This window comes from Canis lupus, chromosome 14, assembly GCF_048164855.1.
Source record: "Canis lupus baileyi chromosome 14, mCanLup2.hap1, whole genome shotgun sequence".
NCBI classification, from domain to species: domain Eukaryota; kingdom Metazoa; phylum Chordata; class Mammalia; order Carnivora; family Canidae; genus Canis; species Canis lupus.
Window position 1 is genome coordinate 582,755 of NC_132851.1, and position 144,179 is coordinate 726,933.

Here is a 144,179-nt window from a genome sequence, read left to right on the forward strand (position 1 = left end):
CAGTGTTGACGTGGCCCCACATTTTCCTCAAGCCTCACCATAAGACCTGAGGAGGTTGGGGGATCCTGTCAGCATGGACGTGGCCCCAAAGTTTCCCAAAACTTCAGAGGGGGTCCTGAGGAGGCCGGAGACCTGTCAGTGTGGATGCGGTCCCCACATCTTTCTTAGGCCTCACCACGGGCCCTGACAAGGCTGGGGTCTTCTGTCCTCATGGACACATCCCCATATTTCCCAAAGTCTACACCGGGGGTCCTGAGGAGGTCAGCGTCCTGTCAGTGTGAACGTGGCCCCACATCCTCCCGAAGCCTCACCGTGGGTTCTGAGGAGGCCGGGGCTCCTGTCAACATGGATGTGGCCCCCATCTTCCAGAAGCCTCAACTTGGGTCCTGAGGAGCCCGGGAGCTCCTGCCAGAGTGGACGCGGTGCCACATCTTCCTGAAGCCTCCCCGCGGGGCCTGAGGAGGCCCAGGGGCTCATGTCAGCGTGGATGCGGGCCCACATCTTCCTGAAGCCTTACCGCGGGTCCTGAGGAGGCCCAGGGTCTCCTGTCGCGTGGATGCGGCCCCACAGCTTCCTGAAGCCTCACCGCGGGTCCTGAGGAGACCGGGACTCCTGACAGCGTGAACGCGGCCCAATGTCCTACTGAAGCCTCACCGCGGGTCCTGAGGAGGCTGGGGCTCATCAGCGTGGATGCGACCCCACGTCCTCCTCAGGCCTCACAAGCACAGGCGGGCTCCTGTTAGTGCAGGCGGAGGAGGCTTACTGCGCATGCACGCTCCTTGGGCGGGGCCTGGAGTCGGGCGCCATCTGCGGGACACTTACGCACTGCAGGAGGCCATGCAGGAGGCGGCCTCCCCGTCCCTAGGGCCGCACCTGCCTCCTTCCGGGCTCCAGCTGAGGCCTGTGAGCTTTGGAAACGTCTCACTGAAATGGAGCCCAACACCCGGACAGAGTCACCAGGTCCGGGTGAGGACCAGGCAAGGACCAGAATCACCAGGTCCAAGTGAGGTCCACGTGGGGACCTAAGTCAATAGGTATGGGTGAGGCTCTGGTGGGGACCAGAATCACCATGTCCAGGTGAGGTGCAGGTGGCAACCACACTCACCAGGTCCCAGTGAGGCCCAGGTGGGGACCAGAAGCACCAGGTACAGGGGAGGCCCTTGAAAGAACCAGAGTCAACAGTTCGAGGTGAGGCGCAGGTGGCAACCAGAGTCAGCAGGTCCAAGTCAGGCCAAAGTGGGGTTCACAGTCACCAGGTCAGGGTGAGACCCAGAGGGGAACCAGAGTCACCTGGTCCAGGTGAGGTCCAGTTGTGGAACACAGTCACCGGGTCCCAATTATGCCCAGTTGAGGACCATGGTCAACAGGGCCAGGTGAGGCCCAGATGGGGATCAGAGTCACCAGGTCCAAGTGAGGCCCAGGTGGGGACCACAGTCACCAGATCCAGGGTAGTCTCAGGTGCCGACCAGAATCACCAGGTCCAGGTGAGGCCCAGGTAAGGACCAGAGTTACCAGGTCGAGGTGAGTCCCAGGTGGGGAACATAATAACCATGTCCCAATGATATCCACCTCAGGACCAGAGTCACCAGGTCCTCTTGAGGACCAAGTGGGGACCGGATTCACCAGGTCCAGGTGAGGCCCAGGTGGAGACCAGAGTTACCAGTTAAAGGTGAGTCTAGAAGGACAGCACGGGTACCAGGTCTAGGTGTGGTCCATGTGAGAACCAGATCACCAGGTACAGGTGAGGCGCAGGTGGGAACCAGAGTCAGCAGGTCTGGGTGAGGCCAAGGTGGGGACCACAGTCACCAGGTCCAGATGAAACCAAGCTGAGGACCAGAGTCACCAAATCCAGGTGAGGCCCGGGGGGAGTGGGACTGGAGTCACCAGGTACAGGTGAGGCTAGAAGAACAGCAGAGACACCAGGTCCAGGTGAGGTTCATGTGGGAAACAGAGTCACCAGGTCCAGGTGAGGCCCAGGTGAGGACCAAAGTTAAATGTTCCAGAGTCTCACTTGGGAAACAGACTAAACATATCCCGATGATGCCCAGGTGGGTACAAGAGTCACCAGGTCCAGGTGGGGTGCACGTGAGGACCAGAGTCACCAGGTCCTGGTGATACCCAGGAGGGGACCAGATTCACCAGGTCCAGGTAAGACCCAGGTGGAACTCAGTCACCTGGTCTGGGTGAGGCCCAGGTGGGGACAAAAGTCATAAGACCAGTTGAGGCCCAGGTGGGAACACAGTCACCAGGTCCAGGTGAGGCCAAACTAAGTACCAGAGGCACCAGGTCCAGCTGAGGCCCAGTTGGGGACTGGAGTGACCAAGTATAGATTAGGTTAGAAGGACACCACAGTCATAAAAATGCAGCTAGTTGAAACCTGGCTTCTAGGGATGCTTTCTTGTGAGAGCTGAGCTCAGGGCAGGACCCTCCCGCATCCTGACTGCCTGTAGACATAGCTCCTTCATCCTTAAGTGAGGTGCTGGAAGAGGTTGCGTGAAAAGCATGTGGAAGTGTCAGGCCTGTACTCATGTGTATCTGAGTTCAATACAGGGATTTCCAACAGCCTTGTTCAATTAGAGTCATGCTACGTTTTAACTCCCATGAACGAGTGGCAAGCAGACATCTGCCTGCAAGGCATACACATTTCTGAGAGTTGAGCTTATGGCCTGTACCTCCCCCATCCTGACTGCCTGTACAGTTTACTTCCACAGCATTTCGTTGTATGCAGGACAGTAGCGAAGTGAGAACCAACTGTCTGCCTTGTCAATTTCGCGCTAGGGGACAGCTGCCTCCAAGGCATGCACACTCCTTTGGATTGAGCTTATGGCTTGTACCTCCCACATGATGAACGCCTGTACGCTTCGCTTCCAAAGGATTTCGTTCGATACGGGACGCAAGTTTTGTGAGAGGCAAGTGTCTCTTAGCTCAATCCAGCGACTTCGGAGGAATTCCTCCCTCAGAAGGGAGCTACATACTAACTTCCAAACCCGAGTACCTAGTTGAAAGCTGTCACTCTAGGGAACTTCCTTCTGCGAGGTGAGCTGACACGCGGTCCTTCCCAGTTCCACACTGCCTGCACATGGAGTTACGAACATCCTCACTAGACAGGTTTGTCAGAAGCTCATGGGACGCAAGGGCAAGCTGCAGGCTTCAATGGTTGCGTCTCCAGGTGCGGTAGAGCGGTATTGACGGAACGTCCTGACTTACATTGCTGCTACGTTCTCACGGCCATAACAACGCAGCTAGTGGAAAGCTGGCTTCGAGGCATGCTTCCTTGTGAGAGCTGAGGTCAGGAAAGGACCCTCCCGCATCCTGACTGCCTGTAGACATAGGTCCTAGCATCCTTATGTTAGGTGCTGGGAGAGTTTGGGAGAAAAGCATGTGGAAGCGTCGGACCTGAACTCACGTGTATCTGAGTTGAATACAGTGATTTTCAATGGCCTTCTTCAGAGTGTAGGTAAGTTTTAACTACCATGTACGAGTGAGTAGCAGACATCTGCCTCCCATGCATACACACTTCTGAGAGTTGAGCTTATGGCCTGTACCTCCCACATCCTGCCTGCAGGTACACATCACTTCTAAAAGGCCTAAGCTCGATGCGTGACTGAAGTGTTGTGAGAAATAAGTGGAATGTCCCGGCACAGAAGAGTAGTGCCTCCAAGCTCAATCCAGCGATTTCCTAGTAATTCCTGTCTTAGACTGGTGCTACATACTAAGTTCCATAGGTGAGAAGCTAGCTGAACGCCTTGTCCAAAAGCAACTTACTTCTGAGAGTTGAGCTCACACTCAGTCCCTCACAGTTGTACACTGCCTGCAGAGTGAGTTTCGAACGTCTTCACCAGAGCCGTTTGTCAGAGGATTCTGAGACGCAAGTGGAACAATGCCGACCTGGAAGATGTCCCCAGGTGCAGTAGAGTGGTAATCTTGGAACCTCCTGACTCAAAATACTGCTACATTATCACTGCCATAAGAACGCAGCTAGTTGAAACCTGGCTTCTAGACATGCTTCGTTGTGAGAGCTGAGGTCAGGGCAGGACCCTCCCGCATCCTGACTGCCTGTAGACATAGGTCCAGGCATCCTTATGTTAGGTGCTGACAGAGGTTGTGGGAAAAGCATGTGGAAGTGGCAGGCTTGTACTCTCGTGTATCTCAGTTCAATACAGCGATATCCAACGTCCTTGTTCAATTAGAGTGTAGCTCGGGTTCTAGCTCCCATCAATAATTGTCTAGCAGACATCTGCCTGCAAAGCATACACACTTCTGAGAGTTGAACTCGTGCCCTGTACCTCCCACATGCTGACTGCAGATACACTTCGCTCCTATCAGGCCTAGCCTCGATGCGTGACAGAAGGGTTGTGAGAGGTTAGTGGAAGGTGCTGGCCCACACGACTAGTGTCTCATATCCCAATCCAGAGATATTTGAGGAACTGCTCTCTTAGTTTGGTGCTACATACTAAGTTCCTTACATGAAAAGCTAGTGAACGCAGTGTCCAATGGGTACTTGCTTCTAAGACTTGAGCTCACCCCCAGTCCCTTCAGTTCCACACAGCCTTCAGATGGAATTTCGGACCTCCTCTCTAGACAAGTTTGACAGAAGCTCATAGGACACAAGAGCCTAGCTGCAGGCTTCAATGCTTGTGTCTCCAGGTGCAGTAGAGCGGTGTACATGGAACCTCCTGACTTACAATGCTGCTACGTTCTCATGGCCATAAAAACGCAGCTAGTAGAAAGCTGGCTTCGAGGCATGCTTCCTTTTGAGAGCTGAGCTCAGGGCAGGACCCACCCGCATCCTGCCTGCCTGTAGACTTAGCTGCTAACATCCTGATGGTAGGTGCTGGTAGAGGTTGTGAGAAAAGCATGTGGAAGCGTCAGGCCTATACTCCTGTGTATCTGAGTTGAATACAGCGATTTCCAACGGCCTTCTTCAATTAGAGTGTAGCTAGGTTCTAACTCCCATGTAGGAGTGGGTAGCAGACATCTGCCTCCCAAGACTGATAAATCATGTTGATAGTATCTATCCCCTATATGATATAATAAAAATGGCAGTATATCTCTGTATATGATCCACAATCACAGTTCAATCATGAGATAAACAACAGACATGTCCCAACTAAGGGAAATTTTACAAAATACTCTACTTCTCAAAGTGTTCCAGTTCAACAACAAGAAGAAAAGGCTGAAAAACTGTCAAAATCCAGAGGAGCCTAAGAAAACATGGTAAGTTTAATGTGATATGAGGGATGGTAACTTAGCAAAAAAAAAAAAAGGAAATCTGAATAAAGTACGGTCTTTGGTTAATGCGAATATTTTAATATTGATTCATTTGCTAATTTTTGTACCGTACTAATATAAGATATCGATAATTGGAGAAATTGAGTGCGAGTGCATGAGAATTCTCTGTACTATCTTCTCAATTTCCCTATAAATCTTTGTTTTTTTTTCTAATCAATAAGATTTATTTTGAAAATTGACATAAATGAATCAGGCTCCAAGTGTGAAGACATTTTAAAATAGTTTAATGAATTTTTGCCTTATTCTTAAAGAGTTCCTTCAATGGGAACAAAGTAAGAATTTTATATCAGAAGGAAAGAAAAACACTTATGAGCACGTATAATGCCTACTCAACCTGAAAAGCAGGAAAGGATAATAAATAGCAAATATCAGATAAAAATACTTCTTTTATATTAGACACCATATTGCAAGTGCATTTAAAATTAGCAATGCATAACATTTATTTCCTGGACATTTATCTTCCAAAGAGTTCGCAGTGTTTCAGTGTCAGTTAAAACAGGGGAAGAATCTCAGGGAAGAATCCTTCACATAGTAATAGGACCATTGGTAATAAAGTCTCTCGGTTCGTTCCAATCCATAAAGATGCATTTCCTGATGAGTGACTGAACTGTGAAGAAAGAGATGAGAAACCCTCATCCCTCTGAACTACTTGTGTCAGAATATTTTAACCAGAGTACTACGGATAGTAAATTATCCTTATTAACAGGAAATACGTCTCACATTGGAATCTGAGCAATCAGATGGGCAGAGAAAAAATGCTTTGACTGGCTCTTCATCTTTTAAAGACAAAGGAGAGGTTTTCTATGTACAAAGTCAGTTGTCAAGATAGCCTTAGGGAATAAGAGTCTGCAGCATCGAATCCCACTGCACAGCCACCCAGGACGACCGCGCTCCAGGTCTTCTTGATCCCAAATCCCTGGGCCTGTCCCCCAACACATGCTAGCACCAGAGGTCATTTGCAATTGCTCTCTTAGGAGCTCTGGGGAAGGGGGAAGGAGCTAGATAGGATGGGACATGTGGAGGCCAAGAAAATTAAGGCCATTCCACTTTATGTTCAGCGTTAGCACATGTCCAGCCATCCCAGGTCCCTGTGAATAAGAGCTGAAATTTACATTACTTCAGTTACAGGAAAAAAGACAAAAGTTTACAGCTTAATGTCCTAGAAAGCCCCACATGACAATAAAAACTGAGCCCAAGCCAAGGGCAGGAAGCCCCTATTAGAATAAGAACAGAGCTCAATGCCCTCCAAGCCCCCATATCAAAATGTAAACAGAACTTGAGGAATTGCTCCAGCCCTTCTGGAGATCCCTGAGACCAGCCCTTAAAACTAAGCTAAAAAAAAACCAAAACAACAAAAAAACAAAATTAAGCTAAAACCCACCTCGGGGTCTAAGTCCCTGCTCCGCCCTGTCGGGTATACTTGGACGCAAGCTCGAGTTGGTACATCAACCCTCCTGTGTTTGAATCGGTGTCGGCTCCTTAGTGGTTTCTCGGATTCACAATCTTGAGCACAACACCCCCATGTCCCCTCCCCACCTGGGCTGACCCCCTGTCCCCTCCCACCGAGGCTGACCCTCAGTCACCTCCCCGCCCACAACAGCTGGGCACAGGCCCTCACAGAGGTCCCATGGGCATGGTGCGCACTGCCGCCATCCCCGGCCTCCCAGGGGAAGGAAGGAGGTTTTGGCAGGACACACTCCCATGGTGGCCCCAGGGCTCCCTGCCCAGGACGGCAGCTGGTGACAGGTCGGGGTCTGTGTCCCTGATGCCGGCTCCTCCTCCCCGGTTTTCCCGCAGGAAATGAAGGAGGAGGCCCTGGTCTCCTCCAGGGACATCACGCAGATAGGCCTGGACGTCAACAGGACGTTCGGCAGCCACACCATGTTTTGGGACCGCTACGGGGTCGCGTGAGGCTCCTGGGGCGGGGGGGGGGTTCGGGGCCCCAGGGGAGGCCCGGGGGCTTCTGGGTAGGAAACACGGGGCTTCTGAGGCCGGGGGTAGCAACAGCAGCCAACAACACACACCGCCGCATGGTAAGGTGCTGGGGATGACCCCCGTGCCCCCACACCCGGAGTTCGGGGATGAGGAGGCCACTAGGATGGGGCCTCCAGGGGTTGCCATGTGAGCTGACCTCCAAAGGGTTGAGGGACAGCCGCCTGAAAGGCAAGGGGCTGGGGTGGGGGCCGTGGGGGGCAGTAAGGGGACCTGGGGGACAGGCGGCATGACCGTGGCTGGACCAGGACACACATCGATCCGATGAGGGCCAGACGGCTCAGGGTGACACCCACCCTCGATGCTTTATATATTTCTAAAGTCTATGCATTTCATTTGAGACAATTTGCAATTTGTAAACATACATAGTATGATGACCCCCAGATAATGCCCCCGGTCCAGCCAGGGCCCTGCTCTGATCACGCGGGGCCCGAGGGGCAGGTGTCACAGCAAACCCCAGACTGGGGTCGCCTTTATCTGTACACGTCTGCGTGAGCATCTTAGAGAAAGGGGATGCCCTGTGTCCGCAGGCCCCCATGCCATCCCCCTCATTCCCCACCTCCACACCATCCCCCTACATCATCATCCCCCAAGGCATCGCCCCCATACCATCCCCTACCATCCCCCCTACATCATCCCCCTCACACCCCCACACAATCCCCACCCACACTATAACCCCACACCACCACCCCTACACCAACCCCCACACTCCACCACCATCATACCTCTGCCCCCACACCATCGGCTCCCAGCAAGGACCCGGTGCAGCTGCCCCCTGTGGGACATGCTCAGCCTCCCCGGGGTTCTCTGGACAGCCTACTCCCATCAGAGCCCTGGTGTCCCATAGAGTACCCAGGGGTTGCAGGGAAGAGGGAATGTCAGGAGCCCCCGACAGGGTGGGTGCAGGTGAGTGGAGCACAGGATGCACTGTGCCCTGCCTCCTCCCACTGTCCCTCCTGGAGGGCGGCACACCCTGCACAGGACACCAGCCCCTAACCCAGAGGGACCTGGGCTGGCCTGGCCCCGGGCACTGTGGGGGCTGGGGTGATTTGAGTCCCCCCCAGGCCCAACACAAAGACTAATGGGATCCAGCCCCCCATGGCCCTGGCCGGGCCTGGATTCTGGCTCTGGGATGAGGGAGCCCTCTCACAGCTGGATGTAGCCTCCTGGGCCCTGGCCGTGCCCCACAGATCCGGGTCGCTGACCTAGGGCAGCCCTGGGGATCCCGGGACACCCCAGGGTGGGGAGAACAGGGGTAGGCTGGTGGGCCCCAGCAACACCCACAGCAGGAGGCAGGCTCCTCCAGGTGTTGGGGCCCCAGGGGGCCCAAGGCCGGGGTCCAGCTGCCCTGCGGGGACCCAGCGCAGGAGCCCATGAGCTGCAGGTCCAGGTCAGCTCTGCTGTCCTCAGAACCGTCTCTCAGGCTGAAACCTCAGGACACACGCCCCCACACGGAGTCCACACATGCTCCCAGGTGGGGGACTCCAGCCCCCGCCCACCACCCCGTGTGATTCTTGCCCTCCCCTAAAGGACAGAAAGGTCTCCCTGCCCAGGTGAAGGTGCACACCCTCGGCTCTGAGCCCGTTTGCTGTAGCAAGTCAAGAAAGTGTTGTGGTGCGAAAATGCACAGCCAGCCCATTTCTGTGTCTCCAGGAACTCTGTGCTCGGGGCGTGGAGAGACCCCCAGAGAGGAGGAGGGGGCACCACCCAGGCCCCAACCAGCCCCTGCAGGGGCGCCGCCAGGCACACACACAGCTGACGTCCCCACGTGCCTACCAGGGGCGGCCAGACACCAGGGTCAGGACCCCACGGACTTTACTGGAACTCAGCCTGTGCCCCGCGGGCCAGGAGGGGCTGGGACAGAGTGACAGTCAGGGAGCCTCAGGTCACCAGGGTCTGTGCAAAGCGACCTAGGAGGTCTGTGCTCCCTCTGTCCTGGGGGCCTGGGCTGGCCGGGTTCCGGGGCACTTCCTCCTCTCCCCGCATCCCCGTGCCTGTGTGCCTCGGGCACAGAGGGCCTGTGGGGCGGTCAGTGTGGCCCTGGAAGGGAGGTCAGGGCAGCAGGCCCTGGTCTTGTGCCCAAGATTGCAAATACGAGAAACCACCAAGGAGCCGACACCGATGCAAACACACGAGGGTTTATTTACAAGCTCCAGCATGGGTCCAAATATACCCGACACTGCGGAGCAGGGACTTGGACCCCGAGACTAAGAGGCGACGTAGCAGCTTTATAGGGGCCAGTGGCCCATGGGATACACAGAAAGGTGCACAGTCATGTCTGTCCACACGCAGGTGGCCGATTGAATTACATCTTACCCTATAGTATCCATTTTAGCTGGCCTATTACTTTGGTCAGAATTGGCGCGCAGTTTTGGCGGGCACAAAGCAGGGTTACATTGTTCTGAGCCGATTTCCGATTAGGGTGTGCCCAGCGGCTGGACTAGGGTGGGGCAGCGCCTTAAGCAATAAGCAGGTTATGTGGGGGTCATACAGGAGGTGGCAGGTGTAGCACAAAATGGAATCAGTCCTCCTCTGCTTGTCCAGGGGTAGGGGATTTTTGTTAAATTTCCTGGGTCCCACATTCCCCCCTTTTTCAGAGGATCCTATGCAGGATCCAATCAAGGGTCCAGGTTGCTCTTAGAGTGAGCCAGGTGGAATGATTAAACCAGGATTTTAACCAACCTTGTTGCTGTTCTCGCTGCCATTTATATTCCAGCGAAGAAGCAGCATTCTACGTTTAAGGCAGCACATAACCCTCCCCCCCACACCACACACACACCCTTTGTTGTAAGAAGACTAAGTCTAATCCCTTTCTATTTTGAAAGACAACCTCAGACTAGGGAGTCTTGGAGGTACGAAATTAATGAGAACGGTGCACTCTTAGCTTTAGGGGATTGTCCTTGTCCGGTTGGCTTTTCCATTCTGGAACAAAGTTCTTGAGAACTGTATGTGGGTCAGCTGGCTGGACGTGGGTGTAGTGGACCAGGGAGTAATCCCGTCGACGTTGAGAGCATTGGGAGTGGTCAGGATCAGGGTGTAGGTCCCTTGCAGCGAGGTTGAAGTGTCCGGTGTTGATATCTCCACAGGTATACATGTACACCCAGTCACCTGGCCGATATCGATGGGGATCCGGGGGTGGCCCAGTCTCATAGAGGGCCCTCAGCTTAGGCCACACCTGCTCATGGGTTCATGACATTTGGAGGGAGAAAAGAAGTTGGTGATCATCAAATTCAGCAAGCACCTCAAGTTTTAAAATGGGGATAACAGGTGGAGGAAGACCGAACATGATCTCGTAGGGAGTCAGTCCCATCTTATATGGGGAGTTCCTCACCCTATATAGGGCGAAGGGGAGGAGAGTCACCCAGTCCCCGCCAGTCTCCAGGGCTAATTTAGTTAAGGTCTCCTTTAATGTTCTGTTCATCCTCTCTACCTGTCCTGAGCTCTGGGGCCTATATGCACAATCTAATTTCCAATCTGCCCCAAGTACTAGTGCCACTCCCTGTGTTACCTTAGAGAAGAATCCTGGGCCCTTGTCTGACCCAATCTTAACAGGAAAACCATACCTCGGTAAGATGTCTTCCAGCAGTTTCTTGGTCACGGTCTGTGCCGTTTCAGGTTTGGTGGGAAATGCCTCTGTGCATCCTGAAAATGTATCTACAAACACTAGTAAATACCTGTATCCATATTTTCCAGGTTTTACCTCAGTGAAGTCCACTTCCCAGTAGGCTCCTGGGCGGTCCCCCCGGAGCCAGGTGCCTGGGTTAGATCCATGGGCGGTGGCATTAGTTAACTGGCATGAGTGGCAGCTTGCCACCATCTGCTCGATCTTTGCTCGAGAGTCTTTAATAGTGATCTTTGCATGTCGTATGAGGTCTTCCATCTTCCTTGTTCCCGTGTGAGTACTCCGATGCGTTTTGGATAGGACTCGCCGTCCCAGTTCCTCTGGCAAGATGATGCTGGAGTCTGTGGCCCTCCACCAGCCACACAATCACTGGGTCATAGGCAAGTGTTTGATCCAGTGTAAGTCAGCATCACTATAGTTGGGGGTGTCCGGCAGGTTCCGTTCCCCCGGATCAGGTAGCGTGGTTGCTAAGACCTGGGTCACCAAAAGGGACACCTTCTTTGCTTTTAAATCGGCTAGCCGGTTTCCCCTGGCTACTGGTGTGTCTGCCTTTTGGTGCCCCGGACAGTGGATGATGGCTAGGGCCTTGGGCAGCCAGAGGGTCCTCAGGAGTTCAAGAATCTCCGTTTTGTTTTTAACAGTCTTTGTCTCTGCTGTCAGAAGCTCTCTCTCTCTCTGTAAAGGGCTCTGTGAATGGGAGCGGTGGCAAAGGCGTACCTGCTGTCGGTGTAGGTGTTTATTCGTTTACCTTCCTCCATGGTCAGTGCCTTGGCCTATGGGATCAGTTCTGCCCATTGAGCCAACATTCAGGCTGTCAATGGCTCCGCCCAGACGGTCTCTGTCTCCGTGGTTATGGTATGGCTGCCCCCGCAATTCGGACTCCTTCTCGGACAAAACTGCTGCCGTCCGTGTACCAGGTGGCATCGGCGTTCGGCAGTGGCTGGTCCTGGAGATCAGCGCTGATTCCGTACACCTGTGCCCAAATTTCTTGATACTCGTGCAGAGGGGGTTCCCAGTCTGGGTTAGGGAGTAGCGTTGCTAGATTCAGGGTTGTCGGTGGCTTAAATAAAATTCTGGTGGGGTTTAGCAGTAGGGTCTGATAATGGGTCAGATGGGCATTGCTGATCCAGCTGTCTGGGGGCTGTTTGAGTACCCCTTTATTTATTTATTTTTTTGAGTACCCCTTTAATAGCGTGTGGGGTGGTAACATGCAGTTCTTCCGGACTTTTTCTATTATAGACTCGTTCTGCTATTATCACTAAGTCCTGCAAGCTCTTCTCTCCCAGTCTCTCTACTCTTTGCAATTTCTTTTTAATGTTCAGAGCGGCCTGGTTAACAAAAGCCATGATAATTGCGGCCTTTGTTTCCGGGGCTTCTGGGTTCATAGGGGTGTACTGCCTAAAAGCCTCTATTGCTCCCTCTAAGAAGGCTGCTGGACTCTCATCCTTACCCTGTCTCACATCATAGACCTTGGCCAGATTGGTAGTCTTGCACGCGGCAGCCTGGAGACCTGCCATTAGAGTCTGGCGGTGGACCCGGAGTCTCTCCTTACCTTCAGGTGAGTTGTGTGCTTTGGGGAGTAAAAACGGGTTTTAGCCAAGGAGGGGAATTCTCGATCATGTCCTGCCAGGCCAGGATGTTGGGCATCTGGTCAGGGTGGCCATCTGGTTTGTCCCTGAAGTTCACGGCCTTAACCTGTAAGATAATAGGTAGGTGAAAATTTCCTTCTCGGGGCCATCCCACATCAAAGGTTGGCCATTCTGATATGCAATAAATTTGGAATCTCTCTCTCTGTATGTCTATGCTCAGAATAAGAGTGCTTCCCTAACATCCAAGAAGTGGGAGAGCATAAGAGACAAGGGTATGGTTTGCATCTGCCCCATTATGTCCCCCGTCCACACCAAGGCACAGACAGTTACGACAGTTCACAAGTAACACAGTATAACACAGTTAACAAGAACACAGTAACACAGACCAGCACACAAACAGGTAACACAGACCAGCGCGCAAAGAGGTAAGAAGAACACAGTAACAGACAAACGTTCTAGTGAGGCTGCGGAGACAAGACAGAAAGTAATCCGAAGGGCTGGCAGCCAGCCCTCCTTACAGATGAGGACCCCCGTCCTCCTTACGGATGAGGACCCCGTCCTCCATACGGATGAGGACCCCCAGACCTCCTTATGGATGAGGACCCCTGTCGTCATTACGGATGAGGACCACATCCTCCTTATGGATGAGGTCCCCCGTCCTCCTTACGGATGAGGACCCCTGTCGTCATTACGGATGAGGACCACATCCTCCTTATGGATGAGGTCCCCCGTCCTCCTTACGGATGAGGACCCCATCCTCCATACGGATGAGGACCCCCGTCCTCCATACAGATGAGGACCTCCATCCTTCTTAGAGATAGGACCTCCATCCTCCAGGCAGGGACAAGGGACGTCTCCTCAAGACCCCCGGTTGATGGCCCACCAGCGCATCCACCTAAGCCAATGCCGACCTAATACAGATTGGAATCCCTACAGGTTAGAGCTCTTAGAGAATATGCGCGCAAAAGGTGGAAAAAGTTGAGTGCACTCACCACGCGTGAAATCCTCCGGATAAGGTCCTGGAGGTCTCTCAGATCCCGGACGAGCCCCCAAATGTTGTGGCCAAGATTGTGAATCCTAGAAACCACCGAGAAGCCGACACCGATGCAAACACAAGAGGGTTTATTCACAAGCTGGAGCGTGGGTCTAAGTATACCTGACACAGCGGAGCAAGGATTTGGACCCCGAGACTAAGAGGCATAGCAGCTTTATAGGGGCCAGTGGCCCATGGGATACACAGAAAGTTGCACAGTCATGCCGGTCCACACGCAGGTGGCCGATTGAATTACATCTTACCCTATAGTATCCATTTGAGCTGGCCTATTACTTTGGTCAGAATTGGCACGCAGTGGGCACAAAGCAGGGTTACATTGTTTGGGCCGATTTCTGAGTAGCGTGTGCCCAAAAGCTTGACTTGGGTAGGGCAGCATCTTAAGCAATAAGCAGGTTATGTAGGGGTCATACAGGAGGTGACAGGTGTAGCACAAAATGAAATCAGTCCTGCTCTGCTTGTCCAGGAGTAGGCGATTTTTGTTAAATTTCCTGGGTCTCGGGATCCGTGGGTGGTGCAGTGGTTTAGTGCCTGCCTTTGGACAGGGGCGCGATCCTGGAGACCCGGGATCGAATCCCATGTCGGGCTCCCGGTGCATGGAGCCTGCTTCTCCCTCTGCCTATGTCTCTGCCTCTCTATCTCTCTCTCGCTGTGTGACTATCATAAATAAATAAAAAGAAATTTCCTGGGTCCCACACTGACTGCATGTACACTTCGCTTCTAACAGGCCTAGGTTTGTTGCGGGACAGAAGTTGTGTGAGAGGCAATTGGACGGTGCAGGCCAGGAAACAAGTGTCTTGAAACTCAATCCAGTGACTACCGAGGAATTCCTCTCATACATTGCTACTACTTCCATACAAGAGAAGCTAGTTGAAAGCAGTGTCCAGGGGAACTTGATTCTGAGAGGTGAGACCCCACACAGTCCCTCACAGTTCCACACTGCCTGCAGATAGAGTTTCGAACATCCTCACTAGAGATGTACGCCAGAAGCTCATGGGACGCAGGGGGCAAGTCGAAGGCTTCAATGGTTGTGTCTCCAGGTGCAGTAGATCGGTGTTCATTGAACCTCCAGACTTTCGGCTTCGAGGTATGCTTCCTTTTGAGAGCTGAATTCAGGACAGGACCCTCCCGCATCCTGCCGGCCTGTAGACATAGCTGCTAACATCCTTATATTAGGTGCTGGGAGAGGTTGTGAGAAATGCAAGTGGAAGCATGAGGCCTGTACTCACGTGTATCTGAGTTCAATACAACGATGCCAACGTCCTTGTTCAATTAGAGTGTAGCTCGGGTATACCTCACCTCGATAACTGTCTAGCAGACATTGGCCTACAAAGCATACACACTTCTGAGAGTTGAGCTTTTGGCCTGGACTTTCCACATCCTGCCTGCAGGTACACTTCGCTGCTAACAGGCCTAGGCTCGATGCGTGACTGAAGTGTTGTGAGAGGTAAGTGGAAAGTCCCGGCACACAAGACTAGTGCCTCCAAGCTCAATCCAGCGATTTCCTAGTAATTCCTGTAGTAGACAGGTGCTACATACTAAGTTCCATACGTGAGAAGCTAGCTGAACCCTGAGTCCAAAAGCATCTCTCTCCCGAGAGTTAAGCTCATACCCAGTCCCTCACAGTTCCACACTGCCTGTAGAATGAGTTTTGAACATCTTCACCAGAGACGTTTGTCAGAAGCTTGTGAGACACAAGTGGAATCATGCAGGCCTGGAAGGTGTCTCCAGGTGCAGTAGAGTGGTATTCTTCGAACCTCCTGAGTTAGAAGACTGCTATGGTCTCACGGCCATTAGAACGCAGCTAGTTGAAAGCGGGCTTCTAGGCATGCTCTCTTGTGAGAGCTGAGCTCAGGGCAGGACCCTCCTGCATCCTGCCTGCCCATTGTCATAGCTGCTAACATCCTTAAGTGAGGTTCTGGGAGATGTTGGAGAAATGCGAGTGGAAGTGTCAGGACTGTACTCACGTGTATCTGAGTTCAATATAGCGATTGCGAACGTCCTTGTTCAATTAGAGTGTAGCTCGGGTATACCTCGCCTTGATAAGTGTCTAGCAACGTCGGCCTGCAAAGCATACACACTTCTGAGATTTGAGCTTATGGCCTGTACCTCCCCCATCTGACTGCCTGTGCGTTCCGCTTCCACAGCATTTCGTTGTATGCAGGAGAGTAGCGCAGTGAGAACCAAGTGTCTGCCTTGTCAATTTGGCTCCCAGCGGACAGCTGCCTGCAAGGCATGCACACACCTTTGGATTGAGCTTAGGACTTGAACCTCCCACATGCTGACCGCCTTTACGCTTAGCTTCCAAAGGATTTTGTTCGATACGGGACGCAAGTTTTGCGAGAGGCAAATGTGTGTTAGTTCAATCCAGCAACTTCTGAGGAATTCCTCTCTCAGATGGGAGCTACCTACTAACTTCCAAACCTGAGTACCTAGCTGAAAGCTCTCTCTCTGGGGAACATCCCTCTCGGAGATGAGCTGACACTTGGTCCTTCCCAGTTCCACACTGCCTGCAGATGCAGTTATGAACATCCTCACTAGATATGTTTGTCAGAAGCTCATGGGACGCAAGGGGCAAGCTGCAGGCTTCAAGGTTGTGTCTCCAGGTGCAGTAAAGTGGTATTCATGGAACATCCTGAATTACAATGCTGCCACGTTCTGATGGCCATCAGAACGCAGTAAGTAGAAAGCTGGCTTCGAGGCAGGTCTCCTTTTGAAAGCTGAGCTCAGGGCAGGACCCTCCTGCATCCTGCCTGCCCATAGTCGTAGCTGCTAACGTCCTTATCTTAGGTGCTGGGAGAGGTTGGAGAAATGCTAGTGGAAGTGTCAGGAGGGTACTCACGTGTATCTGAGTTCAATACAGTGATTGCCAACGTCCTTGTTCAATTAGAGTGTAGCTAGTTTCTAACTCCCATGTACGAGTGGGTAGCAGACATTTGCCTCCCAGTTGTACACACTTATGAGAGTTGAGCTTATGGCCTGTACTTCCCACATCCTGCCTGCAGGTACACTTCGCTGCTAACAGGCCTAGGCTCGATGCGTGACTGAAGTGTTGTGAGAGTTAAGTGGAAAATCCCGGCACACAAGACTAGTGCCTCCAAGCTCAATCCAGCGATTTCCTAGTAATTCCTGTAGTAGACAGGTGCTACATACTAAGTTCCATACGTGAGAAGCTAGCTGAACCCTGAGTCCAAAAGCATCTCTCTCCCGAGAGTTGAGCTCACACCTAGTCCCTCAGTTCCACACTGCCTGCAGAATGAGTTTTGAACATCTTCACCAGAGACGTTTGTCAGAAGCTTGTGAGAAGCAAGTGGAATAGTGCAGGCCTGGAAGGTGTCTCCAGGTACAGTAGAGTGGTATTCTTCAAACCTCCTGAGTTAGAAGACTGCTATGGTCTCACGGCCATTAGAACGCAGCTAGTTGAAAGCAGGCTTCTAGGCATGGTCTCTTGTGAGAGCTAAGCTCAGGGCAGGACCCTCCCACATCCTGCCTACCCATAGTCATAGCTGCTAACTTCCTTACATTAGGTGCTAAAAGAGGTTGGAGAAATGCCAGTGGAAGTGTCAGGACTGGGATCCCTGGGTGGCGCAGCGGTTTGGCGCCTGCCTTTGGCCCAGGGCGCGATCCTGGAGACCCGGGATCGAATCCCACATCGGGCTCCCGGTGCATGGAGCCTGCTTCTCCCTCTGCCTGTGTCTCTGCCGCTCTCTCTCTCTCTCTGTGACTATCATAAAAAAAAAAATTAAAAAAAAAAAAAAGGAAGTGTCAGGACTGTACACGTGTATCTGAGTTCAATATAGTGATTGCCAACGTCCTTGTTCAATTAGAGTGTAGCTCGGGTATACCTCATCTCGATAAGTGTCTAGCAGTCATCAGCTTGCAAAGCATACACACTTCTGAGAGTTGAGCTTATGGCCTGTACCTCCCCCATCCTGACTGCCTGTACGTTCCGCTTCCACAGCATTTAATTGTATGCGCGAGTGTGGCGGAGTGAGAACCAAGTGTCTGCCTTGTCAATTTCGCTCCCAGCGGACAGCTGCCTCCAAGGCATGCACACTCTTTGGTTTGAGCTTAGGACTTGAACATCCCACATGCAGACCTTCTGTAAGCTTCGCTTCAAAGGATTTCGTTCGATAGGGGTGCATATTTTGCGAGAGGCAAATGTGTCTCCGGGCCTCCTCTCCGGGCCTCTGTGGTCTGACAACTTGGTGGCAGCCAGTGGTCTGTGTGGTGTCTGGCGATGGGATGTGGTGCTGATTGTCAGGTGCACATCTGCCTGGGAGATGCACCTGCAGGGATCAGTGACGGGGTGGGCGTCAGCACCTCTGGCCTCCAGTGGGCAGTGCTGTGCTGCTCCCTGAGACTCGGGTCGGATGGGGGGGAGGCGGGTGGGGACGCTGGTCCTCTAGCTCTAGGACTGAGGATTCCGCCCCCCAGTCTGCAGGCCCACCACAGAAGAGCCGCCAAGCCCCCGGTTCCCTGCCGCTTCTCTCAGAACCCTGCTTTCACTCTGCCCGCGTCTGAGTTTCTTTTGGTTTTGTTTTTTATCTCAGACTGTTGTGCCCAAGATTGCGAATATGAGAAACCACCAAGAAGCCGACACTGATGCAAACACACGAGGGATTATTTACAAGCTCGATCTTGTGTCCAAGTATACCCGACATTGCAGATCGGGGACTTGGACCCGAGGTAGGTTTTAGCTTAGTTTTAAGGGCTGGTCTCGGACCTCCAGAAGGGCTGGAGCAATTCCTCAAGTTCTGTTTACATTTTGGTATGGGGCCTTTAAGGGCATTGAGCTCTGTTCTCATTCTAATAGGGGTTTCCTGCCCTTGGCCTGGGCTCAGTTTTGATTCAATTGTGGGGCTTTCTAGGACATTAAGCTGTAAACAGCAAAGGTTCCACACCTGGAAGGGGGACGTCACACTGTCCTTATATGCTGAAGATGCGGAACTAGAAACAGGAAACCCTAGAGCCTCCACCAAAACCTGTTAGAACTAAGGAGTGAGTTCAGTAAAGTAACGGGACACAAACTGACCCTACAGAGCAGAGTAGCCTTGCTGTCTCCAGACAATGAGCACTCAGGAAGGAAAGGAAGGACGTGAAGGCCTTCTCAGGAGCATCAAGGAGAATAAATAATGAGACTGAACCAAAGGAGCATAAGACTTGTGCACTGAGCCATACCAGGCTCTGGGAGGCTGTCCTGGGCTCGTGGGGTGGGAGCCTCATCTTGTGAAAATGTCCACAGTTCCTGAAACCACCCTCAGTTTCATGTCATTCCTATCAAAATCATGGTGGCAGATCTTAGAAATAGGAAAAAAAAACCAAAATCCATAACAGCCAACCCCCACAACAAATGACCCCGGACAGCAAATCAGTATTGGAGAAGCATGACAGAGTGGGATGCAGCACTTTCCTATTTCAAAAGATGTCACAGAGACACAGGATAAAGCAGTGTGGTTCTCGGGCCCCCGGCTGGCTCCGTCGGTTAAGCATCCAACTCCTGACCTCACCTCCGGTCCTGATCTCAGGGGTCGTGAGTTCTAGGCCTGTGTTGGGCCATGGAGGAGGCGTGGAGCCTACTTAGACAAACCAGACCCACGGGGGGTGGTCCCGGCATAAGCTGAATGAGCAAAACAGAGAGTCCAGAAGGAAATGTGCTCTGATAGAACTGATTTTTTTTTAATTAATTAATTTATTTTTTAATTTATGATAGTCACAGAGAGAGAGAGAGAGAGGCAGAGACACAGGCAGAGGGAGAAGCAGGCTCCATGCACCGGGAGCCTGATGTGGGACTCGATCCCAGGTCTCCAGGATTGCGCCCTGGGCCAAAGGCAGGCGCCAAACCGCTGCGCCACCCAGGGATCCCCTAGAACTGATTTTTTTAACTTAATTTAAACGCAATTAATTAACGTATAGTGTATTATACTTTCAGAGGAAGAATTCAGGGATTCACCAGGTGGAGATAACAGCAGTACTCGTGACATCACGTGACCTCCTTCATGCCAGTACCCTGTTATCTGCCCCCTCCAGCGACCCTGTTTGTTTCCTATCATTAAGAGTCTGTATTTCCTGCATCTGTTTTCATCTTATTTGTTTTTCCTTCCCTTTACAGTTGTTCATCTGCTTTGCTTCTTTAATTCCACCTATGAATGAAACCACACGTCATTCTCTTTTCCGAGTGAGTTACTTCACTTAACATGATCCCTTTAGTTCTATCCACATCATTGCAAATGGCAAGATTTCCTTCTCTTTGATAGCTGAGTTCCATTCCTCTCTCTATGACCATCATCTATCTCCCATCCTCTTTATCCATCATCTGGCCGGGGACACCGAGGCTCCTCCCACAGTGTGGCTACTGTGGACTCGGCTGCTGTGGACATTGGGGTGCAGGTGTCCCAAGTCTCACTGCATCTGTATCTTCGGAGTGAGCTCCAGGCCGTTCACCTGCTGGTTGCAGGGCGGCTCTATTTGTAACTTCCTGAGGGGCCTCCACACTGTTTCCAGGGCGGCTGCACCAACCCGCGGTCCCGCCCACAGTGGAAGAGGGTTGAGTGAGTTTCGCAGGACGTGGTAAAAGTCTGGTCCACATTTCATTTCACGTCCTGTGGGCTCCAATTCCTTGTCCTTAAGTATTTCTGGGGAAGCCGGGTGTTGGGCTCCTTTTCAGTGAGATGTTTCCAAAGCTAACAGGCCCCAGATGAAGCCTGAAAGGAGGCAGGTGCAGCCCAGAGAGCACCCGCTGCCTCCTGCACAGTCTCCTGTAGCGCCTGAGCATCCCGCAGGGGGCGCCTGAGCCCAGGCCCCTCCCATGGGGCACGCATGTGCAGTAGGCCTCCTCTGCCTGCACTAACAGGAGCCAGCCTGTGCTGGGGAGGCCTGCGGAAGACATGGGGACGCGTCTATGCTGATGAGCTGCAGCCTCCTCAGGACCCGCGGGGAGTCTTCAGGGGAAAATTGGGCCACATTCATGCTGACAGGAACCCCGGTCTCCTCAGGACCCGCGATGAGGCTTTAGGAATATGTGGGCCCACATCCACCCTGACAGGAGCCCCTGGGCCGCCTCAGGACCCGCAGGGAGGCTTCTGGAAGATGTGGGCCCACATGCACGCTGACAGGAGCCCTGAGCACCTCAGGACCCTCAGGGAGGTTTCAGGAAATTGTGGGCCCGCATCCACGCTGAGAGGCGCCCCTGAGCAGCCTCCCGACCCGCGGGGAGGCTTCAGGAAGAAATGGGCCTGCATCCACACTGACAGGAGTCCCTGAGCTGTCTCAGGACCTGTGGGGAGGCTTCAGGAAGATGTGGCGACGCGTTCACTCTGGCAGGAGCTCCCGGGTCCCTCAGGACATAAGTTGAGGCTTCTGGAAGCTGGGGGCCGCATTCATGGTTACAGGAACCCCAGCCTCTTCAGAACCCTCGGCGACACTTCGGGAGGATTTGGGGCCACATGGACACAGCAGGACGCTGACTTCCTCAGGACCCCTGGTGTAGACTTGGGGAAATATGTGGATGCGTCCATGGGGACAGAAGACCCCAGCTTTGTCAGGGCCTGTGGTGAGGCCTAAGAAAAATGTGGGTGCCGCATCCACAGTGACAGGAGTCTCCAGCCTCCTCAGGACCCACTGGGAAGTTTTGGGAAGATTTGGGGCCACATCCATGCTGACAGGAGCCCCGAGCCTCCTCAGGTCTTATGGTGAGGCTTGAGGAAAATGTGGGGCCACGTCAATGCTGACAGGTACCCTGTCTTCCTCAGGACCTGCACTTTGGCTTCGGGACATAAGGGGCTGCGTGTATGCTGACAGGAGCCCACAGCCTCCTCAGGACCTGCAGTGAGTTTTCTGGGGGACGTGGGGCCATGTCCAGGGTGACAGGAGCCCCCGGCCTCCTGAGGACCTGCTGTGAGGCTTCCAGAGGATGTGAGGCATAGTCCACAGTGACAGGAGACCCAGCGTCCTCAGGACCCGCTGACTATGACTCAGGAACACGTGGGGCCACGTCGAACTCACAGGAGCCTGGCTTCCTCAGGATCCCTTGGAGGAATCTGGAGGAGTTGTTGGGGGCCACTTCCACATCAGAAGGGACTCCTCAGAACCACAGGGTAAGTGAAAGGGTAGAATGAATGGTAGGGTGAGGGGAGGGGAGGAAGTTGGTGGTTAGCCTTAGGTTAGATGTTAGGGGTTAGTGATTATGCTTATGGTTACGAATTAGAGGTTAGGTGAGGCATAAGGGTATTGGTCAGTGTTAAGAGTTAGGATGGGGGTTAGGGTAAGGGACAGGATTTAGTGTTAGGCTTAGGGTTTAGGCTCTAGGGATTAGGGCAGGAGGTTAGAGGTTGGGGTAAGGGTTATGGTTAGAGTTAGGGTTGGGCTTAGGTTTGCAGTTAGGGTTAGGGGTTAGGGTGTGAGTTATGGTTAGGGGTTAGAGTTAGGGGTTAGAGTTAAGGGTTACAGTTAAACTTAGGGCGAGGTTTAGCGTTAGAGCGAGGGTTAGGATTAGGATAGGGTTTAGGGCTAGGGTTAGGGTTAGTGTATGGTTACGGGTTAGGATTAGGGTCAGGTCAGGGTCAGGGTACGGTTTTGGAAAAGGGCAAGATATAGGGTTAGGGAGTGGGTTAGGGGTTGGTTTAGGGTACGGGTTAGGGTACAGTTTGGGGTGTGAGATAGGATTAGTATTAGAGGGTTAGGGTTAGGGTACAGGTAAGGTTAGGAATAGGATTTGAATACCTTATTTTAAGGTTAGGGTTAGAGGTTAGGGTTCGGGTTAGATTTAAGGCAGGGGTCAGGGTTAAGGAAACCTAAGTTTAGGTGAACCTACGTTTAGGAGTTAGGGTGAGGGTTGGCAGAAAGTTCAGTGAATGTGTTTTGGTCTTGGGGTTTGTGTTTGTTTTTCGATTAGTGATGGGTCTTGTTTAAGGGCTAGGTTAACATTAGGATTAAGTGTAGGGTTAGGGTTTTGTCTGTGTATGGTTAGAGTTTGGGTCTGGCATGTGCCTGCACTGGGACTCCTAGCATCTTGGGCCGTTTAGTTTTATGCACTCTATTTAGGTTTTGGGTTCAAAGATAGCCTGACTCCACCAAGTCAGTGGCCTCCCCAGAGAATCAAAATCCAGCCTTCTGATGGGGTCAGAATAGACATAGCAGGCTTCTCCCGAGCTGAGCTAAGGAGGGGATTTGTGGCTCTAAAGACTCTTTATTTGGATTTTCAGTTGCCTTTCTGATTTATCTCTAGTGCGTACATGTTTCATCAATACTATCTATTATTATTTTAAAGTTTTACTTGGGGATCCCTGGGTGGCGCAGCGGTTTGGCGCCTGCCTTTGGCCTAGGGCGCGATCCTGGAGACCCAGGATCGATTCCCACGTCGGGCTCCCGGTGCATGGAGCCTGCTTCTCTCTGCCTGTGTCTCTGCCTCTCTTTCTCTCTCTGTGACTATCATAAATAAATAAAAATTAAAAAAAATAAAGTTTTACTTGAATTCCTATTTGTATACACAGAATGATATAGTTTCAGGTTTACCATATAGTGATTCAACCCTTGGATACAACGCCTGGTACTGGCCACAGGTGCCCTCCACTATCCCCATCCCCTGATTCCCCATCCCCCTCACCTTCCTCTGGTATTTATTAGTTTATTCTCTGTGGTTAAGAAAGTGTTTTTTTGTTTGCTTCTCTCATCCCCCCTGTGCCCCTTTGCCAGTTTGTCTGGTTTCTTAAAATTCACATGTGAATGCAATTGTATGGTATTTGGTATCTTTCTCTGACTGACTGAGTTCCTTGAGCATAAGTCCTTTCCACTTCTCCCACGTCATTGTAAATGGCTTCATTTCATCGCTTCTGATGACCCGGTGATGTCGCAGTTGGTATATTTACCACATCGTCTCTTCCCATTCATCACTCGATGGACATCTGGGCTGTATCCACAGTTTGGCTGTTGTTGATAACGCTGCTACAAACACTGGGCTGCGTGTCCCACTTGGAATCTACTAAACGACTTTTGTATCCTTGGGGTAAATACCTAGCTCTGCAATTTTGGAATCGTAGGGTAGCTCTATGTTTAACTTCTTTTTTTAATTTTTTTTATGATAGTCACAGAGAGAGAGGCAGAGACACAGGCAGAGGGAGAAGCAGGCTCCGTGCACTGTGAGTCCAACGTGGGATTCGATCCCGGATCACCAGGATCGCGACATGGGCCAAAGGCAGGTACCAAACCTCTGCACCACCCAGGGATCCCCTATTTTTAACGTCTCTAGGACCCCCTACAGTGTTTTCCACAGTGGCTGCACCTGTTCGCATGCCCACCAGGAGTGTAAGGGGGCTCCCTCTTCTCTATAGCCTCAACAGCACCTGTTGTTTCTTCTGTTGTTAATTTTAGCCATTCTGACGGCTGTCAGGTGACATCTTATTGTGGTTTTCATTTGCATTTCCCTGATGATGGGTGACGCTGAGTGTCTTTCGGTGTCTGATGGCCATCTGGATGTCTTGTCAGAGACAAAGTCCATTCATGTCTTATGCCCATCTGCAGTTGGATAATTTGTGTTTAGGATGCTGAGATTTATATTTGCTTTACCTATTTTGCATACTAACTGTTTATTGGATGTGTTGTTTACAAATATCTCCTTTCATTTTGTATGTTGCCTTTTAGCATTGGTTGTTTCTTTCACTTTGCAGAAGGTTTTGAATTTGATGAAGTCTCAATAGTATTTTTGCTTTTGTTTCCCTCAACTCAGAGGCATATCTAGAAAGAAGATCCAATGGCCAACGTCAAAGATGTTGCTGCCTATCTTTTCTTCTTTGTATGGTTTCAGGTCTCACATTTAGGTCTTTCATCCATTTTGAATTTATTTTTTATATATATGGTGTAAGAAAGTGGTCCCGTTTCATTCTTCTGCATGTGGCTGCCTGGTTTTCCCAACACTGTTTGTTCTTATCCTGGGGTCAGGGTTAGGGTTTTTTGAAGAGACTGTCTTTGTGCCATTGGATATTCCTTCCTGCCTTGTTGTTGATTAATGGATCATAGAGTTACAGGTTTGTATCTTGTTTCGGCATTCCATTCCATTCTATTCTATTGATCTAAGCGTCTCCTGTTGGGAGATTCTTGATTGCTGATTCAATTTCGTTTCTGGTTATCTGTCTGTTCAAGTTTCTTATTTCTTCCTTTTTCATTTTTGCTATGTTATATATTTCCAGGAATTAATCAATTTCTTCCAGGTTCTAGGTTGCTGGCATATAATTTTTCATAATGTTCTCTTATGTTTGTATTTCTCTAGTGTTGGTTGTTATTTCTCTTATCTCATTTGTGATTTTATTTGGGTCCTTTCTCATCATTTATCTTTTTTCTTTTTTAAAGATTTTATTTATGTATTCATGTGAGACACAGAGAGGCAGGGGTATAGGCACGGGGAAAATGAGCCTCCATGCAGGGAGCCTAATGTGGGACATGATTCCCCAGGACCCCAGGATCATGACCTGAGCCAAAGCAGATGCTCAACCACTGAGGCACCCAGGTGCCTTGCTGATTCAATTCCTTTGCTAGTTATGGGTGTGTTCACATTTTCTATTTCTTCCTATTTCAGTTTTGCTCGTTTATACATTTCTAGGGATTTGTCCATTTATTCCAGGTCTCCCAGTTTGTTAGTGTATAATCTTTCATAGTATTCCCTTATAATTGTCTTATTTTTCTGGTGTTGATTGTGATCTCTCTTCTCTCTTTTGTGATTTTATTTATTTAGTTCTTTTCTGTTTTCTTGTTGATAAGGCTGGCTAGGGCTTGATCCATTTTCTTAGTTATTTTGAAGAACCAGTTCTTAGTTTCATTATTCTATTCTACTCTGTTGTTGTTTCTGTATTGTTTATTTCTGCTCTCATCTTTATTTTTCCCTTCTTCTGTAGGCTTTAGGCTTCGTTTCCTATTCGTTTTCCAGCTCCTTTAGGTGTAGTGTTGAGTTGTGTATTGGAGACTTCTTGTTTCTTGAGGTAGGACTGTATTGCAATCTACTTCCCTCTAAGGACTGTCTTTGCTACATCCTAGAGGTTTGAAGAAACATGTTTTCATTTTCATTAGTTTTAAATTTCCTCTTTAATATCCTGGTTGCTCCATTCATTCTCTAGTAGGATGATCATAATCTCCACGAATTTTTGGTCTGTCCAAATTTTTTCTTACTGTCGACCTCGAGTTTCATAGCGTCGTGGTCCGAAAATGTACATGGTGTGATACCATCCTTCTTGTACCTGTTGTACCTGTTGAGGGCTGATTTGTGGTCCATGATATAATCTATTCTGGAGAATGTCCCCTGTGCACTTGAAAAGAATGTGTATTCTGCTTTAGGAAGAAATGTTCAGACTATATCTGTTGAGTCTCTTTGGTCCAGTGTGTCAAGGCTATTGTTTCCCTGTTGATTTTCTGCATAGACGATCGGTCCATTGCCATAAGTGGGTGTTAAAATCCCCTGTCATTGTATTATTATCAGTGTGTTCCTGTTCGTTTGTTGTTAATTGGTTTCTATATTTCGGTACTCCCATGTTGGCAGCATAAATATGTAGTTGTTTGATCTTTTTTTAAAAATAAATTTATTTTTTATTGGTGTTCAATTGACCAACATACAGAATAACACGCAGCGCTCATCGAGTCAAGTGTCCCCCTCAGTGCCCGTCACCCATTCACCCCCACCCCCTGCCCTCCTCCCCTTCCAGCACCCCTAGTTCTTTTCCCAGAGTTAGGAGTCTTTATGATCTCTCTCCCTTTCTGATATTTCCCAAACGTTTCTTCTCCATTCCCTTATGTTCCCTTTCACTATTATTTATATTCCCTGAAGGAATGAGAACATACACTGTTTGTCCTTCTCCGATTGACTTACTTCACTCAGCATAATACCCTCCAGTTTCATCCACGTTGAAGCAAATGGTGGGTATTTGTCATTTCTAATGGCTGAGTAATATTCCATTGTATACATAAACCACATCTTCTTTATCTATTCATCTTTCGATGGACACCAGGCTCCTTCCACAGTTTGGCTATTGTGGACATTCTGCTATAAACATCGGGGTGCAGGTGTCCCGGCGTTTCATTGCATCTGAATCTTTGGGGTAAATCCCCAATAGTGCAATTGCTGAGTCGTCGGGCAGGTCTATTTTTAACTCTTTGAGGAACCTCCACACAGTTTTCCAGAGTGACTGCACCAGTTCACATTCCCACCAGCAGTGTAAGAGGGTTCCCTTTTCTCCGCATCCTCTCCAACATTTGTGTTTTCCTGCCTTGTTAATTTTCTCCATTCTCACTGGTGTGACATGGTATATCATTGTGGTTTTGATTTGTATATCCCTAAGGGCAAGTGATGCAGAGCATGTTTTCATGTGCATGTTGGCCATGTCAATGTCTTCCTCGGTGAGATTTCTCTTCATGTCTTTTGCCCATTTCATGATCGGATTGTTTGTCTCTTTGGTGTTGATTTTAAGAAGTTCTTTATAGATCCTGGAAACTAGCCCTTTATCTGATACGTCTTTTGCAAATATCTTCTCCCATTCTGTAGGTTGTCTTTGAGTTTTGTTGACTGTATACTTTGCTGTGCAAAAGCTTCTTATCTTGATGAAGTCACAATAGTTCATTATTGCTTTTGTTTCTTTTGCCTTCATGGATGTACCTTGCAAGAAGTTGCTGTGGCCAAGTTTAAAACGGGTGTTGCCTGTGTTCTCTATGATTTTGATAGACTCTTGTCTCACATTTAGATTTTTCATCCATTTTGAGTTTATCTTTGTTTCTGGTGAAAGAGAGTGGTCTAGTTTCATTCTTCTGACTGTGGATGTCCAATTTTCCCAACACCATCTATTGAAGAGACTGTCTTTCTTTCAATGGATAGTCTTACCTCCTTTATCGAATATTAGTTGACCATAAAGTTCAAGGTCCACTTCTGGGTTCTATTCTGTTCCATTGATCTATGTGTCTGTTTTTGTGCCAGTACCACACTGTCTTGATGACCACAGCTTTGTAGTACAAGCTGAAATCTGGCATGTGGTGCCCCCAGATATAGTTTTCTTTTTTAAAATTCCCCTGGCTTGGGATCCCTGGGTGGCGCAGCGGTTTGGCACCTGCCTTTGGCCCAGGGCACGATCCTAGAGACCCGGGATGGAGCCCCACGTCGGGCTCCCGGTGCTTGGAGCTTGCTCTTCTCTCTCTGCCTGTGTCTCTGCCTCTCTCTCTCTCTCTCTGTGTCACTATCATAAATAAATAAAAAATAAAAGAAAAGAAAAGAAAAGAAAATAATAAAATAAAATAAAATAAAATAAAATAAAATAAAATAAAATAAAATAAAATAAAATAAAATAAATTTCCCCTGGCTTTTCGGGGTCTTTTCTGATTCCACACAAATCTTAAAATAATTTGTTCTAACTCTCTGAAGAAAGTCCATGATATTTTGATAGGATTGCATTAAACGTGTACATTGCCTGGGTAACATTGACATTTTCACAATATTAATTCTGCCAATCCATGAGCATGGAATATTTTTCCATCTCTTTGTGTGTTCCTCAATTTCTTTCAGAAGTTTTCTATAGTTTTTAGGGTATAGATCATTTACCTCCTTGGTTAGGTTTATTCCTAGGTATCGTATGATTTGGGTGCAATTGTTAATGAGATTGACTCCTTAATTTCTCTTTCTTCAGTCTCATTGTTAGTGTATAGAAATGCCTTTGATTTCTGGGCATTGATTTTGTATCCTGCAATGCTACCAAATTGCTGTATGAGTTATAGCAATCTTCACGGGGAGGGTTTTGGGTTTTCTAGGTAGAGTATCATGTCATCAGCAAAGAGGGAGAGTTTGACTTCTTCTTTGCCAATTTGAATGCCTTTAATGTCTTTTGTTGTCTGACTGCTGAGGCTAGGATTTCCAATACTATGTTGAATAGCAGTGGTGAGAGTGGATATCCCTGTCTTATTCCTGATCTTAGGTGAAAGGCTCCCAGTGCTGCCCCATTGAGAATGATATTTGCTGTGGGCTTTTCATAGATGGCTTTTAAGATGTCGAGGAATGTTCCCTCTATCCCTACTCTCTGAACTGTTTTGATCAGGAATAGATGCTCTATTTTGTCATATGCTTTCTCTGCATCTAATGAGAGGATCATATGGTTCTTGGTTTTTCTCTTGCTGATATGATGAATCACATTGATTGTTTTACGAGTGTTGAACCATCCTTTTGGCCCGGGGATAAATCCTACTTGGTCATGGTGAATAATATTCTTAGTGTATTGTTGGATCCTATTGGCTAGTATCTTGTTGAGAATTTGTGCATCCATGTTCATCAAGGATATTGGTCTGTATTCTCCTCTTTGGTGGGGTCTTTGTCTGGTTTTGGAATTAAGGTGATGCTGGCTTCATAGAACAAATTTGGAAGTACTCCATCTCTTTCTATCTTTCCAAACAGCTTTAGTAGGATAGGTATGGTTTTTTTAAACGTTTGATAGATTTCCCCTGGGAAGCCATCTGGCCCTGGACTTTTGTGACTTGGGAGGTTTTGGATGACTGCTTCAATTTCCTCCCTGGTTATTGGCCTGTTTAGGTTTTCTATTTCTTCCTGTTCCAGTTTTGGTAGTTTGTGGCTCCAGGAATGCGTCCATTTCTTCTAGATTGCCTAATTTATTTCCGTATAGCTGTTCATAGTATGTTTTTAAAATCGTTTGTATTTCCTTGTGTTGGTAGTGATCTCTCCTTTCTCATTCATGATTTTATTAATTTGAGTCTTCTCTCTCTTCTTTTTAATAAGACTGGCTAATGGTTTATGTATGTTATTCTTTCAAAGAACCAACTCCTGGTTTTGTTGATCTGTTCCACATTTCTTCTGGTCTCGATTTCCTTGAGGTCTGCTCGAATGTTAATTAACTCTCTTATACTGTTGGGTGTAGGATCTAGCTACTTTTTTTTTTCTCTAGCTCCTTTATGAGTAAGGTTAGCTTTTGTATTTGAGTTCTTTCCAGTTTTTGAATGGATGCTTCTATTGTGATGTATTTCCCCCTTAGGACTGCTTTTGCTGCATGCCAAAGATTTTGAACGTTTGTGTCTTCATTCTCATTAGTTTCCATGAATCTTTTGAATTCTTCCTCAATTTCCTGGTTGACCCTTTCATCTTTTAGCATGATGGTCCTTAACCTCCACGTGTTTGAAGTCCTTCCAAACTTCTTGTGATTTAGTTCTAATTTTAAGGCATTATGGTCTGAGAATATGCAGGGGACGATCTGAATCTTTTGATATCGGTTCAGACGCGATTTGTGACCCAGTATATGGTCTATTCTGGAGAAAGTTCCATGTGCACTTGAGAAGAATGTGTATTCAGTTCAGTTTGGATGTAAAGTTCTGTAGATATCTGTGAAATTTATTTTCTCCAGTGTATCATTTAAAGCTCTCGTTTCTTTGGTGATGTTGTGCTTAGAAGACCTATCGAGGGTAGAAAGACCTAGATTGAAGTCACCAAGTATAAGATAATAATTATCTAAGTATTTCTTCACTCTCATTATTAATTGGTTTAAATATTTGGCAGCTCCCACATTCGGGGCATATATATTGAGGATTGTTAAGTCCTATTGTTGGATAGATCCTTTAAGTATGATTTAGTGTCCGTCTTCATCTCTCACTACAGTCTTCGGGGTAAATTTCAGTTTACCTGATATAAGGATGGCTACCCCTGCTTTCCTATGAGGACCTTTTAAATGGTAAATGGTTCTCCAACCCATTATTTTCAGATTGTAGGTGTCCTTCTGTCTAAAATGAGTCTCTTGTAGACAGCAAATAGATGGGTCCTGCTTTTTTATCCAGTCTGAAACCCTGCGCCTTTTGATGTGGTCATTAAGCCCGTTCATGTTCAGAGTTACTATGGACAGATATGAGTTTAGTGTCATCATGATATCTATTCAGCCCTTGTTTTTGTGGATTGTTCCACTGAACTTCTTCTTAAAGGGGAATTTTAAGAGTCCCCCTTAAAATTTCTTGCAGAGCTGGTTTGGAGGTCACATATTCTTTCAGTTCCTGCCTGTCTTGGAAGCTCTTTATCTCTCCTTCCATTTTGAATGAGAGCCTTGCTGGATAAAGTATTCTTGGTTGCATGTTCTTCTCATGGAGGACCCTGAATATATCCTGCCAGCCCTTTCTGGCCTGCCAGGTCGCTGTAGAGACCTCTGCTGTTACCCTAATGCTCCTCCCCATAAAGGTCAGGGATTTCTTGTTTCTTGCTGCTTTAAGGATCTTCTCTTTATCTTTGGAATTTGCAAGCTTCACTATTAAATGTCGAGGTGTTGATGGTTTTTATTGATTTGGGGGGGGGGGAATCTCTCTATTTCCTGTATATGAATGCCTGTTTCCCTTCCCAGATTAGGAAAGTTTTCAGCTAGGATTTGTTCAAATACTTATTCTGGTCCTCTGTCCAGTTTGGTGCCCTCGGGAACCCCAATTACAAGTAGGTTTTTCTTCCTCAGGCTGTTGTTTATTTCCCTTAATCTGTCTTCTTGCTCTCTTAATTGTCTGTCTCTTTTTTCCTGAGTTTCCTTCTTTGCCATCAACTTGTCTTCTATGTCACTCACTCGTTCTTCCACCTCCTTAACCCTTGTCGTTAGGACTTCTAGTTTGGATTGCATCTCATTCAATTGATTTTTAATTTCTGCCTGATTGTATCTAAATTCTGCAGTCATGAAGTCTCTTGAGTCCTTTATGCTTTTTTTCTAGAGCCACCAGTAGCTGTATAATCATGCTTCTGAATTCGCTTTCTAACATTGAATTGTAATCCAGATTTTGTAACTCTTAGGAGAGAGGACTGTTTCTGATTCTTTCTTTTGAGGTGAGGTTTTCCTTCTATTCATTTTGCTCAGTGCAGAGTGGCCAAAAATAATTGTATTGGGAAAAGGAGAAAAAGAGAGGAGAGAAAGAAGGAAAGAAAAGAGAAAAAGAGAAAAGGAAGAAAAAAAAAAGAAAAAAGAAGAAAAAGAGAAAGAAAAAGAAAGAAAGGAATAAAGGGTGGGAGATGAAACAAATCAAAAAGAAAAAAGAAAAGAAAAGAAGAGAAGAGAAAAGAAAAGAAAAAAAAAAGAAAAGAAAAAACCACGGGAGAGTATCTTTTGATTCTGTATACTTTAAGTCCGTTGACTTCCCCTGGAACTTGTCCGTATAGCTCGTCTTCTGGGGGAGGGGCCTGTTGTGCTGATTTTCAGGTGTTAGCTCTTGAGGGAGCTGCTCTGCCCTCTGCCTGGTGCAGGGCTCAGTGGGGGTTGTTTAACCCGTGAGGCTCCAGGAGGAACCATCCCAGTGACGCTGGCAGCTCTGGAGCCCTGGATTCAGCTCCCACAGTAACTATGGAGCTCTCCCTCTGCAGGACCTGGAAGTGCCAAGGTGGGGTCGCTGATCTGCTCAGCTCTGGGCAGAAGCGTCCTAGCTGTCGTGGCCCTTCCCGGGCTCTGCCTGTCCCAGGGGGAGGCCAAATCCTGGGCTGTGTCCTGGCACCCTGTGCTCCAGTGCCTGCGCTGTTGGATTCCCCCTCCCGGCCACACAGCCGCCTCCGCGGCGCTGCCGCCTGAGCCCCTCTGAGCTGGTCCCAGAGCCCCGCAGCCCTCTCCGCAGGGATCCTCTTCCTCTGCTGGAGCCCCCTCCGAGCTGCTCCTGGCCTCGCAGCTCCCTCCATGCGGAGCCACCACCCGAGCCCCTCCGAGCTGCTCCGGGTCCAGCCGTGGGCCCTGCAGTCTTTTAGGGAGCTCGGCCGCGGGGTATGGTGCAGTCTCCTGGGTGCGCAGGTGTCTGTTATTGTTCCAGGGAGCCCGAGGGCATCCCCGCCATCCTGGCGTCCTGCTCCAACTCCCTGCGGGTGCCTTTCCACCCAGGAAGATTGGTGAAGCTCCTGTTTCTCCGGGACAGAGCTTTCCTGTCCTGGGGGCACTCACCCCGGCCTTAGCCCGGCACCTCGTGGGGCCCCTCCCCCTTGGATGCCTTTTGTTTCTTTATTTCTTTTCCTCCCTCTTCCTACCTTGATAGAAGTGTGAACTCTTCTCACTGTAGCATTCCAGCTGGTCTCTCTTTAAATCTCAGGCTGAATTCATAGATTTTCAGGATGATGAAGATTATCTAGGTAATTTGGTGGGGACAGGTGATTTGGGGACCCTACTCTTCCGCCATGTTGCCCCTCCCTCCACTTTCCTATTTCAAACAATGTCACAGAGACACAGGATAAAGCAGTGTGGTTCTCGGGCCCCGGCTGGCTCCGTTGGTTAAGCATCCAACTCCTGACTTCACCCTTGGTCTTGATCTCGGGGTCATGAATTCTAGCCCTGTGCTGAACTGTGGACGAGGCATGGAGCCTACTTAAACAAACCAAACCCACAGGGGTGTGGTTCTGGCATAAGCTGAAGGAGCAGAATAGAGAGCCTGGAAGAATATGCACTCCGATACCGTCAACTGATTTTTTAAACTTAATTTAATTTAAACGCAATTAATTAAGAGTATAGTGTATTATACTTTAAGAGGTAGAATTCAGTTATTCACCACTTGGAGATAAAACTAGGGCTCATGACATCACGTGCCCTCCTTCATGCCCATCTACCAGTTACCCTGTCCCTCCACTCCCCTCCCCTCCAGCGACCCTCAGTTTGTTTCCTGTGATTGAGTCTTTTTTTTCCTCCATGTCTGTTTTCATCTTATTTGTTCTTCCTTCCCTTCACAGATGCCCATCTGCTTTGCTCTTTAATTCCACCTATGAATGCAAACATATGGTAATTTTCTTTCCTGACTGACTTATTTCACTTAACATGATCCCTCTAGTTCTATCCACATCATTGCAAATGGCAATATTTTCTTCTCTTTGATAGCTGAGTACCATTCCTATCATCTAACTATCTATCATCTATGACCATCATCTATCTTCCATCCTCTTTATCCATCATCTGCCTGAGGGCATCAAGGCTCCTCCCACAAGGTGGCTACTGTGGACCCGGCTGCTGTGGACATTGGGGTGAGGTGTCCCCGAGTCTCATGCATCTGTATCTTTGGGCTGAGCTAAGGCCGTGCACCTGCTGGTCCCAGGGCGGCTCTATTTGTAACTTCCTGAGGAGCCTCCACACTGTTTCCAGGGTGGCTGCACCAGCCTGCGGTCCCGCCCACAGAGGAGGAGCGTTGAGTGAGTTTTGCAGGGCATGGTTAAAGTCTGGTACACATTTCTTTTTGTGTCCTGTGGGCTCTAATCATTGTCCTTAAGTATTTCTGGGGAAGCCGGGTATTAGGCTCCGTTTCAGTGAGTCGTTTCAGAAGCTCATTGGCCTCAGCTGGAGCCTGGAAGGAGGCAGTTGTGGCCCCGTGTACGGGGACGCTGCCTCCTGCATGGCCTCCTGCAGTGCCTGAGCGTCCCACAGGAGGCGCCCGAGCCCAGGCACTGCCCAAGGGCCGCGAGGGTCAGTAGGCCTCATCCACCTGCACTAACAGGAGCCCACCTGTGCTGGGGAGGTCTGAGGAGGACATGGGGACGCATCCACGCTGATGACCCCGGTCTCCTCAGGAACCGCGGTGAGGCTTCAGGAAGATGTGGGCCCGCATCCACCCTGACAGGAACACCTGGGCTGCTTCAGGACCTGCAGGGAGGCTTCAGGATGCTGTGGTGCCGCGTCCACTCTGGCAGGAGCTCCCGGGCCGCTCAGGACATAAGTTGAGGCTTCTGGAAGGTGGGGGCCGCATCCACGGTGTCAGGAGCCCTGGCCTCCTCAGAACCTGCAGTGACGTTATGGGAGGACGTGGGGCCACGCCCACACAACAGGACGCTGATGTCCTCAGAACCCCCGGTGTAGACTTCGGGAAATATGGGGATGCTTCCATGCAGACAGAAGACCCCAGCCTTGTCAGCGCCTGTGGTGAGGCGTAAGAAAGATGTGGGTGCCAAATCCACACTGACATGAGTCTCTGGCCTCCTCAGGACCTGCCCTTTGGCTTCAGGGTATAGGGGGCTGTGTCTATGCTTACAGGAGCCCACAGCCCCCTCAGGACCCGCGGTGAGTTTTCTGGGGCCCATGAGGCCATGTCCAGGCATACAGGAGCCCTCGGCCTCCTGAGGACCTGCTGTGAGGCTTCCAGAGGATGTGAGGCACAGTCCACAGTGACAGGAGACCCAGCGTCCTCAGGACCCGCTGACTATGACTCAGGAACACGTGGGGCCACGTTCACACGCACAGGATCATGGCTTCCACAGGACCCCCTGGAGGACTCTGGAGGCACCATTGGGGGCCACGTCCACATCAGAAGGGACTACTCAGAACCACAGGGTAAGTGAATGGGTAGAATGAATGGTAGGGTCAGGGGAGGGGAGGGAGTTGGTGGTTACATTAGGTTAGATGTTAGGGTTTAGTGATTATGCTTATGGTTACGGATTAGAGGATAGCATGAGGGATAAGGGTAAGGGTGAGTGGTTAGGAGTTGGATGGGGGTTAGGGATTAGGGAAAGGGGTTAGGGTTAATGTTAGGGACAGGATTAGAGTTAAGGTTAGGGTTTAGGCTTAGGGATTAGGGCAGGATGTTAGGAGTTGGTGTTAGGGTTATGGTTAGTGTTAGGGTTGTGATTAGGTTTGCAGTTAGGGTTAGGGGTTAGGGAGTGAGTTAGGGTTAGTTGTTAGGGTTACGGGTTAGGGTTAAAGTTAGTGCTAGGTTTAGAGTTAGGGTGAGTGGTGGGGTTAGGATTAGGGTTAGTGTTTGGTTAGGGGTAATGGTCAGGTCAGGGTCAGGGTAGGGTCAGTGTACGGCTTTGAAAAGGGTAAGAGATAGGGTTAGGCAGTAGGTTAGGGTTTAGTTTTAGGGTACGGGTTAGGGTACAGTTTGGGGTATGAGATAGGGTTAGTATTAGAGGGTTTGGATTAGGGTACAGGATAAGGTTAAGAATAGTATTTGAATACATTAAGGTTAGGGTTAGAGGTTAGGGTTAGGGTTAGATTTAAGGTAGGGGTCAGGGTTAAGGAAACCTAAGAATAGGTTTAGGAGTTAGGGTGAAGCTTGGCCTGTAGGTTCAGTGAATGTGTTTCGGTCTTGGGGTTTGTGTTTGGTTTTTGATTAGTGATAGGTCTTGTTTAAGGTTTAGGTTAACATTAGGCTTAAGTGTAGTGTTAGGGATATGTCTGTGTATGGTTAGAGTTTGGGTCTTGGCCTGTGCGTGCACTGGGACTCCTAGTATCTTGGGCAGTTTAGTTTTATGCACATTATTTAGGTTTTGGGTTCAAAGATAGCTTGACTCCAACAAGTCAGTGGCCTCCCCAGAGAATCAAAATCCAGGCTTCTGCTGCGGTCAGAAAAGACATGGCAGGCTTCTCCCGAGCTGAGCTAAGGAGGGGATTTGTGGATCTAAATACTCTTTATTTGGATTTTCAGTTGCCTTTCTGATTTTATCTCTTGTGCACACATGTTTCATCAATACTAACAATTATTATTTTAAACTTTTATTGAATTCCTGTTTGTAAACAGAGTATGATATAGTTTCAGGTTTACCACATACTGATTCAACGCTTGGATGCAAAGCCTGGTACTGGTCACAGGTGCCCTCCACTATCCCCACCGCCTGATTCCCCATCCCCCCCACCTTCCTCTGGTATCTATTAGTTTATTCTCTGTGGTTAAGAGTGAGTTTCTTGGTTTGCTTCTCTCATCCCACCCCATCGATCCCCTTGCCAGTTTGTTTGGTTTCTTAAAATTCACATGTGAATGCAATTGTATGGTATTTGGTATCTTTCTCTGACTGACTGAGTTCCTTGAGCATAAGTCCTTTCCACTTCTCCCACGTCATTGTAAATGGCTTCATTTCATCCCTTGTGATGACCGAGTGATGTCGCAGTGTGTATATTTACCACATGGTCTCTGCCAATTCATCTGTCGATGGACATCTGGGCTGTATCCACAGATTGGCTATTGTTGATAACATCACTACAAACAATAGGCTCTGTGTCCCTCTTTGAATCTAAGAAACTACTTTTATAACCTTGGGATAAATACCTAGCTGTGCAATTTTGGAATCATAGGGTACTTCTACTTTTAACTTCTTGAGGACTCTCCACACTGTTTTCCACAGTAGCTGCACCTGTTCACATGACCACGAGGAGTGTAAGGGGGCTCCCCCTTCTCCATAGCCTCACCAACACCTGTTGATTCTTGTGTTGTTAATTTTACCATTCTGTCGGCTGTCAGGTGACATCTCATTGTGGTTTTGGTTTGCATTTCCCTGATGATGGGTGACGCTGAGTGTCTGTCCGTGTGTCTGGTGGCCATCTGGATGTCTTGACAGAGACAAAGTTCATTCATGTCTTCTGCCCATCTGCAGTTGGATAATTTGTGTTTAGGATGCTGAGATTTATATTTGCTTTACGTATTTTGCATACTAACTCTTTATTGGATGTGTTGTTTACAAATATCTCCTCTCATTTTGTATGTTGCATTTTAGCGTTGCTTGTTTCCTTCACTTTGCAGAAGCTTTTCAATTTGATGAACTCCCGATAGGATTTTTGCTTTTGTTTCGCTCAGCTCAGATGCATATTTGGAAAGAAGATCCAATGGCCAATGTCAAAGATGTTGCTGCCTATCTTTTCTTCTTTGTATGGTTTCAGGTCTCACATTTAGGTCTTTCATCCATTTTGAATTTATTTTTTATATATATGGTGTAAGAAAGTGGTCCCGTTTCATTCTTCTGCATGTGGCTGCCTGGTTTTCCCAACACTGTTTGTTCTTATCCTGGGGTCAGGTTTAGGGTTTGTTGAAGAGACTGTCTTTGTGCCATTGGATATTCCTTCCCGCCTTGTTGTCGATTAATGGACCATAGAGTTACAGGTTTGTATCTTCTTTCGGCTTTCCATTCTATTCTATTGATCTAAGCGTCTCCTGTTGGGAGATTCTTGATTGCTGATTCAATTTCTCTGCTGGTTATCTGTGTGTTCAAGTTTCTTATTTCTTCATCATTTTTGCTATGTTATATATTTCCAGGAATTGATCTATTTCTTCCAGGTTCGGGGTTGCTGGCATATAATTTTTCATAATGTTCTCTTATAAACGTTTGTATTTCTAGTGTTGGTTGTTATTTCTCTTTTCTCGTTTGTGATTTTATTTGGGTCCTTTCTTATCTTTATATCTTTTTCTTTTTTAAAGATTTTATTTATGTATTCATGGGAGACGCAGAGAGGCAGACGTATAGGCAGAGGGAAAATGGGGCTCCATGTGGGGAGCCTGATGTGGGACTTGATGCCCCAGGATCCTGGGATCGTGACCTGAGCCAAAGCAGGTGCTCAACCACTGAGGCACCCAGGTGCCTTGCTGATTCAATTCATTTGCTACTTATGGGTCTGTTCACATTTCTATTTCTTCCTATTTCAGTTTTGATTGTTTGCACATTTCTAGGGATCTCTCCAATTCTTCCTGGTCTCCCAGTTTGTTAGCGTATAATCTTTCATAGTATTCCCTTATAATTGTCTTATTTTTCTGGTGTTGATTGCGAACTCTCTTCTCTCATTTGTGACTTTATTTATATAGGTCTTTTCTCTTTTCTCATTGATAAGACTGGCTAGGGCTTTGTCTATTTTATTAATTATTTTGAAGAACCAGATCTTAGTTTCGTTATTCCATTCTACTGTTTTGTTGTTTCTGCATGTTTATTTCTGCTCTCATCTTTATTTTTTCCCTTCTTCTGTAGGGTTCAGGCTATGTTTGCTATTCCTTTTCCAGCTCATATAGGTGTAGGGTTAGGTTGTGTGTTGGAGACTTCTTGTTTCTTGAGGTAGGCCTGTATTGCTATGTACTTCCCTCTTAGGACTGCCTTTGCTACATCCCAGAGGTTTGAGAAACATGTTTTCATTTTCATTTGTTTTAAATTTCCTATTTAATTTCTTGGTTGCTCCATTCATTCTCTAGTAGGATGTTCATAATCTCCACATATTTTTGGTCTGTCCAATTTTTTTTTCTTACTGTCGACTTCAAGTTTCATAGCGTCGTGGTACAAAAATGTACAGGGTGTGATATCAACCTTCTTGTACCTGTTGTACCTGTTGAGGGCTGATTTGTGGGCCATGATATGATGATCTGTTCTGTAGAATGTCCCATGTGCAGTTGAAAGGAATGTGTAGGGATCCCTGGGTGGTGCAGCAGTTTAGCGCCTGCCTTTGGCCTATGTCGCGATCCTGGAGACCCGGGATCGAATCCCACATCAGCCTCCAGGTGAATGGAGCCTGCTTCTCCCTCTGCCAATGTCTCTGCCCCTCTCTCACTCTCTCTCTCTCTGTGACTATCATAAATAATAAAAAATGAAAGGAATGTGTATTCTGCTTTAGGATGAAATGTTCAGACTATATCTGTTGAGTCCCTGTGGTCCAGTGTGTCAAGGCTATTGTTCCCCTGTTGATTTTCTGTATAGACGATCAGTCCATTGCCATAAGTGGGTGTTAAAATCCCCTGTCACTGTATTATTATCAGTGAGTTCCTGTACGTTTGCTGTTAATTGGTTTCTATATTTAGGTACTCTCATGTTGGCAGCATAAATATTTAGTTGTTTGATCTTGATAGAGAGTCTTTTTAATTATGAAATAATGCCCTTCTTCATCTCTTCTTATACTATTTGTTCTTTCTTTTTTGAAATTTAAAAATTTAATTTATTTATTCATGAGAGATACACAGAGAAGCAGAGGCAAATCATAGGCAGAGGGAAAGGCAGGCTCCGCAAAGGGAGGCCGATGTGAGACTTGATCCTGGGATCCCAGGATCACACCCTGAGCCGAAGGCAGATGCTCAACCACTGAGCCAAGAGGTGTCCCTCAGGGTTAGGTTTCAAATTTCGTTTGTCTGATATAAGTATGGGTCCTCCAGCTTTCTTTTGATATCCATTAGCGTGATAGATGATTTTCCATCCCCTGACTTTCAATCTCCTGCTGTGTATAAGTCTAATGTGAGCATCTTGTAGGCAGCATACAGATGGATCTTGATTTTTAAATAATGATTTTATATATGAGAGAGAGAGAGAGAGGCAGAAAATTAGGCAGAGAGAGAAGCAGGCTCCCCACCAGGAGCAGAATATGGGACTTGATCCCAGACTCCAGGATCACACCCTGAGTCAAAGGCAGAGGCTCAATCCCTGAGCCACCCAGGCATCCCGGATCCTGTTTTTTAAGCCACTCTGATACTCTATATCTTTTGATTGGAGCATTTAGTCTATCAGCATTCAGAGTGATTATTCAAAGATATGAACTTTGTGCCTTTGTGTTTCTGGAAGAGTTGGTGTTGCTGGTGATGTTCTCTGGGCCTTTCTAGTCTTTGTTTCTTTTGGTCTCTTTTTTTCCCCCACTAGAAGAGTCCCTCTTAAAATTCCTTACTGGACTGGTTAAGTGGTCATGAACTCCTTTATATGTTGCCTGTCTAGGAAAATCTTTATGTCTCCTTCTCTCCTGAATGACACCCTTGCTGGAGAAAGAATTCATACAAATTGGACTCCAATAAAAATAAATTTAAAAACATAAAATAAATTCTTTCTAATATGATTGAGATAAATGGCATGTAGGAGGAAAACCAGAAGCAGAAGGAGAAGAGGAGAGATTTTACCCTCTGTAGCCTTCACAGGGACCTGGTGTCCTTTCCTAGGAGGTGCCCCCTGTCCATTGGATGCTTCCTTCCCCTCTGTGCTCCTTGTAGGAACCCAGCAGGCACATATCCGTGCCTCCAGCACATCTGCAGTCATGGTTTATAGCATCTTCCATGTATCCTATTGGGGATCACAGCGTCTTGTATGTAACCATCCAGCTGCTGTTCGACAACACTGGGGGGATTACGACTTTTGTTGGTTTTGGGGTGTGTGTGTCTCTATGACATGCAGCTATCACGTGCAGCTATTGGATCCTATGGCTGGGTAACCCAAAATCCCGAAATGGTTGGCAAAACCTCATTTCTGGTGCTGGCGCTGGGTGGCTAGCTGGGCTCTCCTGTCCACCCCAGTGCTCGCTCATGCAGTGACTTTCCACTGGAGGGTCAGCTGAGCTGGAAGATCTGGCTCGGCCACATTCCCATGTCCAGCAGTGGGTCTCCCCGAGCGCCGCCTGCTTCTCTTCTCCCTGATGCCTCTCCAGCAGGGAGCCGGACCTTGGGGCCATCCTGGGGGGATCTCCAGAGGCGCCAGGTGACTAGTACGGGGAGCCATGGGGCAGCCTGTGTGTGGGAGTAAGGGTGGTGATGGGGCTGGGGTTCCTCGGTTCCCTGTGCTGCCTGGCCTTCAAGCCGAGCCCCATGCTCACCCACCCCCTACTCACTCGGGCAAGGAAGGTGCCCTCCACACGTTGGTGTGAGAGATCCAGCACCACAAGATGTGCACACTGAGTCCACCTGGTGAGGGTGGCCCAGGTGCATGAGCTGTAAGTGTGGGGCCCAGGAAATTTAACAAAAATCCCCTACCCCTGGACAAACAGAGCAGGACTCATTCCATTTTGTGCTACACACGCCACCTCCCCTATGATCCCCAAATGACCTACTTATGGCTTAAGGCGCTGCCCCACCCTAGTCAGGCTGCTGGGCACACCCTAATTGGAAATCGGCTCATAACAATGTAACCCTGCTTTGTGCCCGCCAAAATCGTGCACCAATTCTGACCAAAGTAATAGACCAGCTCAAGTGGATACTATAGGGTAAGGTGTAATTCAGTCGGCCAACTACATGTGGACCGACATGACTGTGCAACTTTCTGCGTATCCCATGGTCCACTGGCCCCTATAAAGTTGCCTCAGCTCTTAGTCTCGGGGTCCAATTCCCTGCTCCAATGTGTCTGGTGCACTTGGACCCAAGCTCCAGCTTGTAAAGAGACCCTCAGGAGTTTCATCAGTGTCGGCTCCTTGGTGGTTTCTTGGATTCGCAATCTTGGGCACAACACAAGGGCCTGCTGTCCTGATATCACTTCCACGGCCATGCTGACAGCCCCGCAGGCCCTTTGTGCCCCAGGCACCCAGGCATGGGGATGCGGGGAGCGGAGGAAGTGCCCCGGAATCCTGCCAGGCCTGGCCCCCTGGACAGAGGGAGCAGTGACCTCTCAGGTCACTTTGCACAGACCCTGGTGACCTGAGGCTCCCTGACTGTCCCTCTGTCCCGCCCATTCTGGCCCACAGGGCACAGGCTGAGTCCCAGTAAAGTCTGTGAGGCCTGAACCTGGCGTCCGGCCACCCCTGGATGGCACATGGGGACGTCAGCTGTGTGTGCCTAGCGGTGCCCCTACATGGGCTGGTTGGGGCCTCGGTGGTGCCCCCTCCTCCTCTCTGGGGGTCTCTCCAAGCTCCGTGCACAGTGTTCTGGGAGACACAGAAACGGGCTGGCTGTGCATTTTCGCACCACAACACTTTATTGAATCTGTACAGGAAATGGGCTCAGAGCAAAGGGTGTGCGCCTTCCCCTAGGGAAGGAGACCTTTTTGTCTTTAGGGGAGGGCAAGAATCACACAGGGTGGGGGGGTGAGTGCTGGAGTCCCCCACCAGGGAGCATGTGTGGACTCTGGTTGGGGGCGTGTGTCCTGAGGTTTCAGGTTGAGTGACGGTTCTGAGGACAGCAGAGCTGACCTGGACCTGCAGCTCATGGGCTCCTGTGCTGGGTCCCTGCAGGGCAGCTGGACCCCGGCCTCAGGACCCCTGGGGCCCCAAAACCTGTAGGAGCCTGCCCCTTGTTGTGGGTGTGGATGGGGCCCACCGGCCTACCCCTGCTCTCCCCACCCTGGGGTGTCCCGGGATTCCCTGGTCTGCCTAGGTCAGTGACCTGGATCTGTGGGGCACGCCCAGTGCCCAGGAGGCCACATTCAACTGTGAGAAGGCTCGCTCAGCCCAGGGCCAGAATCCAGGGCTGGCCAGGGCCATGGGGGGCTGGATCCCATTAGTCTTTGTGTTGGGCCTGTTGGGGGCTCAAATCAACCCAGCTCCCCAGAGCCTGGTGCCCAGTCAGCCCAGGTCCCTCTAGGTTAGGGGCTGGTGTCCTGTGCAGGGTGTGCCGTGCTCCAGGAGAGACAGTGGGCGGAGGCAGGGCACAGTGGGTCCTCTGAACCACTCACCTGCACACACCATGTCGGGGGCTCCCTGCCTTCCCTCCTCCCTGCAACCCCTGGGTACTCTATCGGACACCCGGGCTTCTGATGGGAGCAGGGTATCCAGAGAACCCCGGGGAGGCTGAGCATGTCCCACAGGGGGCAGCTGCACTGGGTCCTTGTTCAGGGCTGATGGTATGAGGGTGGATGGTGTGGGGGCATGGGTATGATGGTGGTGGAGTTGGGGGCTGGTGTAGGGGGGATAGTGTTGAGGTATAGTGCGAGTGGGGATTGTGTGGGGCTTTGTGTGTGTGAGGGGGATGGTGTAGGGGCAATGCCATGGGGGATGATGATGTAGGGGGATGATGTGTTTCTGGGAAATTGGGGGATGGGGTGGGGGGCTGGTAGACACACGGCAAACCCTTTCTCTAAGATGCATGGGGAGACGTCTACAGATAAAGGCGACCCCAGTCTGGGGTTTGCTGTGACACCTGCCCCTGGGGCTCTGTGTGGTTAGTGCAGGGCCCTGGCTGGACTGGGGGCAATATCTCGGGTCATCATACTATGTATGTTTACAAATTGCAAATTGTCTCAAATTAAATGCATAGAATTTAGAAATATATAAAGCACTGAGAGGGGGTGTCACCCTGACCCGTCCGACCCTCATCGGATCGATGTGTGTCCTCCTCCAGTCACAGCCATACACCCAGCCCCCAGGTCCCCTTACTGCCCCCCACGGCCCGCAACCCCGCCCCCTGCTTTTCAGAGGGCTGTCCCTCACACCTTTGGGGTTCAGCTCACATGGCAACCCCTGGAAGCCCCATCCTAGTGGCCTCCTCATCCCTGAGACCCCGGGGGAGGGGGCACGGGGTTCATCCCCAGCACCTTACCATGCAGCTGTGTGTTGCTGGCTTCTGTTCTTCTCCCAGCCTCGGAATCCCTGTGTTCCCGACCCAGAAGCCCCTGGTCCTCCCCCGGAGCCTGATCCCCCCTGGCCCCTCAGCCTCACCCTACCCTGTAGTAGTACCAAAACATGATGTGACTGCTGAATGTCCTGTTGACGTCCAGGTCTACCTGTGTGATGTCCTAGGAGGAGACCAGGGCCTCCTCCTTCATTTCCTGTGGGAAAACCGGGGAGGAGGAGCAGGCATCAGGGATACAGAACCTGACCTGTCACGAGCTGCTGTGCTGGGCAGGGAGCCCTGGGGCAACCATGGGAGTGTGTCCTGCAGAAACCTCCTTCCTTCCTCTGGGAGGCCGGGAATGGTGGGAGTGCCCACCGTGCCCATGGAACTGTGTGAGGGCCTGTGCCCAGCTGTTGTGGGCAGGGAGGTGACTGAGGGTCAGCCTGGGTGGGAGGGCATAGAAGTTCAGCCCAGGTGGGAGGGGACATGGGGTGTTGTGCCCAAGATTGCGAATCTGAGAAACCACTACGGAGTTGACACCAATGCAAACACATGAGGGTTGATTTCCAAACTCGAGCTTGCGTTCAAGTACCCCCGAACCCAACACAGCAGAGCAGGGACCTGGACCCTGAGTTGGGTTTTAGCTTAGTTTTAAGGGCTTGTCTAATGGCCCTCCAGAAGGGCTGGAACAATTCTTCAAGTTCTGTTTACATTTTGATATGGGGCCTTCATTGGCATTGAGCTCTGTTCTCATTCTAATAGGCGCTTCCAGCCCTTGGCGTGGGCTCAGTTCTTATTCTATTGTGGGGCTTTCCAGGGCAATAAGCTGTAAACTTTTGTTTTTTTCCTGTAACTGAAGCAATGTAAATTTCAGCTCTTCTTCACAGGGTCCTGGGATGGCTTGACGTGTTTCGAACGCTGAACTTAAATTGGAAAGGCCTTCATTTTCTCGGCCTCCTTGCATCCATTCCCATCCTATCTAGCTCCTTCCCCCTTCCCCAGAGCTCCTAAGAGAGCAATTGCAAATGACCTCAGCCTGGCAGTGTGTGTTGTGGGACAGGCCCAGGGATTTGTAATCAGGAAGACCTGGCTCCTGGGAGTCCCAGCTGTGTAGTGGGATTTGATGCTGCAGACTCTTACTCCCTGAGGCTATCTTGACAACCGACTTTGTACATAGAAAAGCTGTCCTTTCTCTTTATAAGATGAAGAGCAAGTCAAAGTGTTTTTTTCTCTGCACTTCTGATTGATCAGATTCCAATCTGAGATGTATTTCCTGTTAATAAGGATAATTTACTATCCGTAGTACTATGGTTAAAATATTCTGACACAAGTAAATCAGAGGGATGAGGGAATGTCTTCTCTTTCTTCACAGCTCAGTCACTCATCATCTTTATGGATTTGGAAAGAACTGAGAGACATTATTACCAATGGTCCTATTATTATGTGAAGGATTCTTCCCTGAGATTCTTCCCCTTTTTCAACTGACACTGAAACACTGTGAACTCTTTGGAAGACAAATGTCAGGGAAATAAATGTTATGCATTGCTACTTTTAAATGCACTAGCAATATGGTGTCTATTATACTAGAATTATTTTTATCTGATTTTTGCTATTTATTATCCGTTCCTGCTTTTCAGGTTGAGGAGGCATTATACGTGTTCCTAAGTGTTTTTCTTTCCTTCTGATATAAAATTCTTACTTTGTTCCCATCGAAGGAACTCTTTAAGAATAAGGCAAAAGTTAATTCAACGATTCTTAAAATGTCTTCACACTTGGAGCCTGATTCATTTAAGTCAATTTTCAAAATAAATCTTATTTATTAGGAAAAAAACAAAGATTTATAGGGAAATTGAGAAGATAGTACAGAGCATTTGCATGCACTTGCACTCAATTTCTCCAATTATAGATATCTTATATTAGTACGGTACAAATATTAGCTAATGAATCAATATTAAAATATTCGCATTCACCAAAGACCATACTTTATTCAGATTTCCTTAGTTTTTGCTAAGTTACCACCCCTCATATGACATTCTATTTGTCCTCCTGTTTTCTTAGGCTCCTCTGGATTGTGACAGTCTTTCAGCCTTTCCTTGTTTTTGTTGAACTGGAACACTTTGAGAAGTAGAGTATTTTGTAAAATTTCCCTCAGTTGGGACATGTCTGTTGTTTATCTCATGATTGAACTGTTTTTGTAGATTATATACAAAGATATACTGCCATTTTCATTATATCATATAAAGAATAGATACTATCTACATGATTTATCAGTCTTGGCATCGTTCTGATCATCTTGCTGAAGTAGGGTTTGTCAGCTTTGTCCGTAGTAAACTGATTCTTTATTATTATTATTATTATTATTATTATTTTATCATTATTATTTTAAGTTTCTCATAATATATTTTGTAGAAGGAAGTTACTATGTGTATTGCACACATAAGAGTGGGAAGATATGCTCATGAACTTGACGGTGGAATGTCTGCACAAATTGTTTGAAATTCTTCTACATGGGAGATTTCTCTTCCCTCTAGGTTTGTTTGATTGTTTTTATTTAAAGATGTTATTTATTTATTTGAGAGAGAGAGGAGAGAAAAAGCATGAGCGAGCGGGACAGAGGGAGAGGGAGAAGCAGGTTCCTAGCTGAACAGGGAGCCTGCCTTGGGACCTGGATCATGATCTGAGCCTAAGACAGAAGCTTAACTGACTGAGGAACCCAGGTGCCACTCTTTGTTTCTTTATTTTTTTTAATAATAAATTTACTTTTTATTAGTGTTCTATTTGCCAGCATACAGAATAACACCCAGTTCTCATCCCGTCAAGTGGCCCCCTCAGTGCCCGTCACCCATTCACCCCACCCACCGCCCACTTCCCCTACAATCACCCCTAGTTCTTTTCCCAAAGTTAGGAGTCTTTATGTTCTGTCTCCCTTTCTGATATTTCCCACTCATTTCTTCTCCCTTCCCTCATATTCCCTTTCACTATTATCTATATTCCCCAAATGAATGAGAACATACAATGTTTGTCCTTCTCCGATTGACTTATGTCACTCAGGATAATACCTTCCAGTTCCATCCATGTTGAAGCAAATGGTGGGTATTTGTCGTTTCTAATGGCTGAGCAAGGTCCACCTGTTCTCTCTCTTCATCTTCTGAGTCTCCTAAGATATGAATGTTATTGTTTTATTTTTATTTTTTTTAATTTTTAAAATTTATTTATGATAGGCACACAGTGAGAAAGAGAGAGGCAGAGACACAGGCAGAGGGAGAAACAGGCTCCATGCACCGGAAGCCCGACATGGGATTCAATCCCGGGTCTCCAGGATCGCGCTCTGGGCCAAAGGCAGGCGCCAAACCGCTGCACCACCCAGGGATCCCCTGAATGTTATTGTTTTAATAAGTGGATGAGTTCCCAAAATCTGCCTCTATGGTCCATAACGTTTCTTGTTTTTAAGGCTTCCACTTGGGACTGCATCTCAGTTATAGCATTTTTTAACGTTGGCCTGACTAGATTTTAGTTCTTTTATTTCTACAGTAAGGGATTCTCTAGTTTTCTTCTGTGCTCTTTTTCCAGCCCAGCTGCTATCTTTAATATCATTGTTTTAAACTGTAGTTAGACATCATATATGTGTATTGATGAACTTCCTGGCTGTAGGTACTACCTCATGTTATTTTATGGAGGAGAATTTCTCCATCTCATTAGTTATTCCAGAAAAGAAAGAAGGAAGAAAAGGAAAAACCAAGAAAAACAGTAACAACTGTCCTACCCCCCCAAAAAAAAACCCCAGATTATTTTGTCCTGCTCATTAAAAGATTCTAAATCCCAAAATATGAAACACAATTAAAGTACCATGAAAGTAAAAATAAGAAATATATAAGGTACATACATAAAAGTTAAAATAAGGCAATTTATAAAATAGAATCAAAGAAAATAAATGAAAAAAAAGAGCACAAACTACAAAGGAATCTAGACTCTACTTTCGAGGCAGAGCTGAAGATCTGCAGCCTCTCTGGTTTGACAACTTGGTGCAGCGAATGGTCTGTGTGGGGTCTGGGCATGGGCCTTGGCGCTGATTGTCAGGTGCACATCTGCCTGGGAGTTGCACCTGTGGGGGTCAGAGGCGGGGTGGGCGTCAGCGCCTCTGGGCTCCAGAAGGCGGTGCTGTGCTGCTCCTGAGACCCGGCCCTGATGGGCGGGATGCGGGTGGGGTGTCTGGGTCCTCTGGCTCTGGGGCTGAGCATCCTGCCCCCCAGTCTGCTGGGGCCTCCACAGAAGAGCTCCCAAGCCCCCGGGTCTCCGCTGCTTCTCTCAGAACCCTGCGTTCACTCTACCTGCGTCCGAGCTTCTTTTGGTTTTGGTTTTTTATCTCACACTGTTGTGCCCAAGATTGCGAATCGGAGAAACCACCAAGAAGCTGACACTGATGCAAACACACGAGGGTTTATTTACAAGCTTGAGCTTGTGTCCATGTATACCCGACACAGTGGAGCAGGGACTTGGACCCCGAGGTGGGTTTTAGCTTCGTTTTAAGAGCTGGTCTTGGAGAACTCCCGAAGGGCTGGAGCAATTCTTCAAGTTCTGTTTACATTTTGATATGGGGCCTTCAAGGGCATTGAGATCTGTTCTAATAGGGGCTTCCTGCATTTGGCCTGGGCTCAGTTTTTATTCTATTGTGGGGCTTGCTGTGTCCTGACAATGAGCACTCAGGAAGGAAATGACGGATGTGACTCCCTTCTCAGGAGCATCACAGAGAATAATGAGACTGAACCAAAGGAGCACAAGACTTGTGCACTGAGCCATACCAGGCTCTGGGAGGCCATCTTGGGCTCGTGTTTTGGGAGCCTCATCTTGTGAAAATGTCCGCAGTTCCTGAAGCCACCCTCTATTTCAATGTCATTCCTGTCAAATCATGGTGGCAGATCCTATAAATAGGAAAAAAAAAAACCCATAACATCCATATGCCCCCACAAATGACCCCGGAGAGCAAATCAGTATTGGAGAAGCAGGACAGAGTGGGACGCAGCACTTTCCTATTTCAAACGATGTCACAGAGACACAGGATAAAGCAGTGTTGTCCTCGGGACCCCGCCTGGCTCCGTCGGTTAAGCATCTGACTCCTGACCTCACCATCGGTCCTGATCTCGGGGTCGTGAGTTCTAGCCCTGTGCTGGTCCATGGACGAGGCCTGACACCTACTTAAACAAACCAGACCCATGAGGGTTGGTCCCAGCCTAAGCTGAAGGAGCAGAACAGAGAGTCCAGAAGGAAACGTGCTCTGATACAACTGATTTTTTAACTTAATTTAATTTAAACCCAATTAATTAACGTATAGTGTATTATACTTTCAGAGGAAGAATTCAGAAATTCACCAGTTAGAGAAAACCGCAGTGCTCGTGACATCACGTGCCTTCCTTCATGCCGGCCCCCTGTTATCCTCTCCCCCGTCCCCTCCCCTGCAGCGACACTCAGTTTGTTTCCTATAATTAAGAGTCTGTATTCCCTGCATCTGTTTTCATCTTATTTGTTTTTCCTTCCCTTCACAGATGTTCATCTGCTTTGCTTCTTTAATTCCACCTATGAATGACACCACACGGTCATTCTCTTTTCCCACTGACCTATTTCACTTAAGATGATCCCTCTACTTCTATCCACATCATTGCAAATGGCAAGATTTCCTGCTTTTTGATAGCTGAGTACCATTCCGCTCTCTATGGCCATCATCTATCTCTCATCCTCTTTATCCATCATCTGCCAGAGGGCACCGAAGGTCCTCCCACATTGTGGCTACTGTGGACCCGGTTGCTGTGGACATTGGGGTGCAGTTGTCCCACGTCTCTCTGCATCTGTATCTTCGGAGTGAGCTCCAGGCTTTACACATGCTGGTCGCAGGTCGGCTCTATTTGTAACTTCCGGAGGAGCCTCCACACTGTTTCCATGGTGTCTGCACCAGCCCGCGGTCCCGCCCACAGTGGAAGAGGGTTGAGTGAGATTACAGGACGTGATAAAAGTCTGGTCTACATTTCATTTTGCGTCCTTTGCGCTCCAATTCCTTCTCCTTAAGTATTTTTGGGGAAGCTGTGTGTTGGGCTCCTTTTCAGTCAGACGTTTCCGAAACTAACAGGCCATAGCTGGAGCCTGGTAGGAGGCAGAGGTGGGCCCCGGGACGGGCACGGCCTCCTGCACAGCCTCCTGTAGTGCCTGAGGATCCCGCAGGGGGCGCCCAAGCCCAGGCACCGCCCAAGGGGCACGCATGTGCAGTAGGCCTCATCTGCCTGCACTAACAGGAGCCAGCCTGTGCTGGGGAGGCCTGAGGAAGACATGGGGACATGTCCACGCTGATGAGCCACAGCCTCCTCAGAACCTGCGGGGAGTCTTCAGGGGGATATTGGGCAGCGTTCACGCTGACAGGAGCCCCGGTCTCCTCAGGACACACAGTGAGGCTTCAGGAAGATGTGGGCCCACATCCACTCTGACAGGAGCCCTTGGGCCGCTTCAGGACCTGCGGGGAGGCTTCAGGAAATTGTGGGCCCGCACCCACCCTGACAGGAGGCCCTGGGCTGCCTCAGGACCCGCGGGGAGGCTTCAGTAAGATGTGGGCCCCCATCCACGCTGACAGGAGCCCCTGGGCCGCCTCAGAACATGTGGGGCGGCTTCTGAAAGATGGGGCGCCACGTCCACTCTGGCAGGAGCTAACGCGCCCCTCAGGACATAAGTTGAGTCTTCTGGAAGCTGGGGCCGCATCCAGAGTGACAGGAGCCTCGGCCACCTCAGAACCTGCAGTGATGCTTCAGGAGGACGTGGGGCCCCGTCCACACAACTGGACGCTGATGTCCTCAACCCCCGGTATAGACCCAGGGCTCGCTCCTGTAGTGAATTTCAGGTGGAGGGTCATCTGAGGTGGAAGGTCTGGCTCGGCCACATTCCCATGTCCGGCAGGGGGTCTCCCGGAGCGCCGCCTGCTTCTCCTCTCCCGATGCCTCTCCAGCAGGGAGCGGGACCTCGGGGCCGCCCTGGGGGGATCTCCAGAGGCGCCGGGTGACTATTACGGGGAGCCATGGGGCAGCCTGTGTGTGGGAGTAGGGGTGGTGATGGGGCTGGGGTTCCTCGATCCCCTGTGCTGCCTGGCCTTCAAGCCGAGCCCCATGCTCACCCAGCCCTTACTCACTAGAGCGAGGAGGGTGCCCTCTACACGCTGGTGTGAGAGATCCAGCACCTCAAGGTGTGCACACTGAGTCCACCTGGTGAGGGTGGCCCAGGTGCGTGATCTGCAAGTTTGGGACCCAGGAAATTTAACAAAAATCCCCTACCCCTGGACAAGCAGAGCAGGACTAATTCCATTTTGTGCTACAACCACCACCTCCCCTATGACCCGCACATGACCTACTTATGTCTTAAGGTGCTGCCCCAACCCAGTCAAGCCGCTGGGCATACCCTAATCGGAAATCGGCTCATAACAATGTAACCCTGCTTTGTGCCCGCCAAAACTGCACGCCGATTCTGACCAAAGTAATAGGCCAGGTCAAGTGGATCCTATAGGGTAAGGTGTAATTCAATCGGCCACCTGCATGTGGACCGGCACGACTGTGCAACTTTCTGTGTATCCCATGGGCCACTGGCCCCTATAAAGCTGCTACGCCTCTTAGTCTCAGGGTCCAAATCCCTGCTCCGCTGTGTCGGGTGCACTTGGACTCAAGCTTCAGCTTGTAAAGAAATCCTCGGGAGTTTGCATCAGTGTGGGCTCATTGGTGGTTTCTTGGATTTGCAATCCTGGGCACAACACAAGGGCCTGCTCTCCTGACATCCCTTCCAGGGTCACGCTGACAGGCCCACAGGCCCTCTGTGCCCCAAGCACACAGGCACAGAGATGCGGGGAGGGGAGGAAGTACCCCAGAAACCAGCCAGCCCCGGCCCCCTTGACAGAGGGAGCACAGACATCCAAGGTCGCTTTACAGAGAACCTGGTGACCTGAGGCTCCCTGGCCATCACTCTGTCCCAGGCCCTCCTGGCCCGTGGGACACAGGCTCAGTCCCAGGATAGTTTGTGGGGTCCTGACCCTGGCATCTGGCCGCCCCGGAAGGAATGTGGGGACGTCAGCTGTGTGTGCCTTGCAGTGCCCATGCAGGGGCTGTTTGGGGACTGGGTGGTGCCCCCTCCTCCTCTCTGTGGGTCTATCCATGCCCCGTGCACAGAGTTCTGGGAGACACAGAAACGGTCTGGCTGTGCATTTTCGCACCACAACACTTTATCAACATTCTACAGCAAATGGGCTCAGAGTGGAGGGTGTGCGCCTTCCCCTGTGGAGGGAATGTCTGTCCTTTAGGGGAGGGCAAGAATCACATGGGTGGGGTGCGAGTGCTGGAGTCCCCCACCTGGGAGCACGTGTGGACCTCGGGTGGGGGCGTGTGTCCTGAGGTTTCAGCCTGAGAGACGGTTCTGAGGACAGCAGAGCTGACCTTGACCTGCAGCTCATGGGTTCCTAGCTGGGTCTCCGCAGGGCAGCTGGACCCCAGCCACGGGGCCCCTGGGGCCCCAGCACCTGGAGGAGCCTGCCTCCTGGTGTGGGTGTGGGTGGGGCCCACCGGCCTACCTCTGCTCTCCTCAACCTTGGGTGCCCTGGGATCCCCAGGGCTGCCCTAGGTCAGCGACCTGGATCTGTGGGGTACGCCCAGAGCCCAGGAGGCCACATCCAGCTGTGAGAGGGCTCGCTCAGCATGGCGCCATAATCCAGGGCTGGAGAGGGCCATGGGGGGCTGGATCCCATTAGTCTTTTTTTGGGCCTGGGGCGGTGGCTCAAATCACCCCCGCCCTCACAGAGCCCGGGGCCAGGCCGGCCCAGATCCCCCTGGGTTAGGGGCTGGTGTCCTGTGCAGTGTGTGCCACACTTCAGGAGGGACAGTGGGCGGAGACAGGGCACAGTGCGTCCTTTGCATCACTCACCTGTACACACCCTGTTGGGGGCTCCCTGTCTTCCCTCCTCCCTGCAACCCCTGGGTACTCTATGGGACACCCGGGCTTCTGATGGGAGCAGGGTATCCAGAGAACCCCGGGGAGGCTGAGCATGTCCCACAGGGGGCACCTGTACCGCGTCTTTGCTGGGGGCCGTTGGTGTGGGGGTGGATGGTGTGGGGGCAGGCGTATGATAGTGTTGGATTGTGGGGGATGGTGTAGGGGGGATGGTGTTGAGGTATAGTGTGGTTGGGGATTGTGTGGGGCTGTGTGGGTTTGAGGGGGATGGTGTAGGTGGGATGCCATGGGGAATGATGATGTAGGGGGATGGAGTGGGAGTGGGGAATGAGTGGGATGTCGTGGTGGGCCTGCGGACACAGGGCATCCCCTTCCTCTAAGATGCACAAGGAGACGTCTACACTTAAAGGGGACTCCAGGCTGAGGTTTGCTGTGACACCTGCCCCTGGGGCACGGTGTCGTCAGTGCAGGACCCTGGCTGGACCGGGGACATTATCTGAGGTTCATCATACTATGTGTGGTTGCAAATTGCAAATTGTCTCAAATTAAATGCATAGAATTTAGAAACATGTAAAGCACCGAGAGTGGGTGTCACTCTGACCCGTCTGACCCTCATGGGATAGAAGTGTGGCCTGCTCCAGCCACACCCATTCCGCCTGGCCCCCAGGTCCGGTTCCTGCCCCCCATGCCACCAACCCATCCCCTGCTTCTCAGGGGGTCGTCCCTCTCCCCTTTGGGGTTCAGCTCCCATGGCAAGTCCTGGAGTCCCCATCCTAGTGGCCTACTCATCCCCGAGGCCCCGGGGGTGGGGGCACAGAGGTCATCCCCAACACCCTACCATGGAGCAGTGTGTTGTTGGCTGCTGTTCTGCCCCCCCCCCGCCTCAGAAGCCCCGTTTTCCCTACCCAGCATCCCCCAGTCCTCTCCTGGGTCCTGATCCCCCCATGGCCCCTCAACTTCACCCTATCCTGTAGTAGTCCCAAAATATGATATGACTGCTGAACGTCCTGTTGACGTCCAGGTCCACCTGCGTGATGTCCCCGGAGGAGACCAGGGCCTCCTCCTTCATTTCCTGTGGGAAAACCGGGGAGGAGGAGCTGGCGTCAGGGACACAGTCCCCGTCCTGTTACCAGGTGCTCTCCTGGGCAGGGAGCCCTGGGGCCACCATGGGAGTGTGTCGTGCCGAAACCTCCTTCCTTCCCTTCGGAGGCTGGGGATGATGGGAGTGCCCACCATGCCCGTGGAACTGTGTGAGGGCCTGTGCCCAGTTGTTGTGGGCAGAGAGGTGAGTGAGGGTCAGCTTGGGTGGGAGGGGACAGGAGGTCAGTCCAGGTGGGGAGGGGTCATGGGGGTGTTGTGCCCAAGATGGCGAATCCGAGAAACCACTAAGGAGCTGACAGGAATGCAAACACCCGAGGGTTGTTTTACAAACTCGAGCATGGGTTCAAGTATAGGCCACACAGTGGAACAGGGACTTGGACCCCGAGGAGGGTTTTAGCTTAGTTTTAAGGGCTGGTCTCAGGGACCTCCAGAAGGGCTGGAGCAATTCCTCAAGTTCCGTTTACATTTTGATATGGGGCCTTCAAGGATATTGAGCTCTCTTCTCATTCTAATTGAGGTTTCCAGCCCTTTGCTTAGGCTGTTTTTATTCTATTGTGGAGCTTTCTAAGACATTAAGCTGTAAACTTTTGTTTTTTTCCAGTAAGTGAAGTAATGCAAATTTCAGTTCTTCTTCACAGGGGCCTGGGATTGCTGGACCTGTGCTAATACTGAACTTAAGGTAGAATGGCCATAATGTTCTCAGCCTCCAAGCATCCCGTCCCATCCTATTGGCTCATGCCCCCCTCCCTGGAGCTCCTAAGAGAGAAATTGCAAATGACCTCAGCGTGGTAGCCTGTGTTAGGGGGGACAGGACCAGGGATTTGAGATCAGTAAGACCTGGGGCACGGGGGTCCCGGCAGTGCAGCAGGATTCGATGCTGCAGACTCTTATTCCCTAAGGCTATCTTGACAACTGACTTTGTACATAGAAAAGTTCTCCTTTGTCTTTAAAAGTGCAGGAGCGAGTTAAAGCATTTTTTCTCTGCCCATCTGATTGCTCAGATTCCAATCTGAGATGTATTTCCTGTTTATAAGGATAATTTACTATCCATAATACTATGGTTAAAATATTCTGACACAAGTAATTCAAAGGGATGAGGGTTTCTCATCTCTTTTTCACAGCTCAGTAACTCCTCAGGAAATGCATCTTTATGGATTTGGAAATAATTGAGAGACATTACACCCAATGGTCCTATTATTATGTGAAGGATTCTTCCCCTGTTTCAACTGACACTGAAACACTGTGAACTCTTTGGAAGACAAATGTCAAGGAAATAAATGTTATACATTGCTAATTTTAAATGCACTTGCAATATGGTGTCTATTATAATAGAAGTATTTTTATCTGATTTTTGCTATTATAATCCTTTACTGCTTTTCAGGTTGAAGAGGCATTATACGTGTTCATAAGTGTTTTTATTTCCTTCTGCTATAAAATTCTTACTTTGTTCCCATCGAAGGAACTTTTTAAGAATAAGGCAAAAGATAATTCAACGATTCTTAAAATCTTTTCACACTGGAGCCTGATTCATTTAAGTCAATTTTCAAATTAAATCTTATTTCTTAGAAAGAAAACAAAGATTTATAGGGAAATTGAGAAGATAGTACAGAGAATTCTCATGCACTTGCACTCAATTTCTCCAATTATTGATATCTTATATCTGTACGGTACAAATATTAGCTAATGAGTCAATATTAAAATTTTTGCAATAACCAAAGACCATACTTTATTCAGATTTCCTTAGTTTTTGCTAAATCACCATCCCTCATATCACACTCCATTTGTCCTCATGTTTTCTTAGGCTCCTCTGGATTGTGACAGTCTTTCAGCCTTTCCTTGTTGTTGTTGAACTGGAACACTTTGGGAAGTAGAGTATTTTGTAAAATTTCCCTCATTTGGGACATGTCTGTTGTTATCTCATGATTGAACTGTTTTTGTGGATTATATACAGAGATATACTGCTATTTTTATTATATCATATAAAGGATAGATACTATCAACATGATTTATCAGTCTTGGTATCGATCTGATCATCTTGCTGAGGTAGTGTTTGTCAGGTTTCTCCATAGTAAAGTGATTCTTTATTATTATTATTATTATTAGCATTATTATTTTAAGTTTTTCATAATATATTTTGTAGAAGGAAGTTACTATGTGTATTGCACACCTAAGAGTGGGAGGCTATGCTCAGGAACTTGAGGGTGGAATGTCTGCACAAATTGTTTGAAAATCTTCTACATGGGAGATTTCTCTTCCCTCTGGGTTTGTTTGTTTCTTTTTCAAAGATGCTATTTATTTATTTCAGAGAGAGAGGAGTGAAAAACATATGCTAGAGGGGCAGAGGGCGAGGGAGAAGCTGGTTCCCTGCTGAACAGGGAGCCTTCCTTGGGACCTGGATCATGATCTGACCTTAAGGCAGAAGCTTAACAGACTGAGCCACACAAGTGCCACTCTCTCTTTCTTTCTTTCTTTCTTTCTTTCTTTCTTTCTTTCTTTCTTTCTTTCTTTCTTTCCTTCCTTCCTTCCTTCCTAATAAATTTACTTTTTATTGGTGTTCAATTTGCCAACATACAGAATCACAACCAGTGCTCATCGCGTCAAGTGCCCCCCTCAGTGCCCGTCACACATTCACCCCCACCCCCGCCCTCCTCCCCTTACATCACCCCTAGTTCATTTCCCTGAGTTAGGAGTCTTTATGTTCTGTCTCCCTTTCTGATATTTCTCACACATTTCTTCTCCCTTCCCTTATATTCCCTTTCACTATTATCTATATTCCCCAAGTGAATGAGAACATAGAATATTTGTCTTTCTCTGATTGACTTAATTCACTCAGCATAATACCTTCCAGTTCCAACCACGTTGAAGGAAATGGTGGTTATTTGTCATTTCTAATGGCTGAGCAAGCCCACCTTTCCTCTGTCTTCATCTTCTGAGTCTCCCATGATATGAATGTTATTGTTTTAATAAGTGGCTGAGTTCCGAAGTCTTCCTTTGTGGTCCATAACCTTCCTTGTTTTTAATGCTTCCACTTGGTACTGCATCTCAGTTATACCATTTTTAACGTTGGCCTGACTAGATTTTAGTTCTTTTATTTCTACAGGAAGGGATTCTCTAGTTTTCTTCTGTGCTCTTCTCCAGCCCAGATGCTATCTTTATAATCATTTTCTTAAACTGTAGTTAGACATCATATATTTGTATTTATGGACTTCCTATCTGTGAGTACTACCTCATATTATTTTATGGAGGTGAATTTCTCCATCTCATTATTTTTTGCCAGAAAAGAAAAAAGGAAGAAAAAGAAAAACCAAGAAAAACAATAACAACTGCCCTCCCCCAAAAAAACTACCAGATTATTTTTGCCTGGTTGTTAAAAGATTCTAAATCCCAAAATAAGAAACACAATTAAAGTACCATGAAACTAAAAATGAGAAATATATAAGGTACATACATAAAAATTAAAATAAGGCAATTTATAAAATAGAATCAAAGAAAATAAATGAAAATAAAGCCCAAAGTACAAAGGAAGCTAGAGCTACTTTCCAAGCAGAGCTGAAGCTCTGCAGCCTCTGTGGTCCGACACCTTGGTGGCCGCAAGTGGTTTGTGCGGGGTCTGGGGATGGCCATGGCGCTGATTGTCAGGTGCACATCTGCCTGGGAGATGCATCTGCGGGGTCAAGGCGGGGTCGGCGTCAGCGCGTCTGGCCTCCAGCGGGCGGCGCTGTGCTGCTTCCTCACACCCGGCCCAGATGGGCGGGAATGCGGGTGCCTCTCTGGGTCCTCTGGCTCTGGGGCTGAATATCCTGCCCCCCAGTCTGCAGGGGCCTCCACAGAAGAGCCCCCAAGCCCCCGGGTCTCCGCCACTTCTCTCCGAATCCTGTGTTCACTCTACCTGCGTCCGAGCTTCTTTTGGTTTGTATTTTTATCTCAGACTGTTGTGCCCAAGATTGCGAATCCGAGAAACCTCCGAGAAGCCAACACTGATGCAAACACACGAGGGTTTATTTACAAGCTTGAGCTTGTGTCCAAATATACCCAACAGAGCGGAGCAGGGACTTGGACCCTGAGGTGGGTTTTAGCTTAGTTTTAAGGGCTGGTCTCGGGACCTCCAGAAGGGCTGGAGCAATTCCTCAAGTTCTGTTTACATTTTGGTATGGGGCCTTTAAGGGCATTGAGCTCTGTTCTCATTCTAATAGAGGCTTCCTGCCCTTGGCCTGGGCTCAGTTTTGATTAAATTGTGGGGCTTTCTAGGGCATTAAGCTGTAAACAGCAAAGGTTCCACACCTGGAAGGGGGACGTCACACTGTCCTTATATGCTGAAGATGCGGAACTAGAAACAGGAAACCCCAGAGCCTCCACCAAAACCTGTTAGAACTAAGGAGTGAGTTCAGTAAAGTAACGGGACACAAACTGACCCTACAGAGCAGAATAGCCTTGCTGTCTCCTGACAATGAGCACTCAGGAAGGAAAGGAAGGACGTGAAGGCCTTCTCAGGAGCATCAAGGAGAATAAATAATGAGACTGAACCAAAGGAGCACAAGACTTGTGCACTGAGCCATACCAGGCTCTGGTAGGCTGTCCTGGGCTCGTGAGGTGGGAGCCTCATCTTGTGAAACTGTCCGCAGTTCCTGAAGCCACCCCCAGTTTCAATGTCATTCCTATCAAAATCATGGTGGCAGACCTTAGAAATAGGAAAAAAGAAACCCATAATATCCATCCCCCTCCACAAATAACCCCGGACAGCCGGTCAGTATTGGATAAGCAGGACAGAGCGGGACGCAACACTTTCCTATTTCCCCTTTTATGCCCCCACCCCTCCAGCGACTCTCAGTTCATTTCCTATCGTTAAGAGTCTGTATTTCCTGCATCTGTTTTGATCATTTGTTTTTCCTTCCCTTCACAGTTCATCTGCTTCGCTTCTTTAAATCCACCTATGAATGACATCACACCGTCATTCTCTTTCCCGACTGACTTACTTCACTTAACATGATCCCTTTAGTTCTATTCACATCATTGCAAATGGCAAGATTTCCTTCTCTTTGTAGCTGAGTACCATTCCTCTCTCTATGACCATCATCTATCTCCCATCCTCTTTATCCATCGTCTGCCACAGGGACCGAGGCTCCTCCCACAGTGTGGCTACTTGGAAACGGCTGCTGTGGACATTGGGGTGCAGTTGTCCCATGTCTCACTGCATTTGTATCTTCAGAGTGAGCTTCAGGCTGTTCACCTGCTGGTCGCAGGGCGGCTCTATTTGTAACTTGATGAGGGGCCTCCACACTGTTTCCAGGGCGGCTGCACCAACTGCGGTCCCGCCCACAGTGGCAGAGGGTTGAGTGAGTTTTGCAGGACGTGGTAAAAGTCTGGTCCACATTTCATTTCGCGTCCTGTGGGCTCCAATTCCTTGTCCTTAAATATTTCTGGGGGAGCAGGTTTGGGCTCCTTTCAGTGAGATGTTTCCGAAGCTAACAGGCCCCAGCTGGAGCCTGAAAGGAGGCAGGTGCAGACAATGGAGCACCTGCTGCCTCCTGCACAGCAACCTGCAGCGCCTGAGTGTCCCGCAGGGGGCGCCCGAGCCCAGGCCCCGAACATGGGGCATGCATGCGCAGTAGGCCTCCTCTGCCTGCACTAACAGGAGACAGCCTGTGCTGGGCAGGCCTGAGGGGGAAGTGGGGAGGCGTCTATGCTGATGAGCTGCAGCCTCCACAGGACCCGCGGGAAGTCTTCAGGGGGAAATTGGGTCGCGTTCATGCTGACAGGAGCCCCAGTCTCCTCAGGACCCGCGGTGAGGCTTTAGGAAGATGTGGGCCCGCATCCACCTGACAGGAGCCCCTGGGCCACCTCAGGGCCCGTGGGGGTCTTCAGGAAGATGTGGGCCCACATCCACACTGACAGGAGCCCTGAGCCACCTCAGGACCCGCGGGGAGGTTTCAGAAAATTGTGGGCCTGCATCCATGCTGACAGGAACCCCTGAGCAGCCTCAGGACCTGCGGGGAGGCTTCAGGAAGATGTGGTGCCACGTCCACTCTGGCAGGAGCTCCCGGGCCCCTCAGGACATAAGTTGAGGCTTCTGGAAGCTGGAGGCCGCATTAATGGTTACAGGAGCCCCAGCCTCCTCAGAACCCTCCATGACGCTTCGGGAAGACTTGGGGCCACATGGACACAACAGGACGCTGACTTCCTCATGACCCCCGGTGTAGACTTGGGGAAATATGGGGATGCGTCCATGCGGACAGAAGACCCCAGCTTTGTCAGGGCCTGTGGTGAGGCCTAAGAAAAATGTGGGTGCCTCATGCACACTGACAGGAGTCTCCAGCCTCCTCAGAACCCACTGTGAAGGTTTGGGAAGATTTGGGGCCACATCCATGCTGACAGGAGCCCCTAGCCTCCTCAGGTCTTATGGTGAGGCTTGAGGAAAATGAGGAGCCACGTCAACCCTGACAGGAACCCCGTCCTCCTCAGGACCAGCACTTTGGCTTCAGGACATATGGGGCTGCGTCTATGCTGACAGGAGCCCACAGCCCCCTCAGGACCCGCGGTGAGTTTTCTGGCGGACGTGGGGCCATGTCCAGCCTGACAGGAGCCCCCAGCTTCCTGAGGACCTGCTGTGAGGCTTCCAGAGGATGTGAGACATAGTCCACAGTGACAGGAGACCCGGCGTCCTCAGGACCCGCTGACTATGACTCAGGAACACGTTGGGCCATGTCTACACTCACAGGAGCCTGGCTCGCTTGAACCCCCTGGAGGACTCCGGAGGAGCCGTGGGGGGCCATGTCTACATCAGAAGGGACTCCTCAGAACCACAGGGTAAGTGAAAGTGTAGAATAATGGTAGGGTTAGGGGAGGGGAGGCAGTTGGTGGTTAGCGTCAGGTTAGATGTTAGGTGTTAGTGATTATGCTTATGGTTACGGATTAGAGGTTAGGTGAGGCATAAGGGTAATGGTCAGTAGTTAAGAGTTAGGATGGGGGTTAGGGTAAGGGACAGGATTTAGTGTTAGGCTTAGGGTTTAGGCTCTAGGGATTAGGGCAAGAGGTTAGGAGTTGGGGTTAGGGTTATGGTTAGAGTTAGGGTTGGGCTTAGGTTTGCAGTTAGGGTTAGGGGTTAGGGTGTGAGTTAGGGTTATGGTTTAGGGTGAGGGGTTAGGTTTATAGGTAGGGCTAGGTTTAGGGTTAGGGCGAGGGTTAGAATTAGGATAGTGAGTAGGGCTAGGGTTAGGGTTATTGTTTGGTTAGGGGTTAGGGTTAGGGACAGGTCAGGGTCAGGGTACGGTTTAGAAGAGGGTAAGAGATACGTTTAGGGAGTGGGTTAGGGGTTAGTTTTAGGGTACGGGTTAGGGTACAGTTTGGGGTATGAGATAGGATTAGTATTAGAGGGTTAGGGTTAGGGTACAGGTTAAGGTTTGGAATAGGATTTGAGTACATTAAGATAAGGTTAGGGTTAGAGGTTAGGGTTAGATTTAATGTAAGGGTCAGGGTTAAGGGTTTAGAATAGGTTTAGGAGTTAGGGTGAGGGTTGGCAGGAAGGTTTAGTGCATGTGTTTCTGTCTTGGGGTTTGTGTTGGGTTTTCGATTAGTGATAGGTCTTGTTTAAGGGTTAGGTTAACATTAGGCTTAAGTGTAGGGTTAGGGTTATGTCTGTGTATGGTTAGAGTTTGGGTCTTAGCATGTGCCTGCCCTGGGACTCCTAGTATCTTGGGCAGTTTAGTTTTATGCACTCTATTTAGGTTTTGGGTTCAAAGATAGCCTGACTCCACCAAGTCAGTGGCCTCCCCAGAGAATCAAAATCCAGGCTTCTGCTGGGGTGAGAATAGACATGGCAGGCTTCTCCCGAGCTGAGCTAAGGAGGGGATTTGTGACTCTAAATACTCTTTATACTCTTTATTTGGATTTTCAGTTGCCTTTCTGATTTTATCTCTAGTGCGCACATGTTTCATCAATACTACCAATTATTATTTTAAAGTTTTACTTGAATTCCTGTTTGTAAACACAGTATGATATAGTTTCAGGTTTACCACATAGTGATTCAACCCTTGGATACAACGCCTGGTACTGGTCACAGGTGCCCTCCACTATCCCCATCGCCTGGTTCCTCATCCCCCCCACCTTCCTCTGGTATTTATTAGTTTATTCTCTGTGGTTAAGAGTGTGTTTATTTATTTGCCTCTCTCATCCCCCCTCTGCCCCTTTGCCAATTTGTTTGGTTTCTTAAAATTCACATGTGAATGCAATTGTATGGTATTTGTTATCTGTCTTTCTCTGACTGAGTTCATTTAGCATAAGTCCTTTCCACTTCTCCCATGTCATTGTAAATGGCTTCATTTTATCCCTTCTGATGAATGAGTCATGTCGCAGTGTGTATATTTACCACATCGTCTCTGCCCATTTTTCTGTCAAAAGACATCTGGGCTGTATCCACAGTTTGGCTGTTGTTGATAACGCTGCTACCAACACTGGGCTGCATGTCCCTCTTCGAATCTACTAAACAACTTCTGTATCCTTGGGGTAAATACCTAGCTGTGCAATTTTGGAATCGTAGTGTAGCTCTATTTTTAACTTCTTTTTAAAAAAATTTTTTTTATGATAGTCACAGAGAGAGAGGCAGAGACACAGGCAGAGGGAGAAGCAGGCTCCATGCACCGGGAGCCCAAAGTGGGATTCGATCCCAGGTCTCCAGGATCGCGCCCTGGGCCAAAGACAGGCAGCAAACCACTGCAACACCCAAGGATCCCCTTTTTTTTAACTTCTGGAGGACCTTCCACACTGTTTTCCACAGTGGCTACATCTGTTCGCATGCCCACCAGGAGTGTAAGAGGGCTACCCTTTCTCCATTGCCTCACCAACACCTGTTGTTTCTTGTGTTGTTAATTTTAGCCATTATGACGGCTGTCAGGTGATATATCATTGTGCTTTTGGTTTGCATTTCCCTGATGATGGGTGATGCTTTGTGTCCTTCCGTGTGTCTGGTGGCCATCTGGCTGTCTTGTCAGAGACAAAGTTCATTCATTTTTCTGCCCATCTCCAGTTGCATAATTTGTTTTTAGGATCTTGAGATTTATATTTCCTTTATGTGTTTTGCATACTAACTCTTTAGTGGATGTGTTGTTTACCAATATCTCCTTTCATTTTGTATGTTGCCTTTTAGCTTTGGTTGTTTCCTTCACTTTGCGGAAGCTTTTCATTTTGATGAAGTCCCAATAGCATTTTTGCTTTTGTTCCCTCACCTCAGAGGCATATCTAGAAAGAAAATCCAGTGGCCAATGTCAAAGACGTTGCTGCCTATCTTTTCTTCTTTGTATGGTTTCAGGTCTCACATTTAGATCTTTCATCCATTTTGAATTTATTTTTTATATATATGGTGTAAGAAAATGGTCCAGTTTCATTCTTCTGCATGTGGCTTCCTGGTTTTCCCAACACCATTTGTTCTTATCCTGGGGTCAGGGTTAGGGTTTGTTGAAGAGACTGTCTTTGTTCCTTTGGATATTCCTTCCTGCCTTGTTGTCGATTAATGGATCATAGAGTTACAGGTTTGTATCTTGTTTCGGCTTTCCATTCTATTCTATTGATCTAAGCGTCTCCTGTTGGGAGATTCTTGATTGCTGATTCAATTTCATTGCTGGTTATCTGTCTGTTCAAGTTTCTTATTTCTTCCTTTATCATTTTTGCTATGTTATATATTTCCAGAATTGATCTATTTCTTCCAGGTTTTAGGTTGCTGGCATATAATTTTTCATAATGTTCTCTTATAATCGTTTGTGTTTCTCTAGTGTTGGTTGTTATTTCTCTTTTTTCTTTTTTTTAACTTTTATTTATTTATGATAGGCACACAGTGAGGGAGAGAGGCAGAGATACAGGCAGAGGGAGAAGCAGGCTCCATGCACCGGGAGCCTGACGTGGGATTCGATCCCGGGTATCCAGGACCGCGCCCCGGGCCAAAGGCAGGCGCCAAACCGCTGCACCACCCAGGGATCCCTCTTTTTTCATTTGTGATTTTATTTGGGTCCTTTCACATCTTTGTATCTGTTTTCTTTTTTAAAGATTTTATTTATGTATTCATGTGAGACACAGAGAGGCAGAGGTATAGGCAGAGGGAAAATGAGGCTCCATGCGGGGAGCATGATGTGGGACTTGATCCCCCAGGACCCCGGGATCATGACCTGAGCCAAAGCAGATGCTCAACCACTGAGGCACCCAGGTGCCTTAGTGATTTAATTCCTTTGCTAGTTATGGGTCTGTTCACATTTTCTATATCTTCCTATTTCAGTTTTGCTCATTTGCACATTTCTGGGGATTTGTCTATTTCTTCCAGGTCTCCCAGTTTGTTAGCGTATAATCTTTCATAGTATTCCCTTATAATTGTCTAATTTTTCTGGTGTTGATTGTGATCTCTCTTCTCTCATTTGTAATTTTATTTATTTAGGTCTTTTCTCTTTTCTCGTTGGTAAGGCTGGCTAGGGCTTGATCCATTTTATTAATTATTTTAAAGAATCAGTTCTTAGTTTTGTTATTCCATTCTACTGTTTTTTGTTTCTGTATTTTTTATTTCTGCTCTCATCTTAATTTTTTCCCTTCTTCTGTAGGCCTTAGGCTTTGTTTGCTATTCCTTTTTTAGCTCCTACAGGTGTAGGTTTAGGTTGTGTATTGGAGAATTTTGTTTCTTGAGGTAGGTCTGTATTGCTATGTACATTCCTCATAGGACTGCCTTTGCTACATCCTAGAGGTTTGGAGAAACATGTTTTCATTTTCATTTGTTTTAAATTTCCTCTTTAATTTTCTGGTTGCTCCATTCATTCTCTAGTAGGATGATCATAAACTCCACATATTTTTGGTCTGTCCAATTTTTTTCTTACTGTCGACTTCCAGTTTCATAGCACCGTGGTCCAAAAATGTACATGGTGTGATATCAACTTTCTTGTACCTGTTGTACCTGTTGAGGGCTGATTTGTGGGCCCTGATATGATCTGTTCTGGATAATGTCCCATATGCAATTGAACGGAACGTGTATTCTGCTTTTGGATCTAATATTCTAACTGTATCTGTTGAGTCCCTGTGGTCCAGTGTGTCAAGGCTATTGTTCCCTTGTTGATTTTCTGCATAGATGATCAGTCCATGGCCATAAGTGGGTGTTGAAATCCTCTGTCAGTGTATTATTATCAGGGAGTTCCTGTACGTTTGTTGTTAATTGGTTTCTATATTTAGGTACTCCCATGTTGGCAGCATAAATATTTAGTTGTTTGATCTTGATAGTCTTTTTAATTATGAAATAATGTTCTTCTTCATCTCTTCTTACAGTATTTGTTCTTTCTTTTTGAGATTTAAATATTTTATTTATTTATTCATGAGAGATACACAGAGAAGCAGAGGCAGAAACATAGGCAGAGGGAGAGGCAGGCTCCCCAAAGGGAGGCCGATGTGGGACTCGATCCTGGGATCCCAGGATCACACCCTGAGCTGACTGCAGATGCTCAACCTGAGCCACCAGGTGTCTCCCTGGGTTTGGTTTCAAATCTCGTTTGTCTGATATAAGTATGGGTCCTCTAGCTTTCTTTTGATATCCATTAGTGTGGTAGATGATTTTCCCTCCCCTATCAATCTGCTGGTGTCTATAGGTCTAAGGTGAACATCTTGTAGGCAGCGTACAGATGGATGTTGGTTTTTATTTTTTTTTATTTTTATTTTTTTATTTTTATTTTTTTGGATGTTGGTTTTTAATAATATTATTTACGATAGTGAGAGAGAGAGAGAGGCAGAAATATAGGCAGAGAGAGAAGCAGATTTCCCACCAGGAGCCCAATATGGGACTTGATCCCAGACTCCAGGATCACAACCTGAGTCAAAGGGAGATGCTCAACTCCTTGATACACTCAGGCATCCCGGATCCTGTGTTTTAAGCCACTCTGATACCCTCTATCTTTTGATTGGAACATTTATCTATCAGCATTCAGAGTGATTATTCAAACGTATGAACTTTGTGCCTTTGTGTTACCGGAAGAGTTGGTGTTTCTGGTGACGTTCTCTGGTCCTTTCTAGTCTTTGTTGCTTTTGGTCTCTTTTTTTCCCCCACTAGAGGAGTGCCTTTTAAAATTCCTTACTGGGGAACCCTAGGTGGTGCAGCGGTTTAATGCCTGCCTTTGGCCCAGGGCGCGATCCTGGAGACCTGGGATCGAGTCCCACATTGGGCTCCCAGTGCATGGAGCCTGCTTCTCCCTCTGCCTATGTCTCTGCCTCTTTCTCTCTCTCTGACTATCATAAATAAATAAAAATAAAAAAAAATAAAATTCCTTACTGGACTGGTTAAGTAGTCATGAACTCCTTTATATGTTGCCTGTCTGGAAAATCTTTCTTTCTCCTTCTCTCTTGAATGACACCCTTGATGAAGCAAGAATTCATACAAACTGGACTCCAAGAAAAAGAAATTTAAAAACATAAAATAAATTTTTGGTCTTATGATTGAGGAAAATGGCATTTAGGAGGAAAACCAGAAGCTAAAAGAGAGGAGGACAGATTTCACCATCCTTAGCCTTCACAGGGACATGATGTCCTTTCCACGGAGGGGCCTCCCCTCCGTAGGATGCTTCCTGCCCCTCTGTGTTCCTTGTTTGAAACCAGCAGGACATCTCTGTGCCTCTGGCACCTCTGCAGTCATGGTTTATTGCGTCTTCCATGTATCCTATTGGGGACAACAGCGTCATGTATGTAACCATCTGGCTGCTGTTAGACAGCATTGGGGGGATTCCGACTTTTGTTGGTTTTGGGTTGTGTGTGTGTCTATCACATGTAGCTATCACGTGCAGCTATCGGATCCTCTGGCTGGGTCACCCAAATGCCCAAATGGTTGGCACAACATCATTTCTGGTGCTGACACTGGGTGGCTATCTAGGCTCTCCTGGCAGACCCAGGGCTCGCTCTTGCAGTGACTTTCTGCTGGAGGGTCAGCTGAGCTGGAAGGTCCGCCTTGGCCATATTCCCATGTGGGGCAGTGGGTCCTGCCATGCGCTGGCTGCTTATCTTCTCCCCAATGCCTCTCTAGCAGGGAGCCAGACCTCAGGGCCGCCCTGGTGGGAGCTCCTGAGGAGTCAGCTGCCCATGGGGGGGAGCCCTGGTGCTGCCTGTATTTGGGAGTCTGGGTGGGGATGGGGCTGGGGTTCCTCGGTCCCCTGTGCTGCCTGGCCTTCAGGCCGAGCCCCATGCTCACCCAGTCCCTACTCACTAGGGCGAGGAGGGTGCCCTCCGCACCCTTGTGTGAGAGATCTAGCACCACAAGGTGTGCACGCTGAGTACACCTTGTGAGCGAGGCCCACGTGCGTGAGCTGAAGTGTGGGATGCAGGAAATTAACAAAAATCCCTTACCCCTGAACAAGCAGAGCAGGACTGATTCCATTTTGTGCTCAACCTGCCATCTCCTCTATGACCCCACATGACTTGCTTTTGGCTTAAGGTGCTGCCCCACCCGACTCAAGCCGCTGGGCACTCCCTAATCCGAAATCGGCTCATAACAATGTAACCCTGGTTTGTGCCCCACAAAACTGCGTGCCAATTCTGACCAAAGTAATAGGCCAGTTCAAGTCGATACTATAGGGTAAAGTGTAATTCAATCGGCCACCTGCGTGTAGACCGACATGACTACGCATCTTTCAACATTCCAATGGGCCATTGGCTCCTATAAAGCTGCTACGCCTCTTAGTCTTGGGGTCCAAGTCCCTATTCCTCTGTGTCGGGTGCACTTGAACCCAAGCTCCAGCTTGTAAAGAAACCCTTGGGAGTTTGCATCGGTGTGGACTCCTTGGTGGTTTCTCAGATTCGCAACCTTGGGCACAACATAAGCTACCACCCCGCAGGCCCTCTGTGCCCCAGGAACACAGGCACAGGGATGCGGGGAGTGGAGGAAGTGCCCCGGAACCCGGCCAGCCCCGGCTCCCTGGTCAGAGGGAGCACAGACCTCCCAGGTTGCTTTCCACAGACCCTGGTGACCTGAGGCTCCCTGGCTGTCACTCTGTTCCAGCCACGCCTGGACTGCGGGGCACAGGCTGAGTCCCAGTAAAGTCTGTGGGGTCTGACCCTGGCATCTGGCCACCCTGGAATGCACATGTGGATGTCAGCTGGGTGTGCCTGGCAGCGCCTCTGCAGGGGCTGTTTGGGGCATGGATGTACCCCCTCCTCCTCTCTCGGGGTCTCTCCACACCCTCTACACAGAGTTCTGGGAGACACAGAAATGGGCTCGCTGTGCATTTTCACACCACAACACTTTATTGACTTTCTACAGCAAACGGGCTCAGAGCCAAGGGTGCGCGCCTTCCCCTGGGGAAGGAGACCTTTCTGTCCTTTAGGGGAGGGCAAGAATCACATGTGGGGCATGGGCTGGTGCTGGAGTCCCCCACCTGGGAGCATGTTTGGACTCAGGGTGGGGACGTGTCCTGAGATTTCAGCATGAGAGACAGTTCTGATGACAGCAGAGCTGACCTGGACCTGCAGCTCATGGACTCCTGTGCTGGGTCCCCGCAGGGAAGCTGGACCCCGGACTTGGGCCCCCTGGGGCCCCAGAAACTGGTGGAGCCTCTCTCCTCGTGTTGGTGTGGGTGGGGCCCACCAGCCTACCCCTCCACTCCCCTACCTGGGGTGTCCCGGGATCCCCAGGCCTGCCCTAGGTCAGCGACCTAGGCACGTGTTGGGCATGCCCAGGAGGGCTACATCCAGCTGTGGGAGGGCTCTCTCAGCCTGGGGCCGGAATCCAGGGCTGGCCAGGGCCATGGGGGCTGGATCCCATTAGTCTTTCTGTTGGGCCTGGGGGGACTCAAATCCCCCCAGTCCCCACAGAGCCCGGGGCCAAGCCAGCCCATGTCCCTCTGGGTTAGGGGCTGGTGTCCTATGCAGGGTGTGCCGCTCTCCAAGAGGGACAGTGGGTTGAGGCAGGGCACAGTGGGTCTTCTGCACCACTCACCTGCACCCACCCTGTCGGGGGCTCCCTGCCTTCCCTCCTTCCTGCAACCCCTGGGTACTCTATGGGAAACCCGGTCTTCTCATGGGAGCAGGGTATCCAGAGAACCCTGGTGAGGCTGAGTATGTCCCACAGGGGGCAGCTGCACTGGGTCCTTGCTGGGGGCAGATGGTGTGGGGGTGGATGTTGTGGGGGCAGGGGCATGATGGTGGTGGAGTGTGGGGGATGGTGTAGGGGGGATGGTGGGTGGTATAGTATGGGTGGGGATTGTGTGGGGCTGTGTGGGTGTGAGGGGGGTGGTATAGGTAGGATGCCATTGGGGATGATGATGAAGGGGGATGGTGTGGGGGTGGGGAATAAGGGGGATGGCGTGGGGGGCCTGCCGATACAGGGAATCCACATTCTCTCGGACGCACACGGATACGTCTACAGATAAAAGCGACCCCAGTCTGGGGTTTGCTGTGACACCTGCCACTGGGGCCCCCTGTGGTCAGTGCAGGGGGCTGGCTGGACCGGGGGCATTCTCTGGGGGTCATCATACTATGTATGTTTACAAATTGCAAATTGTCTCAAATTAAATGCATAGAATTTAGATATATATAAAACACCGAGTGTGGGTATCACCCTGACCTGTCTGACCCTCATCGGATCGATGTGTGTTCTGTTGCAGGCATGGCCATGACGCCTGTCCCCAGGTCTGGTTACTGCCCTCCACGGGCCCCACTGCAGTCCCCTGCTTTTCAAGGGGCCGTCTCTCGCCCCTTCGGAGTTCAGCTCCCATGGAAACCCCTAGAGGCACCAATGTAGTGACCTCCTCATCCCCGAAGCCCTGGGAGTTGGGGCACAGGGGTCTTCCCCGGCACCCTACCATACAGTGGTGTGTTGCTGCTGTTGCTTCCCCCGGCCTCTTAAGCCCTGTGTTCCCTACCCAGAAGCCCCTGGGCCTCCCCCGGGGCCCTGAAGCCCCCTGACTCAGCAGCCTCACCCCACCCCCTAGCAGTCCCAAAACATGATTTGGCTGCCGACGTCCTGTTGATGTCCAGGTCTATCTGCGTGATGTCCCTGTAGGAAACGAGGCCTCCTCCTTCATTTCCTGCAGGAAAACCGGGGAGGAGGAGCCGGCATCAGGGACACAGACCATGGCCTGTCACCAGCTGCCATCCTGGGCAGGGAGCCCTGGGCCACCATGGGAGTGTGTCCTACCGAAACCTCCTTTCTTCTCCTGGGAGGCCGGGGACGGCCAGAGTGCCCACCGTGGCCGTGGGACCTCTCTGAGGGCCTGTGCCGAGCTGCTGTGGGCAGGAGGTGACTGAAGGTCAGCCTGGGTTGGAGGGAACAGGGGATCAGCCCAGGTGGGGAGGGGACTTGGGGTTGTTGTGCCCAAGATTGCGAATCGGAGAAACAACTAAGGAGCCGACACCGATGCAAACACACGAGGGTTGATTGACAAACTCGAGCTTGGGTCCAAGTATACCCCACACAGCGGAGCAGGGACTTGGACCCCAAGGTGGGTTTTAGCTTAGGTTTAAGGGCTGGTCTCAGGGACCTCCAGAAGGGCTGGAGCAATTCCTCAAGTTCTGTTTACATTTTGACATGAGGCCTTCAAGGGCTTTGAGCTCTGTTCTCATTCTAATATGGGGCTTTCTGGGACCTTAAGCTGTAAGCTGTTTTTTTCTTTTTTTCCTGTAACTGAAGTAATGTAAATTTTAGCTCTTATTCACAGGGTCCTGGAATGGCAGTTCTTGTGCTAACAGTGAACTTAAAGTGGAACGGCCTCAATTTTCTCAGCCTCCACACAGACAAGTGACTAAATTTTAAAACTCCAAATTTTAGGGGCTGCCCTGGTGAAGCCCTGTGCTCTTCCTGCCCAGGAGGGTTTCCTCGCACTCCTGGCCTTTGCTGGCCTGTCCCAGAAACTGGGCCCCGTGACAGCACAGGGGTTTGCAGCTTATGGCCACACAGGGCAGACAGCTGGCCCAAGTCCTGCTGCTCTCAGCCAGGTTCCTACTCCTGTGCCTGGGAACAGTTGGCGCCACTGTCCTTGGGACCCCTGGGATCCTGAGCCCACCCTGTCGCTCCAGGGATTGCCCCCCACTTCTCCACCTGAACACCTTAAGGCTGGTGTGTCCCCCACTCTAAGAGACTTCTAAAAGTTCAGATTTTGTGCACTGCTGCTTATAATATTGTGCGTAGACCCGTCAGTTGGCTCTCTGCCCTTGTGGGATCCAGGGCTGTGTCTCCTCAAGATCAACTGATTGATTTTTTTTAAGATTTTATTTTTCTGTAATCTCTACAGCCAACATGGGGCTTGAACTTGCTACCCCAAGAACAAGAGTCCCATGTTCTTACGAACCACACAGATCCGGTCAGACTCTCTTTGATTGATTGATACATGTTAATTGAAGCAGGGGTCTTGCATGTGTCAGGGCAGAAACTGAGCCCATGCTTTGAGGTGTGGTGGAGTCATTTGGACCTGATCAATGTGAAAGAAACCATAGCTTCCCTGGGAGCCCAGGGAGCAGGGCCCACACACGTGAAAAGTTGATAATTTCCTTTACTGTAGTAGTTATTTTACTGACTATTTATTTAAAGTGCTATTCAATGGTAAATGTCAATCTAGGATTGGGATACAGTGAGAACGTTCTAGGATTCGGAGGTAACTAAAGCTTCCCGTCAAGGACTCAATCTTCCAGTTCAATGCAGAGATAGGCAAGGAAGCAAAGAGTTATGAAACATGGCACTGGGGTGCCTGGCTGGCCTGGTTGGGGGATCTTGATCTCAGGGTTGTGAGTTTGAACTCCATGTTGGGTATAGAGAGGACATGAAACGAAATTATTTAACAAATAATAAATGGATGAACAAATAAATCATGACATCAAAGGTAAGTGTTTGCTTATGTCTCACCTGCGAACTATTCTTGATCACCCCGCTTGTACTACTTGGCCCAGATGACGTCCTCCACAAGGGATAGTCCCGCCCGATGGGAAGTGGGCGTCTTTCATTGTAAGACCTGTGGTTCCCCTCATTCTGTAGGGAGAGAAGAGCCACAAAGCCACAAGTTCGGGGGATCAGCATACACCTAGGCAATGACCATTTCTGAACCCGGTAGCCAGATCTCAGCCTCCTTTTAGGACGCGATGTCATAATGAAGCCTCTTTGGTCATTGTCTTGGATGCAGGGTGGAGGCTAAACTAGAATTAGGAAGAACAAAAGAGGAGGAAAACCAGAAGGTGAAAGAGAGGAGGACAGATTTCACCATCTGTAGCCTTCACAGGGACATGGTGTCCTTTCCTAGGAGGGGCACCCCCTCTGTAGGATGATTCCTGCCTCTCTGTGCTCCTTTTTGAAACCCAGCAGGCACATCTCCGTGCCTCCAGTACCTCTGCAGTCATGGTTTATAACGTCTACCATGTATCCTATTGGGGACCACAGCGTGGTATATGTAACCATCCGGCTGCTGTTTGACAACATTGGGGGGATTCCGACTTTTGTTGGTTTTGGGTTGTGTGTGTGTCTATCACATGCAGATATCATGTGCAGCTATCTGATCCTCTGGCTGGGTCACCCAAATGCCGAAATGGTTGGCACAACATCATTTCTGGTGCTGGTGCTGGGCAGATAGCTGGGCTCTCCTTGCTGACTCGGGGCTCGCTCCTGCAGTGACTTTCTGCTGGAGGGTCAGCTGAGCTGGAAGTTACGTCTCGGCCAAATTCCCATGTCCGGCAGGGGGTCCCGCTGAGCGCCAGCTGTTTCTCTTCTCCCAGATACCTCTCCAGCAGTGAGTCAGACCTCAGCACCACCCTGGGGGGAGATCCTGAGGAGCTGGCTACCCATGATGGGGAACCCTGTTGCTGCCTGTGTGTGGGATTCGAGTAGGGGTCAGGGCTGGGGTTCTCGGTCCCCTGTGCTGCCTGGCCTTCTGGCGAGTCCCATGCTCACCCAGCCCCTACTCACTAGGGCGAGGACGGTGCCCTCCACACACTGGTATGAGAGATCCAGAACCACAAGGTGTGCAGGCTGAGTCCACCTGGTGAGGGTGACCCAGGTTCGTGAGCTGTAAGTGTGGGACCCAGGAAAGTTTTTAACAAAAATCCCCTACCCCTGGACAAGCAGAGCAGGACTGATTCCATTTTGTGCTACACCTGCCACCTCCCCTATGACCTCCACAGGAGCTGCTTATTGCTTAAGGCACTGCCCCACCCTAGTCAGGCCGCTGGGCACACCCTATTCGGAAATCGGCTCATAACAATGTAACCCTGCTTTGTGCCCCCCAAAGCTGTGCGACGATTCTGACCAAAGTTATAGGCCAGCTCAAGTGGATACTATAGGGTAAGGTGTAATTCAGTTGGCCACCTGCGTGTGGACCGGCATGACTGTGCAACTTTCTGCATATCCCATGGGCCACTGGCCTCTATAAAGCTGCTATGCCTCTTAGTCTCAGGATCCACGTCCCTGCTCCGCTGTGTTGGGTGCAATTACACCCAAGCTCCAGCTTGTAAAGAAACCGTCGGGAGTTTCCATCGGTGTGGGCTCCTTGGTGGTGTCCCTGATTTACAATCTTGAGCACAACACCAGGGCGTGGGTCCTGACATCTCTTCCAGGGCCACGCTGAAGGCCCCGCAGGCCCTCTGTGCCCCAGGCACACAGGCACGGGGATGCGGGGAGGGGAGGAAGTGCCCCGGAACTCGGCCATCCTGGGCCCTCAGGACAGAGGGAGTACAGACCTCCCAGGTCGCTGTGCACAGACCCTGGTGACCTGAAGCTCCCTGGCTGTCACTCTGTCCCAGCCCCTCCTGGCCCAGGGGACACAGCCTGAGTCCAAGTAAAGTCTGTGGGGTCCTGACCCTGGCGTCTGGCTGCCCCTGGAAGGCACGGGTGGATGTTAGCTCTGTGTACCATCGGCGCCCCCGCAGGGCTGTTTGGGGCCTGGATGGTGCCCCATCCTCCTCTCTGGGTGTCTCTCCACACTCCATGCATAGAGTTCTGGGAGACACAGAAACGGGCTGGCTGTGCATTTTCACACAACACTTTATTGACTTTCTACAGCAAAGGGGCTCAGAGTCTAATACGCGCCTTCCCCTGGGGAGGGAGACCTTTCTGTCCTTTAGGGGAGGGCAAGAATCACACGGTGGGGGGGGCGGGTACTAGAGTCCACATCGTGGGAGCATGTGTGGACTCCGGGTGGGGGCGTGTGTCCTGAGATTTCAGGCTGAGTGACTGTTCTAAAGACAGCAGAGATGACCTGGACCTGCAGCTTATGGGCTCCTGCACTGGGCCCCCGCAGGGCAGCTGAACCCCTGCCTTGGGCCCTCTGGGGCCCCAATACCTGGAAGAGCCAGCCTCCTGGTGTGGGGTCAGGTGGGGCCAACTGGCCTATCCATCCTCTCCCCACCCTGGGGTTTCCCGGGATCCCCAGGCCTGCCCTAGGTTAGCAACCTGGATCTGTGGGGCATGCCCAGGGCCCAGGAGGCCACATCCAGCTGTGAGAGGGCTCACTCAGCTTGGGGCCAGAATCCAGGGCTGGCCAGGACCTTGGGGGCCTGGATCCCATTAGTCTTTGTGTTGGGCCTGGGAGGAGCTCAAATCAACCTAGCCCCCACAGAGTGCAGAGCCAGGTCAGCCCAGGTCACTCTGGGTTAGGGCCTGGTGTCCTATGCAGGGTGTGCCGCCCTCCAGGAGGGACAGTGGGCGGAGACAGGGCCCAATGTGTCCTCTGCACCACTCACCTACACCCAGCCTTTCGGGGATCGCTGCCTTCTCTCCTTCCTGCAATCTCTGGGTTCTCTATGGGACAATCGGGCTTCTGATGGGAGCAGGATATCCAGAGAACCCCGGGGAGGCTGAGCATGTCCCACAGGGGGCAACTGCACTGGGTCCTTGCTGGGGGCTGATGGTGTGGGGGTGGATGTTGTGGGGTAGGGATATGATGGTGGTGGTATATTAGGAAGGTACAAATATTATCCTTGAATCAATATTAAAATATTCGCATTAACCAAAGACCATACTTTATTCAGATTTCCTTAGTTTTTGCTAAGTTACCATCCCTCATATCACATTCCATTTGTACTCATGTTTTCTTAGGCTCCTCTGGATTGTGAAGTCTTTCAGCCTTTCCTTGTTGTCGTTGAACTGGAACACTTTGAGAAGTAGAGTATTTTGTAAAATTTACCTCAGTTGGGAAATGTCTGTTGTTTATCTCATGATTGAAATCTTTTTGTGGATTATATACAGATATATAATGCCATTTTTAGTATATCATATAAAGGATAGATATTATCAACATGATTTATCAGTCTCGGTATTGATCTGATCATCTTGCTGAGGTAGTGATTGTCAGCTTTCTCCGTAGTAAAGTGATTCCTATTAGTATTATTAGTATTATTATATTATTTTTATATAAATATTTTCATATTATATTTTGTAGAAGGAAGTTACTATGTGTATTCCATACATAAGATTGGGAGGCTATGCTAATCAACTTGAGGGTGGAATGTCTGCACAACTTCTTTGAAAATCTTCTACATGGGAGATTTCTCTTCCTTCTGAGTTTGTTTGTTTCTTTTAAAAGATGTCATTTATTTATTTGAAAGAGAGAGGAGAGATAAACTATGAGCGAGAGAGGCAGATGGAGAGGGAGAATCAGGTTCACTGCTGAACAGGGAGCCTGCCTTGGGACCTGGATCATGATCTGAGCCTAAGGCAGAAGCTTAACTGACTGAGCCACACAGATGCCACTTTTTCTTTCTTTTTTTTTTAATAATAAATTTACTTTTTATTGGTGTTCAATTTGCCCACATACAGAATAACACCCAGTGCTCAGCCCGTCAGTACCCGTCGTGGATTCACCCCACCCCCGCCCTCCTCCCCTTCCAACACCCCTAGTTCATTTCCCAGAGTTAGGAGTCTTTATGTTCTGTCTCTATTTCTGATATTTCCCACACATTTCTTCTCCGTTCCCTTATATTCCCTTTCACTCTTATTTATATTCCCCAAGTGAATGAGAACATGCAATGTTTGTTCTTCTCCGATTGACTTACTTCACTCAGCATAATACCTTCCAGTTCCATCCACTTTGAAGCAAATGGTGAGTATTTGTCGTTTCTAATGTCTGAGCAAGGCCCACCTTTTCTCTCTCTTCATCTTTTGAGTCTCCTATGATATGAATGTTATTGATTTATAAGTGGCTGCCATCCTACATCTGTCTCTGTGGTCCATAACCTTTCTTGTCTTGAAGGCTTCCACTTGGGACTGCATCTCAGTTATAGCATTTTTAACATTGGCCTGACTCGATTTTAGTTCTTTTATTTCTACAGTAAGGGATTCTGTAGTTTTGTTCTGTGCTCTTTTTCCAGCCCAGCTGCTATCTTTATAATCATTGTTTTAAACTGTAGTTAGACATCATATATGGGTATTGATGAACCTCCTGGCTGTGAGTACAACCTCATGTTATTTTATGGAGGTGAATTTCTCCATCTCATTATTTTTTCCAGAAAAGAAAGAAGGAAGAAAAAGAAAAAACAAGAAAAACTATAGCAACTGCCCCCCCCCCAAAAAAAACCCCACCAGATTATATTGGCCTGCTTGTTAAAGATTCTAAATCCCAAAGTAAGAAAAACAATTAAAGTACCATGAAAGTAAATATAAGAAATATATAAGGTACATACATAAAAATTAAAATAAGGTAATTTATAAAATAGAATCAAAGAAAATACATGAAAATAAAGCACAAAGTACAAAGGAAGCCAGACCCAACTTTCCAGGCAGAGCTGAACCTCTGCAGCCTCTGGGGTCCGACAGCTTGGTGGCAGCGAATGGTCTGTGCAGGGTCTCGGGATGGGTCTTGGTGCTGATTCTCAGGTGCACATCTGCGTGGTAGATGCACCTGCGGGGTCAGAGGCAGGGTGGGCGTCAGCGCCTCTGGCCTCCAGTGGGCGGCGCTGTGCTGCTCCCTGAGTCTCCCTGCTGATGGGCGGGATTTGGGTGGGGACGCTGGGTCCTCTGGCGCTGGGGCTGAGCATCCCATCCCCCCATCTGCAGGGGCCTAGACAGAAGAGCCGCCAACCCCCCGGGTCTCTGCTGCTTCTCTCAGAACCCTGCTTTTACTCTGCCTGCGTCCGAGCTTCTTTTGGTTTTGTTTTTTTATCTCAGACTGTTGTGCCCAAGATTGCGAATCCGAGAAACCACCGAGAAGCCGACACCAATGCAAGGACACGAGGGTTTATTTACAAGCTCGAGCTTGTGTCCAAATACACCCGACATAGCGGAGCAGGGACTTGGACCCCGACGTGGGTTTTAGCTTAGTTTTAAGGTCTCGTCTCAGGGACCTCCAGGAGGGCTGGAGCAATTCCTCAAGTTCTGTTTACATTTTGATATGGGGCCTTCTAGGGCATTGAGCTCTGTTCTCATTCTAATAGGGGCTTCCTGCCCTTGTCCTGAACTCAGTTTTGATTCTATTGTGGGGCTTTCTAGGACATTAAGATGTAAACAGTAAAGGTTCCACAACTGGAAGGGGAACTCACACTGTCCCTATATGCTGAAGACGTGGTACTACAAACAGGAAACCTGAGAGCCTCCACCAAAACCTGTTAGAACTAAGGAGTGAGTTCAGTAAAGTCACGGGACACAAACTGACCCTACAGAGCAGAGTAGCCTTGCTGTGTCCCGACAATGAGCACTCGGGAAGGAAATGAAGGACGTGACTCCCTTCTCAGGAGCATCACAGAGAATAAATAATGAGACTGAACCAAAGGAGCACAAGACTTGTGCAGTGAGCCATACCAGTCACTGGGAGGCCGTCCTGGGCTCGTGGGGTGGGAGCCTCATCTTGTGAAAATGTCCGCAGTTCCTGAAGCGACCCTCAGTTTCAATGTCATTCGTATCAAAATCATGGTGGCAGGTCTTAGAAATAGGAAAAAAAAAACCCATAACATCTATCCGCCCCCACAAATGACCCTGGACAGCAAATCAGTATTGGAGAAGCAGGACAGAGTGGGACACAGCACTTTCCTATTTCAAACGATGTCACAGAGACACAGGATATAGCAGTGTTGTTCTGGGACCCCTGGTTGGCTCTGTTGGTTAAGCATTCGACACCTGACCTCACCTCCCGTCCTGATCTCGGGGTCGTGAGTTCTAGCCCTGGGCTGGGCCATGGACGAGGTGTGGAGCCTACTTAAACAAACCAGACCCACGGGGGGTGGTCCCGGCATAAGCTGAAGGAGCAGAACAGAGAGTCCAGAAGGAATTGTGCTCTGATACCGCTGTTTTTTTAACTTAATTTAATTTAAACCCAATAATTAACGTATAGTGTATTATACTTTCAGAGGAAGAATTCAGGGATTCACCAGTTGGAGATAACAGCAGTGCATGTGACATCACGTGCCCTTCTACATGCCAGTTCCCTGTTATCCCCTTGCCCGTCCCCTACCCTCCAGCGACCCTCAGTTTGTTCCCTATAATTAAGAGTTGGTATTTCCTGCATCTGTTTTCATCTTATTTGTTTTTCCTTCCCTTCACAGATGTTCATCTGCTTTGCTTCTTTAATTCCACCTATGAATGACACCCCACGGTCATTCTCATTCCCGACTGACTTATTTCACTTAACATGATTTCTCTAGTTCTATCCACGTCATTGCAAATGGCAATATTTCCTTCTCTTTGATAGCTGAGTTCCATTCCTCTCTCTATGACCATCATCTATCTCCCATCCTCTTTATCCATCAACTGCCTGAGGGCACCGAGACTCCTCCCACAGTGTGGCTACTGTGGATCTGGCCGTTGTGGACATTTGGGTGCTGGTGTCCCGAGTCTCACTGCATCTATATCTTTGGAGTCAGCTCCAGGCCCTGCACCTGCTGGTCGCAGGGCGGCTCTATTTGTAACTTCCTGAGGAGCCTCCACAGTGTTTCCATGGCAGCTGCACCAGCCCGTGGTCCCGCCCACAGTGGAAGAGGGTTGAATGAGTTTTGCAGGACATGGTAAAAGTCTGGTCCACATTTCATTTTGTGGTCTGTGGGCTCCAATTCCTTGTCCTTAAGTATTTCTGGGGAAGCAGGGTGTTGGGCTCCGTTTCAGTGAGACGTTTCCGATGCTAACAGGCCACAGCTGGAGCCTGGAAGGAGGCAGGTGCTGTGCCCTGCACCAGCAAGCTGCCTCCTGCACAGCCTCCTGCAGTGCCTAGTGACCCGAAGGGGGCGCCGGAGCCCAGACCCCACCCAGGGGGCCTGCATGTGCAGTAGGCCTCCTCTGCCTGCACTAACAGGAGCCAGCCTGTGCTGGGAAGGCCTGAGGAGGACATGGGGACGCGTCCACCCTGATGAGCCACAGCCTCCTCAGGATGCGCAGGGAGTCTAAAGGGGGACATTGGGCCGCGTTCACGCTGACAGGAGCCCCAGTCTCCTCAGGACATGCGGTGAGGCTTCAGGAAGATGTGGGCCCGCATACACCCTGATAGGAGACCCTGGGCTGCCTCAGGACCCACGGGGATGATTCAGAATATTGTGGGCCCACATCCACGCTGACAGGAGCCCCTAGGCCGCCTCAGGATCTGCGGGGAGGCATCAGGAAGATGTGCCACCGCGTCCACGCTGACAGGAGCCCCTGGGCCACCTCAGGACCCGTGGGGAGGCTTCAGGAAAATGTGGCACCGCGTCCACTCTAGTAGGAACTCCCAGGCCCATCAGGATATAAGTTGAGGCTTCTGGAAGCTGGGGGCCGCATTCAGGGTGACAGGAGCCGCGGCCTCCTCAGAACCCTCGGTGACAATTTGGGTGTACGTGTGGTCACATCCACACAACAGGACGCTGACTTCCTGGTGTAGTCTTTGGGAATTATGGGGACGCGTTCATGCGGACAGAAGACCCCAGCCTTGTCAAGGCCTCTGGTGAGGCTTAAGAAAGATGTGGGTGCCTCATGCACACTGACAGGAATCTCCAGGCTCCTCAGGACACACTGTGAAGGTTTGGGAAGATTTGGGGCCAGGTCCATGCTGACAGGAGCCCCCAGTCTCCTCAGGTCTTATGGTGAGGCTTGAGGAAAATGTGGGGCCACATCAACACTGACAGGACACCCGTCCTCCTCAGGATCTGCACTTCGGCTTTGGGATATATGGGGCTGGGTCTATGCTGACAGGAGCCCACAGCCTCCTCAGGACCCATGGTGAGTTTTCTGGGGGGCGTGGGGTCATGTCCAGGCTGACAGGAGCCCCCGGCCTCCTGAGGACCTGCTGTGAGGCTTCCAGAGGATGTGAAGCATACTCCACAGTGACAGGAGACCCGGCGTCCTCAGGACCCGCTGACTATGACTCAGGACCCGTGGGGCCATGTCCGCACTCACAGAGCCCGGCTTCCTCAGGACCCCCTGGAGGACTCTGGAGGTGCCGTTGGGGACCACGTCCATATCAGAAGGGACTTCTCAGAACCACAGGGTAAGTGAATGGGTAGAATGAATGGTAGGGTCAGGGGAGTGGAGGCAGTTGGTGGTTAGCTTTAGGTTAGATGTTAGGTGTTAGTGATTATGCTTATGGTTATGGATTAGAGGTTAGAGTGAGGGATAAGAGTAAGGGTCAGTGGTTAGGAGTTAGGATGTGGGTTAGAGGTAGGGGCAGGATTTAGAGTTAGGGTTAGGGTTTAGGCTTTAGGGATTAGGGCAGGAGGTTCGGAGTTGGGGTTAGGGTTATGGTTAGAGTTAGGGTTGGGCTTAGGTTTGCAGTTAGGGTTAGGGATTAGGGTGTGAGTTAGGGTTAGGGGTTAGACTTAAGGGTTAGAGTTAAAGTTAGGGCTAGGTTTAGGGTTAGGGTGGGGATTAGGATTAGGATAGGGGTTAGGGCTAGGGGTAGTGTTAGTGTTTGGTTTGGGGTTAGGGTCAGGTCAGGGTCAGTGTACGGTTTTGGAAAAGGGTAAGATATAGGGTTAAGGATTGGGTTAGGGGTTGGTTTTAGGGTACGGGTTAGGGTACAGTTTGTGGTATGAGATAGGATTAATATTAGAGGGTTAGGGTTAGGGTACAGATTAAGGTTAGGAATAGGATTTGAGTACATTAAGTTAAGTTTAGGTTTAGAGGTTAGAGTTAGGGTTAGATTTAAGGTAGGGGTCGGGGTTAAGGGTTTAGAATAGGTTTAGGATTTAGGGTGAGGCTTGGCAGGAAGGTTTGGTGCATGTGTTTTGGTCTTGGGTTTGTGTTTGGTTTTCGATTAGTGATAGGTCTTGTTTAAGGTTTAGGTTAACATTAGGCTGAAGTGTAGGGTTAGGCTTATGTCTGTGTATGGGTAGAGTATGGGTCTTGGCATGTGCCTGCCCTGGGACTCCTAATATCTTGGGCAGTTTAGTTTTATGAACTCTATTTATGTTTGGGTTAAAGGTAGCCTGACTCCACCAAGTCTGTGGCCTCCCCAGAGAATCAAAATCCAGGCTTCTGCTTGGGTGAGAATAGGCATGGTAGTCTTCTCCTGAGCTGAGCTAAGGAGGGGTTTTGTGGCTCTAAATGCTCTTTATTTGGATTTTCAGTTGCCTTTCTGATTTTATCTCTAGTGCGCTCATGTTTCATCAATACTAGCAATTATTATTTTAAAGTTTTACTTGAATTCCTGTTTGTAAACACAGTATGATATAGTTTCAGGTTTACCACATAATGATTCAACCCTTGGATATAACGCCTGGTAGTGGTCAGAGGTGACTTCCACTATCCCAAACCCCTGATTCCCCTTCCCGCCCACCTTCCTCTGGTATTGATTAGTTTATTCTCTGTGGTTAAGAGTGTGTATCTTGGTTTGCTTCTCTCATCCCACCCCTCCGCGCCTTTGCCAGTTTGTTTGGTTTCTTAAAATTCACATGTGAATGCAATTGTATGGTATGTGGTATCTGTCTTTCTCTGACTGACTGAGTTCATTTAACATAAGTCTTTACAATTCTCCCACGTCATTGTAAATGGCTTTATTTCATCCCTTCTGATGACCCAGTGATGTCGCAGTGTGTATATTTACCACATCGTCTCTGCCCATTCATCTGTCGATGGACATTTGGGCTGTATCCACAGATTGGCTGTTGTTGATAACGCTGCTACCAACACTGGGCTGCGTGTCCCTCTTTGAATCTACTAAACTACTTTTGTATCCTCAGGGTAAATACCTAGCTGTTTAATTTTTGAATCAGAGGGTAGCTCTATTTTTAACTTCTTTTTTCAAATTATTTTTATGATAGTCACACAGAGAGGCTGAGACACAGGCAGAGGGAGAAGCAGGCCCAATGTACCGGGATCCCAATGTGGGATTCGATCCCGGTTTTCCAAGATCACGCCCTGGGCCAAAGGCAGGCACCAAACCACTGCGCCACAAGGAATCCCCTATTTTTAAATTTTTGAGGACCCTCCACACTGTTTTCCACAGTGGCTGCACATTTTCGCATGCCCAGCAGGAGTGTAAGGGGGCTCCCTCTTATCCATAGCCTCACCAACACCTGTTGTTTCTTGTGTTGTTAATTTTAGCCATTATGATGGCTGTCAGGTGACATCTCATTGTGGTTTTGGTTCACATTTCCCTGATGATGGGTGATGCTGAGTGTCTGTCCGTGTGTCTGGTGGCCATCTGGATGTCTTGACAGACACAAAGTCCACTCATGTCTTCTGCCCATCTGCAGTTGGATAATTTGTGTTTAGGATGCTGAGATTTATATTTGCTTTATGTATTTTGGATACTAAATCTTTATTGGATGTGTTGTTTACAAATATCTCCTCTCATTTTGTATGTTGCCTTTTAGGTTTGGTTGTTTCCTTCACTTTGTGGAAGCTTTTTCAATTTGATGAAGTCCCAATAGTATTTTTGCTTTTGTTTCCCTCAACTCAGAGGCATATCTAGAAAGAAGATCCAATGACCAATGTCAAAGACGTTGCTGCCTATCTTTTCTTCTTTGATTGGTTTCAGGTCTCACATTTAGTCTTTCATCCATTTTGAATTCATTTTTTATATATATGGTGTAAGAAAGTGGTCGAGTTTCATTCTTCTGCATGTGGCTTCCTGGTTTTCCCAACACCATTTGTTCTTATCCTGGGGTCAGGGTTAGGGTTTGTTGAAGAGACTGTCTTTGTGCCATTGGAATTCCTTCCTGCCTTGTTGTCGATTAATGGATCATAGAGTTACAGGTTTGTATCTTGTTTCGGATTTCCATTCTGTTCTATTGATCTAAGCGTCTCCTGTTGGGAGATCCTTGATTGCTGATTCAATTTTGTTGCTGGTTATCTGTCTGTTCAAGTTTCTTATTTCTTCCTTCTTCATTTTTGCTATGTTATATATTTCCAGGAATTGATCTATTTCTTCCAGGTTCTTGGTTGCTGGCATATAATTTTTCATAATGTTCTCTTACAGTCGTTTGTATTTCTGTAGTGTTGGTTGTTATTTCTCTTTTCTCATTTGTGATTTTATTTGGGTCCTTTCACATCTTTTTATCTTTTTTCTTTTTTTAAGTTTTTATTTATGTATTCATGAGAGACACACAGAGGCAGAAGTATAGGCAGAGGTTAAATGAGGATCCATGCGGGGAGCCTGATGTGGGACTTGATCCCTCAGGACCCCGGGTTCATGACCTGAGCCAAAGCAGATGCTCAACCACTGAGGCACCCAGGTGCCTTGCTGATTCAATTCCTTTGCTACTTATGGGTCTGTTCACATTTTCTATTTCTTCCTATTTCAGTTTTGCTCGTTTGCACATTTCTAGGGATTTGTCCATTTCCTCCTGGTCTCCCAGTATGTTAGCGTATAATCTTTCATAGTATTCCCTTATAATTGTCTTATTTTTCTGGTGTTGATTGTGATCTCTCTTCTCTCATTTGTGATTTTATTTATTTAGGTTTTCTCTTTTCTCGTTGATAAGCCTGGCTAGGGCTTGATCCATTTTATTAATTATTTTGAAGAACCAGCTCTTAGTTTCGTTATTCCCTTCTACTGTTTTGTTTTTTCTGTATTGTTTATTTCTGCTCTCATCTTTATTTTTTCCCTTCTTCTGCAGGCTTTAGGCTTTGTTTGCTATTCCTTTTCCAGCCTCTTTAGGTGTAGGGTTAGGTTGTGTATGGGAGACATCTTGTTTTTGAGGTAGGCCTGTATTGTTGTATACTTCCCTCATAGGACTGCCTTTGCTACATCCTAGAGGTTTGAAGAAACATGTTTTCATTTTCATTTGTTTTAAATTTCCTATTTAATTTCCTGGTTGCTGCATTCATTCTCTAGTAGGATGTTCATAATCTCCATGTATTTTTAGTCTGTCCAAATTTTTTCATACTTTTGACTTAGCGTTTCATAGCCTCGTGGTCCAAAAATGTACATGGTGTGATTTCAGTCTTCTTGTACCTCTTGTACCTGTTGAGGGGTGATTTGTGGGCCATGATATGATCTGTTCTGTTGAATGTCCCATGTGCACTTGAAAGGAATGTGTATTCTGCTTTAGAAGAAATGTTCAGAGTATATCTGTTGAGTCCCTTTGGTCCAGAGTGTCAAGGTTATTGTTCCCCTGTAGATTTTCTGCATAGATGATTGGTTCATTGCCATAAGTGGGTGTTAAAATCCCCTGTCATTGTATTATTATCAGTGAGTTTCTGTACGTTTGTTGCTAATTGGTTTGTATATTTAGTTACTCCCATGTTGGCAGCATAAATATTTAGTTGTTTGATCTTGATAGAGAGTCTTTTTAATTATGAAATAATGCCCTTCTTCATCGCTTCTTAAAGTATTTGTTCTTTCTTTTTTGAAATGTAAATATTTTATTTATTATTCATGAGAAATACACAGAGAAGCAGAGGCAGAAATATATGCAGAAGGAGAGGCAGGCTCCCCAAAGGGAGGCCGATGTGGGACTCGATCCTGGGATCCCAGGATCACCCCCTGAGCCGAAGGCAGATGCTCAACCACTGAGCCAACAGGTGTCCCCCAGGGTTTCGTTTCAAATCTAGTTAGTCTGATATAAGTATGGGTCCTCCAGCTTTCGTTTGATATCCATTACATTTATAGAGGTTTTCCGTCCCCTGACTTTCAATTTCCCGGTGTCTAAAGGTCTAACGTGAGCATCTTGTAGGCAGCATACAGATGGATCTTGTTTTTTTTAATAACGATTTTATTTATGAGAGAGAGAGATAGAGAGGCAGAAAATTAGGCAGAGAGAGAATCAGGCTCCCCACCAGGAGCCCAATATGGGACTGGATCCCAGACTCCAGGATCACACCCTGAGTCAAAGGCAGAGGCTCAACCCCTGAGCCACCCAGGCATACCGGATCCTGTTTTTTAAGCTACTCTGATACCCTATATCTTTTGATTGGATCATTTAGTCTATCAGAATTCACAGTGATTATTGAAAGATATGAACTTATTGCCTTTGTGTTACCGGTAGAGTTGGTGTTTCCAGTGACGTTCTCTTGTCTTTTCTAGTCTTTGTTGCTTTTGGTCTCTTTTTTTCGCCCACTGGAACAGTCCCTCTTAAAATTCCTTACTGGACTGGTTAAGTGGTCCTGAACTCCTTTATATTTTGCCTGTCTGGGACAATCTGTCACTCTCCTTCTATCCTGAATGACACCCTTGCTGAAGAAAGAATTCATACAAATTGGACTCCAATAAAAAGAAATTTAAAAACATAAAATAAATTTTTGCTATTATGATTGAGGAAAATGGCATTTAGGCGGAAAACTAGAAGCTGAAAGGGAGGAGGACAGATTTCACCATCCATAGCCTTCACAGGGACCTGGTATCCTTTCCTAGGAGGGCCCCCCCCTCTGTAGGATGCTTCCTGACCCTCTGTGCTCCTTGTTGGAACCCATCAGGCACATCTCCATACCTCCGGGACCTCTGCAGTCGTGGTTTATACCGCCTTCCATGGATCCTATAGGGGACCACAGCGTCATGTATGGAATCATGTAGCTGCTTTTTGACAACAATGGGGGATTCTGACTTTTGTTGGTTTTGGGGTGTGTGTGTATATCACATGCAGCTATCACATGAATCTATCGGATCCTCTGGCTGGGTCACCCAAATGCCGAAATGGTTGGCACAACATCATTTCTGTTGCTGGAGCTGGGCGGCTAGCTGGGGTCTCCTGGCCGACCCGGTGCTCGCTCGTGCAGTGACTTTCCACTGGAGGGTCAGCAGAGCTGGAAGGTCCAGCTCGGTCACATTCTCATGTCTGGTAGTGGGGCCCGCCATGTGCCGGCTGATTCTCTTCTCCCAGATGCCTCTCCAGTAGGGAGCCAGATATCGGGGCCACCCTGGGGAGGCCCTCAATGTCCCAGGCACACAGTCACAGGGATGATGGGTGGAGGAAGGGCCCCGGAACACAGCCAGCCCAGGCCCCCTGGACAGAGGGAGCACAGACCTCCAGGTGGCTTTGCACAGATCCTGGTGACCTGAGGCTTCCTGGCTGTCACTCTGTCCCAGCCCCTCCTGGCCTGCGGGGCACAGCCTGAGTCCCAGTAAAGTCTGTCAGGTCCTGACCCTGGCGTCTGGCCACCCCTGGAAGTCACATGGGGACATCAGCTGGGTGTGCATGGTGGCGCCCCTTTCAGGGGCTGATGGGGCCTGGTTGGTGCCCCCTCCTCCTCTCTGGGGGTCTCTCCAAGCTCCGTGCACAGTGTTCTGGGAGACACAGAAATGGGCTGGTTGTGCATTTTCGCACCACATCACTTTATTGACTTTCTACAGCAAACGGGCTCAGCGCCGAGGGTGCATGCCTTCCCATGGTGAGACAGACCTTTCTGTCCTTTAGGGGGGAGGGCAAGAATGACACAGGTTGTGGGTGTGGGTGCTGGAGTCCCCCACCTGGGAGCATGTGTGGAATCCGGGTGGGGGCGCATGTCTTGAGGTTTCAGCCTGAGAGACCGTTCTGAGGACAGCAGAGCTGACCTGGACCTGCAGCTCATGGGCTCCTGTGCAGGGTCCCCACAGGGCAGCTGGACCCCGGCCTCGGGCTCCCTGGGGCCCCAGCACCTGGAGCAGCCTGCCTCATGGTGTGGGTGCGGGTTTGGCCCACCGGCCTACACCTGCTCTCCCCACCCTGGGGTGTCCCAGGATCCAAAGGGTGCCCTAGGTCAGCGACCTGGTTCTGTGGGGTACACCCAGGGCCAAAGAGGCCACATCCAGCTTTGAGAGGGCTCACTCAGCCCGGGGCCAGAATCCAGGGCTGGCCAGGGCCATGGGGGGCTGGATCCCATTAGTCTTTGTGTTGGGCCTAGGGGGGGCTCAAATCAACTCAGCCAGGTCAGCCCAGGTCCCTCTGGGTTAGGGGCTGGTGTCCTGTGCAGGGTGTGCCGCCCTCCAGGAGGGGCAGTGTGTGGAGGCAGGACATGGTGCATCCTCTGCACCACTCATCTGCACCCACCCTGTCAGGGGCTCCATGTCTTTCCTCCTCCCTGCAACCCCTGGGTACTCTATGGGATACCTGGGCTTCTGATGGGATTAGGGTATGCAAAGAAAGCAGGGGAGGCTGAGCATGTCCCACAGGGGGCACCTGCACCGGGTCCTTGCTGGGGGTAAATCGTGTGGGGGTGAATGGTGTGGGGGCAGGAGTATGATTCTGGTGGAGTGTGGGGGTTGGTGTTGGGGGGATGGTGTTGTGGTATAGTGTGGGTGGGGATTGTGTGGGGCTGTGTGGGTGTGAGGGGGATAGTGTAGGTGGGATGCCATTGGGGATGATGATGTAGGGGGATGATGTGGGAGTGGGGAATGAGGGGGGCCTACGGACACAGGGTATCTCTTCCTCTAAGATGCACAAGGAAACATCTACAATTAAAGGCGACCCCAGTCTGGGGTTTATTGTGACACCTGCCCCTGGGGCGCGGTGTGGTCATTGCAGGGCCTTGGATGCACTGGGGGCATTATCTGGGGGTCATCATATTATGTGTGTTTACAAATTGCAAATTGTCTCAAATTAAATGCATAGAATTTAGAAATATATAAAGCACCGAGAGTGGGTGTCACTCTGACCCGTCCGACCCACATGGGATCGATGTGTGTCCTGCTCCAGCCGTGGCCATGCCGCTTGGCCCCCAGGTCCGGTTCCTTCCCCCCATGTCCCCCACCCTGTTCCCTGCTTCTCAAGGGGCCGTCCCTCTCCCCAGTGGTGTTCAGCTCCCATGGCAACCCCTGGAGGCCCCATCCTAGTAGCCTCCTCATCCCTGAGGCCCGGGGGTGTGGGCACGGGAGAGATCCCAATCACCCTACCATGGAGGGGTGTGTTGTTGGCTGCTGTTTCTCCCCCTGGCCTCAGAGTCCCCATTTTCCCTATCCAGAAGCTCCCAGGGCCCCAAAGCCCCCTGGCCCAGCAGCCTCACCCGGCCCTTAGCAGTCATAAAACATGATGTGGCTGCCGAACATCTTGTTGACCTCCAGGTCTACCTGTGTGATGTCCTAGGAGGAGACCAGGGCCTCCTCCTTCATTTCCTGTGGGAAAACCAGGAAGGAGGAGCAGGCGTCGGGGACACAGACCCCGACCTGTCACGAGCTGCTGTGCTGGACAGGGAGCCCTGTGGTCACCACGGGAGTGTGTCCTGCCGAAACCTCCTTCCTTCCTCTGGGAGGCCAGTGACTGCGGGAGTGCTCACCGTGCTCGTGGGACCTGTGTGACGGCCTGTGCCCAGCTGTTGTGTGTGGGGAGGTGATTGAGTGTCACCCAGAGTGGGAGGGGATAGGGGTTCAGCCAAGGTGGTAGGGAACACGGGGGTGTTGTGACCAAGATTGCGAATCCCAGAAACCACAGAGAAGCCGACACTGATGCAAACACATGAGGGTTTATTTATAAGCTCAAGCTTGTATCCAAGTATACCCAACACAGCGGAACAGGGACTTGGACCCCGAGGAGAGTTTTACCTTAGTTTTAAGGGCTGGTCTCAGGGACCTCCAGAAGGGCTGGAGCAATTCCTCAAGTTCTGTTTACATTTTGATATGGGGCCTTCAAGGACATTGAGCTCTGTTCTCATTCTAATAGGGGCTTCCTGCCCTTGGCCTGGGCTCAGTTTTGATTCTATTGTGGGGCTTTCTAGGACATTAAGCTGTAAACTTTTGTTTTTTTCCTGTAACTGAAGTAATGTAAATTTCAGCTCTTCTTCACAGGGGCCTGGGATGGCTGGGCATGTGCTAACGCTGAATTTTAATTGGAATGACCTTAATTCTCTCGGCCTCCATGCATCCTGTCCCATCCTCTCCTAGCTAGGCCTCTTAGCTCCTTCCCCGTTCCCCAGAGCTCCTAAGAGATCAATTGCAAATGATCTCAGCGTGGCACCCTTGTTGGGGGACAGGCCCAGTGATTTGGAATCAGGAAACCTGGAGAGCGGGCATCCCAGCTGTGCAGCGGGATTCGGGATTCGATGCTGCAGACTTATTCCCTAAGGCTATCTTGACAACTGACTTTGTACATAGAAAACCTCTCCTTTGTCTTTAAAAGATGAGGAGCGAGTCAAAGCATTTTTTCTCTGCCCATCTGATTGCTCAGATTCCTCTGAGACGTATTTCCTGTTAATAAGGATAATTTACTACTATCCGTAGTACTATGGTTAAAATATTCTGACACAAGTAGTTCAGAGGGATGAGGGGTTCTCATCTCTTTCTTCACAGTTCAGTCACTCATCAGGAAATGCATCTGTATGGATTTGGAAAGAACTGAGAGACATTATTACCAATGGTCCAATTATTGTGTGAAGGATTCTTCCCTGAGATTCTTCCCCTGTTTCAACTGACACTGAAATACTGTGAACTCTTTGGAAGACAAATGTCAAGGAAATAAATGTTATGCATTGCTAATTTTAAATGCACTTGCAATATGGTGTCTATTATACTAGAATTATTTTTATCTAATTTTTGCTATTTATTATCCGTTCCTGCTTTTCAGGTTGAGGAGGCATTATACGTGTTCATAAGTGTCTTTCTTTCCTTCTGATATGAAATTCTTACTTTGTTTCCATCAAAGGAACTCTTTAAGACTAAGGCAAAAGTTAATTCAACTATTCTTAAAATGTCTTCACACTTGGAGCCTGATTCATTTAAGTCAATTTTCAAAATAAATCTTATTTATTAGGAAAAAACAAAGATTTATAGGGAAATTGAGAAGATATTACAGTGCATTCACATGCACTTGTACTCATTTTCTCCAATTATTGATATATTACTACGGTAGAAATATTAGCTAATGAATCAATATTAAAATAGTCGCATTAACCAAAGACCATAGTTTATTCAGATTTCCTTAGTTTTTGCTAAGTTACCATCCCTCATATCACATTCCATTTGTCCTCCTGTTTCCTTAGGCTCCTCTGGATTGTGACAGTCTTTCCTTGTTGTTGTTGAACTGGAACACTTTGAGAAGTAGAGTATTTTGTAAGCTTTCCGTCAGTTGGGACATGTCTGTCATTTATCTCATAATTGAACTGTTTCTGTGGATTATATACAGAGATATACTGCTATTTTCATTATATCATATAAAGGATAGATACTATCAACATGATTTATCAGTCTTGGTATCGATCTGATCATCTTGCTGAGGTAGTGTTTGTCAGCTTTCTCCGTAGTAAACTGATTCTTTATTATTATTATTAATTTTTATTATTACTATTATATTATCAATATTATTTTAACTTTTTCATATTATATTTTGTAGAAGGAAGTTACTATGTGTATTCCACACTTAAGAGTGGGAAGCTATGTCATGAACTTGACGGTGTAATGTCTGCACAAATTGTTTAAAATTCTTCTGCATGGGAGATTTCTCTTCCTTGTGGGTTTGTTTGTTTCTTTTTCAAAGATGTTTTTTATTTATTTGAGAGAGAGAGGAGAGAAAAACATGAGCGAGAGGAGCAGAGGGAGAGGGAGAAGCAGGTTCCCTGCTGAACAGGGAGCCTGACTTGGGACCTGGATCATGATCATAATCTGAGCCTAACGCAGAAGCTTAACTAACTGAGCCACACAGGTGCCACTCTTTCTTTCTTTCTTTCTTTCTTTCTTTCTTTCTTTCTTTCTTTCTTTCTTTCTTTCTTTCTGTTTTTTATAATAATTTTATTTTTTTATTGGTGTTCAATTTGCCAACCTACAGAAAAACACCCAGTGCTCATCCCATCAATTGCTCCCTTCAGTACCCATCACACATTCACCACCACCGTCCGCCCTCCTCCCCTTCCATCACCCTTAGTTCCTTTCCCTGAGTTAGGAGTCTTTATGTTCTGTCTCCCTTTCTGATATTTCCCACACATATCTTCTCCCTTACCTTATATTCCATTTCTCTATTATCTATATTCCCCAAGTGAATGAGAACATACAATGTTTGTCCTTCTCCAATTGAGTTACTTCACTCAGCATAATACCTTCCAGTTCCATCCACGTTGAAGCAAACGGTGGGTATTTGTCGTTTCTAATGTCTGAGCAAGGCCTACCTTTTCTCTCCCTTCATCTTCTGAGTCTCCTATGACATGAATGTTATTGTTTTAATAAGTGGTTGACTTCCCTACTTCTGTGTCTGTGGTCCCGAACCTTCCTTGTTTTTAAGGCTTCCACTTGGGACTCCATCTCAGTTATAGCATTTTTAACATTGGCCTACTAGATTTTAGTTCTTTTATTTCTACAGGAAGGGATTCTCTAGTTTTCTTCTGTGCTCAGTTTTTATTTTATTGTTGGGCTTGCTGTGTCCTGACAATGAGCACTCAGGATGGAAATGACGGATGTGACTCCCTTCTCAGGAGCATCACAGAGAATAATGAGACTGAACCAAAGGAGCACAAGACTTGTGCACTGAGCCATACCAGGCTCTGGGAGGCCGTCCTGGGCTCGTGGGTGGGGCCTCATCTTGTGAAAATGTCCGCAGTTCCTGAAGCCACCCTCTATTTCAATGTCATTCCTGTCAAATCATGGTGGCAGATCCTATAAATAGGAAAAAAAAAACCCTGTAACATCCCTCCGCCCCCACAAATGACCCCGGACAGCAAATCAGTATTGGAGAAGCAGGAGAGACCGGGATGCAGCACTTTCCTATTTCAAATGATGTCACAGAGACACAGGATAAAGCAGTGTGGTTCTCTGGCCCCTGGCTGGCTCCGTTGGTTAAGCATCCGGCTCCTGACCTCACCTCCGGTCCTGATCTCGGGGTCGTGAGTTCTAGCCCTGGGCTGGGCCATGGACGAGGCATGGGGCCTATTTAGACAAACCACACCCACGGTGGGTGGTCTCGGTATAAGCTGAATGAGCAAAACTGAGAGTCTAGAAGGAAATGTGCTCTGATACAAATTATTTTTTAACTTAATTAAATTAAATTAATTAAGTAATGTATAGTGTATTATACTTTCAGCGGAAGAATTCAGGGATTCACCAGTTGGAGATAACAGCAGTGCACGTGACATCATGTGCCCTCCTTCATGCCTGTCCCCTGTGATCCCCTCACCTGTCTCCTACCCTCCAGCGACCCTCAGTTTGTTTCCTATCATTAAGTGTCTGTATTTCCTGCATCTGTTTTCATGTTATTTGATTTCCTTCCTTCACAGATGTTCATCTGCTTTGCTTCTTTAATTCCACCTATGAATGACACCACACGGTCATTCTCTTTTCCGGCTGACTTGTTTCACTTAACATGATTTCTCTAGTTCTATCCATGTCATTGCAAATGGCAAGATTTCCTTCTCTTTGATAGCTAGGTACCATTCCTCTCTCTATGACCATCATCTATCTCCCATCCTCTTTATCCATCATCTGCCTGAGGGCACCGAGATACTTCACACAGTGTGGCTACTGTGGACCCGGCTGTTGTGGACATTGGGGTGCAGGTGTCCCGAGTCTTACTGCATCTATATCTTTAGAGTCAGCTCCAGGCCATTCACCTACTGGTCGCAGGGCGGCTCTATTTGTAACTTACTGAGGAGCCTCCACACTGTTTCCAGGGTGGCTGCACCAGCCCGCGGTCCCGCCTACAGTGAAAGAGGGTTGAGTGAGTTTTTCAGGACTTGCTAAAGTCCAGTCCACATTTCATTTTGTGGTCTGTGGGCTCCAATTCCTTGTCCTTAAGTATTTCTGGGGAAGCAGGGTGTTGGGCTCTGTTTCAATGAGATATTTCCGATGCTAACAGGCCCTAGTGCGCACATGTTTCATCAATACTACCAATTATTATTTTAAAGATTTACTTGAATTCCTGTTTGTAAACACAGTATGATATAGTTTCAGGTTTACCACATAATGATTCAACCCTTGGATACAACGCCTGGTACTGGTCATAGGTGCCCTCCACTATCCCCATCCCCTGATTCCCCATTCCCCCCACCTTCCTCTGGTATTTATTAGTTTATTCTCTGTGGTTAAGAGTGTGTTTTTTTGTTTGTTTCTCTCATCCCCCCCTGTGCCCCTTTGCCAGTTTGTTTGGTTTCTTAAAATTCACATGTGAATGCAATTGTATGGTATTTGGTATCTGTCTTTCTCTGACTGACTGAGTTCATTTAGCATAAGTCCTTTCCACTTCTCCCACGTCATTGTAAATGGCTTCATTTCATCGCTTCTGTTGACCCAGTGATGTCGCAGTGGGTATATTTACCACATCGTCTCTGCCCATTCATCAGTCGATGGACATGTGGCCTGTATCCACAGTTTGGCTCTTGTTGATAATGCTGCTACAAACACTGGTCTGCGTGTCCTACTTGGAATCTACTAAACGAGTTTTGTATTCTCGGGGTAAATACCTAGCTCTGCAATTTTGGAATCATAGGGTAGCTCTATTTTTAACTTCTTTTTTAAAATTTTTTATGATAGTCACAGAGAGAGAGGTAGAGACACAGGCAGAGGGAGAAGCAGGCTCCATGGACTGAGAGTCCGGCGTGGGATTCGATCCCGGGTCTCCAGGATCACAACATGGGCCAAAGGCAGGTTCCAAACCACTGCACCACCCAGGGATCCCCTATTTTTAACTTCTCAAGGACCCTGCACAGTGTTTTCCACAGTGGCTGCACCTGTTCGCATGCCCACCAGGAGTGTAAGGGGCTCCCTCTTCTCCATAGCCTCAACAACACCTGTTGTTTCTTCTGTTGTTAATTTTAGCCATTCTGACGGCTGTCAGGTGACATCTTATTGTGGTTTTCATTTGCATTTCCCTGATGATGGGTGACGCTGAGTGTCTTTCCCTGTGTCTGGTGGCCATTGGATGTCTTGACAGAGACAAAGTCCATTCATGTCTTCTGCCCATCAGCAGTTGGATAATTTGTGTTTAGGATGCTGAGATTTATATTTGCTTTACGTATTTTGCATACTAACTCTTTATTGGATGTGTTGTTTACAAATATCTCCTTTCATTTTGTATGTTGCCTTTTATTTTTATTTATTTATTTTTTATTTATGATAGTCACAGAGAGAGAAAGAGAGAGAGGCAGAGACATAGGCAGAGGGAGAAGCAGGCTCCATGCACCGGGAGCCCGATGTGGGATTCGATCCCGGGTCTCCAGGATCGCGCCCTGGGCCAAAGACAGGCACCAAACCGCTGCACCACCCAGGGATCCCTATGTTGCCTTTTAGCGTTGGTTGTTTCTTTCACTTTGCAGAAGCTTTCAATTTGATGAAGTCCCAATAGTATTTTTGCTCTTGTTTCCCTCAACTCAGAGGCATATCTAGAAAGAAGATCCAATGGCCAATGTCAAAGATGTTGCTGCCTATCTCTTCTTCTTTGTATGGTTTCAGGTCTCACATTTAGGCCTTTCATCCATTTTGAATTTATTTTTTATAAATATGGTGTAAGAAAGTGGTCCAGTTCCATTCTTCTGTATGTGGCTGCCTGGTTTCCCAACACCATTTGTTCTTATCCTGGGGTCAGGGTTAGGGTTTGTTGAAGAGACTGTCTTTGTGCCTCTGGATATTCCTTCCTGCCTCGTTGTCGATTAATGGATCATAGAGTTACAGGTTTGTATCTTGTTTCGGCTTTCCATTCTGTTCTATTGATCTTAGGGTCTCCTGTTGGGAGATTCTTGATTGCTGATTCAATTTCTTTGCTGGTTATCTGTCTGTTCAAGTTTCTTATTTCTTCCTTTTTCATTTTTGCTATGTTATATATTTCTAGGAATTGATCTATTTCTCCCAGGGTCTAGATTGCTGGCATATAATTTTTCATTATGTTCTCTTGTAAACATTTGTATTTCTCTAGTGTTGGTTGTTATTTCTCTTTTCTCATTTGTGATTTTATTTGGGTCCTTTCTCATCTTTTTATCTTTTTTCTCTTTTAAATATTTTTATTTATGGATTCATGCGAGACACAGAGAGGCAGAGGTACAGGCAGGGGAAAACTGAGGCTCCATGCAGGGAGCCTGATGTGGGACGTGCTCCCCCAGGACCCCAGGATCATGACCTGAGCCAAAGCAGATGCTCAACCACTGAGGTACCCAGTTGCCTTGCTGATTAAATTCCTTTGCTATTTATGGGTGAGTTCACATTTTCTACTTCTTCCTATTTCAGTTTTGCTCATCTACGCATTTCTAGGGATTTGTCCATTACTTCCAGGTCTTTCGGTTTGTTAATGTATAATCTTTCATAGTATTCCCTTATAATTGTCTTATTTTTCTGGTGTTGATTGTGATCTCTCTTCTCTCATTTGTGATTTTATTTATTTATTTCTTTTCTCTTTTCTCGTTGATAAGGCTGGCTAGGGCTTGATCCATTTTATTAATTTTTTTGAAGAATCAGCTCTTAGTTTCATTATTCCCTTCTACTGTTTTGTTGTTTCTGTATTGTTTATTTCTCCTCTCATCTTTATTTTTTCCCTTCTTCTGCAGGCTTTAGGCTTTGTATGCTTTTCCTTTTCCAGCCTCTTTAGCTGTAGGGTTCGGTTGTGTATTGGAGACATCTTGTTTCTTGAGGTAGGCCTATATTGTTATATACTTCCCTCGTAGGACTGCCTTTGCTACATCCTAGAGGTTTGGAGAAACATGTTTTCATTTTCATGTATTTTAAATTTCCTCTTTAATTTCCTGGTTGCTGCATTCATTCTCTATTAGGATATTCATAATCTCCACGTATTTTTGGTCTGTCCAAATTTTTCTTACTGTTGACTTTGCATTTCATAGCCTCGTGGTCCGAAAATGTACATGGTGTGATACCATCCTTCTTGTACCTGTTGTACCTGTTGAGGGCTGATTTGTGGGCCATGATATGATCTGTTCTTGAGAATCTCCCATTTGCACTTGAAAGGAATGTGTATTCTGCTTTATGAAGAAATTCAGACTATATCTGTGGAGTCCCTGTGGTCCAGTGTGTCAAGGCTATTGTTTCCCTATATATTTTCTGCATAGATGATCAGTTCTTTAACATAAGTGGTTGTTAAAATCCCCTGTCATTATATTATTATCAGTGAGTTCCTGTACGTTTGTTGTTAATTGGTTTCTATATTTAGGTACTACCATGTTGGCAGCATAAATATTTAGTTGTTGGAACTTTTTTTTTAATAAATTTATTTTTTATTGGTGTTCAATTGTCCAATGTACAGAATAACACCTAGTGCTCATCCCGTCAAGTGTCCCCCTCAGTACCCGTCAAATATTCACCCACACCCCCTATCCCCCTCCCCTTCCACCACCCCTAGTTCGTTTCCCAGAGTTAGGAGTATTTATGTTCTGTCTCCCTTTCTGATATTTCCCACACGTTTCTACTCCATTCCCTTATATTCCCTTTCACTATTATTTATTTTCCCCAAATGAATGAGAGCATACACTGTTTGTCCTTCTCCGATTGACTTACTTCACTCAGCATAATACCCTCCAGTACCATCCACGTTGAAGTAAATGGTTGGTATTTGTCGTTTCTAATGGCTGAGTAATATTCCATTGTATACATAAACCACATCTTCTTTTTATTCATCTTTCAATGGACACAAAAGCTCATTCCACAGTTGCTATTGTGGACATTCCTGCTATAAACATCAGGGTTCAGGTGTCCCAGCGTTTCATTGCATCTGAATCTTTGAGGTAAATCCCCAACATTACAATTGCTGGTTCGTAGGGCAGGTCTATTTTTATCTCCTTGAGGAACCTCCACACAGTTTTCCAGAGTGGCTTTATCAGTTCACATTCCCACCAACAGTGTAAGATGGTTCCCTTTTCTCCACATCCTCTCCAAAATTTGCGGTTTCCTGCCCTGTTAATTTTCCCCATTCTCACTGGTGTGAGGTGGTATCTCATTGTGGTTTTGATTTGTATTTCCCTGATGGCAAGTGATGCAGAGCATTTTCTGATGTGCATGTTGGCCATATCTATGTCTTCATCTGTGAGATTTCTCTTCATGTGTTTTGCCCATTTCATGATTGGATTGTTTGTTTCTTTGGTGTTGAGTTTAAGATGTTCTTTATAGATTTTGGAAACTAGCCCTTTATCTGATACGTCTTTTGCAAATATCTTCTCCCATGCTGTAGGTTGCCATTTAGTTTTGTTCACTGTATCCTTGGCTGTGCAAAAGCATCTTATCTTGATGAAGTCACAATAATTCATTTTTGCTTTTGTTTCTTTTCCATTCGTGGATGAATCTTGCAAAAAGTTACTGTGGCTGAGTTCAAAAAGTGTATTGCCTTTGTTCTCCTCTAGGATTTTGATGGACTCTTGTCTCACATTTAGATCTTTCATCCATTTTAAGTTTATCTTTGTGTATGGTGAAAGTGAGTGGTGTAGTTTCATTATTCTGCATGTGCATGTCCAATTTTCCCAGCACCTTCTATTGAAGAGACTGTCTTTCTTCCAATGGATAGTCTTTACCCCTTTATCGAATATTGGTTGACCATAAAGTTAGGGTCCACTTCTGGGTTCTCTATTCTGTTCCATTGATCTATGTGTGTTTTTGTGCCAGTACGACACTGTCTTGATGACCACAGCTTTGTAGTACAACCTGAAATCTGGCATTATGATGCCCCCAGATATGTTTGTCTTTTTTACAATTCCCCTGGTATTCGGAGTCTTTTCTGATCCCACACAAATCTTTCTTTTTAATGATACTCACATTCAGAGAGAGAGAGAGAGAGGCAGAGACACAGGCAGAGGGAGAAGCAGGCTCCATGCACTGGGCGCCTGACATGGGATTCGATCCTTGGTCTCCAGGATTGCGCCCTGGGCCAAAGGCATGCACCAAACCGCTGTGCCACCCAGGGATCATGATTCCACACAAATCTTAAAATAATTTGTTCTAACTCTCTGATGAAAGTCCATGGTATTTTGGCAGGGTTTGCATTAAAAGTGTACATTGCCTGGGTAGCATTGACATTTTCACAATGTTAATTCTGCCAATCCATGAGCATGGAATATTTTTCCATCTCTTTGTGTCTTCCTCAATTTCTTTCAGAAGTGTTCTATAGTTTTTAAGGTATAGATCCTTTACCACCTTGGTTAGGTTTACTCCTCAGTATCTTATGCTTTTGGGAGCAATTGTAAATGAGATTGACTCCTTAATTTCTCTTTCTTCAGTATCATTGTTAGTGTATAGAAATGCCATTGATTTCTGGGCATTGATTTTGTATCTGGCAATGCTACCAATTGCTGTATGTGTTCTAGCAATCTTGGGGTGTAGGATTTGGGTTTTCTAGGTAGAGAATCATGTCATCAGTGAAGAGGGAGAGTTTGACTTCTTCTTTTCCAATTTGAATGCCTTTAATGTCTTTTTGTTGTCTGATTGCTGAGGCTAGGACTTCCAGTACTATGTTGAATAGCAGTGGTGAGAGTGGACATCCCTGTCTTGTTCCTGATCTTAGGGGAAAAGCTCCCAGTGCTGCCCCATTGAGAATGATATTTGCTGTGGGTTTTTCGTAGATGGCTTTTAAGATGTCGAGGAACGTTCCCTCTATCCCTACGCTCTGAAGTGTTTTGATCAGGAATGGATGCTGTATTTTGTCAAATGCTTTCTCTGCATCTAATGAGAGGATCATATGGTTCTTGGTTTTTCTCTTGCTGATATGATGAATCACATTGATTGTTTTACGAGTGTTGAACCAGCCTTGTGTCCCGGGGATAAATCCTACTTGGTCATGGTGATTAATTTTCTTAATGTACTGTTGGATCCTATTGGCTAGTATCTTGTTGAGAATCTTTGCATCCATGTTCATCAGGGATATTGGTCTGTAATTCTCCTTTTTGGTGGGGTCTTTGGTTTTGAAATTAAGGTGATGCTGGCCTCATTGAATGAATTTGGAAGTACTCTATCTCTTTCTATCTTTCCAAACATCTTTAGTAGGAGAGGTATGGTTTCTTCTTTAAACGTTTGATAGAATTCCCCTGGGAAGCCATCTGGCCCTGGACTTTTGTGTCGTGGGAGGTTTTGGATGGCCGCTCAATTACCTCCCTGGTTATTGGCCTGTTTAGGTTTTCTATTTCTTCCTGTTCCAGTTGGTAGTTTGTGGCTTTCTAGGATTGCGTCCATTTCTTCTAGATGGCCTAATTTATTGGCATATAGCTGTTCATAATATGTTTTTAGAATCGTTTGTATTTCCTTGGTGTTGGTAGTGATCTCTCCTTTATCATTCATGATTTTATTAATTTGAGTCTTCTCTATCTTCTTTTTAATCTGGTTGGCTAATGGTTTATCTATCTTATTAATTTGTTCAAAGAACCAACTCCTGGTTCTGTTGATCTGTTCCACATTTATTCTGGTCTCGATTTCCTTGAGTTCTGCTCGAATTTTAATTAAGTCTCTTCTTCTGTTGGGTGTAGGATATATCTGCTGTTTTTTTCTAGCTCCTTTATGTGTAAGGTTAGCTTTTGTATTTGAGTTTTTTCCAGTTTTTGAATGGATGCTTGTATTGCGATGTATTTCCCCCTTAGGACTGCTTTTGCTGCATCCCAAAGATTTTGAACGTTTGTGTCTTCATTCTCATTAGTTTCCATGAATCTTTTTAATTCTTCCTTAATTTCCTGGTTGACCCTTTCATCTTTTAGCAGGATGATCCTTCACCTCTATGTGTTTGAGGTCCTGCCAAACTTATTGTTGTGATTTAGTTCTATTTTCAAGGCAGTATGCTCTGAGAGTATGCAGTGGGTGATCCCAGTCTATTGGTATCGGTTCAGAGCCGATTTGTGTCCCAGTATGTGGTCGATTCTGGAGAAAGTTCCATGTGCACTTGAGAAGAATGTGTATTCAGTTGAGTTTGGATGTAAAGTTATATATATATCTGTGAAATCCATCTGGTCAGTGTATCATTTAAACATCTTGTTTCTTTGGAGATGTTATGCTTAGAATAACTATCAAGTATACAATGGGCTAGATTGAAGTCACCAAGTATATGGTAAGTATTATCTAAGTATTTCTTCACGTTGGTTATTAATTGGTTTAAATATTTGGCAGCTCCCACATTTGGGGCATTTATATTGAGGATCGTTAAGTCCTCTTTTTGGATAGATCCTTTAAGTATTATGCGTCTCTCTTCATCTCTCATTACAGTCTTCGGGGTAAACTTTAGTTTATCTGATAGAAGGATGGCTACCCCTGCTTTCTTTTGAGGACCATTTGAATGGTAAATGGTTCTCCAAACTTTTATTTTCAGGCTGTAGGTGTCCTTCTGTCTAAAATGAGTCTCTTGTAGACAGCAAATAGATGGGTCCTGCTTTTTTATCCAGTCTGAAACCCTGCGCCTTTTGATTGGGTCATTAAGCCCGTTCACGTTCAGAGTTACTATTGACAGATATGCGTTTAGTGTCATCATGATAACTATTCAGTCCTTGTTTTTGTGGATTGTTCCACTGAACTTCTTCTTAAAGGGGAATTTTAAGAGTCCCCCTTAAAATTTCTTGGAGAGCTGGTTTGGAGGTCACATATTCTTTCAGTTCCTGCCTGTTTTGGAATCTTGGAAGCTCTTTATCTCTCCTTCCATTTTGAATGAGAGCTTTGCTGGATAAAGTATTCTTGGTTGCATGTTCTTCTCTGGAGGACCCTGAATATATCCTTCCAGCCCTTTCTGGGCTGCCAGGTCACTGTGGAGAGGTCTGCTGTTACTCTAATGCTCCTCCCCATAAATGTCAGAGATTTCTTGTCTCTTGCTGCTTTAAGGATCTTCTCTTTATCTTTGGAAATTGCAATCTTCACTATTAAATGTCGAGGTGTTAGACAGTTTTTATTGATTTTAGGGGGGGATCTCTCTATTTCCTGGATCTGAATGCCTGTTTCCCTTCCCAGATTAGGAATGTTTTCAGCTAGGATTTGTTCAAATACATATTCTGGCCCTCTGTCCCTTTCGGCGCCCTCGGGAAACCCAATTACACGTAGGTTTTTCTTCCTCAGGCTGTCGTTTATTTCCCTTAATCTGTCTTTCTGGTCTTTTAATTGTCTGTCTCTTTTTTCCTCAGTTTCCCTCTTTGCCATCAACTTGTCTTCTATGTCACCCACTCATTCTTCCACCTCGTTAACCCTCGTCATTAGGACTTCTAGTTTGGATTGCTTCTCATTCAATTTATTTTTAACATCTGCCTTATTGGATCTAAATTCTGCAGTCATGAAGTCTCTTGAGTCCTTTATGCTTTTTTCTAGAGCCACCAGTAGCTGTATAATCGTGCGTCTGAATTGCTTTCTGACATTGAATTGTAATCCAGATTTTGTAACTCTGTGGGAGAGAGGATTGTTTCTGTTTCTTTCTTTTGAGGTGAGGTTTCCTTCTAGTCATTTTGCTCAGTGTAGAGTGGCCAAAAACAAGTTGAATTGGGAAAAGGAGAAAAAGAGACGAGAGAAAGAATGAAAGAAAAGACTAAAAGAAAAAAGGAAGAAAAATGGAGAAAGAATAAATAGAGAAAGAAAAATAAAGAAAGGGGGAAAAAGTCTGGGGGAAGCAATCAGAAATAAAAATAAGAACCTGGGGGAGTATATTCTGATTCTGTATATTTTCAGTCCCTTGACTTCCCCTGGAACTTGTCCGTCTAGCTGGTCTTCTGGGGGAGGGGCCTGTTTTACTGATTTTCAGGTGTTAGCATTTGGGGGGCTGCTCTGTCCCCTGCCTGGTGCAGGGCTCAGTGGGGGTTGTTTACCCCGTCAGGTCCCAGGAGGAACAACCCCAGTGATAGCGGCCAGCTCTGGAAACCTGGATTCAGCCCCTGCAGTAACTCCTGAGCAGACAGTCTGCAGGGTCTGGAGGCTCTGGGGCTGGTTTCTGATCTGCTCAGCTCTGGGCAGGAGCGTCTTTGCTGTCCTGGGCCCTCCCGGCCTTTGCCTGTCCCGCGGAGGCCGAATCCTTGGCTGTGTCCCAGCGCCCTGTGCTCCAGGGCCTGTGCTATTGGATTTGCGCTCCTGGCCATGAGGCTGCCTCTCCCTGGAGATGCCGCCCAGCCCCTCAGAGCTGCTCCCGGCCTCGCAGCCCCCTCAGGGATCCACCGCCTGAGCACCTCCGAGTTGCTCCCGGAGCCGCACAGCCCCCTCCGTACGGAGCCTCTTCCTCTGCTGGAGGCACCGCTGCCAAGCTGCTCCCGGGGCATGCAGCACCCTCTGTGCAGAGCCTCTGCCCGAGCCCCTCTGAGCTGCTCCCAAGTCAGTGCATGTGCCCTGCAGCCCTTAGGGAGTTTGGAGCACTCTCCTGGGAGTGCAGGTGTCTCTTAGTGTTCCAGGGAGCCCGAGGACATCCCCGCCCTCCTGGGGTCCTGCTCTGACTCCCTGCGGGCACCATTCTACCCAGGAAGATTGGTGCAGATCCTGCTTCTCCGAGACAGAGCTCTCCTGTCCTGGGGACACTCGCCCCAGCCTTAGCCCGGCTCCTCACGGGGCCCCTCCCCCTTGGATGCCTTTTGTTTCTTTATTTCTTTTTCCCGTCTTCCTACCTTGATAGAAGCGCGAACTTTTCTCACTGTAGCATTCCAGCTGGTCTCTCTTTAAATCACAGGCAGAATTCGAAGATTTTCAGGATGATTTGAAGGTTATCTAGGTAATTTGGAGGTGAGAGGTGACTTGGGGACCCTACTCTTCCGCCATCTTGCCCCTCCCCCTGTATGTTGCCTTTTAGATTGGTTGTTTCCCTCACTTTGCTAAAGCTTTTCAATTTGATGAAGTCCCAATAGGATTTTTGCTTTGTTTCCCTCACCTAAGAGGCATATCTAGAAAGAAGATCCAATGGCCAATGTCAAAGACGATGCTGCCTATCTTTTCTACTTTGTATTGTTTCAGGTCTCACGTTTAGGTGTTTCATCCATTTTGAGTTTATTCTTTATATATATGGTATAAGAAAGTGGTCCAGTTTCATTCTTCTGTATGTGGCTCCCTGGTTTTCCCGCACCATTTGTTCTTATCCTGAGGTCAGGGTTAGGGTTTGTTGAAGAGACTGTCTTTGTGCCTTTGGATATTCCTTCCTGCCTCGTTGTCAATTAATGGATCATAGAGTTACAGGTTTGTATTTTGTTTCGGCTTTCCATTCTGTTCTGTTGATCTTAGGGTCTCCTGTTGGGAGATTCTTGGTTGCTGATTCAATTTCTTTGCTGGTTATCTGTTCAAGTTTCTTATTTCTTCCTTTTTCATTTTTTCTGTTATATATTTCCAGGAATTGATCTGTTTCTTCCAGGTTCTAGGTTGCTGGCATATAATTTTTCATAAGGTTCTCTTATAATCATTTGTATTTCTCTAGTGTTGGTTGTTATTTCTCTTTTCTCATTTGTGATTTTATTTGGGTCCTTTCTCATCTTTTTATCTTTTTTCTTTTTTAAAGATTTTATTTATGAATTCATGCGAGACACAGAGAGGCAGAGGTATAGGCAGAGAGAAAATGAGGCTCCATGTGTGGAGCCTGAAGTGGGATTTGATCCCCCAAGACCCCAGGGTCAAGACCTGAGCCAAAGCAGATGCTCAACCACTGAGGCACCCAGGTGCCTTGCTGATTCAATTCCTATGCTAGTTATGGGTCTGTTCACATTTTCTATTTCTTTATATTTCAGTTTTGCTCATTTGCACATTTCTAGGGATTTCCCAATTCTTCCTGGTTTCCCAGTTTGTTAGCGTATAATCTTTCATAGTATTCCCTTATAATTACCTTATTTTCTGGTGTTGATTGTGATCTCTCTTCTCTCTTTTGTGATTTTATTTATTTAGGTCTTTTCTCTTTTCTCATTGATAAGGCTGACTAGGCCTTGATCCATTTTCGTAGTTATTTTGAAGAACTAGTTTTTAGTTTCATTATTCCATTCTATTGTTTTGTTGTTTCTGTATTGTTTCTTTCTGCTCTCATCTTTAATTTTTCCCTTCTTCTGTTGGCTTTAGGCTTTGTTTCTTATTCCTTTTCCAGCTCCTTTAGGTGTAGGGTTGGGTTGTGTATTGGAGACTTCTTGTTGCTTGAGGTAGGCCTGTATTGCTATCTACTTCCCTCTAAGGACTGCCTTTGTTACATCCTAGAGTTTTGAAGAAACATGTTTTCATTTTCATTTGTTTTAAATTTCCTCTTTAATTTCCTGGTTGCTCCATTCATTCTCTAGTAGAAAAGTCATAGTCTCCACGTATTTTTGGTCTGTCCAAATTTTTTCTTACTGTCGACTTCGTGTTTCATAGCCTCGTGGTCTGAAAATGTACATCGTGTGATACCAACCTTCTTGTACCTGTTGTACCTGTTGAGGGCTGATTTGTGGCCCATGATATGATCTATTCTGGAGAATGTCCCATGTGCACTTGAAAGGAATGTGTATTCTGCTTTAGGAATAAATGTTCAGACTATATCTGTGGAGTCCCTGTGGTCCAGTGTGTCAAGGCCATTGTTCCCCTGTTGATTTTCTGTATAGACGATCGGTCCATGACATAAGTGGGTGTTAAAATCCCCTGTCATTGTATTATTATCAGTGAGTTCCTGTATGTTTGTTGTTAATTGGTTTCTATATTTCGGTACACCCATGTAGGCAGCATAAATATTTAGTTGTTTGATCTTTTTTTAAAAATATATTTATTTTTATTTTTATTTTTTTATTTATTTATGATAGGCACTCAGTGAGAGAGAGGGAGAGAGAGAGGAGGAGACACAGAGGGAGAGGGAGAAGCCGGCTCCATGCACCAGGAGCCTGACGTGGGACTCGATCCCGGGTATCCAGGACCGTGCCCTGGGCCAAAGGCAGGTGCCAAACCGCTGAGCCACCCAGGGATCCGAAATTTATTTTTTATTGGTGTTCAATTGACCTACATACAGAATAATACCCAGTGCTCATCCCGTCAAGTGTCCCCCTCAGTGCCCGTCACACATTCACCCCCACCCCCACCCTCCTCCCCTTCCAGCACCCCTAGTTCATTTCCCAGATTTAGTAGTCTTTATGATCTGTCTCCCTTTCTGATATTTCCCACACGTTTCTTCTCCATTCCCTTATATTCCCTTTCACTATTATTTATATTCCCCAAAGGAATGAGAACATACACTGTTTGTCCTTCTCGGATTGACTTACTTCACTCAGCATAATACCCTCCAGTTCCATCCACTTTGAAGCAAATGTTGGGTATTTGTCGTTTCTAATGGCTGAGTAATATTCCATTGTATACATAAACCACATCTTCTTTATATTCATCTTTCGATGGACTCCATGGCTCCGTCTGCAGTTTGGGTATTGTGGACATTCTGCTATAAACATCGGGGTGGGGATCCCTGGGTGGCGCAGCGGTTTGGTGCCTGCCTTTGGCCCAGGGCGCGATCCTGGAGACCCAGGATCGAATCCCACGTCAGGCTCCCGGTGCATGGAGCCTGCTTCTCCCTCTGCCTGTGTCTCTGCCTCTCTCTGTGACTATCATAAGTAATTAAAAAAAAAAAAAATCGGGGTGCAGGTGTCCCAGCGTTGAATTGCATCTGAATATTTGGGGTAAATCCCCAACACTGCAATTGCTGGGTCATAGGGCAGGTCTATTTTTAACACTTTGAGGAACCTCCACACAGTTTTCCACAGTGGCTGCACCAGTTCACATTCCCATGAACAGTGTAAGAGAGTTCCCTTTTCTCCGCATCCTCTCCAACATTTGCGGTTTCCTGCCTTGTTAATTTTCTCCATTCTCACTGATGTGACGTGGTATCTCATTGTTGTTTTTATTTGTATTTCCCTAATGACAAGTGATGCAGAGCATTTCTTCATGTGGATGTTGGCCATGTCAATGTCTTCCTCTGTGAGATTTCTCTTCATGTCTTTTGCCCATTTCATGATTGGATTGTTTGTCTCTTTGGTGTTGAATTTAAGAAGTTCTTTATAGATCTTGGAAACTAGCCCTTTATCTGATACGTCTTTTGCATATGTCTTTTCCCATGCTGAAGGTTGTTTTTAGTTTTGTTGACTGTATTCTTTGCTGTGCAAAAGCTTCTTATCTTGAAGAAGTCACAATAGTTCATTTTTGCTTTTGTTTCTTTTGTCTTCATGGATGTACCTTGCAAAAACTTGTTGTGGCCATGTTCAAAACGGGTGTTGCCTGTGTTCTCCTCTAGGATTTTGATGGACTCTTGTCTCACATTTAGATCTTTCATCCATTTTGAGTTTATCTTTGTTTATGGTGAAAGAGAGTGGTCTAGTTTCATTCTTCTGAAGTTGGATGTCCAATTTTCCCAGCACCATCTATTGAAGAGACTGTCTTTCTTCCAATTGATAGTCTTTCCTCCTTTATCGAATATTAGTTGACCATAAAGTTCAAGGTCCACTTCTGGGTTCTCTATTCTGTTCCATTGATCTATGTGTGTTTTTGTGCCAGTACGACACTGTCTTGATGACCACAGCTTTGTAGTACAACCTGAAATCTGGCATTGTGATGCCTCTAGATATGGTTTATTTTTTAAAATCCCCCTGGCTATTCGGGGTCTTTTCTGATTCCACACAAATCTTAAAATAATTTGTTCTAACTCTCTGAAGAAAGTCCATGGTATTTTGATAGGGATTGCATTAAACGTGTACATTGCCTAGGTAACATTGACATTTTCACAACATTAATTCTGCCAATCCATGAGCATGGAATATTTTTCCATCTCTTTGTGTCTTCCTCAATTTCTTTCAGAAGTTTTCTATAGTTTTAGGGTATACATCATTTACCTCCTTGGTTAGGTTTATTCCTAGGTATCTTATGCTTTGGGTGCAATTGTAAATGAGATTGACTTCTTAATTTCTCTTTCTTCAGTCTCATTGTTAGTGTATAGAAATGCCATTCATTTCTGGGCAGTGATTTTATATCCTGCAACGCTACCAAATTGCTGTATGAGTTCTAGCAATCTTGAGGGGGGAGGCTTTTGGGTTTTCTAGGTAGAGTATCATGGCATCGGTGAAGAGGGAGAGTTTGACCTCTTTGCCAATTTGAATGCCTTTAATGTCTTTTTGTTGTCTGATTGCTGAGGCTAGGACTTCCAATACTACATTGAATAGCAGTGGTGAGAGTCGACATCCCTGTCTTGTTGCTGATCTTAGGGGAAAGGCTCCCAGGGCTGCCCCATTGAGAATGATATTTGTAGTGGTCTTTTCCTAGATGGCTTTTAAGATGTCGAGGAATGTTCCCTCTATCCCTACACTCTGAAGTGTTTTGATCAGGAATGGATGCTGTATTTTGTCAAATGCTTTCTCTGCATCTAATGAGAGGATCATATGGTTCTTGGTTTTTCTCTTGCTGATATGATGAATCACATTGATTGTTTTACGAGTGTTGAACCAGCCTTGTGTCCCAGGGATAAATCCTACTTTTTCATGGTGAAAAATTTTCTTAATGTATTGTTGGATCCTATTGGCCAGTATCTTGTTGAGAATTTTTGCATCCATGTTGATCACGGCTATTGGTCTGTAATTCTCCTTTTTGGTGGGGTCTTTGTCTGTTTTTGTAATTAACGTGATGCTGGATTCATAGAACTAATTTGGAAGTACTCCATCTCTTTCTTTCTTTCTTTCTTTCTTTCTTTCTTTCTTTCTTTCTTTCTTTCTTTCTTTCTTTCTTTTCTTTCTTTCTTTCTTTCTTTCTTTCTTTCTTTCTTTCTTTCTTTCTTTCTTTCTTTCTTTCTTTCTTTCTTTCCAAACAGCTTTAGTAGGAGAGGTATGGTTTCTTCTTTAAATGTTTGATAGAATTCCCCTGGGAAGCCATCTGGCCCTGGACTTTTCTGACTTGGGAAGTTTTTGATGACTGCTTCAATTTCCTCCCTGGGTATTGGCCTGTTTAGGTTTTCTATGTCTTCCTGTTCCAGTTTTGGTAGTTTGTGGCTTTCCAGGAATGCGTCCATTTCTTCTAGATTGCCTAATTTATTTCCGTATAGCTGTTCATAATATGTTTTTAGAATTGATTGTATTTCCTTGGTGTTGGTAGTGATCTCTCCTTTCTCGTTCATGATTTTATTAATTTGAGTCTTCTCTCTATTCTTTTTAATAAGACTGGCTAATGGTTTATGTATGTTATTAATTCTTTCAAAGAACCAACTTCTGGTTTTGTTGATCTGTTCCACATTTCTTCTGGTCTCGATTTCCTTGAGGTCTGCTCGAATGTTAATTAACTCTCTTATACTGTTGGGTGTAGGATCTAGCTACTTTTTTTTTCTCTAGCTCCTTTATGAGTAAGGTTAGCTTTTGTATTTGAGTTCTTTCCAGTTTTTGAATGGATGCTTCTATTGTGATGTATTTCCCCCTTAGGACTGCTTTTGCTGCATGCCAAAGATTTTGAACGTTTGTGTCTTCATTCTCATTAGTTTCCATGAATCTTTTGAATTCTTCCTCAATTTCCTGGTTGACCCTTTCATCTTTTAGCATGATGGTCCTTAACCTCCACGTGTTTGAAGTCCTTCCAAACTTCTTGTTGTGATTTAGTTCTAATTTTAAGGCATTATGGTCTGAGAATATGCAGGGGACGATCTGAATCTTTTGATATCGGTTCAGACGCGATTTGTGACCCAGTATATGGTCTATTCTGGAGAAAGTTCCATGTGCACTTGAGAAGAATGTGTATTCAGTTCAGTTTGGATGTAAAGTTCTGTAGATATCTGTGAAATTTATTTTCTCCAGTGTATCATTTAAAGCTCTCGTTTCTTTGGTGATGTTGTGCTTAGAAGACCTATCGAGGGTAGAAAGACCTAGATTGAAGTCACCAAGTATAAGATAATAATTATCTAAGTATTTCTTCACTCTCATTATTAATTGGTTTAAATATTTGGCAGCTCCCACATTCGGGGCATATATATTGAGGATTGTTAAGTCCTATTGTTGGATAGATCCTTTAAGTATGATTTAGTGTCCGTCTTCATCTCTCACTACAGTCTTCGGGGTAAATTTCAGTTTACCTGATATAAGGATGGCTACCTCTGCTTTCCTATGAGGACCTTTTAAATGGTAAATGGTTCTCCAACCCATTATTTTCAGATTGTAGGTGTCCTTCTGTCTAAAATGAGTCTCTTGTAGACAGCAAATAGATGGGTCCTGCTTTTTTATCCAGTCTGAAACCCTGCGCCTTTTGATGTGGTCATTAAGCCCGTTCATGTTCAGAGTTACTATGGACAGATATGAGTTTAGTGTCATCATGATATCTATTCAGCCCTTGTTTTTGTGGATTGTTCCACTGAACTTCTTCTTAAAGGGGAATTTTAAGAGTCCCCCTTAAAATTTCTTGTAGAGCTGGTTTGGAGGTCACATATTCTTTCAGTTCCTGCCTGTCTTGGAAGCTCTTTATCTCTCCTTCCATTTTGAATGAGAGCCTTGCTGGATAAAGTATTCTTGGTTGCATGTTCTTCTCATGGAGGACCCTGAATATATCCTGCCAGCCCTTTCTGGCCTGCCAGGTCGCTGTAGAGACCTCTGCTGTTACCCTAATGCTCCTCCCCATAAAGGTCAGGGATTTCTTGTTTCTTGCTGCTTTAAGGATCTTCTCTTTATCTTTGGAATTTGCAAGCTTCACTATTAAATGTCGAGGTGTTGATGGTTTTTATTGATTTTGGGGGGGGGGGAATCTCTCTATTTCCTGTATATGAATGCCTGTTTCCCTTCCCAGATTAGGAAAGTTTTCAGCTAGGATTTGTTCAAATACTTATTCTGGTCCTCTGTCCAGTTTGGTGCCCTCAGGAACCCTAATTACACGTAGGTTTTTCTTCTTCAGGCTGTCGTTTATTTCCCTTAATCTGTCTTCCTTGTCTTTTAATTGTCTGTTTCTTTTTACCTCCGTTTCTCTCTTTGCCATCAACTTGTCTTCTATATCACTCACTCGTTCTTCCACCTTGTTAACCCTCATCATTAGGACTTCTAGTTTGGATTGCATCTCATTCAATTGATTTTTAATTTTGGCCTGATTGGATCTAAATTCTGCAGCCATGAAGTCTTTTGAGTCCTTTATGGTTTTTTCTAGAACCACCAGTAGCTGTATAATAGTGCTTCTGAATTGGCTTTCTGACATTGAATTGTAAATCAGATTTTGAAACTCTGTGGGAGAGAGGACTGTTTCTGATTCTTTCTTTTGAGGTGAGGTTTTCCTTCTAGTCATTTTGCTCAGTGCAGAGTGGCTAAAAACAAATTGTATTGGGAAAAGGAGAAAAAGAGAAGAGAGAAAGAAGGAAAGAAAAGAGAAAAAGAAATAATAAAGGAAGAAAGAATAAAGGAAGAAAGAAGAAAAAAGGAATAATAAGAGAAAGAAATAGAAAGAAAGGGGAGAAAAAGGGTGGGGGAAGCAATCAGAAATAAAAAAAAAACATGGGGGAGTATATTCTGATTCTGTATACTTAAAGTCCCTTGACTTCCCCTGGAACTTGTCCGTCTAGCTAGTCTTCTAGGGGAGGGGCCTGTTGTGCTGATTTTCAGGTGTTAGCCCTTGGGGGAGCTGCTCTGTCCCCTGCCTGGTGCAGGGCTCAGTGAGGGTAGTTTACCCTGTGAGGCCCTAGGAGGAACAACCCCAGTGGCAGTGGCCAGCCCAGAATCCAGGGCTGCCCAGGGCCATGGGGGGCTGGAACCCATTAGTCTTTGTGTTGGGCCTGGGCAGGGCCCAAATCAACCCAGCCCCCACAGATCCTGGTGCCAGGGCAGCCCAGGTCCCACTGGGTTAGGGGCTATTGTCCTGTGCAGGGTGTGTCACCTTCCAGGAGGGAGAGTGGGCAGAGGCAGGGCACAGTGGGTCCTTGGCACCACCCACCTGCACCGACTCTGTTGGGGACTCCGTGCCTTCCCTCCTCCCTGCAACCCCTGTGTGCTCTATTGGACACCCGGTCTTCTGATGAGCAGGGTATCCAGAGAATCCCAGGGAGGCTGAGCATGTCCCACAGGGGGCACCTGCACCAGGTTTGCTGGTGGCCGATGGTGTGGGGTAGATGGTGTGGGACCAGGGTCATGATGGTGGTGGAGTGTGTGGGATGGTGTAGGGGGGATGGTGTTGGGGTGTAGTGTGGGTTAGGATTGTGTGGGGCTGTGTGGCTGTGAGGGGGATGGTGTTATGTGGAATGCCATTGGGGATGATGATGTAGGGGGATGATGTGGGGGTGGGGAATGAGAAGGATGGCGTGGGGGGCCTGTGGACACAGGGCATCCCCTTCCTCTAAGATGCACAAGGAGACTTCTACAGTTAAAGGCGACCGCAGTCTGGGGTTTGCTGTGACACCTGCCCCTGTGGTGCCGTGTGGTAAGTGCAGGGCCCTGGCTGGACCGGGGTCATTATCTGGGGGTCATCATACTATGTATGTTTTCAAATTGCAAATTGTCTCAAATGAAATGCATAGAATTTAGAAATATATAAAGCACCGAGAGTGGGTGTCACTCTGACCCGTCCGACCCTAATGGGATTGATGTGTTTCCTGCTCCAGCCGCGGCCATGCCGCCTGGCCCCCATGTCTGGTTCCTGCCCCCCACGTCCCCCACCCCATCCCCTGCTTCTCAGGGCACCATCCCTCTCCCTTTTGGGGTTCAGCTCCCATGGAAACCACTGGAGGCCCCATCCAATTGGCATCCTCATCCCAGAGGCCCTGGGGTTGGGGGCATGTGGGTCATCTCTATCACCCTACCATGGAGCGGTGTGTTGTTGGCTGCTGTTGCTCCCCCCGGCTTCAGAAGCCCCTTTTTCCCTACCCAGAAGCCCCCAGGCCTCCCCTGGGGCCCCTAAGCCCCCTGGCCCAGCAGTCTCACCCGACCCCCTAGGAGGCCCAAAACATAGTGTGGCTGCCGAACGTCCTGTTGATGTCCAGGTCTATCTGTGTGATGTCCCTGGATGAGACCAGGGCCTCCTCCTTCATTTCCTGTGGGAAAACCGGGGAGCAGGAGCCCGCATCAGGGACACAGACCCTGACCTGTCACGAGCTGCCATGCTGTGCAGGGAGCCCTGGGGACACCATGGGAGTGGGTCTACCAAAACCTCCTACCTTGCCCTGGGTGGCCGGGGATGGCGGGAGTACCCACCAAGCCCATGAGACCTGTGTGAGAGTCTGTTCCAAGCTGTTGTGGGCGAGTAGGGGACTGAGGGTCAGCCTGGGGGGGAGGGGACAGGTGGTCAGCCCAGGTGGGGAGGGGACATGGAGGTATTGTGCCCAAGATTGCAAATCCGAGAAACCACTGAGGAGCCGACACTGATGCAAACACACGATGGTTGATTTCCAAACTCGAGCTTGCGTCCAAGTACACCTGACACAGCGGAGCATGGACTTGGACCCCGAAGTGGGTTTTAGCTTAGTTTTAAGGGCTGGTCTCGGGGACCTCCAGAAGGGCTGGAGCAATTCCTCAAGTTCTGTTTACATTTTGATATGGGACCTTCAAGGGCATTGAGCTCTGTTCTCATTCTAATATGGGGCTTTCTGGGACCTTAAGCTGTAAGCTGTTTTTTTTCCTTTTCCTGTAACTGAAGTAATGTAAATTTTAGCTCTTATTCACAGGGGCCTGGGATGGCAGTACTTGTGCTAACAGTGAACTTAAAGTGGAACCGCCTCAATTTTGTCAGCCTCCACACAGACAAGTTACTGAAGTTTAAACCTCCAAATTTTAGGGGCTGCCCTGGTGGAGACCTGTGCTCTTCCTTCCCGGGAGGGTGTCCTCCCACTCCTGGCCTTTGCTGGCCTGTCCCAGGAACACGGCCCTGTGACTGCACAGGAGTTTGCAGCTTATGGCCACACAGGGCAGAGAGCTGGCCCGAGTCCCACTGCTCCCAGCCGTATTCCCACTCCTGTGCCTGGGAACAGTTGGTGCCACCATCCTAGGGACCTGTGGATCCTGAGCCCACCCTGTCGCTCCAGGGACTGCACCTGACTTCTCCACCTGAACACCTTAAGGCTGGTGTGTCCCCCACTGTAGGAGACTTCTGAAAGTTCACATTTTGTGCTCTGCTGCATAATATTGTGCGTAGAACCATCAGCTGGATCCCTGCCCTTGTATGTCTCCCCAAGATAAACTTATTGATATTTTTAAGGTTTTATTTTTCTGTAATCTCTCCAGCCAACATTGGGCTTGAACATGCTACCCCAAGAATAAGAGTCCCATGTTCTTACGAACCACACTGAGCCAGTTAGGCTCCCTTTGATTGATTGATACATGTTAATTGAAGCAGGGGTGTTGCATGTGTCAGGGCAGAAACTGAGCCCACGCTTTGAGGTGTGGTGGAGTCATTTGGACCTTGATCAATGTTAAAGAAACCATAGCTTCCCTGGGAGCCCAGGGAGCAGGGACCACATACATGAAAAGTTGATAATTTCCTTTTCTGTAGTAGTTATCTTACTGACTATTTATTTAAAGTGGTCTTCAATGGTAAATGTCAATCTAGGATTGGGATACAGTGAGAACATTCTAGGATTCGGAGGTTACTAAAGCTCCCCATCAAGGACTCAATGTTCCAGTTCGATGCAGAGATAGGCAAGGAAGCAAAGAGTTATGAAACATGGCACTGGGGTGCCTGGCTGGCCTGGTTGGGGTATCTTGAACTCAGGGTTATGGGTTTGAACACCGTGTTGGGTATAGACATGACATAAAATTAAAATATTTAACAAATAATAAATGGATGAACAAATAAAGCATGATATCGAAGGTAAGTGCTTGCTTATGTCTCACCTGCGACCTATTCTTGATCACCCCATTTGGACTACTTGGCCCAGATGACGTCCTCCACAAGGGACAGTCCCACCTGAGTGGAAGTGGGCGTCTTTCATTGTAAGACCTGTGGTTCCCCTCGTTCTGTAGGGAGAGAAGAGCCATGAAGGCACGAGTTCGGGGGATCAGCATACACCTAGAAAATGATCGTTTCTGAACCCTGTAGCCAGAGCTCAGCATCCTTTTAGGATCAGATATCATAAAGAAGCCTCTTTGGTCATTGTTTTGGATGCAGGGTGGAGGGTAAACTAGAATTAGGAAGAAGAAAGGAGGAGGAAATCCAGAAGCTGAAGGAGAGGAGGAAAGATTTCACAATCCGTAGCTTTCACAGGGACCTGGTGTCCTTTCCTAAGAGGGGCCCCCCCATTGAAGTATGCTTCCTAGCCCTCTGCTCTCCTTGTTGAAACCCAGCAGGCACATCTCCGTGCCTCCAGCACCTCTGCAGTCATGATTTATAGCGTCTTCCATGTATCCTACTGGGGACCATAGCGTCGTGTATGTAACCATTCGACAGCTGTTTGACAACACTGGGGGATTCCGACTTTTGTTTGTTTCAGGGTGTGTTTGTGTCTATCACATGCAGCTATCACGTGCAGCTATTGGATCCTCTGGCTGGGTCACCCAAACACCGAAATGGTTGGCAGAACATCATTTCTGGAGCTGGCGCTGGGCAGCTAGCTGGACTCTCCTGGCCGACCCGGGGCTGGCTCGTGCAGTGACTTTCCGCTGGAAGGTCAGCTGAGCTGGAAGGTCTGGCTCGGCCACATTCCTATGTCAGGCAGTGGGTCTCGCTGAGCGCCAGCTGCTTCTCTTCTCCCCGATGCCTGTCCAGCAGGGAGCGGGACCTCGGGGCCGCCCTGGGGGGGGATCTCCAGAGGCGCCAGGTGCCCATTACGGGGAGCCATGGTGCAGCCTGTGTGTGGGAGTAGGGGTGGTGATCGGGCTGGGGTTCCTCGGTCCCCTGTGCTGCCTGGCCTTCATGCCGAGCCCCATGCTCACCCAGCCCCTACTCACTAGGGCGAGGAGGGTGCCCTCTACACGCTGGTGTGAGATCCAGCACCACAAGGTGTGCACACTGAGTCCACCTGGTGAGGGTGGCCCAGGTGCATGAGCTGCAAGTGTGGGACCCAGGAAAGTTAACAAAAATCCCCTACACCTGGACAAGCAGAGCAGGACTGATTCCATTTTGTGCTACACCCGCCACCTCCCCTATGACCCCCACATAACCTGCTTATGTCTTAAGGCGCTGCCCCAACCCAGTCATGCTGCTGGGCACACCCTAATTGGAAATTGGCTCATAACAATGTAACCCTGCTTTGTGCCCACCAAAACTGCACGCCGATTCTCACCAAAGAAATAGGCCAGGTCAAGTGGATCCTATAGGGTAAGGTGTAATTCAGTCGGCCACCTGTGTGTGGACCAACACGACTGTGCAACTTTCTGTGTATCCCATGGGCCACTGGCCCCTTTAAAGCTGCTACACCTCTTAGTCTCAGGGTCCAAATCCCTGCTCCGCTGTGTTGGGGACACTTGGACTTAAGCTCCAGCTTGTAAAGAAATCCTCGGGAGTTTGCATCAGTGACGGCTCATCGGTGGTTTCTTGGATTTGCAATCTTGGGCACAACACAAGGGCCTGCTGTCCTGACATCCGATCCAGCGTCACGCTGACAGCCCCATAGGCCCGCTGTTCCCCAGGCACACAGGCACAGTGATACGGGGAGGGGAGAAGGTACCCCAGAAACCAGCCAGCCCCGGCCCCCTTGACAGAGGGAGCACAGACCTCCCAGGTCGCTTTACAGAGACACTGCTGACCTGAGGCTCCATGGCCGTCACTCTGTCCTAGGCCCTCCTGGCCTGTTGGGCACAGGCTGAGTCACAGTATAGTTTGTGGGGACCTGACCCTGGGGTCTGGCCGCCCCTGGAAGGCACGTGGAGAGGTCAGCTGTGTGTGCCTTGCGGTGACCCTGCAGGGGCTGTTTGGGGACTGGGTGGTGCCCCCTCCTCCTCTCTGTGGATCTATCCACGCCCCGTGCACAGAGTTCTGGGAGACACAGAAACGGTCCGTCTGTCCATTTTTGCACCACAACACTTTATTGACTTTCTACAGCAAATGGGCTCAGAGTGGAGGGTGTGCGCCTTCCCCTGTGGAGGGAATGTCTGTCCTTTAGGGGAGGGCAAGAATCACATGGGTGGGGTGCGAGTGCTGGAGTCCCCCACCTGTGAGCATGTGTGGACCTTGGGTGGGGGCGTGTGTCCTGAGGTTTCAGCCTGAGAGATGGTTCTGAAGACAGCAGAGCTGACCTTGACCTGCAGCTCATGGGTTCCTAGCTGGGTCCCGCAGGGCAGCTGGACCCCAGCTACGGGGCCCCTGGGGCCCCAGCACCTGCAGGAGCCTGCCTCCTAGTGTGGGTATGGGTGGGTCCCACCGGCCCACCTCTGCCCTCCCCAACCTTGGGTGTCCTGGGATCCCCAGGGCTGCCTTAGGTCAGCGACCTGGATCTGTGGGGCACGCCCAGGGTCCAGGAGGCCACAACCAGCTGTGAGAGGGCTCGCTCAGCGTGGGGCCAGAATCCAGGGTTGGACAGGGCCATGGGGGGCTGGATCCCATTAGTCTTTTTGTTGGGACTGGGGTGGGGGCTCAAATCACCCCCACCCTCACAGAGCCCGGCGCCAGGCCAGCCCAAATCCCCCTGGTTTAGGGGCTGGTGTCCTGTGCAGTGTAAGCCGCATTCCAGGAGGGACAGTGGGTGGAGACAGGGCTCAGAGCATCCTCTGCACCACTCACCTGCACACACCCTGTCAGGGGCTCCCTGTCTTCCTTCTTCCCTGCAACCCCTGCGTACTCTATGGGACACCCAGGCTTCTGATGGGAGCAGGGTATCCAGAGAACCCCGGGGAGGCTGAGCATGACCCACAGGGGGCACCTGTACCGGGTCCTTGCTAGGGGCCAATGTTGTGGGGGTGGAAGTTGTGGGGGCAGGGGTATGATGGTGGTGGAGTGTGGTGGATGGTGTAGGGCGGATGGTGTTGGGGTATAGTGTGGTTGGGGATTGTGTGGGGCTGTGTGGGTTTGAGGGGGATGGTGTAGGTGGGATGCCATTGGGGATGATGATGTAGGGGGATGGAGTGGGAGTGGGGAATGAGGGGGATGTCGTGGGGGGCCTGCGGACACAGGGCATCCCCTCTTCGAAGATGTACAAGGATACGTCTACACTTAAAGGTGACTCCAGTCTGGGGTTTGCTGTGACCCCTGCCCCTGGGGCTGGGTGTGGACAGTGCAGGGCCCTGGCTGGACTGGGGGCATTATCTGGGGTTCATCATACTATGTGTGTTTTCAAATTGCAAACTGTCTCAAATCAAATGCATAGAATTTAGAAATATAGAAATCACCGAGAGTGGGTGTCACTCTGACCCGTCCGACCCTCATGGGATCGATGTGTGTCCTGCTCTAGCCCCGGCCATGCCGCCTGGCCCCCAGGTCCGGTTCATGCACCTCACATCTCCCACCCATCCCCTGCTTCTCAGGGGGCAGTCCCTCTCCCCTTTGGGGTTCAGCTCCCATGGCAAGCCCTGGAGGCCCCATCCTAGTTGCCTCCTCATCCCCGAGGCCCTGGGGGTGTGGGCATAGAGGTCATCCCTACACCCTACCATGGAGCGGTGTGTTGTTGGCTGCTGTTTTGCCCCCTGCCTCAGAAGCCCCTTTTTCCCTACCCAGAATCACCCGGTCCTCCCCTGGGTCCTGATCCCCCCTGGCCCCTCAACCTCACCCTACCCCGTAGTAGTCGCAAAATATGATGTGACTGCTGAACATCCTGTTGACGTCCAGGTGCACCTGCATGATGTCCCTGGAGGAGACCAGGGCCTCCTCCTTCATTTCCTGCGGGAAAACCGGGGAGGAGGAGCACATTCACCCCCACCCCCGCCCTCCTCCCCTTACATCACCCCTAGTTTGTTTCCCAGAGTTAGGAGTCTTTATGTTCTCCCTCCCTTTCTGATATTTCCCACACAGTTCTTCTACCTGCGTCCGAGCTTCTTTTGGTTCTGTTTTTTTTCTCAGACTGTTGTGCCCAAGATTGCGAATCTGAGAAACCACCGAGAAGCTGACACTGATGCAAACACACGGGGGTTTATTTACAAACTCTAGCTTGTGTCCATGTATACCCGACACAGTGGAGCAGGGACTAGGAACACTAGGTGGTTTTTAGCTTAGTTTTAAGGGCTGGTCTCGGGGAACTCCTGAAGGGCTGGAGCAATTCCTCAAGTTCTGTTTACATTTTGATATGGGGCCTTCAAAGGCATTGAGATCTGTTCTAATAGGGGCTTCCTGCATTTGGCCTGGGTTCAGTTTTTATTCTATTGTGGGGCTTGCTGTGTCCTGTCAATGAGCACTCAGGAAGGAAATGACGGATGTGACTCCTTTCTCAGGAGCATCACAGAGAATAAATAATCAGACAGCACCAAAGGAGCACAAGACTTGTGCACTGAGCCATACCAGGCTCTGGGAGGCCATCTTGGGCTCGTGGTTTGGGAGCCTCATCTTGTGAAAGTGTCCGCAGTTCCTGAAGCCACCCTCTATTTCAATGTCATTCCCGTCAAATCATGGTGGCAGATCCTATAAATAGGAAAAAAAAAAACCATAACATCCATATGCCCCCACAAATGACCCCGGAGAGCAAATCAGTATTGGAGAAGCAGGACAGAGTGGGACACAGCACTTTCCTATTTCAAACGATATCACAGAGACACAGGATAAAGCAGTGTTGTCCTCGGGACCCCGCCTGGCTCCGTCGGTTAAGCATCCAACACTTGACCTCACCTCCCGTCCTGATCTCGGGGTCGTGAGTTCTAGCCCTGTGCTGGTCCATGGACGAGGCCTGACGCCTACTTAAACAAACCACCCCCACGAGAGTTGGTCCCACCATAAGCTGAAGGAGCAGAACAGAGAGTCCAGAAGGAAACGTGCTCTGATACAACTGATTTTTTTAACTTAATTTAATTTAAACCCAATTCATTAATGTATAGTGTATTATACTTTCAGAGGAAGAATTCAGAGATTCACCAGTTGGAGATAACCTCAGTGCACGTGACATCACATGCCTTCCTTCATGCCAGTCCCGTTATGCTCTCCCCCGACCCCTCCCCTGCTGTGACACACAGTTTGTTTCCTAAATATAAGATTCTGTATTCCCTGCATCTGTTTTCATCTTATTTGTTTTTCCTTCCCTGCACAGATGTTCATCTGCTTTGCTTCTTTAATTCCACCTATGAATGACACCACACTGTCATTCTCTTTTCCGACTGACCTATTTCACTTAAGATGATCCCTCTCCTTCTATCCACGTCATTGCAAATGGCAAGATTTCATTCTCTTTAATAGCTGAGTACCATTCCTCTCTCTATGACCATCATCTATCTCCCATCCTCTTTATCCATCATCTGCCACAGGGCACCGAGGCTCCTCCCACAGTGTGGCTACTGTGGACCCGGCTGCTGTGGACATTGGGGTGCAGTTGTCCCACTTCTTACTGCATCTGTATCTTCGGAGTGAGCTCCAGGCCATTCACCTGCTGGTCGCAGGGTGGCTCTATTTTAACTTCCTGAGGGGCCTCCACACTGTTTCCAGGGCAGCTGCACCAACCTGCGGTCCCGCCCACAGTGGAAGAGAGTTGAGTGAGATTTGCAGGACGTGGTAAAAGTCTGGTCCACATTTCATTTCGCGTCCTGTGGGCTCCAATTCCTTGTCCTTAAGTATTTTTGGGGAAGCTGGGTGTTGGGCACCTTTTCATTGAGATGTTTCTGAAGCTAACAGGCCCCAGCTGGAGCCTGAAAGGAGGCAGGTGGGGCCCATGGAGCACAGGCTGCCTCCTGCACAGCCTCCTGCAGCGCCTGAGTGTCCCGCAGGGGGCGCCCGAGCCCAGGCCCCGCCCATGGGGCACGCGTGTGCAGTAGGCCTCCTCTGCCTGCACTAACAGGAGCCAGTCTCTGCTGGGGAGGCCTGAGGGGGATGTGGGGACGCATCTACGAGATGAGCTGAAGCCTCCACAGGACCCTCGGGAAGTCTTCAGGGGGAAATTGGGTCGCGTTCATGCTGACAGGAGCCCCAGTCTCCTCAGGACCCGCGGTGAGGCTTTAGGAAGATGTGGGCCTGCATCCACCCTGACAGGAGCCCTGGGCCGCCTCAGGACCTGTGGGGAGTCTTCAGGAAGATGTGGGTCCACATCCACACTGACAGGAGCCCTGAGCCACCTCCGGACCCTCGGGGATGTTTCAGTAAATTGTGGGCCTGCATCCACACTGACAGGAACCCCTGAGCAGCCTCAGGACCTGCAGGGAGGCTTCAGGAAATGTGGTGCCACGTCCACTCTGGCAGGAGCTCTCAGGCCCCTCAGGACATAAGTTGAGGCTGCTGGAAGCTGGGGGCCGCATTCATGGTTACAGGAGCCCCGGCCTCCTCAGAACCCTCGGTGATGCTTCGGGAGGACTTGGGGCCACATGGACAGAACAGGACCCTGACTTCCTCAGGACCCCCGGTGTAGACTTGGGGAAATATGGGGATGCGTCCATGCGGACAGATGACCCCAGCCTTGTCAGGGCCTGTGGTGAGCCCTGAGAAAAATGTGGGTGCCGCATCCACAGTGACAGGAGTCTCCAGCCTCCTCAGAACCCACTGTGAAGGTTTGGGAAGATTATGGGCCACATCCATGCTGACAGGAGGCCCCAGCCTCCTCAGGTCTTATGGTGAGGCTTGAGGAAAAGGAGGGGCCACGTCAACCCTGACAGGAACCCCGTCCTCCTCAGGACCAGCACTTTGGCTTCAGGACATATGGGGCTGCGTCTATGCTGACAGGAGCCCACAGCACCCTCAGGACCCGTGGTGAGTTTTCTGGGGGCCATGGGGCCATGTCCATGCTGACAGGAGCCCCCGGCTTCCTGAGGACCTGCTGTGAGGCTTCCAGAGGATATGAGAAATAGTCCACAGTGAAAGGAGACCCGGTGTCCTCTCGACCCGCTGACTATGACTCAGGAACACGTTGGGCCATGTCCACACTCACAGGAGCCTGGCTCGCATGGATCCCCTGGAGGACTCTGGAGGAGCCGTTGGGGACCACATCTACATCAGAAGGGAGTCCTCAGAACCACATGGTAAGTGAAAGGGTGAATGAATGGTAAGGTTAGGGGAGGGGAGGCAGTTGGTGGTTAGCCTTAGGTTATATGTTAGGTGTTAGTGATTATGCTTATGGTTACAGATTAGAGGTTAGAGTGAGGCATAATGGTAATGGTCAGTAGTTAAGAGTTAGGATGGTGGTTAGGGTAAGGGACAGGATTTACTGTTAGGGTTAGGGTTTAGGCTCTAGGGATTAGGGCAAGAGGTTAGGAGTTGGGGTTAGGGTTATGGTTAGAGTTAGGGTTGGGCTTAGGTTTGCAGTTAGGGTTAGGGGTTAGGGAGTGAGTTAGGGTTAGGGTTTAGGGTGAGGGGTTAGGGTTATAGTTAGGGCTAGGTTTAGAATTAGGGCGAGGGTTAGGGTTAGGATAGGGGTTAGGAGTAGGTTTCGGGTTATTTTGGTTAGGGGTTAGGGTTAGGGACAGGTCAGGGTCAGGGTACGGTTTTGGAAGAGGGTAAGAGATACATTTAGGGAGTGGGTTAGGGGTTAGTTTTAGGGTAAGGGTTAGGTTACAGTTTGGGGTATGAGATAGGATTAGTATTAGAGGGTTAGGGTTAGGGTACAGGTTAAGGTCAGGAATAGGATTTGAGTACATTAAGTTAAGTTTAGGTTTAGAGGTTAGGGTTAGGGTTAGATTTAAGGTAGTGCTCAGGTTTAAGGGTTTAGAATAGGTTTAGGAGTTAGGGTGAGGTTTGGCAGGAAGGTTCAGTGAATGTGTTTCGGTCTTGCTGTTTGTGTTTGGTTTTCGATTAGTGATAGGTCTTGTTTAAGGTTTAGGTTAACATTAGGCGTAAGTGTAGTGTTAGGGTTATATCTGTGTATGGTTAGAGTTTGGGTCTTGGCATGTGCCTGCACTGGGACTCCTAGTATCTTGGGCAGTTTAGTTTTATGCACTCTATTTAGGTTTTGGGTTCAAAGATAGCTTGACTCCACCAAGTCAGTGGCCTCCCCAGAGAATCAAAATCCAGGCTTCTGCTGGGGTCAGAAAAGACATGGCAGGCTTCTCCCGAGCTGAGCTAAGGAGGGGATTTGTGACTCTAAAGACTCTTTATTTGGATTTTCAGTTGCCTTTCTGATTTTATCTCTTGTGCGCACGTGTTTCATCAATAATATCAATTATTATTTTAAAGTTTTACTTGAATTCCTCTTTGTAAACACAGTATGATATAGTTTCAGGTTTACCACATAGTGATTCAACCCTTGGATACAACGCCTGGTACTGGTCACAGTTGCTCTCCACTATCCCAATCGCCTGATTCCCCATCCCCCCCACTTTCCTCTGGTTTTATTAGTTTATTCTCTGGGGTTAATAGTGTGTTTTTTTATTTGCTTCTCTCATCCCCCCCTCCGCCCTTTTGCCAGTTTGTTTGGTTTCTTAAAATTCACATGTGAATGCAATTGTATGGTATTTGGTATATGTCTTCCTCTGACTGAGTTCATTTAGCATAAGTCCTTTCCACTTCTCCCACGTCATTGTAAATGGCTTCACTTCATCCCTTCTGATGAACGAGTGATGTCGCAGTGGGTATATTTACCACATCGTCTCTGCCCATTCATCTGTCGATGGACATCTGGGCTGTATCCACAGTTTGGCTCTTGGTGATAATGCTGCTACAAACACTGGGCTGCGTGTCCCTCTTTGAATCTACTAAACAACTTCTGTGTCCTTGGGGTAAATACCTAGCTGTGCAATTTTGGAATCGTATTGTAGCTCTATTTTTAACCTCTTTGTTTTAAATTTTTTTTTAATGATAGTCACAGAGAAAGAGGCAGAGACACAGGCAGAGGGAGAAGCAGGCTCCATGCACTGTGAGTCCGACGTGGGATTCGATCCAGGGTATCCAGGATTGTGACATGGGCCAAAGGCAGGTGCCAAACCAGTGCGCCACCCAGGGATCCCCTATTTTCAACTTCTTGAGGACCCTCCACAGTGTTTTCCACAGTGGCTGCACCTGTTCGCCTGCCCACCAGGAGTGTAAGGGGCCTCCCTCTTCTCCATAGCGTCAATGACACCTGTTGTTTCTTCTGTTCTTAATTTTAGCCATTATGATGGCTGTCAGGTGACATCTCATTGTGGTTTTGGTTTGCATTTCCCTGCTGATGGGCGACGCTGAGTGTCTTTCTGTGTGTCTCATGTCCATCTGGATGTTTTGTCAGAGACAAAGTCCATTCATGTCTTCTGCCCATCTGCAGTTGGATAATTTGTGTTTAGGATGCTGAGATTTATATTTCCTTTATGTATTTTGGATGCTAAATCTTTATTGGATATTTTGTTTACAAATATCTCCTCTCATTTTGTATGTTGCCTTTTAGGTTTGGTTGTTTCCTTCACTTTGCGGAAGCTTTTAAATTTGATGAAGTCCCAATAGTATTTTTGCTTTTGTTTCCCTCACCTCAGAGGCATATCTAGAAAGAAGATCCAGTGGCAAATGTCAAAGGCATTGCTACCTATCTTTTCTTCTTTGTATGGTTTCAGGTCTCACATTTAGGTCTTTCATCCATTTTGAATTTATTTTATATATATATGGTGTAAGAAAGTGGTCCAGTTTCATTCTTCTGCATTTGGCTGCCTGGTTTTCCCAACACCATTTGTTCTTATCCTGGGGTCAGGGTTAGGGTTTGTTGAAGAGACTGTCTTTGTGCTTTGGATATTCCTTCCTGCCTCGTTGTCGATTAATGGATCATAGAGTTACATGTTTGTATCTTGTTTCGGCTTTCCATTCTGTTCTATTGATCTAAGCGTCTCCTGTTGGGAGATCCTTGATTACTGATTCAATTTCTTTGCTGGTTATCTGTCCAAGTTTCTTATTTCGTTTCTCATTTTTGCGATGTTATATATTTCTAGGAATTGATCTATTTCTTCCAGGTTCTAGGTTGCTGGCATATACTTTTTCATAATGTTCTCTTATAATCGTTTGTATTTCTCTAGTGTTGGTTGTTATATTTCTTTTCTCATTTGTGATTTTATATTGGTCCTTTCTCATATTTTTATCTTTTTGCATTTTTTAAAGATTTATTTATGGATTCATGAGAGCCACAGAGAGGCAGAGGTATAGACACAAGGAAGTTGAGGCTCCATGTGGGGAGCCTGATGTGGGACTTGATTCCCCAGGACCCCGGGATCATGACCTGAGCCAAAGCACATGCTCAACCACTGAGGCACCCAGGGGCCTTGCTGATTCATTTCCTTTGCTAGTTATGGGTCTGTTCACATTTTTATTTCTTTATATTTCAGTTTTGCTCACTTGCACATTTCTGGGTATTTGTCCATTTCTTCCAGGTCTCCCAATATGTTAGCGTATAATCTTTCATAGTATTCCCTTATAATTGTCTAATTTTTCTGGTGTTGATTGTCATCTCTCTTCTCTCATTTGTGATTTTATTTATTTAGGTCTTTTCTCTTTTCTCGTTGATAAGGCTGGCTAGGGCTTGATCCATTTTCTTAATTATTTTGAAGAACCATCTCTTTGTTTCGTTATTCCATTCTACTGCTTTGTTGTTTCTGTATTGTTTATTTCTCCTCTCTTCTATAGGCTTTACGCTTTGCTTGCTATTCCTTTTCCAACTCCGTAAGTTGTAGGGTTAGGCTGTGTATTGGAGACTTCTTCTTTCTTGAGGTAGGCCTGTATTGCTATGTACTTCCCTCTAAGGACTGCCTTTACTACATCCCAGAGGTTTTGAGAAACATGTTTTCATTTTCATTTGTTTTAAATTTCCTCTTTAATTTTCTGGTTGCTCCATTCATTCTCTAGTAGGATGATCATAAACTCCAAGTACTTCTGGTCTGTCCAATTTTTTTCTTACTGTCGACTTCCAGTTTCATAGCGCTTTGGTCCGAAAATGTACATGGTGTGATATCAACCTTCTTGTACCTGTTGTACCTGTTGAGGGCTGATTTGTGGGCCATGATATGATCTGTTCTGGAGAATATCCCATGTACACCTGAAAGGAATGTGTATTCTGCTTTAGGTTGAAATGTTCAGACTATATCTCTTGAGTCCCTGTGGTCTAATGTGTCAAGGCAATTTTTCCCTTGTTGATTTTCTGCATAGGCGATCGGTCCATTGCCATAAGTTTGTTTTAAAATCCCCTGTCGGGATCCCTGTGTGGCGCAGCGGTTTGGCGTCTGCCTTTGGCCCAGGGCGCGATCCTGGAGACCCGGGATCGAATCCCACGTCAGGTTCCCGGTGCATGGAGCCTGCTTCTCCTTCTGCCTGTGTCTCTGCCTCTCTCTCTCTCTCTGTGACTATCATAAATAAATAAAAATAAAAAAAAAATAAATAAAATCCCCTGTCATTGTATTATTATCAGTGACTTTCTGTACGTTTGTTGTTAATTGGTTTCTATATTTAGGTACTCCCATGTTGGCAGCATAAATATTTAGTTGTTTGAACTTTTTTTTTAAATAAATTTATTTTTTATGGTGTTCAATTTACCAAGAAACAGAATAACAACCAGTGCTCATCCTGGCAAGGGCCCCCCTCAGTGCTGTTCACCCATTCACCCGCACCCCTCACCCTCCTCCCCTTAAAGCATCCCTAGTTCCTTTCTCAGAGTTAGGAGTATTTATGTTCTGTCTCCCTTTCTTTTTTTTTTTTTTTTTAGGTATTTTCTTTTTTTTTCTTTTTCATTTATTTATGATAGTCACAGAGAGAGAGAGAGAGAGAGAGAGGCAGAGACACAGGCAGAGGGAGAAGCAAGCTCCATGCACCGGGAGCCTGACGTGGGATTCAATCCCGGGCCTCCAGGATCGTGCCCTGGGCCAAAGGCAGGCGCTAAACCGCTGCGCCACCCAGGGATCCCTCTGTCTCCCTTTCTGATATTTCCCACACGTTTCTTCTCCATTCCCTTATATTCCCTTTCACTATTATTTATATTCTCCAAATGAATGAGAACATACACTGTTTCCTTCTCCGATTGACTTACTTTACTCAGCATAATGCCCTCCAGTTTCATCCACGTTGAAGCAAATGGTGGATATTTGTCGTTTCTAATTCCTAAATAATATTCCATTTTATATACACATTCATCTTTCAATGGACACCAAGGCTCCTTCCACAGTTTAGCTATTGTGGACATTCTGCTATAAACATCAGGGTGCCGGAGTCCCGTCGTTTCCTTGCATCTGAGTCTTTGGGGTAAATACCCAAAGGTGCAATTGCTGGGTCGTCAGGCAAGTCAATTTTTATCTCTTTGAGGAACCTCCACTCAGTTTTCCAGAATGACTGCACCAGATCACATTCCCACCAACAGTGTAAGAGTCTTCCCTTTTCTTTGCATCCTCTCCAACATTTGTGGTTTCCTGCCTTGTTAATTTTCCCCATGCTCACTGGTGTGAGGTGGTATCTCATTGTGGTTTTGATTTGTATTTCCGTGATGGCAAGTGATGCAGAGCGTTTTTTCATGTGCATGTTGGCCATGTCAATGTCTTCGTCTGTGATTTTTCTATTCATGTCTTTTGCCCATTTCATGATTGGATTGTTTGTTTCCTTGGTTTTGAATTTAAAACGTTCTTTATAGATCTTGTAAAGTAGCCCTTTATCTGATACCTCTTTTGCATATATCTTCTCCATTCTTTAGGTTGTCTTTTAGTTCTGTTGACTGTATCCTCTGCTGTGCAAAAGCTTCTTATCTTGATGAAGTCCCAATAGTTCATTTTTGCTTTTGTTTCTTTTGCCTTTGTGGATTTATCTTGCAAGAAGTTACTGTGGCCGAGTTTAAAAAGGGTGTTGCCTGTGTTCTCCTCTAGGATTTTGATGGACTCTTGTCTCACATTGAGATCTTTCATCCATTTTGAGTTTATCTTTGTGTATGGTGAAAGAGAGTGGTCTAGTTTCATTCTTCTGCATGTGGATGTCCATTTTCCCTGTACCATATATTGTAGAGACTGTCTTTCTTCCAATGGATAGTCTTTCCTACTTTATCGAATATCAGTTGACCATGAAGTTCAGGGTCCACTTCTGGGTTCTCTGTTCTGTTCCATTGATCTATGAGTCTCTTTTTGTGCCAGTACCACACCGTCTTGATGACCACAGTTCGTAGTACAACCTGAAATCTGGCATTGTGATGCCCCCAGATATGGTTTTCTTTTTTAAAATTCCTCTGGCTATTCGGGGTCTTTCCTGATTCCACACAAATATTAAAATAGTTTGTTCTAACTCTCTGAAGAAAGTCCATGGTATTTTGATAGGGATTGCATTAAACGTGTACATTGCCCTGCGTAACATTGACTTTTTCACAATATTAATTCTTCCAATCCATGAGCATGGTATATTTTTCCATCTCTTTGTGTCTTCCTCAATTAGTTTCAGAAGCGTTCTATAGTGTTTATGGTTGAGATCCTTTACCTCCTTGGTTACGTTTATTCCTAACCTACTCTACCTAGAAAACCCAAAACCCTCCCCCAGAAGACTGCTACAACTCATACAGCAATTTGGTAGCGTGGCAGGGTACAAAATCAATGCCCAGAAATCAATGTCATTTCTATACACTAAAAATGAGGCTGAAGAAAGAGAAATTGAGGAGGCAATCTCATTTACAATTGCACCCAAAAGCATAAGATACCTAGGAATAATACAGTCTTCGGGGTAAATTTTAGTTTATCTGATAGAAGGATGGCTACCCCTGCTTTCTTTTGAGGACCATTTGAATGGTAAATGGTTCTCCAACCTTTTATTTTCAGGCTGTAGGTGTCCTTCTGTCTAAAATGAGTCTCTTGTAGACAGCAAATTGATGGGCCCTGCTTTTTTATCCAGTCTGAAACCCTTCGCGTTTTGATGGGGTCATTAAGCCCATTCACATTCAGAGTTACTAATCGACAAATATGAGTTTAGTGTCATCATGATATCTATTCAGTCCTTGTTTTGTGGATTGTTCCACTGAACTTCTTCTTGAAGGGGAATTTTAAGAGTCCCCCTTAAAATTCCTACAGATCTGGTTTGGAGGTCACATATTCTTTCAGTTCCTTCCTGTCTTGGAAGCTCTTTATCTCTCCTTCCATTTTGAATGAGAACCTTGCTGGGCAAAGTATTCTTGGTTGCATGTTCTTCTCATTGAGGACCCTGAATATATCCTGCTAGCCCTTTCTGGACTGCCAGTTCTCTGTGGAGTGGTCTGCTGTTACCCTAATGCTCCTCCATAAAGGTCAGGGATTTCTTGTTTCTTGCTGCTTTAAGGATCTTCTCTTTATCTTTGGAATTTACAAACTTTACTATTAAATGTCGAGGTTTTGGACGGTTTTTATTGATTTTAGGGGGGGATCTCTCTATTTCCTGGATCTGAATGCCTGTTTCCCTTCGCAGATTAGGAATGTTTTCAGCTAGGATTTGTTCAAATACATATTCTGGCCCTCTGTCCCTTTCGGTGCCCTCGGGAACCCCAAATACATGTAGGTTTTTCTTCCTCAGGCTGTCGTTTATTTCCCTTAATCTGTCTTTCTGGTCTTTTAATTGTCTGTCTCTTTTTTCCTCAGTTTCCCTCTTTGCCATCAACTTGTCTTCTATGTCACTCACTCGTTCTTCCACCTCGTTAACCCTCGTCATTAGGACTTCTGGTTTGGATTGCATCTCATTCAATTGATTTTTAATATCTGCCTTATTGGATCTAAATTCTGCAGTCATGAAGTCTCTTGAGTCCTTTATGCTTTTTTCTAGAGCCACCAGTAGCTGTATAAGTGCTTCTGAATTGGCTTTCTGACATTGAATTGTAATCCAGATTTTGTAACTCTTAGGAGAGAGGACTGTTTCTTTCTTTTGAGGTAAGGTTTTCCTTCTATTCATTTTGCTCAGTGCAGAGTGGCCAAAAAAAAATGTATTGGGAAAAGGAGAAAAAGAGAGAGAAAGAAGGAAAGAAAAGAGAATAGATAAAAGGAAGAAAAAAAAGAGAAGAAAAAAAGAAAGAAATAGAAAGAAAGGAATAAAGGGTGGGGGATGCAAACAAATGAAAAAGAAAGAAGAAAAGAAAAGAAAGAAGAGAAGAGAAAAGAAAAGAAAAAGGAAAAGAAAAGAAAAGAAAGAAAAGAAAAGGAAAGAAAAGAAAAGAAAAGAAAAGAAAAGAAAAGAAAAGAAAAGAAAAGAAAAGAAAAGAAAAAACCACGGGGGAGTATCTTCTGATTCTGTATACTTTAAGTCCGTTGACTTCCCCTGGAACTGTCCGTCTAGCTCGTCTTCTGGGGGAGAGGCCTGTTGTGCTGATTTTCAAGTGTTAGCTCTTGGGGGAGCTGCTCTGCCCTCTGCCTGGTGCAGGGCTCAGTGGGAGTTGTTTAACCCTTGAGGCCCCAGGAGGAACCATCCCAGTGACGCCGGCAGCTCTAGAGCCCTGGATTCAGCTCCCACAGTAACTATGGAGCTCTCCCTCTGCAGGGCCTGGAGGTGCCAAGGCGGGGACGCTGATCTGCTCAGCTCTGGGCAGAATCTTCCTAGCTGTCTTGGGCCTTCCCAGGCTCTGCCTGTCCCACGTGGTGGACGGATCCTGGGCTGTGTCCTGGAGCCCTGTGCTCCAGTGCCTGCGCTGTTGGATTCCCCCTCCCGGCCACACAGCCGCCTCCGCGGCATCACCGCCCAAGCCCCTCTGAGCTGGTCCCGGAGCCCCGCAGCCCTCTCCGCAGGGATCCTCTTCCTCTGCCAGAGCCCCCACCAAGCTGCTCCTGGCCTCGCAGCCCCCTCCATGCGGAGCCACCGCCCAAGCCCCTCCAAGCTCCTCCAGGTCCAGCCGTGGGCCCTGTAGTCTTTTAGGGAGCTCAGCCGCGGGGTATGGTGCAGTCTCCTGGGTGTGCAGGTGTCTGTTAGTGTTCCAGGGAGCCCGAGGGGATCCCTACCATCCTGGTGTCCTGCTCCAACTCCCTGCGAGTGCCTTTCCACCCAGGAAGATTGGTGAAGCTCCTGCTTCTCCGGGACAGAGCTTTCCTGTCCTGGGGGCACTCGCCCCGGGCTTAGCTTGGCACCTCGTGGGGCCCCTCCTCCTTGGATACCTTTTGTTTCTTTATTTCTTTTTCCCCCCTTCCTACCTTGATAGAAGAGCGAACTCTTCTCACTGTAGCATTCCAGCTGGTCTCTCTTTAAATCTCAGGCCGAATTCATAGATTTTCAGGATGATGAAGATTATCTAGGTAATTTGGTGGGGACAGGTGATTTGGGGACACTACTCTTCCGCCATCTTGCCCCTCCCTCCACTTTCCTATTTCAACCAATGTCACAGAGACACAGGATAAAGCAGTGTGGTTCTCGGGCCCCGGCTGGCTCCGTTGGTTAAGAATCCAACTCCTGACTTCACCCTTGGTCTTGATCTCGGGGTCATGAATTCTAGCCCTGTGCTGAACTGTGGACGAGGCATGGAGCCTACTTAAACAAACCAAACCCACAGGGGTGTGGTTCTGGCATTAGCTGAAGGAACAGAATAGAGAGCCTGGAAGAAAATGCACTCCAATACCGTCAACTGATTTTTTAAACTTAATTTAATTTAAACCCAATTAATCAACAGTATAGTGTATTATACTTTCAGAGGTAGAATTCAGTTATTCACCAGTTGGAGATAACAACAGGGCTCATGACATCACGTGCCCTCCTTCATGCCCGTCTACCAGTTACCCTGTCCCACCACTCTATTCCCCTCCCCTCCAGCGACCCTCAGTTTGTTTCCTGTGATTGAGTCTTTTTTTCCTCCATGTCTGTTTTCATCTTATTTGTTTTTCCTTCCCTTCACAGATGCCCATCTGCTTTGCTTCTTTAATTTCACCTATGAATGCAACCATACGGTAATTTTCTTTCCTGACTGACTTCTTTCACTTAACATGATCCCTCTAGTTCTATCCACGTCATTGCAAATGGCAATATTTTCTTCTCTTTGATAGCTGAGTACCATTCTTATCATCTAACTATCTATCATCTACTGACCATCATCTATCTTCCATCCTCTTTATCCATCATCTGCCTGAGGGCACCGAGGCTCTTCCCACAGTGTGGCTACTGTGGACCCGGCTGCTGTGGACATTGGGGTGCAGGTGTCCCCGAGTCTCATGCATCTGTATTCGGGGTGAGCTAAGGCCGTGCACCTGCTGGTCCCAGGGCGGCTCTATTTGTAACTTCCTGAGGAGCCTCCACACTGTTTCCAGGGTGGCTGCGCCAGCCTGCGGTCCTGCCCACAGAGGAAGAGGGTTGAGTGAGTTTTGCAGGATGTGGTTGAAGTCTGGTACACATTTCATTTTGTGTCCTGTGGGCTCCAATCATTGTCCTTAAGTATTTCTGGGGAAACCGGGTATTGGGCTCCGTTTCAGTGAGACGTTTCCAAAGCTCATAGGCCTCAGCTGGAGCCTGGAAGGAGGCAGTTGTGGCCCTGTGCATAGGGACCCTGCCTCCTGCATGGCCTCCTGCAGTGTCTGAGCATCCCGCAGGAGGCTCCCAAGCCCAGGTCCGGCCCAAGGGCCACGAAGGCTCAGTAGGCCTCATCTACCTGCACTAACAGGAGCCCACCTGTGCGGGGGAGGCCTCAGGAGGACGTGGAGACCCATCCACGCTGATGAGCCCTGGTCTCCTCAGGAACCGCCGTGAGGCTTCAGGAAGATGTGGGCCTGCATCCACCCTGACAGGAACACCTGGGCCGCTTCAGGACCTGCAGGGAGGCTTCAGGAATCTGTGGTGCCGTGTCCACTCTGGCAGGAGCTCCCGGGCCGCTCAGGACATAAGTTGAGGCTTCTGGAAGGTGGGGGCCGCATCCACGGTGTCAGGAGCCCTGGCCTCCTCAGAACCCGCAGTGACGTTATGGGAGGACGTGGGGCCACGCCCACACTACAGGACGCTGACGTCCTCAGGACCCCCGGTGTAGACTTCGGGAAATATGGGGATCCTTCCATGTGTTCAGAAGACCCCAGCCTTGTCAGGGCCTGTGGTGAGGCCTAAGAAAGATGTGGGTGCCGAATCCACACTGACAGGAGTCTCCGGCCTCCTCAGGACCTGCCCTTTGGCTTCGGGAAATATGGGGCTATGTCTATGCTTACAGGAGCCCACAGCCCCTTCAGGACCCGCGGTGAGTTTTCTGGGGGCTGTGGGGCCATGTCTAGGCTGACAGGAGCCCTCGGCCTCCTGAGGACCTGCTGTGAGGCTTCCAGAGGATGTGAGGCATAGTCCACAGTGACAGAAGACCCAGCGTCCTCAGGACCCGCTGACTATGACTCAGGAACACGTGAGGCCACGTCCACACTCACAGGATCCTGGCTTCCTCAGGACCCCCTGGAGGACTCTGGAGGAGCCGTTGTGGGCCATGTCCACATCAGAAGGGACTACTCAGAACCACAGTGTAAGTGAAAGGGTAGAATGAATGGTAGGGTCAGGGGAGGGGAGGCACTTGGTGGTTAAGTTATGTTAGATGTTAGGGTTTAGTGATTATGATTATGGTTACAGATTAAAGGATAGCGTGAGGGATAAGGGTAAGTGTGAGTGGTTAGGAGTTGGATGGGGGTTAGGGATTAGGGAAAGGGGTTAGGGTTAGTGTTACAGACAGGATTTAGAGTTAGGATTAGGGTTTAGGCTTAGAGATTAGGGCAGGATGTTAGGAGTTGGGGTTAGGGTTATGGTTAGTGTTAGGGTTGTGATTAGGTTTGCAGTTAGGGTAATGGGTTAGGGAGTGAGTTAGGGTTAGTTGTTAGGGTTACGGGTTAGGGTTAAAGTTAGTGCTAGGTTTAGAGTTAGGGTGAGCGGGAGGTTTAGGATAGGGGTTAGGATTAGGGTTAGTGTTTGGTTAGCGTAATGGTCAGGTCAGGGTCAGGGTAAGGTCAGTGTACGGTTTTGGAAAAGGGTAAGAGATAGGGTTAGGCAGTGGGTTAGGAGTTAGTTTTAGGGTACGGGTTAGGGTACAGTTTGGGGTATGAGATAGGGTTAGTATTAGAGGGTTAGGGTTAGGGTACGGGATGAGGTTAAGAATAGGATTTGAATACATTAAGTTAAGGTTAGGGTTAGAGGTTAGCGATAGGGTTAGATTTAAGGTAGGGGTCAGGGTTATGGAAACCTAAGAATAGGTTTAGGAGTTAGGGTGATGCTTGGCAGGTAGGTTCAGTGAATGTGTTTCGGTCTTGGGGTTTGTGTTTGGTTTTTGATTAGTGATAGGTCTTGTTTAAGGTTTAGGTTAATATTAGGCTTAAGTGTAGGGTTAGGGTTATGTCTGTGTAGGTTAAAGTTTGGGTCTTGGCCTGTGCGTGCACTGGGACTCCTAGTATCTTGGACAGTTTAGTTTTATGCACACTATTTAGGTTTTGGGTTCAAAGATAGCTTGACTCCAACAAGTCAGTGGCCTCCCCAGAGAATCAAAATCCAGGCTTCTGCTGGGGTCAGAAAAGACATGGCAGGCTTCCCCGAGCTGAGCTAAGGAGGGGATTTGTGGATCTAAATACTCTTTATTTGGATTTTCAGTTGCATTTCTGATTTTATCTTTTGTGCGCACATGTTTCATCAATACTAACAATTATTATTTTAAACTTTTAATGAATTCCTGTTTGTAAACACAGTATGATATAGTTTCAGGTTTACCACATACTGATTCAACCCTTGGATACAATGCCTGGTACTGGTTACAGGTGCCCTCCACTATCCCCATTCCCTGATTCCCCATCTCCCCCAATTTCCTCTTATCTATTAGTTTATTCTCTGTGGTTAAGAGTGAGTTTCTTGGTTTGCTTCTCTCATCCCACCCCATCAATCCCCTTGCCAGTTTGTTTGGTTTCTTAAAATTCACATGTGAATGCAATTGTATGGTATTTGGTATCTGTCTTTCTCTGACTGAGTTCATTGAGCATAATCCTTTCCACTTCTCCCACATCATTGTAAATGGCTTCATTTCATCCCTTGTGATGACCAAGTGATGTCGCACTGTGTATATTTACCACATCGTCTCTGCCCATTCATGTGTCGATGCACATCTTGGCTGTATCCACAGTTTGGCTATTGTTGATAACGCCACTACAAACACTAGGCTGCGAGTCCCTCTTTGAATCTAAGAGACTACTTTTATATCCTCGGGATAAATACCTAGCTGTGCAATTTTGGAATCATAGGGTACTTCTACATTTAACTTCTTGAGGACCCTCCACACTGTTTTCCACAGTAGCTGCACCTGTTCACAGGACCACGAGGAGTGTAAGGGGGCTCCGCCTTCTCCATAGCATCAACGACACCTGTTGTTTCTTGTGTTGTTAATTTTAGCCATTATGACGGCTGTCAGGTGACATCTCATTGTGTTTTTGGTTTGCATTTCCCTGATGATGGGTGACGCTGAGTGTCTGTCCATGTGTCTGGTGGCCATCTGTATGTCTTGTCAGAGACAAAGTCCATTCATGTCTTCTGCCCATCTGCAGTTGGATAATTTGTGTTTAGGATGCTGAGATTTATATTTGCTTTACGTATTTTGCATACTAACTCTTTATTGGATGTGTTGTTTACAAATATCTCCTCTCATTTTGTATGTTGCATTTTAGCGTTGCTTGTTTCCTTCACTTTGCAGAAGCTTTGCAATTTGATGAACTCCCAATAGGATTTTTGCTTTGTTTCACTCACCTCAGATGCATATTTGGAAAGAAGATCCAATGGCCAATGTCAAAGATGTTGCTGCCTATCTTTTCTTCTTTGTATGGTTTCAGGACTCACATTTAGGTCTTTCATCCATTTTGAATTTATTTTTTATATATATGGTGTAAGAAATTTGTCCAGTTTCCTTCTTCTGCATTTGGCTCCTGGTTTTCCCAACACCATTTGTTCTTATCCTGGGGTCAGGGTTAGGGTTTGTTGAAGAGACTGTCTTTGTGCCATTGGATATTCCTTCCTGTCTTGTTGTCGATTAATGGACCATAGAGTTACAGGTTTTTTTTTAAATTTTTTTATTTATTTATGATAGAGAGAGAGATAGAGGCAGAGACACAGGCAGAGGGAGAAGCAGGCTCCACGCAGCGGGAGCCCGACGTGGGATTCGATCCCGGGTCTCCAGGATCACGCCCTGGGCCAAAGGCAGGCGCCAAACCGCTGCGCCATCCAGGGATCCCCGAGTTACAGGTTTGTATCTTGTTTCGGCTTTCCATTCTATTCTATTGATATAAGCGTCTCCTGTTGGGAGATTCTTGATTGCCGATTCAATTTCTCTGCTGGTTATCTGTGTGTTCAGGTTTCTTATTTCTTCCTTTTTCATTTTTGCTATGTTATATATTTCTAGGAATTGATCTATTTCTTCCAGGTTCAGGGTTGCTGGCATATAATTTTTCATAATGTTCTTTTATAAACGTTTGTATTTCTAGTGTTGGTGGTTATTTCTCTTTTCTCATTTGTGATTTTATTTGGGTCCTTTCTCATCTTTATATCTTTTTCTTTTTTAAAGATTTTATTTATGTATTCATGCGAGACGCAGAGAGACAGAGGTATAGGCAGAGGGAAAATGGGGCTCCATGTGGGGAGCGTGATGTGGGACTTGATGCCCCAGGATCCTGGGATCGTGACCAGAGCCAAAGCACATGCTCAACCACTGAGGCACCCAGGTGCCTTGCTGATTCAATTCCTTTGCTAGTTATGGGTCTCTTCACATTTCTATTTCTTCCTATTTCAGTTTTGATTGTTTGCACATTTCTAGGGATCTCTCCAATTCTTCCTGGTCTCCCAGTTTGTTAGCATATAATCTTTCATAGTATTCCCTTATAATTGTCTTATTTTTCTGGTGTTGATTGTGATCTCTCTTCTCACATTTGTGACTTTATTTATATAGGTCTTTTCTCTTTTCTCGTTGATAAGGCTGGCTGGAGCTTGTCTATTTTATTAATTATTTTGAAGAACCAGCTCTTTGTTTCGTTATTCCATTCTACTGTTTTGTTGTTTCTGCATGTTTATTTCTGCTCTCATCTTTATTTTTTCCCTTCTTCTGTAGGCTTCAAGCTATGTTTGTTATTCCTTTTCCAGCTCCTTTAGGTGTAGGGTTAGGTTGTGTATTGGAGACTTCTTGTTTCTTGAGGTAGGCTGCTATGTACTTCCCTCTTAGGACTGCCTTTGCTACATCCCAGAGGTTTGGAGAAACATACTTTCATTTTCATTTGTTTTAAATTTCCTATTTAATTTCTTGGTTGCTTCATTCATTCTCTAGTAGGATGTTCATAATCTCCACATATTTTTGGTCCAATTTTTTTTCTTACTGTCGACTTCAAGTTTCATAGTGTTGTGTTCCAAAACTGTACAGGGTGTGATATCAGCCTTTTTGTACCTGTTGTACCTGTTGAGGGCTGATTTGTGGGCCATGATATCTGTTCTGTAGAATGTCCCATGTGCAGTTGAAAGGAACGTGTAGGGATCCCTGGGTGGCACAGCAGTTTAGCGCCTGCCTTTGGCTCAGGGTGCGATCCTGGAGGTCCGGAATCGAATGCCACATCAGCCTCCTGGTGAAAGGAGCCTGCTTCTCGCTCTGCCAATGTCTCTGCCCCTCTCTCACTCTCTGTCTCTAGGTGCTATCATAAATAATAAAAAACGAAAGGAATGTGTATTCTGCTTAGGATGAAATGTTCAGACTATATCTGTTGAGTCCCTGTGGTCCAGTGTGTCAAGGCTATTGTTCCCCTGTTGATTTTCTGTATAGACAATCAGTCCATTGCCATAAGTGGGTGTTAAAATCCCCTGTCACTGTATTATTATCAGTGAGTTCCTGTACTGTTGCTGTTAATTGGTTTCTATATTTAGGTACTCCCATGTTGGCAGCATAAATATTTAGTTGTTTGATCTTGATAGAGAGTCTTTTTAAATATGAAATAATGGCCTTTTTCATCTCTTCTTATACTAGTTGTTCTCTCTTTTTTGAAATTTAAATATTTTATTTATTTATTCATGAGAGATACACAGAGAAGCAGAGGCAAAACATAGGCAGAGGGAAAGGCAGGCTCCGCAAAGGGAGGCTGATGTGGGACTCGATCCTGGGATCCCAGGATCACCCCTGACCCGAAGGCAGATGCTCAACCACTGAGCCACCAGGTGTCCCCCAGGGTTAGGTTTCAATTCTCCTTTGTCTGATATAAGTATGGGTCCTCCAGCTTTCTTTTGATATCCATTAGCATGATAGATGATTTTCCATCCCCGGACTTTCAATCTCCTGGTGTGTATAAGTCTAATGTGAGCATCTTGTAGGCAGCATACAGATGGATCTTGTTTTTTTAATAATGATTTTATTTACGAGAGAGAGAGAGAGAGAGGCAGAAAATTAGGCAGAGAGAGAAGCAGGCTCCCCACCAGGAGCAGAATATGGGACTTGATCCTAGACTCCAGGATTACACCCTGAATCAAAGGCAGAGGCTGAACGCCTGAGCCACCCAGGCCTCCCGGATCCTGTTTTTTAAGCCCCTCTGATACCCTATATCTTTTGATTGGAGCATTTAGTCTATCAGCCTTCAGAATGATTATTCAAAGATATGAACTTTGTGCCTTTGTGTTTCCGGAAGAGTTGGTGTTTCCAGTGACTTTCTCTGGTCCTTTCTAGTCTTTGTTTCTCTTGGTCTCTTTTTCCCCCCCACTAGAAGAGTCCCTTTTAAAATTCCTGACTGGACTGGTTAAGTGGTCATGAACTCCTTTATATGTTGCCTGTCTAGGAAAATCTTTATCTCTCCTTCTCTCCTGAATGACACCCTTGCTGAAGAAAGAATTCATACAAATTGGACTCCAATAAAAATAAATTTAAAAACATAAAATAAATTCTTTCTAATATGATTGAGGAAAATGGCATGTAGGAGGAAAACCAGAAGCACAAAGAGAAGGGGAGAGATTTCACCATCTGTAGCCTTCACAGAGACCTGGTGTCCTTTCCTAGGAGGTGCCCCCTGTCCGTAGGATGCTTCCTTCCCCTCTGTGCTCCTTGTTGGAACCCATCAGGCACATCTCCGTGCCTCCAGAATGTCTGCAGTTGTGGTTTATAGCGTCTTCCATGTATCCTATTGGGGATCACAGTGTCTTGTATGTAACCATCCGGCTGCTGTTTGACAACATTGGGGGGATTCCGACTTTTGCTGGTTTTGGTGTGTGTGTGTCTATCACATGCAGCTATCACGTGCAGCTATTGGATCCTCTGGCTGGGTAACCCAAAACCCCGAAATGGTTGGCAAAACCTCATTTCTGGTGCTGGCGCTGGGTGGCTAGCTGGGCTCTCCTGTCCACCCCGGGAGATGCTCATGCAGTGACTTTCCACTGGAGGGTCAGCTGAGCTGGAAGGTCCGGCTCGGCCACATTCCCATGTCCGGCAGTGGGTCCTGCCAAGCGCTGGCTGCTTCTCTTCTCCCTACTGCCTCTCTAGCAGGGAACCAAACATTTGGTCCACCCTTGGGGGGAGCTCCTGAGGAGCCGGCTGCCCATGGCGGGGAGCCATGGGGCTACCTGTATGTGGGAGTCAGGGTAGGGATGGGGCGGGGGTTGTCGGTCCCCAGTTCTTACTGTCCTTCAGGCCGAGACGCATGCTCACCCACCCCCTACTCACTCGGGCAAGGAAGGTGCCCTCCACACATTGGTGTGAGAGATCCAGCACCACAAGGTGTACACGCTGAGTCCACCTGGTGAAGGTGGCACAGGTGCATGAGCTATAAGTGTGGGACCCAGGAAATTTAACAAAAATCCCCTACCCCTGGACAAGCAGAGCGGGACTGATTCCATTTTGTGCTACACCCGCCAACTACCCTATGACCCCCAAATGACCTGCTTATGGCTTAAGGCGCTGCCTCACCCTAGTCAGGCCACTGGGCACACCCTAATTGGAAATCGGCTCATAACAATGTAACCCTGCTTTGTGCCCACCAAAATCGTGCACCAATTCTGACCAAAGTAATAGACCAGCTCAAGTGGATATTATAGGGTAAGGTGTAATTCAATCGGCCAACTACATGTGGACCGACATGACTGTGCAACTTTCTGCATATCCCATGGTCCACTGGCCCCTATAAAGCTGCCTCGCCTCTTAGTCTCGGGGTCCAACTCCCTGCTCCAATGTATCTGGTGAACTTGGACCCAAGCTCCAGGTTGTAAAGAGACCCTCGGGAGTTTGCATTGGTGTCGGCTCCTTGGTGGTTTCTCGGATTCGCAATCTTGGGCACAACACAAGGGCCTGTTGTCCTGAAATCACTTCCACAGCCACGCTGACCGCCCTGCAGGCCCTCTGTGCCCAAGGCACCCAGGCTCGGGTTGCGGGGAGGGGAGGAAGTGCCCTGGAACCTGTCCAGGCCCGGCCCCCTGGACAGAGGGAGCAGTGACCTTTCAGGTCACTTTGCACAGACCCTGGTGACCTGAGGCTCCTTGGCTGTCACTCTGTCCTGCCCATTCAGGCCCACGGGGCACAGGCTGAGTCCCAGTAAAGTCTGTGAGGACTGACCCTGGCGTCCGGCCGCCCCTGGATGGCACGTGGGGACGTCAGCTGTGTGTGCCCAGCGGGGCCCCTGCATGGGCCGGTTGCGGCCTCGGTGGTGCCCCCTCCTCCTCTCTGGGGGTCTCTCCATGCCCTATACACAGAGTTCTGGGAGACACAGAAATGGGCTGATTGTGCATTTTCGCACCACAACACTTTATTGAATTTGTACAACAAATGGGCTCAGAGCAGAGGGTGTGCACCTTCCCCTGGGGAAGGAGACCTTTTTGTCTTTAGGGGAGGGTAAGAATCACACAGGGTGAGGGGGCGAGTGCTGGAGTCCCCCACCTGGGAGCATGTGTGGACTCTGGTTGGGAGCGTGTGTCCTGAGGTTTCAGCCTGAGAGACGGTTCTGAGGACAGCAGAGCTGACCTGGAACTGCAGCTCATGGGCTCCTGTGCTGGATCCCTGCAGGGCAGCTGGACCCCGGCCTCGGGACCCCTGGGTCCCCAACACCTATAGGAGCCTGCCTCCTGGTGTGGGTGTGTGTGGGGTCCACCGGTCTACCCCTGTTCTCCCCACCCTGGGGGGTACCGGGATCCTCCGGTCTGCCCTAGGTCAGCGACCTGGATCTGTGGGGCATGCCCAGTGCCCAGGAGGCCACATCCAACTGTGAGAAGGCTCGCTCATCCCGGGGCCAGAATCCAGGGCTGGCCAGGGCCATGGGGGGCTGGATCCCATTAGTCTTTGTGTTGGGCCTGGTGGGGGCTCAAATCAACCCAGCTCCCCAGAGCCTGGTGCCCAGTCAGCCCAGGTCCCTCTAGGTTAGGGGCTGGTGTCCTGTGCAGGGTGTGCCGCGCTCCAGGGACAGTGGGCGGAGGCAGGGCACAGTGGGTCCTCTGCACCACTCACCTGCACACACCGTGTCGGGGGCTCCCTGTCTTCCCTCCTCCCTGCAACCCCTGGGTACTCTATGGAACACCCAGGATCCTGATGGGAGCAGGGTATCCAGAGAACCCCGTGGAGGCTGAGCATGTCCCACAGGGGGCAGCTGCACCAGGTCCTTGCTCAGGGCCGATGGTGTGGTGGTGGATGGTGTGGAGGCATGGGTATGATGGTGGTGGATTGTAGGGGCCGGTGTAGGGGGGATAGTGTTGAGGTATAGTGTGGGTGGGGATTGTGTGGGGCTTTGTGTGTGTGAGGGGGATGGTGTAGGGGCAATGCCATGGGGGATGATGATGTAAGGGGATGATGTGTTTCTGGGAAATGGGGGGATGGGGTGGAGGGCTGGCAGACACATGGCAAACCCTTTCTCTAAGATGCACAAGGAGACGTCTACAGATAAAGGTGACCCCAGTCTGGGGTTTGCTGTGACACCTGCCCCTGGGGCTCCGTGTGGTCAGTGCAGGGCCCTGGCTGGACCGGGGGCAATATCTCGGGTCATCATACTATGTATGTTTACAAATTGCAGGGATCCCTGGGTGGCGCAGTGGTTTTGCTCCTGCCTTTGGCCCAGGGCGCGATCCTGGAGACCCGGGATCGAATCCCACGTCAGGCTCCCGGTGCATGGAGCCTGCTTCTCCCTCTGCCTGTGTCTCTGCCTCTCTCTCTCTCTCTCTCTCTCTGTGACTATCATAAATAAATAAAAATTAAAAAAAAAAACCAAATTGCAAATTGTCTCAAATTAAATGCATGGAATTTAGAAATAAATAAAGCACTGAGAAGGGGTGACACCCTGACCCGTCCGGCCCTCATCGGATCGATGTGTGTCCTCCTCCAGTCACAGTCATGCACCCAGCCCCCAGGTCCCCTTACTGCCCCCCCACGGCCTGCAAACCCCCCCCTGCTTTTCAGAGGGCCGTCCCTCACACCTTTGGGGTTCAGCTCACATGGCAACCCCTGGAGCCCCCATCCTAGTGGCCTCCTCATCCCTGAGACCCTGGGAGAGGGGGCACGGGGGTTATCCCCAACACCTTACCATGCAACTGTGTGTTGCTGGCTGCTGTTCTTCTCCTGGCCTCAGAAACCCTGTGTTCCTGACCCAGAAGCCCCTGGTCCTCCCCTGGAGCCCGATCCCACCTGGCCCCTCAGCCTCACCCTACCCTTTAGAAGTACCAAAACGTGATGTGACTGCTGAATGTCCTGTTGACATCCAGTTCTACCTGCGTGATGTCCTAGGAGGAGACCAGGGCCGCCTCCTTCATTTCCTGTGGGAAAACCGGGGAGGAGGAGCAGGCGTCAGGGATACAGACCCCGACCTGTCACGAGCTGCTGTGCTGGGCAGGGAGCCCTGGGGCAACCATGGGAGTGTGTCCTGCAGAAACCTCCTTCCTTCCTCTGGGAGGCCGGGGAAGGTGGGAGTGCCACTGTGCCCGTGGAACTGTGTGAGGGCCTGTGCCTAGCTGTTGTGGGCAGGGAGGTGACTGAGGGTCAGCCTGGGTGGGATGGCATAGGGGTTCAGCCCAGGTGGGAGGGGACATGGGGTTGTTGTGCCCAAGATTGCGAATCTGAGAAACCACTACGGAGTTCATACCAATGCAAACACATGAGGGTTGATTTCCAAACTCGAGCTTGCGTCCAAGTACACCGGAACCCAACACAGCGGAGCAGGGACCTGGACCCCGAGTTGGGTTTTAGCTTAATTTTAAGGCCTTCTCTCACGGACCTCCAGAAGGGCTGGAACAATTCCTCAAGTTCTGTTTACATTTTGATATGGGGCCTTCATGGGCATTGAGCTCTGTTCTCATTCTAATAGGCGCTTCCAGCCCTTGGCGTGGGCTCAGTTCTTATTCTATTGTGGGGCTTTCCAGGGCAATAAGCTGTAAACTTTTGTTTTTTTCCTGTAACTGAAGTAATGTAAATTTCAGCTCTTCTTCACAGGGTCCTGGGATGGCTTCACGTGTTCGAACGCTGAACTTAAAGTGGAAAGGCCTTTATTTTGATGACCTCTTGCGTCCATTCCCATCCTATCTAGCTCCTTTCCCCTTACCTGGAGCTCCTAAGAGATCAATTGCAAATGACCTCAGCCTGACAGCCAGTGTTGGGGGACAGGCCCAGGGATTTGGGATCAGGAAGACCTGGCTCCTGGGCGACCCAGCTGTGCAGCAGGATTCGATGCTGCAGACTCTTACTCCCTGAGGCTATCTTGACAACTGACTTTGTACATACAAAAGCTGTCCTTTCTCTTTATAAGATGAAGAGCGAGTCAAAGTGTTTTTTCTCTGCACTTCTGATTGCTCAGATTCCAATCTGAGACGTATTTCCTGTTAATAAGGATAATTTACTATCCGTAGTACTATGGTTAAAATATTCTGACACAAGTAAATCAGAGGGATGAGGAATTGTCTTCTCTTTCTTCACAGCTCAGTCACTCATTAGGAAGTGCATCTTTATCATTTGGAAAGAACTGAGAGACATTATTACCAATGGTCCTATTATTATCTGAAGGATTCTTCCCTGAGATTCTTCCCCTTTTTCAACTGACACTGAAACACTGTGAACTCTTTGGAAGACAAATGTCCAGGAAATAAATGTTATGCATTGCTAATTTTAAATGCACTTGCAATATGGTGTCTAATATAAAAGAAGTATTTTTATCTGATTTTTGCTATTTATTATCCGTTCCTGCTTTTCAGGTTAAGGAGGCATTATACGTGTTCCTAAGTGTTTTTCTTTCCTTCTGATCTAAAATTCTTACTTTGTTCCCATCGAAGGAATTCTTTAAGAATAAGGCAAAAGTTAATTCAACGATTCTTAAAATGTCTTTACACTTGGAGCCTGATTCATTTAAGTCAATTTTCAAAATAAATCTTATTTATTAGGAAAAGAACAAAGATTTATAGGGAAATTGAGAAGATAGTACAGAGCATTCACATGCACTTGCACTCAATTTCTCCAATTATTGATATCTTATATCAGTATGGTACAAATATTAGCTAATGAATCAATATTAAAATATTCGCATTAACCAAAGACCATACTTTATTCAGATTTCCTTAGTTTTTGCTAAGTTACCATCTCTCATATCACATTCCATTTGTCCTCCTGTTTTCTTAGGCTCCTCTGGATTGTGACAGTCTTTCAGCCTTTCCTTGTTTTTGTTGAACTGGAACACTTTGAGAAGTAGAGTATTTTGTAAAATTTCCCTCAGTTGGGACATGTCTGTTGTTTATATCATGATTTAAATATTTCTGTGGATTATATACAGAGATAAACTCCCATTTTCATTATATCATATAAAGAATAGATACTATCTACATGATTTATCAGTCTTGGCATCGTTCTGGTCATCTTGCTAAAGTAGGGTTTGTCAGCTTTCTCCGTAGTAAACTGATTCTTTATGATTATTATTATTATTATATTAGCATTATTATTTTAAGTTTTTCATAATATATTTTGTAGAAGGAAGTTACTATGTGTATTGCACACATAAGAGTGGAGAGCTATGCTCATGAACTTGACGGTGGAATGTCTGCACAATTGTTTGAAATTCTTCTACATGGGAGATTTCTCTTCCCTCTAGGTTTGTTTCATTGTTTTTCTTCAAAGATGTTATTTATTTATTTTAGAGAGAGAGGAGAGAAAAAGCATGAGTTAGCGGGACAGAGGGAGAGGGAGAAGCAGGTTCCCAGATGAACAGGGAGCCTGCCTTGGGACCTGGATCATGATCCGAGCCTAAGACAGAAGCTTAACTGACTGAGCAACCCATGTGCCACACTTTGTTTCTTTCTTTTTTTTAATAATAAATTGACTTTTTATTAGTGTTCTATTTGCCAGCATACAGAATAACACCCAGTGCTCATCCCGTCTAGTGCCCCCTTCAGTGCCCGTCACCCATTGACTCCCACCCACCGCCCTCTTCCCCTTCAATCACCCCTAGTTCTTTTCCCAGAGATAGAAGTCTTTATGTTCTGTCTCCCTTTCTGATATTTCCCACACATTTCTTCTCCCTTCCCCTATATTCCCTTTCACTATTATCTATATTCCCCAAATGAATGAGAACATACAATGTTTGTCCTTCTCCGATTGACTTACGTCACTCAGGATAATACCTTACATTTCCATCCACATTGAAGCAAATGGTGGGTATTTGTCGTTTCTAATGGCTGAGCAAGGCCGACCTTTTCTCTCTCTTCATCTTCTGAGTCTCCTATGATATAAATATTATTGTTTTAATAAGTGGCTGAGTTCCCAAAACATGCCTTTATGGTCCATAACGTTTCTTGTTTTTAAGGCTTCCACTTGGGACTGCATCTCAGTTATAGCATTTTCAACGTTGGCCTGACTAGATTTTAGTTCTTTTATTTCTACAGTAAGGGCTTCTCTAGTTTTCTTCTGTGCTCTTTTT